Raw genomic sequence first — 144,179 nt, forward strand, 5'->3', positions numbered from 1 at the left:
TCTTACTCCCTATTGATCTAGCTTTTCAGAGTATCTTGCACTCACCTCTGAAATGATCTTCCTATCTTGAATGTTAAAATACACCAACCCCCTACTTCCCATTGCCTTTAACTCTCTTCTTACCCAAGACAAATGACAATATCCTCCAACTTAAAGACTTTTGATGGTTCTCCATGGTCTGTAATAGTAACTGCTAACACCTTTCCCATACATATTTAGTGCTGGTACAATGCTAAATGTTTACATGCATTAGGTCATTTGCCCTTCTCAGCATTCAAATGAGGTAAGAACTATTGTCAGACCCACATTACCAAAGACTCTCAGAGAGACCGAGTAAACTGCTTAAGGCCACGCAGCTACTAAATGTTGGCACCAGGTGTTGAACTCAACTTTGCCAGATTTCAGACTCTCACACCTATATCCCACATACTTTCTTGCCTGCAGAAACAGTATCATGCCTCTTAATCTATTATTCAGTACTTTCCGTGGTAGGACTTGATGCTATCTTCCAGCTATATCTTCTACAATATTCCTATAACATAAAACTATATATTCTATGGTCTGTGAATATGGCCTGTATTGTATTATTTTGACATTTTGATTGTGCTATTCCCTCACTTTTAATGTCATTCCCACTTTTATGTGTGTCCAAAAGCCTTCATCTTTTGGATGCCATCACCTCTATTAGGTTATGATTTTTTTTTAAGATTAAAATTAAGTTCCTTCTCTACCATAGTCTAATAGTACTGTTTTTCTTGCCACATCCATAATTTGATCTACAGGTGGATTTGTTTAGTGAGCTTCTTAAAGGCATACTCCCTAAAATATCCTCTTGAGTAAAACTGAATGCATATCTGTTGATTGCACCTTTAATCTGGACCCTTAAAATGGAAAATATGGTTAAATGTTAGAAAGTAATCTTAATATGTTATTTACTTTGCTTGTTAAAATTACCAAGTCAAAATTAAATGTTTTTTTTACTTTTTCTTTTGAAATTCTTGTTGCATTAAAATTTTTTTAAAAATTGACATTTGTTTGAGCTACTACTACTGCTTTTCATTTCTGTCTTTTACAGCTATGAAATTTTCCTGAAAAAAAATTGGTCCCTCACAAGGGAGAAATTTAGTTTGTATGTTCCCTCTCTTTAGCCAGGAGGCTGAAGAGCAAATGTCAACACACAGAAACTAAAGAACATACCTGTGAAGTCTCCCCAGATGAGGTGCATAGTAATGGACCAGTGCCATGGGCCCTTTTTCGTTCCTTGTAACTTTATAGAAACCACAAAGCACTAGTTACTTTTGATTTACAATAGAGGCAAGGTCATCCTTTTAATGAAAAAAAAATAAAAGAAGGAAAACAAGGTCTATATTTTCAGACCCTGAGATTCAATTTGTCATGAAGATCAATGACAGTTTTATTCTCTAGAGAGATGAACTATCCTTTTTGCTATAAAATTATCACCTTTTTTCAGACCTTATGTTGTTGCTAAGGAATTGTGAAGCTGGAGTTGTAATAGGATGCTTTAACAATAGAAAAACATTACATTTGAACATTGCTTTGTATAAGTTGCTTCTCTTTCCAAACAAAAGGTGCACAAATCCACTACTTGAATTGTGGGGATAGAGAGAGAAGTGGTCTGGCTCATTAGGTTGCTAATGGAAATAGAAGAGTGGGTGTTTTCTGAGAGCAGCTAAGGGAGAAGGCAAGGGATAAGGCCAGAAGTATTTGGTGGTCAGCTCAAGTACTTGGTGGTCAGTATCTGGCAGAAAAAATAAATAAGTAAATAAATAAATAAACAAACAAACATTATATATATTATATACAACATATATATCCTTAAAATCTTTATATACATATTTAGATACATATTTTAAAATATTTATATTATTCTACTATAGTAGAAGAAGACACTTTATTTGTCTAAAGATATTATAGAGAAAAAGGAAAAAGAAAAAGACATTTGGAATTCCAAAGGGGAGGTGTGCTACCTATGCTAATAATGCATCCCTGGTGCCTATATTATTTACCATGTGCCCACTCTTGTGCCAAGTGCTGAGGGAAATAACATCACAGCACAGAAGCACCAGCTATTAGTCTCTGAATTTAAGACTTCATAGTCTAAATGTAGGATCAAGCATACAGCCATTCTATCATTCATACATTTCTCAAAAAATTACTGAATGTCTATGTACTGACTACCAGGAAATAGAATGAATGGTGGAGAATTAGAAAGACACGACCCCTTCCTGCCCTCACGTAGCTTTTACTCTAAGGAGATAGACAAGCACCATAAGTATCTTCTCAATAAAAAACATAGCCAACATATTCCATCCCAGTGACTTGGGATTTCTCACATTGACATCCTCCACATTATCAGATGAGCAGGAATCCTTTCTTTTTCTGTTACTTTCTTTCCCAAAGGTCTATCAAAGAATATGCATAGCTTAGTCCTCTTCAAAGATCAGTCTTAGTTGCTATGTGCTCTCACCGAGTAAATCAGAAATTAAGACACACCTTCTTTGAGGGTGTCACAAAGAAGCTTCCAGCTTTATTGAGGCACAATCAACAAATAAAAATTGCATGTATTTAAGGCATACAATGTGACATTTTGATATAATCATTGTATAGCACTTGTTAATCATTGTAAAATGATAACCACAATCAAACTTACTAACATTTCTGTCACTTCGTACAGTTGGTTACCTATTTTTGTGTGTGGCAAGAACATTTAAGATTTACTATCTTAGCAAATTTCTGGAATACAATACAGTACAGTTAATTATAATCACCATGCTGTACATTAGATCTTCAGAGCTTAATCATCCTGCATAACTGAAACTTTGTACCCTTTGACCAACATCTCCCCATTTCTCCCAACACCCATCCTAGCTCCTGGTAACTGCCATTATACTCTCTGCTCTATGAGTTTAACTTTTTTAGACTCTACAAATAAGTAAAATCATGCAACGTTTGTCTTTCTGTGCCTTGATTATTTTACTTAGTCCTCCAAGTTCATCCATATCATCATAAATGGCAAGATTCCTTCTTTTCAAGGCTGAATAACATTTCATTATATACTTATTTTCCACATTTTCTTTATGCATTCATCAAATGGGCACTTGTGTTGTTTCTATATCTTGGCCATTGTGCATAATACTGCAACAAACGTGAGAGTACAGCTATTTCTTCACGATACCGATTTCATTTCCTTTGGCTACATACCCATAAGTGACATTGCTGGATAATATGGAAGTTTTATTCTTAATTATTTGAGGAAACTCCATATTATTTTCCATAATACCTAAACCAATTTACATTCCCACCACCAATGTACAAGGATCCTTTCTTCTCCACATACCTGTCAACATTTGCTATCTTTTAGCGTGCCTGGGTGGCTCAGTGGTTGGGTATCTGCCTTTGGCTCAGGTTGTGATCCCGGGGTCCTGGATCATCCTACATCAGGCTCCCCATAGGGAGCCTGCTTCTCCCTCTGCCTGTGTCTCTGCCTCTCTCTGTCTCTCATGAATAAATAAATAAAATATTTTTTAAAAAAACATTTGCTATCTTTTGTCTTTTTGATAATTTTCGTTCTCACAGGTGTGAGGTGACAGCTCATTGTGGCTTTGGTTTGAATATTCCTGATAATTAGCAGTGCTGAGCATATTTTCATATTCACATTAGCCATCTCTATGTCATCTTTGGAGAAATGTCTATTTGAATTCTTTGCCCATTTTTAGTCAAATTATTTATTTCCTTGTTATTGAGTTGATTGAACTCCATATATATATATATATTGTTTTTAAGAGAGTGAAGGGGAAGGGCAGAGGGAGAAAGAAAGAGAGAATTTTAAGCAAGCTCCATGCCCTATGTGGAGCCTGACTCAGGACTCAGTCTCACGAGATCATGCCCTGAGCCAAAATCAAGAGTTGGATATTTAACCGACTGAGCTACCTAGGTGCATTGAGTTCCTTATATATTTTAGATATTAACCCCTTATCAGATTATGGTTTGCAAATATCTTATCTCATTCCATAGGTTTTCTCTTCAATCTATCAATGGTTTCTTCTGATTTCTTTTGAAGCAGCTTTTTAGTTTGATGTAATTCCATTTGTCTACTTTTTCTTTTGTTGCCTGTGTTTTGTAGCCAAAAAAAAAAAATTATTGCCTCAACCAATGTCAAAAAGGATTTTTTTCTATGTTTCTTTTAATAGTTTTACAGTTTCAGGTCTTACATTTATGTTTTTAATACATTTGGCTTGCTATTCATATATGCTATGAAATAAGGGTTCAATATCATTCTTTAGCATGCAGATATCCAGTTTTCCCAGCACCATTTATTGAAGAGACTTTCCTTTCCCCATTGTGTGTTCTTGGCACCTTTGTAGAAGATCAATTGACAGGAAATGCTTGGATTCACTTCTGTGTTCTCTACTCTGTTTCATTGGGCTGTATGTCTTTTTTTGTGCTGGTAACATACTGTCTTTTTAAAATATGTATGATGTCAAATGTACATATTTCATAGATGCCCTGTATCTATTTGGGCAGTGAACTTCAGAAATTCACTTCTATTCAAAATTTATTGAGAGTTTTCAATCACTATTAGGTGTTGAATTGTATCCATTGCCTTTCTGTGTATTATGAGGGTTATATGTGTTTTTTGTCCTATTAATATGCTGTGTTATATTAATTAATTTTTAGTTATAAGCCATCCTTTCATTCCACTTGGTCATGAATTTGACATGAATTGGCATTAATTCATTTTTGAATGTTTGTGAAATTAACCAGTGAAGCCATCAGGTCCTGAGCTTTACTTTGTTGGCAAGTTTTTATTATTGATTCAATCTTTTACTAGTACTTGGTCTATTCTGATTTTCTCTTCATGATTCAGTTACAGTGGGCTACAGTTTTCTTAGAACTTATCCATTTCTTCTATGTAATCCAGTTTGTTGGTATATAATTATTGATAGTAGTTTCTTATGAGCCTTGTATTTTTATGATAACAGCTACATTTATAATTTATTTGAGCCTGCTATTCTTTTCTTAGTCTGGCTAAAGATTTCTCAATTTTGCTTATCTTTCAACAGCTCCTAGTTTCATTAATCTTTTCTACTGTTTCTCTAGTTTCTATTTCATTTAGTTTTGCCCTATCTTTATTATTTCCTTCCTTCTGCTAATTTTGGGCTTACTTTTTTTTTTTTCTAGTTCCTGGGAGGTACAGCATTAGGTTATTTGTGTTTCTTTGAGATATTTCTTATTTCTTAATGTGGGTATTTATCACTATGAACTTCTCTCATAGAACTGATTTTGCTATATCCTTTAAGTTATGGTATATTGTGTTTCTATTTTCATTTGTCTCAAGGTATTTTTATATTTCCCTTTTGATTTTTTTCTTTGACCCATTGGCCATTCAGGAGTGTGTTGTTTAATTTCCATATTTGTGACTTTTCCAATTTTCCTCCTGCTATTAATTTCTCATTTCATACTATCATGGTCAGAAAAGATACTGGGTATTTTGTCAATTTTCTTAAATTTGGTAAGATGTGTTTTGTGCCCCGATTTATGATGTGTCCTGGAGAATATTTTGCATGTGCTTGTAAAGAATGTATATTCTACTGCTGTTGGATGGAATGTTTTGTACTAGTCTGTTGGATCCATTTGGTCTCTAGTGTTATTTAAGCCCAGTGTTTCCTTACTGATTTTCTGTCAGGATGATATATCCATTGTTGAAAGTAGGGTATCCAAGTCCTCTGCTATTATTGTATTGCTAAAATATGACCCTTGAGGCCAAAAGACAATCACCACCAATGCTCATAACCCCTGAAACTGGATGCTATTGCAACTATTACTGCTTCATCATCTCTTGATGTCAGATATAGATGAAATTATACTCAGTGAAGGATACTCATTGCTGATTGTTATTACTCCCAATGATAAAACTTTTAGAATCATTGACATAGCCTTTTCTGTAGGATGGCAGGATTAGGAAATAATCTCTCTGATCAAGCACCAAGATTTCACTTCCATATGGATAGTTTTGGAAAAAATGAACCCACTAATCCTGTCTCCTTCTACCTTAACAGTAAATTATTTTTCATGAGCCTCTTTGTGCTTTTCCTACTATTTAGCTGTGGCCAACAGCATCTCAGTTGATGAGATCCTTTAGTTTGAAGTCTCAGAGACTTGGTCATCTTTCACTACAGGAGGTCTTTCTACTCCTCTGTAATGTTGTGAAGCCCCTAATAAACAGGAACAATATCCCAGCTTTATATTCCCATGGATATGTTAAATGAAGGTAACACATCTCTCTGTGCTCATGGGGTCAGAGTTCCAGCACTGTCTCACTCAAAATGTTAGAAAATGATCAAGAGAAAGTTCTAAATCACAATGAAAGAATACAAATGACTGAATATAATCAAGTATGAAACATGCAAGGCAGACTTAAATCCCTTTGGTCTTGTTTTACACCTTCACCAAGGAGAGCTCTGCTTCTCTGCCTTTACAGTCACCATCACTGTCCTTCAAACAATACATCACTCTCTTATGTAACATAAAGGACAGAAGAATTAGATACAAGAACCAGAGGCAAAAAGTGAGAGCTTATGTCTGATGCAGTACTTCCCCGTGAATCTTTTCCTAACTGGTCTTAAGATATTACATAAATGACACATGCCTGAAAACACATAGCAGGCCCCTAATGTTTATTGAACTTAATACAACATGGCCAAACAATAATACTATGATTATATAGATATACACTGGAATTGCAGCATCTCATTTAATTTTATCAACTTAAATATTTTTACTTCACCTATTGGAGAAAAATAGGGCAAAAGAAAAATTTAAATGATTCAAAAGAGAAATAACTTAAATAATGCAGACAATTTCATCCAAGAAACACATGCCTTAAAATGAGTGGTCATGAGAGAGAGATGTGATACTGCTGTGCCCTAAGCATGTTCTAGTTCCTATGGGAATTCATAGTGTAGTAATTACACCATGCTAAGTGGGAACTTGAGGACTCATTATATGCATTGTTCATACACTATGGCCTCAACATGAATTGGCCCCACCATCTGGTGCTCAATTGAAGAAATCAATGTCCATTTCAGTGTTAGAAGAAAACTGGCCATACTGGACTTGTTGAGAATTTCCTTATCAGTTTCTAATGTAGTACATAAATATGGCCATAGCAAATCTTGTGTCATGCTGCCAATAATATATATATCAAGCCATGGCACCAAGCACTCCACTGAGTACAACATTGAGAAGTCAGGTGCAAGATAATGGTAATTGACTGTATATGATTTTCATCTTACTTAATATTTTTATACTATAACACCTAAGGGAGATGCAACTCCATCATATTTATGGTATTATTTTAAATCTAAGCTTTAAACAGTTGTACTTATTGACACATACCTTCTCATTTTCATTGTAATTGAATTTGAAACACACATAGCATAGCTGCATAACCTTGAACTAGTCATATAAATTCTGTTTTGTCATCTGTAAAACCAGCAGGTGGGACTTTTTGAACACTAATGCCCCTTCCAGTAGTATTATTCTCACTTGAAATACATTAAATCTCACTTTGTATGCAGAATAATCTAACTGGGAGATGATTTGGTTAAAGCTTCGTTATAAAAATCAGAGCTAGGAAGCCATTTTTGTGACACGGAGAATAGTCAGATAGAATTGAGCATATGAGCTCGCTGAGTGAATTGTTACGATTAATACTAATGAGATTCTATTTTTATGAGTTGTCCCCTGACAGCAATTCTTAAGTAAAAAGATAGGACTAATATCTCAGGCACAAAGCACTGCACAATCAGCAAATAGAGAAATACCTTTATTAAATTACCCTTGAGTCGAAAGCCTGTTGTCTATGAGATTAGCCCTTGTAATCATTTTTTATTAAAAAACTAGCTACCATTTATGGCCAAGGATTTAATTTGAAGACATGTTAGAAAAAATAACTATTTACAACAGTTTTATATATTCAAAGCACTTATTGGGCACATTTGAAATTTTATTACAATAAATGCAAGTGGAATGTAATAATAAAGTAGGATTTCTGATTATTCTCGACAAGTACTGAGAACTTAACCCTACCAGGCCCATCCTGACATAATGAAGACCTACTTTAGTTACATATGGCCCACTACTCTAAATAGGTATTTGCTAAAAATTGTATAACCAAAAAAAATCTCTGGGACATACTGAGAGATAAGCTAATAATAGCAGTGTTCCAAATTATATTCCTATTATGGAAGTTTACATATTTAAGTATTGCCTATACTTTGAAGGAAAGGTTATCAGTTCATGGGGGAAAATATCTCCCCCAGTCAAACTCTTTGCAAGTAGTTAAACTACTCTGGTAGTTGTTTGTTTTGCTCCCATACAGAATACTTAGTCACATTTTAAATAGTCCCTGTATCCTCTGTTTATATGAGCAATTGTCTAAGAAAATACTGAAAATTCAGAAGGTTGTCAAAGTTAATTGAGAGCAACTGGACCAGAATTCAGAATTCAGTTTACTAAAAAATTAGAGTCCAGCTCATTCATTGGCAATCAGATCATGTTTTTGTTTTGTTTTGTTGTCTTGACCAATATGTCTTTAGTTTCTAGTATTTATTGTTACTTCATCTCCTATTAAGAAAGACTCTACATTAAGAATTTTTATGCTGAGATGACTCAGCACATCATGAAACATTTGATTTTTGGCTTTTGACTTTGAAGACACATAATCATTTTTATGGCAAAAGGCAACTGCTCCATAAAAAAAGGCTTCATGACTCATCCTCCCTCTCCCTAACTACTGTCACAATAACAGTACCATGGATTGCTAAAATGAGAGGAGAGCTAGGTGCTAAAAAAAAAAAACTTGGATTGGAGTGGGCTTCAAGAAGGAGCCATAGGGGCACCTGAGTGGCTCAGTCGGATGAGCATCTGACTCTTGAATCTGGCTCAGGTCATGATCTCAAGGGTCCTGGGATTGAACCCTGCCTGGAGCTCTGAGCTCAGCAGGGAGTCTGCTTCAGATTCTCTCCTTCTTCCTCTGTCCCTCCTCCTCTCCAAAACAAATAAATAAATAAATAAATAAGAAGAAGAAGAAGAAGAAGCAGCAGCCCTGAACTGAGCCATGAGACTGAGTCCCAAAGGAGGCACACAAAACCTAGAAGAGGGTGATGAGAGCCCCAGGCCTGGTAGAGCAGATTCTCCTGGTTACCCCTTAGACATACATCATACCCATTTCCTCTTTACTTTAGTAACAGAAATGGCAAGTTTTAATTATGACATACCCTTCTAGGTAAAAGACTATTTTTCCTTCTGTAAAACAAACTTTGATCATATGTGTAAGTACAGCCTTTCTCCTTCTTCACCTTGGCTGAAATGAAAAAAAAAAAAAGGCAAAAACTGGACCACAAGATAGAAGTCACAAGTTGAGGATAGCAGAGCGAGACAATAAAAGAAACCTAGATGATAACACATTGAAAGCATTGTATCAGCCTTCAACTATGACACCAGTACAGAACCACCTTCCCTATTTTTGCATGAGGGAGAAATGGACTTCTATCTTGTTCAAGTGACATTATTTTGATGTCTGAGAAAAGGGCTTAACTCTACCCTAATACACTAGGTTAAGACCAAAACATGGCCAGACCCTGGTTTTCCCCACTCAGCATGGTGTGGGTACAGATGAAATTTCTACAAGATATAGCTAGGAAAATGAGACTGAGACCTCCTCAGATAGCAGAGTTTGGGAGAAGCAGGGATCATGGGAGTAGAGTTTCCCACCACACAGCATCATGCGGGAATGGTAGGTGGTTTACCATGTGTACCTAACTGACATCAAGCAGAAGGATTTGATAATGTCTGGCAGTTGGAAACAAGGGAGACTCTCAATAAATATGTGGGCTGATGACCAAAGTCCAGATAGGAATGAGAATTTATCAGCAAATGCCAATGTTGATAGAATATGGACCCAAACAACATTGTGCCCATCTCCACCCTAAGCATAAACCCACCGATTTAGACACAAATCCACAAACCCAGAGAGAAAGGAGGGGAATAAGGGATTCTTGAATTTATTGAAATTAATTTTTCCTCTTAAAAAAATAGAATCTTGGGATAGACATTAAGTCCTGAGGCACTAAAGTTCCAAAAGCTAAAAATACTCCCAATTCTCACATTTCTTACTTTGTGGTCTGTGACTTTTACTTGCTGTCCAGAGCAATTGGCGAGTGGTAGAATTTTAAATGTTTTCATACTAACCAGTTACTGAATAACTCATTGCATTCATCCATTTATCAATCTGTCTCCAATTCTTATATAATGCCTGGCACACAGTGAGCACTCACACATTTTAAAATATTTGTGTAATTATTCTAGTTTATTTTATGGTATCCTATAAAGAAACTATGCTGTATAAATAATTACAGGTAAAATTTTAAATTATCTCTCTCCTGTTTTAAATATGTAGAAATTCCTTAAAATTCCTATAGATACCCTGTAACCTATAAAACACCAACTCATTACCTTGCATACATATGTTCCATGTTAGAATCTATTTGGTAATACACTATTAAATTTGGTGATAATGTTAGGTGCCATTTTTCCTTTTAAAGCTATTTGAGTGATATTCTGCAATTGACAAAAACTTTCATGTGGCATACGTAAACTTCAACCTTCTCTTGTTTACCTTACCACCCATTACCTATAGAATTAGCTATTTATTCAACACATTTTTTTGTCCGAGATGCTGAAGTATCAGTGCAGAGGTAGCAGAGAACAGGCCCAGTGAGATTCTTAGAGTTTTAATAAGGAAGGAAATTCTATGTAAGATGAGATCTGACCCTTGCATTACATTAACTAGACTAATGGGGTAAATGACAGGGAGAGGGGAAGGGAAATGTTCCCAAACAAGGAGGAGTACATTTGAAGTCATAGATGGAAGGAGCTGTGTCTGAAATATTTCAAATTTTCAATGGCTCTCTCATAGGAAAAAGGGAAGCTATAAACATATGCAACCCTAATGCAGATTTCAGGAGTCAGCAATCCCTAGAACCTATGGCTAAAATCCATTTTCCTAAAAGCTCTTGCAAAGAATTAAAGCCCGACAATCATAAGTCAAGTGCTTTCAAACTTGTGGTGATTTAGCTCGAGTCAACTGTTTTCCTTCCTGCCTCTCAGTAGATGGTATCAAGAGGTCTGGAGGAGAGAGTGACCAGCAGATTTGACCACATTTATGATTGTATATTTTAACAATTATTTAGAACCTTGACATATACTTTAGATTAATTTTATTGATTTTCTCAAAGATTTATAGTTTATAGATTTTTTTAAGGAATTTTTTTCCTACTTCCATGGCCAGTCCTCAGTATTAGACTGGAAATGTCTTCAGAAAAGAGATCATCGGTTGAGACAAACAAGAAAGAAAATTGATTTGCCCTCAACCTCTTAGACTGTTTTACTCCAGGAACAGAAATAGAGAATGCTTCTTGAATAAGAGATGGTGATTGGTGCAAAATTGTTAAATTAGAAAAGCTAATTCAGTTCATGAATGGGTCATTTTTATCTTCCCCAAGCTGACAGAATTTGAGGTAATTCAAATTTGCCAAGACATGGGACGTTTGTGACTGCTGGAAGAAATAAGAGTATACTTTGGGGAAAGCATTACTTCCTCACATCCTAGATACCATGGCAAGACTGTGAATAAGTTCTACTGACAACTCTAGAAGAAACATCAATTAAATAGCTTATGATAGAAGAAGACTCTGGACTTTAAAAACAATAATATTGACAATGTTTCCTTAAAATTGCCAAACAAGAAGGGGGATGGGAGTGAATGGGTGACGGGCACTGGGGGTTATTCTGTATGTTGGTAAACTGAACACCAATAAAAAATAAATTAAAAAAAAGAAGGGGTATCTACATAGGTTGAATGTAAGCCACATTTCAGAGCTGGGTTAAGGGCTATAGTGATTATACCTCAAGAAGATACAACAAATATATTGGTATAGAATTCCAGATTTTGTAAAATATGGGGTATTCTGACTATATCTGAATAAACTAGTAACTAAATTGCAAACTCCCAAGACAGGGAAAATGGGTGAAAAGAGAGGAAAGACCAGAAGTATATTTAAACACTCCCAACTGAGAATATTTAAAAACTTTCCACTGAACATGGCTCAGTTGGTTAAGCACCTGCCTTCAGCTCAGGTCATGATCCCAGAGTCCCAGGATCTAGCCTCACATCAGTATCTGGTTCCCTGTTCAGTGGGGAGTCTGCTTCTCCTTCTGCCCCTCACCTCACTTGTGCTCTTTCTCACTTTCTCTCACAAGTAAATAAATAAAATATTTTTAAAAAATCTTTGAAGACTGGCCTTGAAACACCAGAAAATTAAAGAATCCATGACACAAAGTTCAAAAGCCTTTCCCATAAGAGTAGATTGGTTAAAGATCCAAAATTATAAATAAATATAAGTAAATATCAAAAATTATAGATAAAAATGAGTAAATAGGGAACTTTAAAAATAAACTTTTAGTAACTTTCAACCATTATTCTGGGGTAGATTCAACAGTAACAAAAGGAGCCTTGTTCTCTCTTTTGTAATGGATTCAAAATGAGGGCCTAAAATGGAGCCATAGTCAGAAAAATAATTAGAGTGAGAAATTACCAATTTAGACAATCTCCAACATGTGGCTAAATATTTTCAAAAAGTTCTAGAATGTAAAAAAGCTAGAAACCAAAACAAACATCTGGCTCTACAGATAAAACAACCCCTCCCCTCCAAATACAAACAGGAACAAAGGTCCTCTATTCTTCAAGAACCAAAAAACTATAAATAAGGACACTTGTAGATATTGCAAACGAGAGTCCTTCCAGTATCACTTATTAGTTGCAAAACAAAAGGACAGCTATCCCAATTCATTTAATGATGCTGCTTCAGGGGAAATATTAGAACCCAATACTTCATGTCCTTTCTTTAAACTCCATGGTAAATTGTTTACAAATACAAATAAATAACAATACGCTTATTGATACAATACCATTCTGTATACCTTCAACCCCCATCCCATGGCAGATCAAGTCCCTCAGAACACTAAAACCACTCAAATAGTGGGATCTTAAGTCCTTTACTCTGTCCCAACTTAAAATTGTTACTTTGGGACTATTATTAGAAAAACACTCCTTTCTCTTCTGTGACACAGCTTCTGCAAACTTAATAGGTGTTAATCTACTTAGCAAATGGAACTGCCAGATAAAACATACTATAGAAGGATTATTTTTAGAAGTTGTAGAAAATTCTCCCACACAGGATGAAATTATTGCTATTATGGGTAGTAATATGCCTACATTGTGTATGATTCAAAAAACACCTGTGATATTAGCTATGTTTACAGAAACTCCATAGGCAAAAGACTCTTCATGCGTTGGAAAAAATAACTAGAGCAGAACCTATAAGATTCTAGATTGATTTTTCTAAAACTTTGCCTAAATTTCCTCAATGCCCTCTTAAGGCTGAGGCCAATGAAGTTCTCACACCAATTCTGTTGTCCTCTGGGACATTCCAACTTACCAGTCAAGTGATAGGAAAACATGTTTACGGGTACAGTTGTTTGTGAATTATGAAAGCCTTGCCACAAACTCTAAAACTTTACCATCTTTATCATTCTCAATACATTGGAGGAGTAGTAAAAACAAATGATCCATTAAAATTGAAATTACCTAAGAAAATCAAAGACCCTTGGGTGCCCATGATCACAGGTCTGCCCTCAGCCTTACAGTCCTGAGCTTTTCTCCCTTCAGAATCTCATAGATTTTCTTCTCATGAAGTAGTCACTACCAAACATATGTGATAAGAGATATGAGATAACTCCACCCACACCTGATTCCAATCTTATACAAGTCCATGTAGCTAAATATTTTTTTTGTAGCTAAATATTATAAAGAGGGAAACAACCCAATAAACCCTGTCCCATCATTTATAGGTACAGGCTATATCCGCCATCACCGATCACTTATCTGTGTTTCGTGACCTAAAAGCAAATGCTTTGGTCTACTGGGAAAACATCTGAATGTAAGTGCTATATACTCATTATCTCATTTGAATCTTGTAGCAGTGTGAGGTATTATTGTTACCTTCATTTCATAGAAGAGAAAACTCTTCATTAATTCATTTGCCCAAGGTCGGTATCTAGTACATTGGGAACCTGGGATTTGAACTCAGGTCATCCAAGAAATTTAACTACTTGGAAAAATGACACATGAGAGGGTTTGAGAAATTAGTTGATAATGAATTTTATCAAAACTGGATAACTCTTCAAAAATGAAATTCAATTACAGTTAGTGTTATATTCCATAGAACTATGACCAAATTCGTTTATCAAAACTGCTTGTTTAGGGGAGTCTCAAGTACTTCTTTCTTCCCTCTGGCATGGATTTTGCCACATTGATACATTGGAAATTGTTAATCAGAATGTTTATTTGTGTGGATTGAACAAGAAAAATCCTTAAGAGATCATAATAGAACATGCAATCCAGCTGTCTGTCATACAAAGACCTGACCAAAAACAATGTTGGTTTTTGAGAGTAGCATGATTAGTTAGAGAAGAACGAACAGGTTTTCAAAATTCAGGCCAGTTCCATCATTCTGTGGTAGTAATTATCCTGAAAAATGACCCGACTTCTGGAGTTCTCACGGTGATTGGGTAAAATCTCCTCCTCCAGAACTTTCTTTCAGCTCTTCAAATATGTGAGGCTGACAGAAAGGAAGATGGCAAATTAATGCATAGAGCATCATCTTGCATATGTAGCTCTGCCCAGATTATGCATATGCATATCGTTTTCTCATTAGCATTTACTGAAAGGAAAAGAGCATAAAATAATAGAGGCACATTGGCAATCTGTAGAGAAATGGAAATAATGAGGGCCTCGTCGCTTTTAAATTCCTCTAAAAATATTTTTAGAAGGCAATTTCTGTTGATCTTTATTTTCACTGGTGTATGTTAAATAGCTCTCCTGGATTTGTTTTTGTTTTGCAATAGACATGACATGCATTTTCGTGAAGACTGGGAAATTAGATGCAGGCCCCACGTGTGTTTCTCATTCTGAAACTTACATTACAAGTACTTGATTTATTGGTCTTTTAAAAGTCCAGAACACCCACAGATCTGCCAACTGACTTTTATTTATTATCAATTTCCTCTAGTGTAGACTGAAGTAACTCCATCAGTTATTCTTCACCATTACCATATTCACTATCATCTACCTATATTCTTTTTCATTATGTGGAGTATTAATGTTCCTTTCAAATCCCTTTCTGCCCACTGCTCCTCTTCATTTATTTCCCCTTCTTTGCCTTTCATTTCCTACGCTAAATTTCTACTTACCTGGTGATTGCTTTCAAACCCTTTTGTATTAACCTTAGATTTTGAACTTTGTCATAAATGCTTTATAGACCCATTTTCATTACTTAAAAAAAAAAAAAAAGCTTACATGGGTTCCAAAATCCATGATATTATAGAATCCAGCCATTTGATTTTAAAGTAGGTCTGCATAATAAAGATACATTTTAAATATACATTATTCCACACCAAATATCTAAATTTTCCAGGATCAGTTTCCTTGTTACACAATAAGCCATGAAAACGGAGTAAATTTTAATTGAATTCATCAAAGGAATATTCTTGAATGACAAATACAGTGTGCATCCTTTGCAAGAAAGACCTTGTACCCATTTAGGAATTTATCCAACCCATGAATAGCCAAATTCATGTTCATTTAAGAGGCTTATTAATCCTGGATGAATTATTTAGGTACCCCCAGCAGCCATTTTATAGATCGGTGGTGCTACATTGATCCCATAAATGAATGAACAAGTAAGAAGTTTGATAGAGCTGTGGCAAAAGCGTAAAAAATACACACTAAAAACAAAACAAAAAAAGCATGCTTCTAAAGCCATTTTAAAAAACCAAATGAACAACCTTTTTCTGGACATCCCCAAATTGTGATCCCAGTGTCCCTCCTACCCAGCCGATAAGTAGAATTTATGCTCATTATAAAATAATCATTGTGTGTAGTGTGTTGTTTTTCTCTAACACCAAAATTGCTTTGAATAGTTCCTATTTAAAAGCCATTGAGTTTATTTTCAATAATGTCATGAATCAAAGAGTTCGCAATATAATCATAGTAATTTTATTTAGGAATACATTTTGCTTCAAATCACAGAAAAATCTACTGTAATGGCTTAAAATATATTTTGGTGTGATGGTGAGTTTGTGGTTTCAGAAATGACATAGCAATTCAGTGGTATCAACAGGTACACAGGCTCTTCTGTCTTTCCCACCTTAGTCGGTAGGCTTTTATTTTCACATTCTTTACTTCATGATCACAAGCTGGCTGCTGTATTACTAGGCTTCAGGTTTGTATTCCAGGCATGGGGAAGTGCAAAGAGATAAGTTATCTTAACGTCTCACAGAGATTTTCTCTTTATCCCTAGAAAGAAAATCTTCTCTGGAGCTTTGGCCTCATTAGCAAAAAGTAATATAACATGGGCCACTCCAAACTCCATCAGTCAGGAAATTGAATAATTTGATATGCTTGTCTGTATACTAACAGCAAACATAGATGAATAGGATTGTGGGTGACTTTGTAGTATTTGATCTGCATATTTTGGTTTCTACCTACTTCAGGATTGAAAAGGAAACCTGAGAGGCTACTCAAGATATTGTTACGACCAAGAAAGTTTTAAAAGATAGTAATTGAGCACAAGATATACAGGATAAGTGTGGTGGTTTCTGAAGCTTAATAAATTTGAACCCATTTTGAAAACCAAGGAATACCATACTTAAGGGGATTAAATTTGATCCTATGGACCACTATTTAATATTAGGCTATACACTAGACTCACTTAGAGGGCTTTTCAAAAATATTAATAAACAGTTAAATCAGAACTTCTAGGGATAAGGCTTAAACATCTATATTTAAAATTTTCTCTGAGTGATTCTAAAGTGCAGCCAGGGTTCAGAGAAGTGCCTCTGAACATTACTGAAAAGATTCAAGATTTTAAAGCAAAACACAAGTAGAGCAAACCATTTATAGATTCATTCATAACGTAAACAGGGAATAAAATTGCTTAGTCAATGTAGATGTCCTTTATGGAAGACTCATGTAAATAGGTCCTTAATGAATGGAACTTGACCATGAATAAAAATTTGGAACTTGAACATCTCTTTAGAAATTATTTGCAAAAATGTAAAAGTACATCATTATTTATAGTTTTAATGTCATTAATCATGAAGACCCTAAAAGCCCAAAATCCATCACTGTCACTTTTGAATTACATGTTTTAAAGAACTTCTATTTAAAGCCTGATTTGTTTCAAAACAATTCAGGTGTTTTGATTTGTGCAGTATTCAACTTTGGTTGCAAATTTTGGAATCCATGTTACACAATTAATTTGTATGACACCCATGTCGTACAATTAATTTGTATGACACTTGAATTGTTGCTAAATCCCTGAGTCTTCTTCATATAAACAGCAGATACCATCTGAGCTTCCTCTATGCCATTTATTATTATTATTATTTAAAGATTTTATTTATTTATTCACGAGAGACACAGAGAGAGAAGCAGAGACATAGACAGAGGAAGAAGCAGGCTCCCTCTGGGGAGCTCAATGAGGGACTCAATCCTAGGACCCCAGGACATGACCTGAGCCAAAGGCAGATGTTCAACTGCAGAGCCACCGAGGCATCCCTATTTTTTATTGTTTGAAATATATATAATATAAAAAAGCCTTATATTTATCCCTATTAAATCTCTGCCTATCTGTTCAAGCCTATCACCTCCCCCCATTAAAATCCCTTTGAATCCTATTGTTTTATTGAATCTAAGTTTATTTCCTATCTTTCCTAATTTTCAATTAGCTGTCAATATTATTATCAAATGTTTTTAAAGATGTTTCAGCTTTAAAAGATGTTTCAGATGTTTCAGTCAAGTCAAACTTATTTAAACAACAAAGGAGACTCTTAGCTCATAATAACAAGTACAGAGGTAGAGCTTGCTTTGGAACTGAATGTTCCATCATATTATGTTATCAAGGACTCCACTCTTCCCTCAGCAATAGTATCAGCTTCATCCTAACACTGTTCCTCCTCACGGTCATTAAGAGGCTTGCCAGAGCAATTGAGGCCATATGGTCCCACAGTCACATATAAGACAGGATATACCTTCTGTTCCAGTGACAGTTTCCTGGAAGTCCCCAGAAAGTGGTTCTATTGTACCCCCACTGGCCCACCTCTGCTCAACCCCTCAATTATAGAAGTGCTGTGAACTAAATGACGTAAGCCTAGACGCCAAACCAGTCATTGGCAGTAATATGGGATGACTAGGATTGATTTAATTAGTCAAGTCCAACTCCTAGAAATTTGGTCATTGTACAAATCCCTCAGTCATCTGCAGTGGAATTGTTTTATAATGAATATTAGGAAGATTATACCAACTTGCTCTATACTGGTCTCTTCAATTTTTATCCAAGTCATTGACAAGACTCAAGATTTTTATATATGCTTTTCCTTCTCCCTGGAACATCTTTCCCTGAGGATGTTCTCTCACACTCAGCCTTGCATTTTATCTGATTAGTTTTAGTTTTCTTTTAGCTCTCATTCAAGATGTCATTTTTCTCCATAATATCTTCCCTAAGCTTCTACTGCACACACAATGCCTCTCTTTGGTGCCCTTATAGCACCATATAGAACCTTAATCCTGTAATATAGTATATTCCTGGAGCAGAGCACAGCAGCGCATGGAATGTATCACTCCCCGTGGTAAGTGCTTTCTTTTTCCTTGGTTTTCCCCCACTAAACTGTAAGTTCAAGACTGTGTCTTAATATCTATGATATCCCCAATGCCCAGCCCAAGTACCTGCCACATAGTAGGCTGTCTGTAAATACTAATTAAAATGATGAATTAAAAAAAAAAACTACTTTCAGATTCTATGATTGCATTATTGGAATTGTTAAAAATTGACATTAATGAATCAGCTTTATTTTTTTATTTTTTTATATAAATTCAATTAATTAAGAGTGCCTGGGTGGCTCAGTTGGTTAAGCGGCTGCCTTCAGCTCAGGTCATAATCCCAGGGGGTCCTGGGATCAAGCCCCATATCAAGCTCCCTGCTCAGCAAGGAGTCTGCTTCTCCCTCTGTTCCTTACCCCTGCTTGTGTGCTCTCTCTCTCTCTAATAAATAAATAAAATCTTTTTTAAAACTGAATTCAGGACAGCCCCGGTGGCTTAGCAGTTTAGTGCTGCCTTCAGCCCAGGGTGTGATCCTGGAGACCCGGGATCAAGTCCCACGTCAGGCTCCTAGCATGGAGCCTGCTTCTCTCTCTCTCTCTCTTTCTCTCTCTCTCTCTGTATCTCTAATAAAAATAAATAAATAATATTTTAAAAAAAATAAATTCAATTATTTAACATATAAAGTATTATTAGTTTCAGAGGTAGAGTTTAGTGATTCATCAGTTGCATGTAACACCCAGTATTCATTACATTAAGTGCCCTTCTTAATGCCCATCACCCAATTACCTCATTCTTCTGATCCGCCTCCCCTCCAGCAACCCTAAGTTTGTTTTCTATAGTTAAGAATCTCTTATGGTTTGTTTCCCTCTCTGATTTCCTCTTATTTTTTTTCCTTTCTGGCCCTATGTTCTGGCCGTTTTGTTTCTTAAATTCCGCACAAGTGAAATCATATAATTTTATTTCTCTGATTGACTTATTTCACTTAGCATAATACCCTCTAGTTCCATCCACATCACTGCAAATGGTATGATTTCTTTTTTTGATGGCTGAGTAATATTCCATTGTATATGTATATATACTACATCTCCTTTAACCATTTATCTGTCAATAGACATCTGGGCTCTTTCCATAGTTTGGGTATTGTGGCCATTGCTTCTATAAACATTGGGATGCAGGTGCCCCTTCAGATCACTACATTTGTATCTTTGTGATAAAAAGCAAGTAGTGCAATTGCTGGGTCATAGGGTAGCTCTATTTTAAACTTTTTGAGGAACCTCCATACTGTTATCCAGAGTGGCTGTACCAGCTTGCATTCCCACTAGCAATGTAAGAGGTTTCCCCTTTCTCCACATCCTCGTCAGCATGTCATTTCTTGACTTGTTAATTTTAGCCATTCTGACTGGTGTGAGGTGGTATCTCATTCTGGGATGAGGGAAATGAATAAATTTTGAATATAATTTTCAAAGCTAGTGACAACCCCCCTAACTGGACTATCACTCAATCCAAATGTTTTCAAAAGGGAATCCTAGAAGCCCTTTCTCTGAAACAGGCTATCCTCTGCCCACATCACAAAATTAGCAAATATCAGAAGATGAAATTCATTTCTGGAACTGGTTCTTAATAAACCCAAATTGGTTTCCCAAGATTACTGGTGCTTTTCTTTCATTTTATTCCTAAATATTTACAACATATCTGCTTATTAATAATATCAATAGAGGAATCAAACATGGTATCATGAATCTAAGTTGAATATTTGTATCTTTGGTGAAGTGGAAGGCCAGACTTTAGCACTGATAAATAGTAGATGGAGCAGGTTATCCTGTTGCTGTGTCTGGATCATGGTTCTTCCTTTTCAGTAGAGTTACTATCCAAGTATTGATTATTGCCCCCTTTCTCCTCAGATTGTCATCATTCCAGCCTATTGTTATATGGAGGAAATCCAAAAGCATATAAGTAATGAGTGTTTCTCTTTTCTTATAAAAGTCTTCCTGGATTTTTCTCAGAGACACTAATTTCTTACGGTATCAATTGATGTTACATATTTCTATGAGACAATGAAGAGTGAAAGAAAAGAAAGCAAGAAAAGCAATGTTTTACACGGAGCCAATAAAAAGCAGACAGATTAGCTCTAAATCAACTTGCAGTGTGTCAGAGAAGTAAATTTAACTGCTCAGACTCAGAGGGAGAATTCATCTTCGTCTCTGTGGTTTAAGGAAGATTTTGACAAGAAATTTAATAACATGAAAGAATAAGTGTGATACTATACACAGTGGTTTATTTCATGAAAGGAAAGAATGAAAAAGTCACTAGATATAAGTCATTGTTCTCAATTCATTGTTTCTAATTCATTGCATCTATTCATAAAAACAATCCTCACTCAGCCTCCATGGCTTTGGCAGTTGGAAATAAAAATGGAAGGAGATAAAGAGTTCCCCAGAGCTTTTGACTGAGTGTTTGAAGCCGTAAACACTAAGGCAATGTATTAAAAAATACTACACCATAAACACAAAACATTCCTATCCACTGAAATTTAAAACAGATTAATTCGAGATTTTCTTATCATAAAATTTGGGATAAACTCATCAAAACTACATGTTTATCTTCGCCCTGGTATTCCCATTTTAGAGGTCTCATAAATATATGCTGTCATTTTTTGCCAATTGTGTAATTTGCACTGGAATTTTTCTGTGTTTCAGTGGGGTTCTACTCTTTTGTAACCACTTCTTAGCAATAGAGAATATCTGAAAAACATCAAATATCTTGGCCTACCAAAAATGCCCTGTGTTCTTTACATGCATGCTTTATAATTATATACTTTATTGAAGAACTGGACAAGTCCTTGGGCTTTCATGAAATAAAATGCTTCCTACTGTGAATATATAGTCCTCAAATGTAAGAGAGATTTTCATGATCTCTGAATTCCTCGGTGCCTATTGTATCATCCCATTCTTGGTGGTGCTCATTGAACACTGCTTGAACATATCATTGAGTGGAAAGAGTAGGGTCTTAGAAACACTAAAACTTGGCTTCAAGTTCTTTCTTCTTCACTTATTAGCTTGGTGACTCAGAGGAATTTCCTCTTTTCCTCTGAGCCTCAAATGAAGACAAAATGAAGCGATGATACCAGCTTTGCAGAATTGTTCTGAGGGATTGAGGTTATGTAGGAGAGGAAAAAGCCCCAAACAACCAGACATGTATATAACATGTTTATGAGTTGAATTGCATCCCCTCAAAATTCATATGTGGAAGTCCCAACCCCAGCGCCTCAGATGGTGAGCTTACTTGGAGATAGAATTTTTATGGAAGTAATCAATTTAATATGGAGTCAATGTGGGAAGGAGTATGAGTCCAATATGACTGTAGTCTCACAAAAAGAAAAAAAAGGACATTTGGACACAGAGACTAACATAGAGGGGAAAGGGGAAATAATGTTAAGATGAAGGGAGAACAAGCCAGGAGAGAGACCTGGAATAGACCTTCCTTTGGGGACCTTAAAAGGATAAAATCCTGACAGCACTTTGACCTTGGACTTCTAGACTCCAGAACTATGAGAATAAATTTCTGTTGCTTAAACCACCTTTGTCACAAAAGCCCTAGCACACTAATACAGCAGGTCAATAAAATTGGTTTATTTCCCACGTATTCACCCACAGTCTCATTCTTTCATCAAGTCATTTGGCTTCCTAGGACCTCCCACACTTTCTCTTTGCCACATCTATGGGCATCCTCTAGGAAATGGGCCAGAGTAACCAAAACCCTGCTCTAATGCACCCAGAAGTGTGCCCAGTAGAATTCACTGCAATCATTACAATTTGTGGCCAGGCTCTCCGTATCTCTAGCCAGTTACATGGCCCTAGTTCAGGCAAGAAGGACAATAAAGTGAATGTAACTCGTTGGTCCCTGTAATTAGAAATGAGCAAAATTTTATCATAATTTTATCATGATACACTTAGCAGCTTACAGTGATATAAGTGCCTCTTTCTTTGAAAATTAGCTTCATGTATAAGAACTGAAGTTTAAAATTGAAGGAGGGAGTGCCAGTGTGTCTCAATCAGTTAAGCGGCTGACTCCTAGTTTCAGCTCAGGTCATGATCTCAGGGTCCTGGGACGGAGCCCTACATTGGGCTCCCTGTTGAGCAGGGAGTCTGCTTAAAGATTCTCTCTCTCCCTCCTCTCTCTCTCTCTGCCCCTTCGCTGCTCAGTCTCTTTCTCTCTCAAAAATAAATAAATAAATAAATAAATAAATAAATAAATAAATAAACCTTAAAAAAATTGAAGGATAGTTTGCATTCCCCTGGTTTGGGCTGGCTTGCTTGTAAGGATCAAGTGGTAAACCATATTCTCATCTATTTTCTTAAGTTCCAAATGTCTTTCCTGTGTACTTCTTGATATAAGGATAAAAACTGAAACCCATCTCCAGTGCCTTCCTTGAGTGAAGTTAGAAATGCACCATTGCTTAAGAATTCTGACCCTACGCTAAATTCCATTTTGTCCACACCAAAAACAATGAGGATTTAGTAGCTCTGAATTCAGAATCTTTAAGCTGTTCAGACTTGACACAAATGTGCATGTACCTAGCACCCTGGCAAAGAAGCAATTCCCTACTAGAAATTAACTAAAAGATGTCTGTTTCCATTATTATTTGTATTTGCTTCCTTTAGCTGAACGCATTTTCATTCCCCCTCGGGTTTTACTTCTTTCAATATCTCTTGGCTGTGATCAGTTTGATTTCTGACACATTGGCAGCCTCAGTTCAAGAGATGAATGCAACTAATTTGGTAGATAAAATTCTAATCTTCCCTGTCTTGATTGTCAATTTTTGAAAGGTAATCTAAGATGATGTCTTTATCCTATAATTTATGTTGTCTAGATTTGACTAAAGCCAGGTTTGAGGAGTTGATTACATTCTCTCATCTGATCAGCTGAAGGCTAAGACCAATGACATCAGTTCTAATTGTGGGAAAAGAACACATTTCCAAAATCTTTGTGACTAAACGTCGGCTATAAATTTGCCATTTAAAGTGTTTATGAAGTTGCTAATGAATTAACTTGGCTTTCTTCCTTGAGGTTTGACTCACTCTGATTTCCTTGGTCCAGCAGAGAACTCTCTTGGCATATTTATGAAGAACTGGGAAAGATTTTCTTGCAGAGAATTCCCTCAGCTCCAAAGAAAACTCCATTCTGCAAAGTAAACTCGATATCAGCCTGAGCAGGTGCCAGCGACTGGCATCTGGCACTGAGAAATATATTTATTAAATTATAATTTGGATCAGAAGCCATTGAAAGATGCTTGTACAAATTTTAAATCATCTAAATCGCTTATACATATCTAACAAAAAACCTTATCTAAAAAATGTATATATATAATATATGTATATACAAAAATATATTTAAACACACATGTATACACATCCCTTTGGAGCTCACTCACCCTTAAATCCTGTAATCTCTTCATCTTGAAATGCTCCGTGTACACAAATGAGTTTAAACTTGTCACTTGAATTGTAGGCTTTTTTATTTAAGCCAACAACAAGCTTACTCATCTTCGTGCATTGCTAAAAAGAAAAGCACCCCCAGTGTCTGTGTCTTATTGAAATTGCTCCCATATTTGTGGACACAGCCTTGCCACACTAGGCCAGTGTCTGTGGACACAGCCTTGCCACACTAGGCCAGGGCAGTGTCTCCCCGACTTTCTCAGCTTTAACCTTTAATGTGGCATGAGCATTCCCAGCCCTGCATGTATGATAAATGGAATCTCCAGCCCATCTGAAAACGAGTTTATGTGGGCAGGAAGATTTAGTATCCCCCGGGCACCCTCAAGATAAAAAATCATCTGGGCTTGTGGGAACAATTTGTCTAAGAAGAGTAATTTTAGAAATTCTTGCAATGTCTTTAGAGGGGCCGAATTCATAGCGATTTTCCCCTTGATTTTATTTCAAACACCTGTTCTTCATGAACAGGCATAAGTCGAAGCCCATGTAATGGGGGCCCACGGATGCACAAAACACAACAGAGCCGACTGTCGTCCTTTGGGTGGTCTCTACACATATTGAGTGTGAGCCTGTGTGTGTATTAAGAACATTTGCTAAAACTGGTTCTTGCATTTTCGAAACTGCAGTCTCTATTACAAGGCTTTCACAGTGTGATAATTCTAACTGATAAATCACTAAAACAAAAATAGAAAATTGATAGTTGCGATAACTCTCTTCAGTGCACAGCTGGTGCCAGCATCTTGTTCTCACATCTGTGTGTCAGCATTCTGCCCCCCATCCCACCACCGCAGGCACTTCCTTTCTTCTCTGAAGTAAATCTCTTTGCCAAAAATCTGTTTGTTTGTTCTGCTCAACAAATGGCGCATGTTCTTATTAATGAGCCCTCTTCCATTTCTCACAGGAACACTTTCAAGCATCTTTTCCTTTCACTTAGCCGGTTGGCTGGAGCCTAACTTCATAACTGCATGTTTTCTCCAGTTGAGCGATACTGTAGAGAACGCTTGCCTCTGGCCTCCTGGGGATTTTGCACAGTGGCCAACACTGGTAGCACTCAGTCTGAGCGAGAGCTGGCCAGTCCCAAGGCAAGGAGAGCAGGGTGTTCGAGAACATGGAATCTGCAGTTGAGCACATCCAACTGGTGTGTTTGTCATGTGTGTGTGAACTGAGGAGGGTGAGTCCATCTCTCGTTGAGCCCGGGGTGCTCATTTACAGCAGAGCAGGGGTGACACCTGTCAGAACCAGAATGCAGGACGGATATTAATTTAGCCTGAGTTGAGGCTACTATCACCGAGACCTGGCATTAACCCAGTGGCTTACTTAACTGCTGTCCAAGTTTGTATCTTCTATATAACAGAGTGAAGGAAACATTCCAGATTGGTGGGCGGCCCTATTCAATACAATCACCCAGACGACTTCGCTCATGCTGCTCTGTTGTTCCCTAGAATTTTGTTATCACCTGTAGGGCACAGGCTGGGTTCCATGGGTTATGGCTTATTGAAAAGGATACAGAATATTAAGGAAGCTTGCCCATGGTCTTACAGCTGCAGGCTTGATAGCCCATATTACTTCTATCACATCTCCATTAGCCGGGACTTAGTCACTTGACCACACTTAACTGCAAGGAAGGCTGGGAAATGTTATCTGGCAGGGGCCCAACAATATAAAAGACAGGTGAAGGTGGGAAGTTGTATTAGAAGTCTAAGGAACCTCTCTTAAAATCCTCAGGTGAGTAAGGGAAATAACATATTTCTTCCTGGCACGTGGTTAATGTTCAATACATGTAAACCCACATTACTAGTAGTAGTAGCAGTATCTGATAAACATAAATGTGAGGGTGAAAACAGACCGAGTCCCAGCATTAATAAGACCCCCTCCGACAGGATATTAGGAGCTTCCGCCTCACGGGGAAAGGGACCTGGAATTAGCGACATTCTGATATCTGCTGATCTGGACTCCATGTGAAGTACTTATTTGCATAGGTTTCCAGGATGGCTCACAGTTCACTTCATTTCTTTGCTAGGTGAAAACACTCCCCCCACCTCCTAGTTCTTAAAATTTCTTTTCTTCAGAGTATTGACCCTGTTTTCTCTAACTAGTCCCAAGTGTTTCAATAAGCTTCCCTCCCTCTTGATCACCAAGTATGGATTAGGATGAAAACGAGCAGACTATCTTTTGTGTTCTCTTTCCCTATCATGTCCTAAAGTTCATCTTATTGAAATTGTTCCCATATTTGTCTGCCCTCTACCTTAAACTATGAATTTTCCAAGAGCTGGGACAAGATATGCCTATTTACCATTACATCTCAAATTTTCATCAAGGTACCTAGCTACTAGTACACGCTCAAAAAGTATCCAAATAAATGAAACACTAAATACACAATAGCTGAAAAATATCCCTAGAAACTTAATATCTCAGTTGCTTGTCTTAGACATAAGCGACTGAAGCTGACAGTGAACAGATTAACACAGAAAAAGAATTTATTCTAAAAGGCTAGCACACAGGAAGTTAGAAAATTATTCTGAGCATGAATGAACTAGACTTGAGATCAAGCAACCAGGGCAACACCCAGATCCACACTGGAGACTGATCAGAGGGGAGAACAGATACCACCACCAACTATAACAGTGTATTTGTATCATTGCAACTTCTGCTTTCAAAACTTGATCCTGAAACAACTGTCAAACCATGCATGGTTGCCTCTATTTGAGGCCATATTACATGCCAGTGCCCTCTCTGCAGGGGGTGCCCAGTATCTGTGGTGTGAGTCAGTAACTGCTGTTCCCAGTATTCACAGAAGGAGTTTCCCAATGAACACAGCAAGGGTCAGTTGGCCAATGTCAGTTGACCAAAAAGAAAAACAATTATTCATTATATTCAAATACAACTGTTGCCATTTTAATTCTCTGATTCCATGTAAAGAAAGTGGACCTACGATGCAAAGGATTAAAGTATATCATACCACATGTTACTATGAAAATTACTAAGATTTTGTCTTGTTTTCTCTTACTCTCCCACCTTTCCATGTATGCATATTTCTGAAGGATTTTTTTGATCAGTTTATTCATTGTGGCGCCAGCCATATTTTAACAGAAAGGAATTGCACAAAGATTTCTCAAAATCTACTGTGTTAGAAAGACAAGATCTTATTCACATATACAAGATTAAGGCAATTGCTAAGCTTTAAGGATGAGGTATATTTCCTCTATGAGAGAACATATCCGCTGACTGTATATTTATGCACTTGCTTATTATCTCTTTCCCCATAGAATACAATCTTTATAAGGGCAGGAACAAAGGTATTTAATTGTTTATTTGCTTCCCTGCTGGAACCCCAAACCTAGAATAATTTATGATGAATGGCAAGCACTCCATAAATGTTTGTGGAATGAATAAGTGAGTACGTGCTATATGAGTATGGTGGTTAACACAAAAGTGAACATTCTGAACTGTTTTGTTTCTTCTTTGTGAAGCTTTAGCCTTTGTACATTATTCGTCTGTTGAGTAAGATCATAGGACTACTCAAGGGGACTATAGGAATCCATGAAGAACTTCAGTCCTACTCTCTACTTTTGACTAAATGCCTAATCTCCAGAGTTTCCAACCCTGAAATTTCCTTCAATAGGTAAAACCCTCATCCTCCTGCTTCTCTTACTCTTAATCTCAGACTTTTTGTTGATCTTTAACCCCATTGGGTTATTATTATTCACCACCACCTTTGTCACTTCTTGACACCTCAGTCTGTATTCTACAATCATCATTTCAAGGATGCTCTTACTACCTGCACTGCGTTGAATCCCGTCCCTCTAAAATTCATGTGCAGGGGTGCCTGGGTGGCTCAATTGTTTAAGCAGCTGCCTTCAGCTCAGGTCATGATCCCAGGGTACTGGGAGGGATCAACAGGGAACCTATTTCTCACTCTCCCACTGCTTGCCACTCCCCTTGCTTGTGCTCTCTCTCTCTCTCTCTCTCTATATATATATATATATATATCAAATAAATAAAATCATTAACAAAATAAAAATAAACTTCATGTCCACATAAAGTCTCAGATTGTGGCCTTTTTTGGAAATAGGGTCTTTGCAGATGTAATCAAGCTAAAATGAGGCCATCTTAGATGACAGTTGAACAAATCCAATGGCTGATGTCCTTATAAGAGAGAAATAAAGAGACCAACAGAGAGGGAAGAAAGCCATGTGAACACAGAGGCAGAGATTTTAGCCATGCTGCCACAAAGCAAGAAATGCTTAGGGTTGCTGGCAACCACCAGAAGATAAAAGCAAGGGAGGATCCTCACCTAGAGTCTTCAGAGAGAACATGGCCCTGCTAACACCTTGATATCATACTTTAGCCCCCAGCACTGAGAGAAAATAAATTTATATCATTTTACCACATTTGTTTATGGTACTTTGTTAAGGCAGCCTTAGGAAACCAATACACTATTTCTGGAGTCTCTTACTTCCTTGTTCCCCTAATAACAGTCATGATACTCATCTCTAATTCTTTTTTTAAAGATTGTATTTATTTATTCATGAGAGACACAGAGAGAGAGAGAGAGAGAGAGAGAGAGAGAGAGAGAAGCAGAGACACAGGCAGAGGGAGAAGCAGGCTTCATGCAGGGACCCCAACGTGGGGCTTGATCCTGGGTCTCCAGGATCATACCCTGGGCTGAAGGCGGCGCTAAACAGCTGAGCCACCGGAGCTGCCCTCTCATCTCTAATTCTGAGCCCTTTCCAATATTGCTGCTGGTTCTCTTTAGCTGAATAGCTTGCTGGACAAAGTCACACAATACACTGTCCTTGGCCTTCACTCCATTTTTTCCTACCTACCACTTTCACTAAAATACCCACCTCCTCCCCCAACCCCACTCCTTACTTCCAGATTCTCTCTCTCTTCACTAGCCCCCTTTTGTAAACTTACCCTAAAAATCCTCCTGTGTCTCCATTACCTCTCAAGCACCATCTTCTTGCTTTCTCCCTCCTGCCATGCTTCTTAAAAGAATACACCTATGTACTTTGTTCTGTATTCACCTATCTCTTTCCTCCCAAACACATCTGTGAATATCCTCTTTCTTTTTAAAGATTTTATTTATTTATTCATGAGAGCTCGGAGAGAGAGGTAAAGACATAGGCAGAGGGAGAAGCAGGCTCCATGCGGAATCCTGATGCAGGACTCGATCCCACAACCCCAGGATCATGTCCCCAAGCCAAAGCCAAAGGTTGATCACTTTAACCACTGAGCCACCCAGGTGTCCCAGTGAATACATTCTTGACATCTCTGTGACCCTACCGAGCACTCATAATTTTCTTCCTAAAATCTTTCTCATACATCAAATTCTGGGACTTGGTGTTTGTTCTAGTTTCTTCCCTCCTTGACAACCACTGCTTTTCAAATTTCTCTTTTTCCCTTCTATATCCCTTAATATTGGCATGCCCTCAAATCTAGTCCTTTACCTTCTCTTTTACTATTCTTTTGATGATCATGTTTATTTTTCTGAATTCTTCTATCCCCTCTACTTTACCTATTATATGCTTTGGAAGGTCCTAAATATATATTTTAATGAATAAGTCAATGAAGCCCAAATCCATACCTTTTAGATCCATGCATTTCTAAACATATATGACACTGGGTTTATTATACATCTATAATACCTACTATAGATCTGTGCTTTTTACATGCTGAATGAACTTTTACACAAATATTCCACTCATGCACAAAGTTCAATAAATCCAACACTGAATGTATTTCCACACCTGTACCTACAAGCCAGATCTTCCTTTCATTTTCCCCCAGCTATATGTATCACACCCTTACTCATATTCATTTCCTCTTTCTCTTATACTCTATTAATTTCCTAGTGTTTTGAATTTAATGCCTATAAAACATTTTAAATCTCTTTTTTTTCCCAGTCTCAATTCTCATATTCTAGATTGGCATTCATTTCTAGTGTTTTCCACATTTATTTCCATTCATCCTAACCCTCATGATTATAACCCAAATTCCCATCTGTTTCCTTCCCATCTAGCTCCCCTAGTAGTACAGCATGGTTTTTAAGAATACCAGTTCTGGTGTAAGCTGGACTCAGATTGAATCCCCACCTCTGCCACTTACTAGCTGTGTGGTCTTGGGCCATAATACAATCTCCCTGAACCTCAGTGTCTCCTTTGTAAAATAGTCAAAAGAATAATACCCACCTCACAGGTGCAGAGCACCATGTCTGGCATGTACAGAGTATTCAGTAAAGATGAGGATTCATGAGTCTGCAGATAGTGGCCATGCACATTATGGTAGCAGCAGTAGCAGCTAGAGGTATAGTGTCCATCCTCCCTGGTTCATCCATTAATCTTTCAGAATCTCCTGAAAGACTGCATCTAATGACCAACCATCCAAAGGGAGCTTTATGCAATCTGGGAGGAAGAACACAAATGCTAGGAATGGTACAGCTAGGAAGACACTAAAACCAACATCAGAGAATTTTTGTAGGAATTCAAAGAGAAAGTTAATATACTAAGGTTAGAGCAGTATCTGGCACATATTAAATACTCCATAAGTGAAATAATCTTTAGGAATATTTTTGAGGGTTATGCATAATGGTGCTAAAATGAGGATGTACTCTTGTAGCAATCACACAAAGAGGCTGTGGCAGACATCGGAACCATCCTCCATTGTTTCAGCACAGGAAAGGATTGCATTTTCCTGCCTTCTTCAAGTGAAGTACATCCAGAAGCTTTCTTTGGCCAAAGAAATGTGAGCCAAGGTAACCTCTTACTTCTACACAGAAACACTTAATTGACAAAACTCACTTCTCTGAAACTCTCCTGAGAAGCAGAACCTCTGTTCACCTTCAGTAGACATGGGACATGAGTAAGAAGTAAACCTTTGTTTCCCTAAACTGCTGAGATTTGGGATATGGGGTTACTGCAGCTAAACCCACCCTATTTTGACTCTTAGGGCTGATAACCAGAATCAAGGGAAAATTCTGTGTGCCCAAAAAACTATCTAAACTTCCTTCCCATCTTGAGTTATTTTTTTGGTGTGGTACTGCAAAATTTTTTTAATGAAAAAATGAGTAAAACGCTGGAAGTTGTTTCTTTAGTGAGAAATGGCACTGATAGCGTAACTGGAACTTGCCAAAAGACCAAACATGAAGGAATCTCGTTTCTGCTCTCTAGCTTCCAGAACTATTCCCCCTCCTACCCTGCATCCTGGAAGAGAGGTGCTTATCAACTTACATCTCCTGCTCCAAGCTTTGTTGTTCTTTCCCACCACATCTTCTCAAGTTATAAAATGGGAATATTCCCTTAATAAGCCATGTTTCTTTCTTTCACACAAGCATGCTCACTGTTCCCATTACCCAGAAAGTCTTTTTTTTTCTTTTAAATCATTGTTCCTTTATCCACATGTCTAAATTTTACCCATCATTCAGAGTCCAACATAAATAAATCCCATCTCTCTCTAAAAAACTTCTTGTCTTCTCGCTCTCCCTAAAGTAAATAAATAATTCTTTTAAAAAGGGGTGCCTGGGTGGCTCAGTTGGTTAAGCATCAGACTCTTGATGTCAGCTCAGGTTATGACCTTGCATCCTAAGATGAAGCCCCACATTAGGCTCCATGCTCAGCAGGGAGTCCACTTGAGATTCTCTCCCTCTCCCTCTGCCACACACCCCTACTTGTGGGAGCACTTTCTCTCTTTCTCTCTCAGATAAATAAATCATAAACAAACAAGCAAATAAAAGACTTCTTGCCCTTCCCAGATGGAACTTAGGGCCCATTTTCTGATGTCCCCAAGGCATTTTATGTATGCCTCCCTTAATTTACTCTTTTTAAAATTTTGCATTCTTTTCATCAACATATATATTTTAAATCCCTTAGGAGATTGAAGCTTTTTGATGGCTTGACCCATGACTTATATATGTTCTCCTTGGTAATTTAATAGATTGCCTGGGGCTTAACAAGTCCTTATAGATAATTATAATGAATGATGATGAATGAAAAGTATTAATTTTTAACTGTATGATAAGACTTGGCCATCTGTGGCACAAAAAAATAAACTGCACTAAGATCTTTAAAAAGGTATTCTGATTTTAAGAAACCTAACCACTTATCACTACTCCCTTCCAAATTCTGACTCAGTTGGGAAACTGACCCAGAAATGGAGTTTATGGGATTATTTTTATGAGTGATAAAACTGGACTGAAAAAGGTAATTTGGATTCAAGCCCAAAATAGGCATTCCTGCAAATTCTGGGATAGATTGTGCCTAAAAAGTCACAGACATGGCAGCTGGAGGTAGGCTTCAGCCCTTGCCTAGTGAGGTTCCAACACAGTGACCAGAGTAAAGAAAAGAGCATGCAGTACTTGGGACAGTCTTGAGACAGAATGAATCAAACTCCAGGCAAGACATGAGCAGTGACTTTGATCCAGAGTCACCAATGAAACAAGAAAGGAACAAGGGAGAGAAAGAAATATTTCCTGTTTGAAAGGACCAGGAAGAAACATAAGAAGGAAAGATGAAGGGTCTTCCCTACAAAGACTCAGAAGCATAGGCCATAAAAACTAATGAAATCACTTAATCATAGCAGATGAGAATGCAGAAGAAAGAGAACCCAATTATTCCAACTTTCTGTGGCTTTAATGTCAGATTTTTAAGAAATAATGTATGTGCTAAGAAAAAAATGGCATTAGGTCATGTTTGGAGAGTCTTTTATGACTGGAGTCTCTAAGGTATATTTTTAAAAATATGCCCATCTTGAACTGTTTAATTACTCATTTACTCAAATACAATTTTTGTGCTTTAAAGCATAATATTAGGTGGGCTACATCATATTGTCCAAAGGTCTTATGGAAAGCAGAAGGTTCAAATAGGCATGACTGTTATTGCTGACCTGACTGCCCAACTGGTACCAGTAGACCATAGCAGCATATGTATATAAGTGAAATCACATACTCACAGTTGAAATTTCTACTATTTTCATTTCTGACACTACAGTCTTTCCACCTGACCCAGAAATTCAAATATCCAGTTCTTTAAAAGAAGAATGTTAACTCTATAGAGATTTAGCAATCCAGCAAGCAAATGGCTTCTCTGGTGGGGAAAAAATATATACTGGCTCTCAGTAAAGTACATTTTATTAAAACTTAGAAGCAGGATGAAAGTGTGTTATTGCTTCTATTGTTTGAACTGTGTCTCCTATGTGGATTTGTAATGCCATATTTCATATTAGGTCCCTTACAAAGAGTTTTCAAATCATTAAAAGGCCATTGTTAATGGAGTAATGGGAAAAGAATAAGAAAGTGTCCCCTCCCCCTCCATAACTCTTCATCCTCCCCAAATACCAGCACCTGGAATAAGCCATGCTGTGCTTTCATAAAAAGCTGTTGGAAGCCAGAGAAAAACAGGCCAGATAAAATTAAGAAAAATGGATGTATCCCACTGACCCTGAGTATAGAAGAGAAATGTGGAGAATGTGTGAATTATTAGCACAGTAGAAAAATATTTTATTTAAGAACCACATCTTCACAGCTCTGCCTGAAGGGTTTCATTCAAGCTGGAAAAGAAAAAAAAAAGTACAGATTCAAAGCTCTGGATACTCAAGAATCCATCATGTTGTGTGTAGGAGAATCATAAAATCACCAGCAAAAAAAAGACACAGTGGGAGTCCCACCTTGTAAACCATTAAGCTCCCGGGCATGCATCATACTTCATCCTAAGGGACAAAAGAGGAATTTCAAATGAATTTCCCAGCTCTGTCTATGGAGTGGCTCTTTCTGACAATAAAGTTTATCTTTTAAGGAATCAAACTCAGGGTTTTGTTTTATTTTGTTTTGCACTCATCTTCAACAAGAAATGAAATGCATTTACATTTTACATCCTCAATCTAAAAAACTTACTGCAGTTTTTTATCAAAAAAAAAAAAAAAGAAAGGAAAGAAGGAAGGGAGGAAGAGAGAAAGAAAAAACAAAACAAAAATTGGTACCTTGGCTCTTAATTTAGTGAATCCTTGGGTAATTCATGGGTCACCAGGATAACAGCCATATCTAAAAAGTGTGATAATAATATCTGCTGGACATGAGCATTTGCTTTTCTCTGGTTCTGTATTAGAGTCTATCTGCATTTGCTCACATCATTTGCACAACAGCACTGCCAGCTCAACGCTTTGTGGAAGAAACAGGTGCTTACAGAGGCAAAATACTGTGCTCACAGTCATGCTTGTAGTAAGTAGCAGAGCAGGGGTTTGATTCCCACCTCTGTCTGGTTCTGAAGTCACGCTGTTAAAATTTAAGAGTTTCTCAGCCTCGGCACTCTTTTCATTTTGGTTCAGATAATGCTTTGTTGTGGGGCTGTTCTGTACTCTGTAGGATACTTAGTAGAATCTCTGGTTTCTAACCCACTAAATGCCAGTAGTACCCCTCCCATTCAGGTATGACAACCAAAACTGTCCCAGACATTACCAAATGACCCCTGGAGGGCAAAATTCCCCCTTCATTAAGTACCATTACTCTCAACTAGTGTGACTCAGAAATGTGAAGCATACACTAGTTATCAGACTGCAAACATAAGAAACTTGTGCCAGAATGCAAATTAACTCTGTCACTAAGCATAGTGTTTACTTTGAATGCTTTTTTTTTTTTTTTTCAATAGCAAGACTTTTTCAATGAAAGCAGTGATGTGTAGATTTTTATTCTGGGGCAAGCTCTTTATCTCTTCAAAGATCAGCACTATGGATAGGGTTGCCATAAATCACTGTGGTATATTGCCTCTATGACAGGGTGATATTCATTGAGGATTTAATAAATCAATACTTTTAAAGTTGTTTTTCCTCTTAAGCCTGTATTAGGTAGTGTTTATTCTGGCAAAACACCTCTCATCAGTGACAGAAAATTATTGTAAAGCAGAGCTTCAGAAATGGCTTTAAGGTTGGATTTAAGTGTTGGATTATACCGCTCACTCCCTGACCTGCAAGTTCTAAGATAATATTCCTGCATGAGAAGTTCAGGGCCCAGCCCCACAGCCTGTCCCATGTCACTCCAATCCCAAGGTCTAATATAACTCGGTCCAGAGTAGCCATTGCAACATACAGGTTACTGGGGACTCTGGAGTCCCCACCATTGTCTTCTGTTGCTGCTCTTCCTTATGCCCATCAGTCACTATACCAATACAGTTGTCTATTGTCATGCTGTCCTCTGCAATCTCATCAACAAATGCCCACCAATATCAGCACATAATGAGAAAATAACATCCGCAGTAATAACAACACTCTCTAGCAATAATTGAATGCTTTCTTATGTGTAAGGCATTAACTAAGCTCTGTGTATGCCATAGCTCATATAGTTGTCACCATAACCCTATGAAGTAGGCGTCATTTTAATTTCCATTTTACAGATAAGGAAACTGAAATTGGAAAAATAAAAAATCTAAGCACTTTGAGAGAGGTCTTTTGACTGGAATCAACCCCAGATAAAACTCCAAAGTTTGTTGTTGTTGTTGTTTTAACTTTTTACTATAAAAAAATATCAAATATATTTAAAATTTGAAGAGTATTTAAAAACCCTCACAAATTAGTCATCCAATTACAACAATCACCAACTCATGGACAATCTTGCTACATCCACAACTCCACTCACCTCCTCCTGCACTTATTACTATATGGCAAATCCCCACACAGCATCATCTGTAAATATTTCAGGATGTATATCAAAAAGATAAGAATGGTTTAAAAAAAAATAAACCATTGTCACACCCTAATATATTGTCAATAAAATATCATTAAACCATTAATATCCTTAAATCCTTAAATATCAGTTGTATCATAATTGTTATGAATGTTTATTTTGCTGTTTTGTAGTTTAAATCAGAAATCAATTCAGTGGGAGTTCATCTATGACTTCAGTCTCTGTTCATCTCTCTTGGTTTTCTTTCTGCAGTTTATTTTTGGAAAAAACTGGGTCAGTAGTCCTCTAGAGGAGGCATCTGTGTCACATTTTCTTCTTTGTTTAATTTTTTTAAGCTTTAAAAATGTAAAACCATCCTAAGCTTGAAGGCATACAAAAACAGGCAAGGAACAGGCTGTAGTTTGCTGCTTACTATGGTAGAGCACCTCGTACTCTGGATTTTGCCAAATGCAACCTCGTGGTGTCATTTACATGTTCCCGTATTGTTTGCATTTTCTGTATATTGTGGCTGGATCTAAAGGCTTGATCAGATTCAGGATCAGTTCCTTTAACATGTCTACTTCAGAGGTGGTAGTGTATTCTTCTATATGCAAACATGTAATGTCTGCTTTCCTTCTTTCCCCCAGATTTGTTTTTTTAACATCAATGTTCTGTGTAGGTTCTTGACTTCAAAGCCTCTTATCAGGACATACAATAGACAAAAATATAGTAACAATACCAAATAAGTGGTTTCCTAACTCATTCCTGCAGTATTGTTGAGTGGTTACTCTACACTAAGCATTGAGTTAGGCTTTTGATACACAGAGACTCTACCTACCCTTTAGGAGGTCAGTCTAGTGATTGATGCTTCACTAGAGTCATGTAAAAACATCCAGTGAAACAACCAAACTGGCTTCTAGGGAACCAGGGAAGCTGTACCCAGCAAGAAGGAAATAGTCAATAATGGTAAGTATTTGGAAGAAGTAGAGACAAGGTCCTCTTGCCCTTTATAAGGATATTTCATAGAAACGTGATAGGAGTTGGACCTTAGAGGATAGTTAAGAGGTTGGTATATGGTGGAGTAGTTTCCAATGCATAGGAATGGTGTGAACTGAAGTACTGTGGAAGAGTATAGAGTGTGTAAATGGCCAGGGAGATGAGCAGTTGAGGGAAGCAGAGGAACTGCAGTAGGTCATCAGAGGAGAAACTTGTTACCTCATACAATCTAATTTATAAAATCTTCAGAATCAGAAGGTCCTTAGGAAACCATCTAGTTGAGTAAAAGCAGCAACAAATATAATGACATTGAACACATTTATTTTTATTATCTTATTTAATCTTCGTACCAATACCACTGGTTAAGAATTATTAATCCCTATTTTATAGCTGAGAGAGCTCTTAATTCTGTTAATTCTCTCCTACCAAGTTTACCTAACTTGTAAATGCCAGAACAAGTATTTCAACTTAGGTCTGTGCTACTATGAGTTTATATGTTTTCAAGCACAACATGCTGTCTCTACCCTAACTTAAAAACATAGATCCCCCTAAAAGGATATTGATAAGGAGTAAACCAGCCTTTGATTAAACATCTCTAATGCTAGGGGTTATTCAGGAATATAACTTCCCAGAAAGAACTACCTACACTCCTTCAGATACTCATTTCTGTCCCAAATCATTTAGATGATTTTTTTAATTTAGGCTCAATTTTTAAAAAATGCATTGGAAAACAAATATATAGTAACACAGCAAACTTGAGGAAAGAAGAGGAAAGCAAATAAGTTACAAAATTGGTCAACACACTTGCTCTGATTGATATAAAATCTGGCTCTAGGCTCCAAGAGAAAAAGGAAACAGAAGTAGGAAGATAAAGAAGATACTCATATTGATTGAGCATCTCTGTGCCTGGCACTATGCTGGCACTGATTATTTAACATAATTCATTTAATGTCAAAACATCCCTGTGAGGTATTTGAGAGATGATGGAATATTTTTTCCTTTGAAGACAAAGTTCTTGAGTGTAGAGCCAGAGAAATTTCTCACATAAGAGGAAATTGAGTTATAGAAGAGCCAAAGTTATCAACAGAAGCTTTGCAAGCAGCTTTTGCCAATAATATCCAAATCCCTATCTTCAGCCACCTTTGCCAGTTAATATCCAAATGTTGGCAAACTTATGAGAGTAAAATGATCCCAGGGTGCAATTTTAGTCTGTTCAAGTTTTGTATGAGTTTAAAGTGGGGTGAGTAGTGAAAAATAGCAATAGCTAAGATGACTTGTAAGCAGAAATTATAAGCAGAACATAGAGAAAGGTGTCTGAGAAAATGGGGTGGGGTGCAAAATAAAATCAGGAAAAAACCTCAAATCTCTATAATTTGCCTTCAAAAGTTGGTTGTTCAGCTTACCTTCTCTTCAACAGTCTCAAGAGAATAGATTCTTCTGGTTCAAAGTAGGATTCTGAAAGACATCTTTCCCCACCAAAGTTCTTTTTCTTTTGTTCAGACCCATTAAGCCTCAATAGCATCTGGTGGTTAGAGAGAACCGTAGAGACAGAGTATTAATTGTTGATTATTCCTGTAAGAACATTACTGCAAATGAATTATATGAGGGTGCTAAAATTGAGGGGAGGAAATGTCCATTCAAATATCTAGCTCAAAATCTCTCAAAATATTTCTGAAACAAAATGAAAATGGTATTTTTCAAGTAAACTTAAATATTTGTCTTTGACTTGGTCTTTCTTTAAATGTTAATAATCTGAACATTTTCAGTGGTTAGATTGTGCAGATGTAGTCGTAGAATAAACAATAATTGCTGACTGATTATAAGTAAATATTTCCCTGTCATTCTTCTGAGAGCGACCTTCTTAGGTTAATGTGCACTGGACTAAAAATATTGATTCCAGAAATGAGTGTGAAATGTCGTGATTTCCAATTATTTTAAGAAATTGCTCTTTGAGATTCTGAATTATGGAAGGATAAAGCGGCTCCAATTTAATCTGTGAAATAGGACTTTATTTAGAGTTCTTGGTCAAGTTAGGGAGGAAAAAAAATAAGACAAGGAAAATGGTGGAAGAATAATATTGTCGACTGGTGCCCTCCAGTGGCAGAACTTGAGGGTGTTTTTAGTTAAGTAAAATTCAAAGCGTCTCTCCTATTGCAAGGCTCAAGCATTTAGAACAAATGAGCCCAAACCTTTTGAGAGTGTCATAGTTACGAATCAAGCCAAAAAGGCTTTAGATTGAACTGTTTTACGTTGTATGGTCCTGAAATGCCAGTGAAGGAGGCTGTTTGTTAGCCTTGAGTATGAAGTTGTCTCATATGCTTGCGAATGGCTGAGAGCCACAGGTGCTCAATTTCAATTTCAATGGATTTAGCAGGAAGATACTGGGAAGGCATCTGAGAATCCTCAGGCTGAATGCCTTCCTTCCTCACATATTTTTTTTTCTTTTTTAAAGATTTATTTATTTATTCATGAGAGATTCAGAAAGAGAGAGAGAGAGGCAGAGACAGAAGCAGAGAGAGAAGCAGGCTCCTTGCAAGGAGCCCGATGTGGGACTCAATCCCGGATTCCGGGGATCACGCCCCAGCCAAAAAAGGCAGATGCTCAACTGCTGAGCCACCCACGCATCCCCCTTCCTCACATCCATTATGACAACCCCTTTTGCTTCCCAGAAGGAGCAGGTCCTCACAAGGCGATACAAACCGTTTGCTTCTTGCTGGAGGCGTAAACAATTCTGTCTGCTGAAGTGAGTGTTTCAAGAGGAAGCTGATGGCCACAGATTCATGGGACAAATGTCTAGCTTTGGGTTTCCTCACCAAGCTCTAGGGGATTTATTCCCTTTCTTATTTTAAAGCCTTTGCCTTGACTTCCTGAGAATGTCTCTAGGTCCTGTCTCTCTTCTTTCCCATCTCCTGTAGGCTTCTTCCTCCTCTTTCCCCTTCCTCCAGAGTCTTCCTTTTCAGCAAGTGTCAGTGTCCTTACTTCCCACTGGATCTGAGCAAGGGGAAAAGCCTCTCAGATGTCAAGAGAGGCCTAAGGCATCTATACTCTTGAGTATCTTGGTATATTAAAACATAAAGAAATGCCTAGAGAGGTTTAGCAGACTTGTAGCATAAGTTAATGTTTCCAAAATTGGAATATATTTTCCTGTTAATAATTTTAACACAAATGCAACATAAATGTATTATTCATATGATGATTACAGGTGATACTTTAAAAAAATTGGCTCCAAACAAACTATGAAAAGAGTGATCTAGGGGTGCCTGGGTAGCTCAGTTGGTTAAGTGTCTGCCTTTGGCTCAGGTCATGATCCTGAGGTCCTGGAATCAAGCCCTGCACCCATCTCCCTGTTCAGTAGAGAGCCTACTTCTCCCTCCCTCCCTCTGCTCCTCTCCCCACTCATTCTGTCTCTCTCTCTCTCATATAAATAAACTCTTTTTAAAAAAAAAAAAACAGTGATATAGTACATACTCATAAATTTAAAGATGTATGAAGAACACTATGCTCTGTAAGTCCTATCAATACATCTCTCTAACAATAAGTTTATATTCATTGAAAGATGATAGAATAGCATCAAAAGTCTAAAATTATACAGCATTAAAAGTCTCAGCGCTGAATGTGACATGTGAGCCAAAAGACAGCTTAGCCTTCTCTGAGAGAGTGAGTGAGTAGTGTTGCTCTGCAAATAAACATGGAAGTGAGTTCAGGCACAAAAACAAGTCAGAATTGAGGAAAGTATTTCAGTTAGCGGAGGGAGTTAGTCTCTTAGGTATCACCACCCCCAAAATCCTCAGTCATTTCAGATTCAAAGCATATGAATTTTAACTGCATGAACACATGAGGCCCCCCTCCTTCACCCCAGACTTGGGGAGGAAGTTTACATTACAGAGAAAATAATCCCTTCTGAATGGAAGCCAATGGTTGAGGAACTCTTGTTTGGATGCCCACATCCACTAGAGATAGTTCATATTCTAATAATTTTATCAACTCTTTCCAATATTTTATAGCATCTAGAGGAAACAAGAGAAACTAATTATACTTTACCTTCATAACCCTTGTCATCCCACCCTCAATCTTTGTTTGCAGATAGATATAAGCAATCAAGCAGAGTTTTGAGTGTAAATCAGAACTACTGTTTTAAGGAAACAATAACCTTTTTAAATTTTCTAATTTAAATTCAACTTTCTTAACATGTAGCATATTAGTTTCAGAGGTAGAATTTAGTGATTCATCAGTTGCATATAACGCCCAGTGCTCATTCCATCAGGTGCCCTCCTTAAAGCCCATCACCCAGTTACCCCAGTTCTGCACCTACCTCCCCTCCAGGGGAAGACAATACCCTGAATACCCTCTCCTTTTTTTCCCCAAACAATCTGAGAAAGCATGCAGGCAAGGTCACATAGCTGTTTGGGGTATGCAAATATAACTCTCAGTCTCATGACCTGCCCAATTTGCTAATTGAAGTCTCAATATAATGACTCTCTGGTTGCTAAAATGGTACGCATAATCCCTCTCCATAGCTGTAATATTTTGATCCGAATCTGCTCCTTCATGGAGCTTCTTGCTAAGTAATGCTCAAAATGAATTGTTCAGAATCAGTATCCTCACACTAAAGGATCAAGATGGCAAAATAACAGTACAGTTTAAGAAGATTGAAATGTTTAGGTTCATCGTGGGAACTGATATCATTTTAAGAGGACACAGGCAAAAGTTTGGATTTGTGGTGTGAATTCATTGGTGGCATGCACCTAATTGCATAATGTAACATCTCTTCCCACTAGATCAGTGATTTTAATCTGTTTTGGGTCAAGGACACCTTTAAAAAGCTATAGAAAGAAAGAAACCCTCTCCTTCTTCCCTTCATCTTCCTCCCACCCCAACCCAAATGTAAGCACATTAGGTACCGACTATCCTGTTCAATTTCAGGGAATTCACTGACCAAGATTTAGAATGCATATTCTAGATCAGTGGTTTTTCAAAGAGGCAGTTTTGCCCTTGAGGGGACATATAGTGATATCTGGAAATAGTTTTTATTATCACAATGAGAAGGCACTACTGGAATCTAGTGGGTAGAGGCAAAGGATATCCGCTGCACATCCTATCATGAATTGTTGCAACACCCCACAACCACGTGTTACTGTACAATATGTTCGTAGTGCCAGTGTTAAGAAAACCTGCTCCAGATCTGTACTGCCTAGCACAAGGCCATCAGCCACATGTGACTACTGAGCTCTTGGGATGTGGCCAGACCCAACCGAGATGTGCTATAGTGTACACCTGATTCCCAAAACTTCATATAAAAATGCAAATCATCTCATTAATAATATTTAAACAATAATATTGTTAAAACAATATCTTGAATATATTTGGCTACATAAAATATATTTTTAAAACTAATTTCACCTGTTTCTTTTTACATTTTTGTAATGTGGCTACTGAAAATTTAAATTGCATGTTTGGCTCGTATGACATTTTTATTGGACAGAGCTATTCTAGATTCTGTATAACAGCGAACCAATGATTAAGAACTGATTAAGAGTTTGATTCTAAAGCAGGTCCCTATGAGTCCAACCTGATCCAACACCTGTTTTTGTAAATCCAGTTTTGTAAGAACATAGTCATTCATTCGTTTACCTATTGTCTCTGGCTGTTCTCATGATACAACCACAAATTTGAGTAATATGACAAAGATCACATGCTGACAAAGTATAAAATATTTATTATGTGCCTCTTCACAGAAAAAGATTGCCAACCACAGATCTAAAGGTATGTCCAGTACGTGGGTAGGATAAAAATCTTGTCATTTGGGCAGTAGTAATGTTTTCATAGTTGAAGTAAGCAAATCTGGGACTTTTGACAAAGAGCTGGCCCAACAGATGGGGAGCAGGTATAGCCTACACACAAACTGGCTAAGCTGCCTTCATATGACTGTACTTTACATTCCTATTCAACTGGAATATGGCTCTTTACAGAGGAGAGTAAAAAAGATAATAACTCATGTTAGCAACAGATCATGAATTCAGTTAACATTTATTTATTGAGCATTTGTTATCTGCTAGACATTATTCTAAGAGCTGGAGATATAACAGTGAACAAAAGAAAAGCTCCTCCACTGGTGGGGCATATAGTCTGGGAAAGAGAAAATATAATACAAAAAAAACCATATATATAATATGTCAAGTAGTAATCAATGCAATGAACAATGTATTAGCATCAAGAGCATTGAGATGGAGCAGTTAAGATGGTGTCATCATGGAAGGCTTCTCTGAGTAGGCAATATTTGAGACTATATAAACAGACAATTCTAAGCTTTCCTTGAGGACAATTAGATAGCATGTGTTTAAATCTTAAATGTGGCCCACTAATTCTCCCTGTACTAAGTTAACATAATTATTAGGACAACTGTGCCAAAATAAGTGTACAAGAATATGTTCCCTGGAAGTACACTCCTCATAATAAAAAGTGAAAACTTCTTAGGTATTCAACTGAATTTATTAACATAAACAATGCTCATGACATAGTAAGGGTTATTTAAAAAGGATTTTATTTATTTATTCATGAGAGGCAGAGACATAGGCAGAGGGAAAAGCAGGCTCCCTGCAGGAAGCCTGATGCAGGACTCAATCCCAGGACCCTGGGATCACAACCTGAGCCAAAGGCAGATGCTCAACCACTGAGCCACCCAAGTGTCCCAACATAGTAAGTTTTCTAAAGAAGCAAAAAGAGGTATTCTAATATAATCAAAGTTTTATAAAAATTTTATGTTTGAAGAGGAAAAGTCTCAAAGTCTTAGATACAAATGTTAGGATACCTAAAAAGTAGAATTTTAGACTTTTTTATATGCTTCTTTATAATTCTCTGTGATATTATTTTTGTAAAATAACCTATAAATATATTTATTTAGACAAAGAAGGGAGATTGTATTCCCTCAAATATGCAAATGAAAGGAAATCCTGTTAAACATCACCCTCATTGTGATCATCGTCCACTGAAACATCAGAAGTGAGTTGACATGGGGTAAGATGATTAATAGAATGAAAAGAATGAATTGCCTTTTAAACAAATCATGTAGATTCTGGGACGCAGATTTTTTTATATAACCTACCAGAGAACTAAGGTAAACCCAGTCAATTCCTTATTACATGGCCATATTGAAATGCCCAGAGATGTCAATACACCAACAAGAAACTCCAGGTTCAACAGAGATCGCTTATCAATTGCAGGTGGCAATTGCAGATGCTATACTTCCCAGGAAAACCCAAAGCTTTCAGTGCTTCTCAAAGCATGGTCCTGGGATCTCTACACAGGCACAAGCATCACTCGATGATGGTCGTGGTGGTGTTTGGAGACAGAGGAGAACTCTTAAAGTTTGGAGTCTTCATCCCTACTACACAATTTTATCTTGGTGGGACCCAGGATTTTCATGTTCAAGAGGTTCCCTGACTGTCACACAGACCAAAGTTTGAGAGTAAGTGTTCATGGGAAGGGAAGAGGATCCCTTTCAGTGTTATTATCTTTTAGCTTAGGAGCACTTACATTATAAAAGAGGGAAAAAGACTGCTGAACAACTAGAGGAACATTATATCTGATCAGAGCTCTTGGGAAAAAGAAAAGGCACATTGGGACCTGTCTAATCATCAGGTATTTATTGAAAGAAAGACTCTAGCTTATGTTGACTCTGTAAGGAGGACTGTGGCTAATATATGTTAATATAGCCTTGGCCTACTACTGAACATTCCTGATATTTTTTTGCCTGAGAACTGAAACTAGCATAATTTCCTGTCCTAATGAAACAATTCTGGGATTGGGCATATTTTCCCAAGCTTATGTTAAACGATACTGAGAATGAGCAAAAGTAAATACCTACCTGTTCCTGGAAGGAAATATTTCTTCATGGAAGATAGGACTGCCTACCAATAAAATAGATTCTTTATCAAGACTTAATTAAGTCATTAAGACTTAATTTAAGACCTTCTCTTCTCAGTGCCTACCCATAACAGTAAATATATCATAGAATATGTTCAATTCCACCACTCCCCCACCTTGCAAGACCCACCATAAAGCATCCAGCTTGGGCCCCTTGTAAGTGCCCTTCCCTACACTGCCCTTCCCCATTCTGAAACAATACTAGACTCTACCACAATGGCATTTCCCTTATAGCAGGGGATCTAATACACATATAGCTTTGTTAACAAACAGTGCATCCTGAAGATCTAAGAGGTATTGATAATAAAGATGCCAATATTTCAGTTGATGCAGATTGGCATATTTCAGCTTCTCTGGGGGTATCTGTGGTATATGACTCATAAAAATTCTGTTTCCAGGCTTCACTGTTTCTCTTTCAAGAACCTTAACCTCTCTTATTCCCAAACTAAGACTCTTGGCAAATGTCCCCACCCAAAGTTGCATTTATCAAAGGAGTACCCCAATGAAAAGCTTAAAAGAACCAGGTCTGTTGAAGTTTTTGAAAGATTTTCTCCTAATTTATATTCTAGAGATGTTCGTAAGCAGTGGCAGCTGAATTTTACCTTTTATTAACTTTCTTGGTGCAACAGCTGTCTCCTTGATACTTAGGAATTAGAATATAAGCCCCAAGCTCAGAACACAGGCAGAACACAAAAGAAGAAAAGCAGCCAAAAATGTGTGGATTAAGATGTTGAGCCAATCTGGATGCCAAGGTCAGACCTCTCAGGATCTGTATTTGTCTCTCCCCTTTGCTGCCTGTGAGACCTTTGGCATCTCAATGTCCCTAACCATCAGATTTCCTTAACTTTCAATGGGAAGTGAAAAGTTGTGGGGTTAATTAATTATTGTTATTAATTAAAGGTAAAACGCAAACTCTATAAATGATAAGCTAATATTTATTTCTACAAACCATGTCTGAAAGCTCTCAGATAAAAAAAATGAAATAAAATATAAATTCAGATTTACCTTTGAAACTGAGTACTTCACTTGCTAGCCTTATGTCCTTGGGTAATTGATCCCTTTAAGCTTTAGCTTTCTCATCCACAAATCTTAAAATACTGCTACCCTATCAATAATAAATAAAAAATGTATTTAAAATACGTAGCACATTAATCCATTCCATCAACTCATATTGAGAGCACAAACTCTGGAGTCAGTCTACCTGCATGTAAAATTCCCACTTACTTCCTCTAATTCCTTGTCAAGGTATTACAAGAGTCAGAGTATTGCATATACTAGAATTCTTTCAGAAGCTGAGAACTTTGGGACCCACCATTATAATAGACCAAGATTTCTCTCCCATTAGCTCCCAAAAGTCTCTATACACCAGTCTGAACTCTAAACCGACTTTCAAAAAACAAAAAACTCCTATAATTATACATTGTTAGCTTTTCTGTATAAGACACAGCAACATTATTAGGTCTCCTTTCTTTTGCCCTCCCTCTTTTTCTTTTTGTTCTGTACCTTGGCATTCATGTTTTAATTGGAGATGATTTCTTCAGGGACATATCCACCAAGTAGTCAAGAAAGAGAATTTTAGGACCAGTTATCTGATGCCTTGAATACAAACTCCTACCATGACTGAAAATTACAAAATTGGAAGTATGTTAAGAAGCAAATACTTCCATGGTCTGTTAAGATATTCAGAGGCTTTGCACTAGAACAGGTTTACATTGTTTAATTTCTCCAGGAATAGGCAAGAAAAATATCAAGAGTCTGCCTTTGGGGAGATGCCATTTCATGAGTGATGAAGCAATAATGAATGCTAAAGCTGGAATTTCAAGGAATCATTTATGAGGGGGAAATGTTCTATAAAACTATTCAGTTCAAGATATTTACATAGGATATCCTTACTTTTCATCTGTTTGTCCACATAGTCAACAAATACTTATTTACATATTTAGTAACTGTAACATCTCAGACACTGTAGTATTGGAACAAAATTACTACAAGCTCACTGAGGCCTTCATTATTGGAATGCTTTTACTCAAAAGAAACAGGGCAGGAGGTAGTATCTAGAAGCACAACAGACATCCTAAAAAAGACAAACAAAAAACAATAGGTATCCTAGAACCAGAGGGTGGAAATAATATTGAGTATGATGGGAAAATGATAGGAGTATGGAACCAAAGGGAAACAGTACATGGAATATACACCTCAGGCAGGTAGAGTAGGAAGATAAGGCAATCCTATTACAAATTGCAAAATGACCTTAGAAGCATGATCCAGCACCAATGTGAGGTTTCAACTACTTGGACATGCAATCTGAATTCAAATTTGACTAAGACCTTGCCTTTAACCACTACACTAGTGTCTCTTTCAGAGTATCTCGTAGATAGCCCAACTAAAATGACATCCTTCCTGAGTGTCTAACTTCCCTCCTTTGTTTTCTCATAGCATCCAGTTCCTTCTTTTTGCATAATTCTGATCACTCTCTATAATAATTGCTGCCTTAACTTTCTCCCATACTGAACTATACAGGCTTCTTGAAGCCATAGATGATCTCTTGTTTTCTGTATTCTCACCAGTGGCTGGTTTACTGTCAATCCTCAGTAAGTGTCTGTTGGTTGTGGGGGCACATAAATAAATGGATGGACCCATTGGTTGATGAATCTATAAATGATGAAAGTAGTGAGTGAAGGCTCTGCATACTTGTTTACCTAAGAGGAGTCCAAGATAATCAAAGTAAAGGTAAATAACAACAACACAAGTGGCCGCTGTTCGTCAATTTAGATACCAGTCAGTTATTGATCTAACTGAAATTAATCATCTAAAATACAATGGTAAATTTAGTCTAAACTTCCCACATCTTCACTGAAGGAAGAAGGGGATGGCATGATAGTTACCATTTGGTCTTTTGTGTTGTCTCCAGAACTCACATTCCCTGCAACCCTGGCTCTGCTGTGGTCTGCATGTACATGCATGGTTTGAGTACATTCAGCCCCAACCCAGACAAATGGCTACTAATTCATCTTCCTTGTGAATTAGCCACAGGCAAGGATGATGCTTGTTCCTCTGCTCCCCGTTTCCCAGTTCTCTATACCATTGTAATGGAGAATCAGGCAAGTTATGAAACCCTGTTCACCCTATGGCCCTACTGGCATTAAAAAGGAAACCTACATATATTTATGAGCAAATATGTAAGAGAAGTGACAAATTGATAATGGTGGATATTTCTGGAATAGAGGAATAATGGAGACTTTGTGAGTTTTTTATCTGTTTTGGTTTGTTTGGTTTTTTTTCTATAAACTGTATTTCTGGTGAAGTAAAAACAATTTAAAACTTAAGATAGCAATTCTGAACTCACAGCAATACATGTGACTATTGCTTTACGAGTCAATATATATACTGCCAAGGAACTCTGTGTTCCTTGGGGTCAGATCATGTCATGCTGTAACATATCAGCTTCTTAGCACTGAGCACCAGGCTCTGTAGAGCAGAGACAAGATACTAAATGAATGAACTTTCAGTTTCTGCTTATAATTTGAACTCTCATACCTAGAAGTGAGGATGATGAATATTTTAGTTCTTATCTAAAATTTGGAGAATGTTGGGATCCCTGGGTGGCTTGGCGGTTTGACACCTGCCTTCAGCCCAGGGCATGATCCTGGAGTCCCAGGATGGAGTCCCACATTGGGCTCCCTGCATGGAGCCTGCTTCTGCTTCTCCCCTTGCCCGTGTCTCTCTCTCTCTCTCTCTCTCTCTCTCTCTCTCTCTCTCTCTCTCATAAATAAAATATTTAACAAAAAAAAAAGTTTAAGAAAATAAAATTTGGAGTATGTCTGAAGGATATTTGTACACTTTGGTACTGCCAGTCTTTGGAATAATGTTGGATTGAGGTCAGAAAGAAGAGAGAAGGAAGTAAATGCTGAGTCAGTAATGCAAATACATTCATTGATTCTGACTGGCTTTCAATGGTAAACCATCTTCATTTTTCTTCTACATTCTTCTTAAGCACATTTTTTTCCCATTGCAAAGCAGATCTGTCCTTATGGTGCTTTTCAGTGGAAACTTTTGTCTTTATACACAGGCTGGCTGACAGTCCAGAGAGAGACAGGAAGGCCAATGTTCAATTTACTCCATTTCTTCTAAAACAGGCAAACCGTGCATAACTGCAGCAAGCCTGACATGGTCTCCCTTCGAGGGCATTTCATTAGGGCTGTCATTTTTCCTAGGTTTCCAGCCCACCTAAAAGAGCTAACTTCATACCTCAAGCAGGATCAACTTTAATAATAAACACAAAAGATGAGCACAACACAGGAAGAGCACCACTGGACAGGACCTTGATTTATGCCCCAAGGACCAGAGAGCTATGTGCCTACCTTCCAAATGTAATCAAGGGAGACCCCTTACACAACATGGAAAGAAACATCCAGGAAAACAGGGTGCAAAGAGTTAACAGAGGAAGCTTTGTGATCAGGTGAACTTGAATTCAGCACCTGGCTCTCCTGGACCTCTGTGGTCAAGGTCCCACTTCCCTCATCTGTAAAATGGGGATACCATTAATCCTTATTCCATAAATTCTCTAAGAGGTTTTAAAAAGATGTATATGGGTTTCACTTAGCACTGTGCCTGGCACACTATAGACACTGAGTAAATGTGCTCCTTATCATGAAGGTGTAGGATAGCAATGTGCAACAACCAGAAAAAAACAAACACCTGCGACTAGTCAGGCTCTGCCACTAACTATATCATATGAGCACTTGTGTAATTTCTGATTCTCAGCTTCTTCATTGGTGAAGTAAAGAAAGTGGACTGGATTTAGGGTTGCAAATTGGCAGCCCACAGGTATGTTTCTTTTGGCTCCTTTCTGGTATTCCAAAAAGTTGGAGAAATTTCTCTAAAATACCTAGATGTCTGCTTCTAATAAAAAGCAGGATGGCATTTCCATATGGCTACCACTGTGCAACAGACTGATTTTAGACAGAGGATAGAGTCTCTGTTTACCTCAGTTTACCACACTCCCGACCCGATCCTGTTTTCTTACCTTGGGACAACTAATTAACTTGCATTAACTTCCTGGTCCCTGTCTCAATTTACATTTGCAACCCATGGGTTATACCAGTGGTTCCTAACATGAGCATCACCTAGGGAGTGTTTACAAATAATAGTGAAGCCTCCTCCTATACTAATTAAATTAGAATAACTGTCTATATGGCCTGGACACCTATATATTTTTAAAACATCTTAAGTATGTGAAATCCACAGCCAGGATTAAGAACATAGTTAAGGACGAAGTGTTTTCTAAGTTTCTGTGATTGTCATGATTGTCATGTGCCTTGATTTCAGAATCATTAACTTTTACACCTCTCTAGCCTAAATGGGCAGAAACCTACTATCTAAAAATTATGTCCAAAATACAACTACTACATATTAAAACATGAACCTAAACTATTTCTTTCTGTGCCTTCTTTTAATAGCCATGAGAAAACTTAGAAATGAATTTCTTTCTCCTTCTTCCAAAAAAAAAAAAAATCATTGTAAAAGAAAAAATATTCATGGTCCTTGTCACTTTTACATTCCTTTTTTGCATCTTATTAGTTACCAGTTCCTATATCATGTTTAGAAACCTTTTCAAGATTTAATGTTTAGACATTCTATTGTAATTACTCTAGGAGAGGCAGAAAGGATCTGTTGTTACTCACATGCCCCATGCGATATTAACACCACAACAACATTAAAAATAACCATTAATTCCTTTAGAGACATAATTTCCAAGTTTCAAAATATTTTCTTTACCTTCTTTCCTTTCAGCTCCTATGAATATTTAGGATGAATATAAGTTTAATAAATTTTCTCATGAATTTACCAGTTTTGGAAAACTCATTTTAGTGTTTTTAAACTTTAAATTTAAAAAGATTAAAATGTGTTTCACTTAATTACTTTAATTCACATAGTGCCAAATTTTATACTTCTGTCAGTTGTGCTTCCTAGAGAGTGTAGGGTGACAAACAGAAAGGCAAAATTAAGATTGATATCAAGCAGTGATTCTCAGTTGAGGGGAGATTTTGCCACCCAGGGCACATTTGGCAATGACAAGGTATTTCTGGTTGTGACGAATGGGAGTGTTGGTGCTTCTGGCACCCAGTGAGCAAAAAGCATTATGCTGCTACCTAGGGACAGTCCCAACAATGGAATTACCTGGCCCCAAAACACAACAGTGCCCAGGTTAAGAAACCTAATAGAAAGCATTATTTAGGGGTGCCTGGGTGACTCCTGTTGGTTAAGCTTCTGCCTAGGGCTCAGGTCATGATCCCCTGGTCTTAGTCTTGGGACCAACCCCTCCCTGCCCTTCTCTCAGGGCTCCCTGCTCAGCTGGGAGTCTGCTTCTCCCTCTCCCTCTGCCCCTCCCCTACCTTATGCTCGTGCTCTCTCAAATAAATAAATAAAATTTTTTTTTAACAAAAAGCTTTATTTTTAATTTTTTTTTTTTTTACTTTGCTCCACATGAATAAATTGTGGGTTTTCAACCTCTGACCATGGAAAAATCATTAAGAAAGTGCTTTCAATTTAAAAAATGTGGATGATTATTTTTTCCCCCTTCAAAGTACCTTGTGCTCTGAAATGAAGGGTTGTATGCAAATTTTGGCCAATTAGTCTGTGGCTTATATGAACAGGAAGAGGACAAGGTGCGGCAAAGGCTCAGGAAAGAAGAGACCCCCCAAAAATGTATTTCATTATACTTATGCCATGTCTTCTATGCTTTACCACTTTGAAAACATAGGGAATTCTTGTGGACAGGCAGCCCTTTCTCGGGGAAATGAGAACTTGCCAGTATTAATCAATAGGCAGAATTACAGAGTGGCATGGGGAATCTCTGCATTTCATGCTTAACGTGCATCGTGGACAAGGGAAGGAGGGTTAAAAATGGCAGCAGTCTGGCTCAGACTACACATTGCCAATCTCCAAGATTCAAATCATCTGGTTTTTAAGATGGTTCTCGGTTGGCATGCATGTTATTTAGAGGGGGAGTCCTCACTGACCACAGTAACACAACAGTCGTGGCTGTTAAAAGGAAAAAAAAAAAAAAAAAAAAAGACCACCCTTCGAAACATAACTTGGGATAGAATAAAACATACCCCGGAACACTTCTTCTTTGGTCAGAACTTTGAAGTTTATTTAGCAAAGGGTTCTTCTGGTCTCTGAGTTCCACGTGGCCATCTCACAGAATTTAACTGACATACCCAGAGAAAATGCTACAAATCAGACTGCATGTTCCAGCCCAAGGCTAAAAGAAAAGGTAAGATGTACTATGGGGACCAAACCAAACAAAATACATCTTTGGGCTCTTCCTGGCCCTTGGACCACCAGCTTGAAACTAATGGGCAAATAAACTCTAAAGTCTCTTTCGGTCTAAAAATTCTATGATTGTATTTTTAGTAAGAAAACTCACAGCTGCTAGACATAGTCTTAAAATGCACTCATTTCCCTACTCAGAAAGCCAGTGACTTCCCACTGTTCTACAAATTAAGTTCAAGCTACAAAAAAATGCAGAACTCTAAAATTTGACTCAAACCACACTTTCCCCCTGATTTCTCAGCATTCTCTGACAAAAGTTCTAGCTTTCCGCTGCGTGAGATCGCTTTGAATTGCCTAATGCCTTGTACTTCCCAGGCCTGCATCTTTGTCCAATTCTATCGCCTTTACCCTATCTTGTCCCACTTCAGTCATCATCCTCTCTCAAATGTCTTCTTTTTCAATTTTCCCTGATTCCTCCAGGAGCAGATGGTTTTTTAGCCACAACTTTTGAACACAGGGCCGCCATCATCTACCTGATGGAGTGAAGTGGATAAGAATTCAGGCCCGGAAATCAGTTCCACCATGCCCTAGCACTTAGCACTGGGCAATGGGTTTAACCTGCTCAAGCTCAGCTTCCATACCTCTGACAGTCTGTCACCCCTGTGCCAGTACTTCCTTGTCCATGGCAGTTGACTAAGCTTCCCATCAAGCGGGTCACCAATTGGTTTGTATGAGAAATAGAGTGACCCCATGCATTTTTTAAGTTTATACGTTTTATTGAGCATCTGATTCACTTGAATTTGGATGTGTATCTTCTAAAAACGTGCCCTCCCCCTCATTGAAGCTGCCTCTCCCCTCCCACTCCTTCACTCAGCTCTTCAAAGTCCATTTCCAGTTTCTTCTCGCTTCACCTCTGCCCACATTGTATATGCCTCAGCCTCAATTATGCAGAGGTACTTCCTCTCTCTGTGATTCCTGCGCCCATCCAAGCAGTTCTGGACTTATCTCCTATTCCTATGAAACAAGAGATTCTTTGGCATCTTAGAAAATAATGGAGAAATTAACTTTGTGTGTGTATGTGTCAGTGATAATAGTACCCACCTTACGGTGTTATCGAAAAGAGCTGTGATATCTAGAATCTAACATCATAGAGATGAAACATCTAAAATATATGATATATTCACCTGGATTGCTAATTAGGTAAATTTAGAATTAGGTGAATTAGACCTCAACTTCACTATTTTCATGGAATGCCCATTTAAAAAAAAAAAAAAGATGATATCATAAAGAGATGTGATATCCAGCCCAAAGTTAAACACTCATAGGTGTTATCATAGTTATCATAGTCCATTTTGGTTGTGTCTGTCTTCCTGTTGAGACTGTGGACACAGTATGAAGATTCTAAATTTATTCATCTTCCATAACAGCTGTTCTGTTCTCCACCTTGGCTCCACATTAGAGAGCTGGAAAAAATGTTCAAGTCCTGCTCCAGACCGAGTGCATTAGGATGCCTCAAGCCGGACCTGGGTGCCGATGTTTTCCAGGTGATGTTAATGTGCAACCTGGCTTTCATCCACAGAAGAGAAGAATATCTTACTTGCAGTAGTAGTACTGGCCAATGGGGATCACACTCCTTTAATAGGGCAAGCGTTATGCTAAGCACTTTCCTCAGTGCCCTCTTACTGGAATAGCCTTTAAAGGCTCTCAGGTGATTCCAATGTTCAGCCAAGTTTGAGAACCACGTGGGTCCAGCACCAGTTTGAGAGGCTTTCCCACCTCCTCGTAAGGTAAGAGGACGTGACTTGATTTCAAATCCATATTTGTAAATAAGAATACTTTCCCGCTCGTGCGTACTTTTATGCAGTTGATAATAGTGATTTACTTTTTTTTTTTTACTGACTTTAAATGAGGCAAGGTGGAATAATACGTCTTTTTAATTCTGAAGGATTTGCAGATTGGGTTTTAGCTATGTCTGCGAATGAAATTTCAGTTATTTAAGAGATGTGGTGTAAGCTCATAAATGAGTTTAACATCAGAGAAAATAGAAAACCATATAAGCCAACATTTCCTTTAAAGTCTTGATAGGAAAAACAGAATTCTCTAGCTAGACAAAAAAGTATGCAAGTCCTAATGTTGCTAATACGTGAGATCTATTTTTATCAGAAATAAGTATTTTCTGTTTACCCATTTATGAAGCCACACAGCTGGGTCAGGCTTTTCTCACTGCCTCCTCCTCCCTTCCTTTCTATAAGCTCCCCGGCTTCCCTTTAGCCCTCATTCCACCCTTTCTATAGAAACCCCACTTCTACACATCCAGATGGCTGGTTCTAGAATTTCGTGCATCAGAACCAGCTGGCAAGCCTGTCAAAATAGATTTCTGAACCCCATCCCCAGAATTTCTGATTCACAAGGCTGGGGTGGTGTATTTCTAACAAGGCCCCAGTTACTGCTGCTGATCCAGGAATAATACTTTGAAAACCACTGACTTAGATGATCAGTCTATTTAAGAGCTGAGTTGCTGCCTTTTCTGAAATTTAAAAAATCAGGAGCATGGGAATAAAGCATAAACATTTTTGATGTCTTAGTTAAAGGAGTGTTTTTGACCAGCATCCACTAACCATAATACACCAACAGGAAAACAAGTATTTATGGAGGCCTCCTACATTCAGAGCAGAGGCCCCTGCGTCAGAAGCCACTTCATTAATATTAGCAGATGCAGCTAGTTTTTGTGGAAAATGTAGCAGCCCTTGATTACCTGCAGGTGGCATAATATTCTAGCATAAATGTTATCTTCTGCGTTTATCTTGTGACATGATTGACACCTTTCAGAAGGAATCATCAAAATCGTTTGTGTGAAAGAAAAATAGAGGAAAATATTTTAAAGTCTAATGGGTTCAACATTCAGCACAGCAATAGGAATGTTATTAGCAATTGGACGACTTATTTGGCAGGTCTTGAAAAAGCAGCAACATTTAATAACAATTATTATAAACAGGTATTAAATGCTAACTACATAACAGGCTATGTATTGATTGCATGAATTTTGTCTCTTCATGCTCAGAGCAAGCCTATAATGTGAATTATTATCAGTGTTAAAATAGAGAAGAAGTCTAAGCTTCAAAATTCAGCCGTTCCTTCAAGTTCTATTTAGGTTTTTACTTGTTCCCCAAGGCTTTTCTTGATGTTTCCATAGATGAAGCGAATTCTTATTCCCCTTCTCCCTCTTCTTTACCTCTCTTACAACTGTTTCATAGTCTTCATTGGATTACTGGTGTTCAGGTGCTCATATTCCTCATGATTAAAATTTTAAATGAGACAATGTATATGAAACTTTTTAAGGGCCTTATTACAAACATGGGTGCATGAGTTGAAATCTGGCCCCCTAAAATATATGTTCATATCCTAATATCCAAAACCTGTTTATGTGACCATACTTGGGGGAAAAAAAATCTTTGCAGTTATAGTTAAAGCAAGATCTCAAGATGCCATCATTCTAGGGATGCCTGGGTGGCTCAGTGATTGAGCATCTCCCTTTGGCCCAGGGCTGATCCCGGGGTCCTGGGATCAAGTCCCACATCAGGCTCTCCTCAGGGAGTCTGCTCCTCCCTCTGCCTGTGTCTCTGCCTCTCTCTGTGCGTCTTTCATGAATTAATAAATAAAATCTTTAAATAAAAAAAGATGACATCATTCTGGACTATTCCAGCAGGCCCCGGTGGCAAATATCCTAATTTAGATACACAGAGACGCATTGAAGATGAAGGCAGAGGTTGAAATGTTGGAGCCAAAAAAGAGGTTCGGTAACCTCCCCAGGTCACACAGCACTAGAGGGCGGTGCAGAAACTCCAGCTCATACTGCCTCACTCCAACTGCAGGGTGTCCACCACCTCTAAATACTTCTCAGTGTATTACAACACAATGCAGTTGAAAAATAGAGACGTCTCCTTCCTTTAATGCCTGGGTTCACACTTTTTTTAAGAAAGATTTAACAAATTCAGAAGGAGTTTTTCCTTAGCACCATTGCCTTAATGACAGTGTCCTAAAATTACAGTGTCACTAGATTAATAGAAAGAAAATTTGTTTCAGTTGTATACGGAAAAGCAGACTAACGAATTCTGCTCAGACATCGCCCCCTGGAGGTAGAGAGGAAACATCAGAACTTCTCTGGAGTGTGTGGTGCATTGATAGTTTGAAAGCACATGTTCAAAATTAGATGTTGCGTTCCTTAGGTGATGAGATCCTCTTCTTAGTTTAATAAACTTTATTCTGGTGTCATCAACTCCATGTTCCTCACAGTGTCATCATTTTATCCCTTGGATGAGCTTCACCTGAGTGCTCCTTAAGACATCCCTTAGCCCTGTTGCACACCTGATGAGGCATATGCCTCTCTAGCAAGTACTGAGGGTGTGCACTTACTTGAAGGGCCACTGCCCTCATGCTGTCCTCAGCAATGGTGCCACTGGAGGAGGACCTCCTATTAGAGATGCAATGTATAGTACATGTGGAGTTTGAAGTTGATCATCGGTGAGAGTCTCCATGCCACCACTTGGTAACTTTCTACCCTTGGGCACTAAAAGTAGTACAGTGAGCGGGGTAGCATCTTCATGTTAGGAGAGTCAGGGTGGGTCAGAGGTGTACTAGTGATTCATAGGGAAGTTTTGAAGTATGAAATAGTAAGCAAAATTCAGTGATATTTAAAATTATTCTTGAAATGAAAGTTGTTTCAATTGCCAGACATTCAAAGATCTCTGCTTCTTCGGTTGTAAATGAAGACCTTTTGCTGTCAGTGGTTATGTGTGTGAGGGAAAAAAAAAAATGAATCTTTAAACACTTATCTTCACCCCAGTGTGATTCTTAGTCACTGAGAACAAAGAAAGAGACTGGTGGAAGAAATGTTAAGTCTACATCTTCTCTTCACACCAACTCCTGCACAGGGAGTCAATGCACAGCATCCTCCTGTCGATGCACAGCAAAGTCACCCACATTTGGAGAGTCATCTTCTCCTCACTCCTTCTCTTGGCTTCTTTTTCTTCCTCTCTCATTTTACCAAGGGACCGTAGTTTAATTCATGGCAGTTAAACATATTAATGATGGGATTCTAATACATTCTCCTCTAGAAAATAGATATCACACCTTCAGAGTGTATTAAATTATATCTTCAGTGCAGCTCCTGGCATAGCACAAGCACTCAGTAATGGGGCATGATCATTTTAAAGCTGCTACTATCATTAGTTTCCAGGTTGTTTGAGAATTAAATGAAATCTGTATAAAGAACCTGGACCATAGTAGATGATTTTAAAAATAGTTATTGTAATTAACCTCACGGCATGGCCACATATCTAGACTTTGAAGATTCTGACGATATGTGTGTCACATGTCCCCATGTATGTTACAATTCTTTGTGTGCAAGGAGCATGAGATATTGGCTAAGTGATAAAATTACTTGCTGGCCTTAAAAAAAAAAACTTTAGCATGAATCTGTGTTTACTTGAAGGTCTATTTTTTCTCTTATATAATAATTCCTGTCAAGAAGGAGGTCTGTACTTAAAATGTTTGCCAGACCAGCAGACTCCTGAAACACAAATTTGCTCCTCATGGACCATTAACTTCCTAGATAATTCTAGTTAGCTACACCAAAACATGTTACTTTGAATGACCACCTCCTTTCCTGATTGCTCACAGCTGAAAATCTTGCTGAATGAGGTAGAGATGACTTGAAATATCTCTCCATCAACACCATCATTTTCTCCACGAGGCTAAATTTGGCCACTTTTGGAAATATAATATTATTTATTCATTTTGGCAAACCACAGATCCCCGTCTGCAGTTTTGTTCTTATATGTCATAATCGAGGTCATTGGCCCTCTCACTGGCTGGAATTATCTATTGCAAAATTGTATTCTCAGACTCCCTCAGTATTTGCACCCCTGATGTGATAAACCATAAAGCCTCCTCTGATGCCTACTGGAATACTGACACAAGCCAGTAATTAATGCAGCTAATCATCAAGCAGAGTATCTGATTTCGGACACTGCCTAAGGGATATAAGACATCACCCTTAAAAATTGCAAAGAAACCTAGAAATGTAAGAATCCAGGATGTGGTGAGAGACATTAATCTCTTTATATTACTTTGGTAATGCTTTGTCATCTGATATTTCCCAACTTATGAAATCATCTTAAATGTCAAATATTTCTCTGAAAAGAGAAAATCTATGGGGAAAAAAAACATAAAGTGGAAAGCTGAAAAATACTCAAATAAGCTTCCAATTGACAAAAGGCAAGAATGAGAACATATATTAGATCTCATTGTAGACACACTCCTCAATATGAAAAACTTAGAGTAGTCAGAAACATTTCTCTGGGTTTTTTTAAGAGCTCCATTTGCTTTCTTTAAATTAATGTATCCTAATGTGTAAGCTCTATTATCTGCTATTTCAGGACAAATAATACTTAATACTTGAGTATTAACCATATTTAACACTTAAGCAGTATTTCAATGCAGCCTTTTAATGCTTTACATGCACTTTTTAAAATAAACATTTTCCGAGAGTACAGGATACATACCAGAAAAGTGCCCTCGGTATAAGCATAGGGCTCAGTTTTGTTTCTTAACAAAATAGATACATCCATATAACCAGCATTCAGATAAAAAAGTATTATCAGTACTAGAATGCCTGCTTGAGCTTATTCAAGGAGATACTGTCCTCCTCCTTTTTTTTTTTTTTTCCAACTCCTACTGTCCTGTTAAAAGTGACTTTTAACACCAGATATTTTCCACCTGTTTCTGAACTCCTCTTCAACAGACTCCTACAATTTGTATTCTTCTGTGTCTGGCTTCTTTTGCTCAACATCATGTTGACACTTTGCCTATGTCATTACATTTATTTATTTTCATTGCTTTCTTGGATTCATTGTATAGCTACGGCGATATTTATCCATTGTACTATGAATGGACATTTGGATTACTTCAGTTTAGGGCTGTGAATAGTGCCACTGTGAACATTGAGTGCAAGCCTTCTGAGGCAGGAGTTTATGCATTTCTTTTGGTTACACACCTAAAAGTGAATCACTAGGTCACAGAATAGTCTTATATTTAGCATTAGTAAATATCGACAGTTTTGAAAGTACTTTCCCACAGTTCATGAAAGTTGTTTCCTATCCTTACTAATATTTAGTATTATCTTTCTTTTTAGTTTAGCCATCATGGTGGTGTGAAATAATATCTCAGGGATTAATTAAATTTCCTTGATAACTGTTGAAGCGGAGTACCTTTTCTTATGTTTCGCTTGTCGCTCTTTTTTTTTTCCTTTCCCAACTGCGTGTTCAAGTGTTTTGCCTGATTTTCTGTTAGGTTATCAGCTTCTTCACTTACTGATCTATTGAGTGACTTTGTGTGTTCTGGTTCCTCATCCTTTCTCTTATTTATATTCTGTGAACATCTTCCCCAACTTTGTGGGTTGCATTTTCACCCTCTAAATGGTATTTTTTTATAAATACTTTTAATAAAATTCTTTGAATGTAATGCAAATTACCTTTTTTCTTTTATAAAAGCACTTTTTGTGTTTTGTCCAAGAAATCTTTATTTACCCCAGGCCAGAAGATATTATTATTTTTCTAAAAGCTTAATTATTTCATCTTTTGCACTTAGATCTACAATGAATCTAAGATTGACTTTTGTGTTTGTTGTGAAGGGCTGGCCAAGATGCTTTCTAGTCTACATGGATATCTAATCCTACACAGGTTTTGTTCTAGGTACTTAGACTGTTTCTCCTCTAAACTATTTAAGTCAAAGTCCATTCTCCCCATGGTTTTGCACAGAGGATAAATATTTACAAAAATGGATTCACAGTTTTCTTATTTTCATACTTTTGGTAACCTAGCTTTTATGCACTTAATTTGTAATGAATTTTTTAAAAATAAAGTTCTGCATTATTTTTCATAACTATGATATTCTCTTGGATGGCTGTGCAAACATTTCTCTTTTTTTTTTTTTATGATAGTCACACACACAGAGAGAGAGAGAGAGGCAGAGACATAGGCCGAGGGAGAAGCAGGCTCCATGCACCGGGAGCCCGACGTGGGATTCGATCCCGGGTCTCCAGAATCGCGCCCTGGGCCAAAGGCAGGCGCTAAACCGCTGCACCACCCAGGGATCCCTGTGCAAACATTTATTTGCCCTATCTTTTGTTGGTAGATACTTAGGTTAGTCCACATCTTTCAGTATCATAATCAACCCTGATTGAATGGATAGCTTTACACATTTATTAAAACAGTTACTGGTAATACAATCAAGAATTGGATTGCTGGGATTGTCTGGCTGCCTCATTCAGTTGAGCATCCAACTCTTGATCTCAGCTCAGGTCTCAATCTCAGGTTTGTGAGTTCAGGCCACATGCTGGGCTCCTTACTGAGCATAGAGACTACTTAAAAAAAAAGAATTAGATTGCTGGATCAAAGTATATCCACATTCTAAGTCTTTTGAGAAGAGGATATGAAATTAAATTCTAGGACTTTTCAAGTTCTAGGCATCTTTCAAGGTCTGTAGAGAATTTCATATTTGTAATTTTGTATCTTTAAGTAGTGATTGAGAAGGATCATTGTCCTTCATCTCTGCCTCATGTGGTGTCATCAACTGAAGATATCAGTTAAAGGGTCCATTGTTGTTTCTGATCTAGTCTACTTTTGGTTTGATAAAGTCCACTGGTTCTCTTCTAGGTGTTTATTGCCCAAATGATTATTTGTTAATGGGAAGAAGCGCTTGGCTGTCCCAATGAGGTAGAAAGTACCTCTCTAATAGATGTCTGGTGACATTTTTGTGTTAGTCTTTCCATAATAATAAGAATGCCATCCATTTTGTTCTCAAGTCAGGAAGGAAATAGCATTACATATATACTTGTCCTTGCATTGCAAGGAAATGATAGCATTCGGAAAGGTACGTGTGACTCAGTGTAAAGAGCAGAAAAAAAATTGCAATTTACTATTTTTTGGGATGTAAGTGATCTGAGCTTGATTTAAAATGAAAAGTCAAGGTCAAACTACCATGCCATCTGCTTAGATTGCAGCTTTATGTCTTCAACCCATAAATTTTCACTATAAAATTTTCTTCCTAGGCAGAGAAAAAGATGAGGAAAGAAAAAGTTTAGTGCCTCTAGTCTCTTTTTTGCTGAGACATGTGATAAACACAGCATAATCTAATCTGATTTCCTTGTTTAAATCATTAAAATCTTTAATCTCAATCACTGAGAGATCACAAAGGAATGATGAAATTTCTCTCTGCCCATTTAAAACAGGTAACCTAGCTACCTTTTACTTAAAACTTTGAGAGGTAATCATTTTGGAAACCCGATTGACATAAGGAGCACTGTAGAAGTCATTATCATGGAATGTAAATTCAAAAACTGCTTGATTTATAGTATATTTCAATTCTCACTCCTCTCTTATACTTACATTTCTAAGTTGGTGGGGCTTTTTTTCTTTTAAGTGACCTTTTACCCTTGATGAGTTTATACACAGAACCCTTTAACATAACAGCTTGTTGGCCATTTGTGCAAGAAATAAAACCACTTTCATGAATACAAGTTACTTATTTTTTGGTATGGGATTTGGCTTTGACCATAACTTCAGATAATCATTGCAGCCTGCAGATGTTACAGAGTGCCGTCCATCACGCCAAACAATCCCATGCACTAAGGTTAAGCTAAGGCATCTGGAAACGGCACATCTGAAAATGGGTTTTATGACACCCAGTAAGCAGCCTGCTTTTCCTATAATTCCTAAACATTTCTGAGCAAAGAGAGCATTGGCAATTGACAGATAAGGTATGCAGAAATGTCACCCATTAAGTTCTAAGAAACTTCCTTTCATAACAAAGATCTTAAAGGAAAAAGCAACTATATTCAGGAATTATACACACACACACACACACACACACACACACACACACACACACATAAACAACCCCTAAATTTTCAAGTGGTTTCTTTGAGTAGATTTTTTTTTCTTTTCAACTGAGTATTTCACAAATTTTGCTTAATTTTTAGATCGAGAAGAAACAGGAATACTACTTTTCATTTTTGCAGCCAAGTTCAGTTATATGGATAGCTCTACTGAATAGGTAGTAGTCTGAGTGTATGATGGCATTGAAAATGACTAGAAATGCTCTAAATCATACCATTCTCTTCTAGCATCAAAAATTTAAAAAAAAATCTCTGTAAACAGTCTATGTTTAATTGTCTCTACATTCCAAAGTTTCTTAATTATGTTTAAATGATTTTAGAGTGAGACAATTCAAACATAGACTTTAGAATAAATAAAATGAAAAAGAGTGCCAGTGTTCTACCTGTCAACATTGTCATTATTTTATTTCTTCATTATTTTAAAGAATTAAACAAGATAACCTTCCCTATGAATTCCTCTGTTTTTACAGTTTTACTAAAGATTTTATATTGACAAACATTACAAACTATTCTGACATTTTAAAACTTTATATATAAATATATATTTTATAACTATATTTATTTATACAACATACATATTTCATACATTTATTTGTCCCCAAATTACCAATACTCCAAGCATTGTCCTTGGTACTGGTTAGATACACAATGGTGAATAGACCAGGCACAGCACAGCTATTATCTTTACTTATAGTCAAATCACAGAAAAAAAAAAAAAAAAAAAAACCACACACACAATCTGAGTTTACAAAGACAAAAAAAAGTCTGCGTGAAATCTTTCTATTTGTCTGTGAATCTCTTACATAGCAAGGATGATAATGATCATTGATTTTGACAAAGCACTTAAAATAAGTTCTTAAGGTTTGCCTTCTACTTAAGAAGTTGACCTAGTTTCTCCTTTATAATTCTCAATTTTGGAGATGAACTTGTGGTTTTCAAGTTGGTGGGACAGGGCCGGGAGGGGGTCTAGTCTCAGAGATAGTTATAAAGTATTTCCCCTAGTCTTCTGGCCCTTTAAAATGTCTCCAGTTTAGGTAGAGAGCTGATGGCCCCTGAGAAGGCTGCAGGTTTGGTGCTAATCTCTCTTCAGCTTCATTTGACAGTGCTTTGGACCATTTAACTTCCTCTATATTTTCAACATCCCTCTTCCTTACAAAAAATCCTCAACTGACCTAGGGAAAGTTTAAGGACCTCTAGTCTAACATGACCATCCACAGTGTGTTTTTGACTCTATTCACACCAGTCAGCTTATAGTCCTCTGACCTGGGCAGTTCCTCTACTTATGCAGCCCTCCATGTCTTCACTTATTCCTTGCTCTTCATTGCACATACTTTTCTCCCAGCTGGTTTTCCTGCTTAAGTCACTCCATAAGACTTGGTCCAGGTATCACGTCATTACTAAGGCTTCCAAATTAAAGAGGGTACCATTCCTCCCTGCCCACCCTTACATACCTCTATGTGCTCAACTTCCTTTTTAGCTAGCGAAACAGGCACTAAGTAGCCTATAGTCTAAAGATTTCTATCAACAGTTAGAGCCAACAACTTGTATCCTGTGCTTTCCAGGAGTTGCCTAAAAAGTCCTTACCACAACCAATCAACTCCACCTAGTATTTCCCATTACTAGTGAGGGGAAGTAATAAGTTTAGCTAAACTACTCCATGGTATTGCTGCCTTGGCATCCATCGAAGTGGCCTGCAGAGACCTTCAATTTTCACTAGAACCCTTATGCAAGTGCATGTCCTAGAAAGCACCCTAAAGACTGACACTCAAATTTAAGTTCCTGATATAATCACCCTTGTGATTAATAGTCTTCCCTACCTGCCAGCACCTGTATGCCTTATGCACCCCCTTAGATAAGGTCCCATTGGCTTTACCAAAATCCTTTTCTTATTGTTGGAATTGACAAATCCAGCCCTAGCCTGGGAACCCCAAAGCATTCTACCCATGGATCTGAAAATGGCATGGCTAGATTCCTCCTTAGACCTCCTTGATCCCCTCTCTACCCTCTCCTTATCTTTCTCTCTCTCTCTCTCTCTCTCTCTGTCTGTCTCTCTCTCTCTCCCTCCCTCTCCCTCTCTCTCCCTCTCCCCTATCACCCTCTATTCTCCACCTGCTCTGTCTTGACTTCCTCACGTAGTACCTCAAGGCATGCTGTGTAGTTTCTCTAGAAGTATTGTTATTTCCTTTTCATTGTGAGGGCAGATATCTCTATTTGAATTTCTCTTGTGCTCTATTGTGGACCCATGGCTCACGATTTGGCACTCTGTGCTCCACTTAGCAAATAATAATTTAACAAAGTCATAACAGGAAGGGGGCACAGAGAAAGTCCAATTCAAATGTCAAAGATCTTCTCCAACAGCCCAATCCCCTCTCGTGTTCTTTTCCCTGGGAACTTCTTCACATCCCCTTCCAAGCAAATGAGAAAGAAGACTCTGAGACATCCTCTCACAGAGAGAAGAAATGTATGGAATGAGGGAGAGACTGGAATTTCTTACTCAGCTTAGGCAATGGGCTTGACATTTGTTTTGTCCTTTCTGCTCAAGGGAGAAGGAATTGGGGGGAAAGGTGGCATTATAATTTAATCCTCACAATTTAAGCAACTTGGCTGTTAAATCAACCAAGGGGGCTGCCTGCTGGCCAAAAGACTGGTACAGCTTGAGGGTATGGGCTAGGCCACATATAGGAGGAACTCAGAAGGCAAGGAAAAGGAGTCAAACCCAAATCTGATTTGAGCATCAGCATACTGGTCTCCAGTACCAGCCGAATGAACCCTTCAGTACTGAGGAACTTGGGCAAAACACTTCATTTCTCTGAGCCTTACGGGATAGTCTCAAAACCAACTTCATAGAATGCTAATAAGTAATATAGAAACTAGTCAAGAAAAGACATTTAACATAGCACTTAGCGGGAAGTGAGAGGATATTCAATGATAGTAAATAAATGCAACTATTGATTTTTTTTTCTTTCTCTTCTGCTTTTAAGACTGGACTTCATCCCAGATCTTTATCAAAGTTGGATTCTTAAGCCTTCTTTCTTGTCCTTCTCATCCCTCACTCCCTGGAAATGCCTGATTGATCTGGTGCCCAGCTGAGTTTCAGGGTTTCAATCCTTCCCATTGTATTGTAACCTACTATAGTTTAATCAGCACTGCCTGCCTCTGCCCAGATAGGACAAACAAAATTTTGTGCTGCAAACAATCTTCTCCAACCTCTTAACATACTCTAAATCATGTGATGAGAATGAACGTGGGAAACTTGCAAAAGCCAGATCTAAAACAAGCCCCGGTGTAAAGAAAACACATAGACATTTACAGTGTCTAAGATGAGGATGCCTGGGTAGCTCAGTGGATGAGCATCTGCCCTTGGCTCAGGGCATGATCTCAAGTCCAGGGATGGAGTCCCACATTGGGCTCCCTGTAAGGAGCCTGCTTCTCCCTCTATGTTTCTGCCTCTTTCTGTGTGTCTCTCATGAATAAATAGATAATATCTTTAAAAAGTAATAAAGTGTCTACATCCATACCTCATCAATATACTGAGAGACTGAACATACAAACATAAAATGGCTAGGCCACTAATAATAATAATATTCTAGCATACAAGCTGCAGCAACCAGCCCAGGAAACCAACCACAGCAATCAGCCCAGGAAATTAGCTGGCTATATATAAGTCAGACCTGGAGTAATCAGACTGCTGTCTCTGAGAACAACCCAGAAAGCCAAGCAAAATACCTTTAACATTGGCCCAAAGTAGTCAGGGCTTAATTATCATCATTATTACTTGTTATTACTGGCAATTTCCCTAACTTTTACCCCTGCTTATAAGTTAGGATCAATCAGAAAAAGCCAAACATGCATCTCTAACCAATAACATAGGATGCTCCACTTCTAGGTAGACTGGCTAACCAGCCTCCAGCCAGGGCACACTTAGTGCTTTTCCTTTTTTCTGTTATGAAGCTTTCCTACCTACACCTCTGCCTACCTTGGAGTCTGCCAAAACACAGTAATGGTGACTGACTCTCTTGCAAGCTCTGAATAAAGAGCCTCTGCCTGTTTTCATTTGGGTGGTCTTAGTTTATTTCCACAATATTTAAGTGCAAGATCTGTTTTCAATTTTATCTTAATGAAATCTGGTTACATATTAGGCTATTCCTATATGGTATCATGCATAATAGCCAGTCTTGCTGTGAGGTACCACAGAGGCTTAATCTCTGGCATCTCAAAAGCACCCAAAGTAAAACACAGCCCAGTGAAAAATAAATCAAGACCCAGAGTACCTGGCTGGAAGCAATTAAAACTTTAAGAAACTCTAAAAGTGAATGAGGGCTTGCTCTGCCCTTATCAGTCTAGGTCAGCTCCAAAAGGATGACCTGGTTGATCTGTAAGGTAATTAGAAGTATCACCTTAAAATTAATTACATAGTCAGATGAACCATTGACCCACTGACCTCATCACAAATGGTCAAATCATTTCCCCTGTATTCATATTACCCAGAAGCCCCAAATGTGTTAGGGATTCCCAAACTCCCAGCAACACTTTTTTAAATTTATTTTATTTTTTAAAAGATTATTTATTTATTTATTTATTTATTTATTTATTTATTCATGAGAGACACACACACAGAGAAAGAGAGACAGAGAGAGAGAGAGAGGCAGAGACATAGGCAGAGGGACAAGCAGGCTTCATGCAGGGAGCCCGATATGGGACTCCATCCTGGGGCACCGGATCCTGGGATCACACCCTAAGCCGAAGGCAGACGCTCAACTGCTGAGCCACCCACATGTCCCCAGCAACATTTTTTTAGACTACTTTTATCTAACCTATACATATACTGTCTTTTAAAAAATAATGCAAAGATAAGCCTATGTATTCTTTAATAGATTATTTTAGCCTACTCTAAGGGATTTTCAACTCCTTTTCCTTAAATAATAGCCTCCATTAAAAAAAAAATTTAAGCCCTAAGGAATCAAATTATTTCCAAGTGCTGAATGATAGGATGGGTTGGGGGGTAGAAAGAATGGAACAGGTATCCTACTGGAACATGGAAGATAATTGTTCTTAAACTTTTTTCTAAGTGTCTTTTGACAAAAATGTCCCCAGGCTATAGAGCTAAATTGCTTTGCTCATTTATGAGCATCTTTGTCCCATCAATAAGTCTTTAAATTCCAACAGGGGAACAATGAAACCAGAAATAGCAATAATCATCAATCCAGGAATACCTCACTATGGTGTAGAGTCCAAAATAAGACTAGCTTGTCTTAGATACTGATTTCATATATTAAAGTACCTTATCTATGTTTACAAAGAGATTTCCACAGCTCCATTTACAAACTCCTCATGTGCTTAGTAAGAGGGTGTCTGTAAGCTGAGGTTCCAGCTAAGACCACCTCCTACTCATTCTTCAGATTTCAGCATGGTGAGCACTTCCTCCAGGAAGCCACGCTGCCCTTCCCCACCCCCAGCAGTCCTCATCCCCCTATTATGTGCTCTCCTTTCTCTCTTTCCCCTTATTTTGCATAGTTTCAATTTGGCATTTCTAGTCTAATTGTCTCTTAAACATGTGTTTCCCTAATAAGTCTATAAACTTCATCAGGGAAGGGACTCAGTGCAGTTTTGCTTATTTTTCCACAGTGCCATGTTTATAGAAGAAACTCAACTCTGTCTTGAGTGAATAAATGTATTAATGTAAGCATGGATGGAAAAGTGGAATGGTGTAACAAAGAGAATTAGACTTTGCTATTCAAAAAAGCAAGAATTTGGGAATTAATACAAACAGAAGAGCATTTAGGACATGGTGCCCAGGTAATGCGTAAAGATGGTGGATGGGCAACATGGCAGTTGATGTGAGCATCCCATCATGGATGCCATGATGATTGTTGAAGCCCCTTAAAACACAGAAATATCTAATGGTCAGTTTTTAGGTTATTTACTAGCTATAAATGGTGGCAGGTCATATTTGGTATAAATGCAATCTTGAATCAGTAGTACCCAATGGGAATGAAAAACACAGAGGCCCAAGAAGAATTGAGAGTAAACCTTAGGATAAAACTTGGATGAATGCTTCTTCTCACACCCCCTAAGTATACTTAGAAGGAGGTGGCTGAGGCTGATCATAAGCTAGAAAGTGCTGGTAACACTTGTTAAATAAAATTTATATTGTCGCACTGTATTACCTGTTTTAAATACAAAATTACTTTCATGCTGATTAGTTGAACTACTATCATTGTTCCCTTTCTCAGGATCTCTTGGAGTGCTTGAATCCCTTTCTAGACTAGCAATCTCAGAGTTAACCTCAGGTATAGTAGATGACCTCCAGGCCAGACATCAGTTCTGACTTGCTAGTGCCTGGGCCACGCCAGTTGTTAAGTATCTTGAATGTCTCTCTAGAAGTTGGTATTTGCAAACAGGAGAAAGCTGCATTCTAGGTTGTTTTCCAAGGTTACTTCAAACCTCAGCCTTTAAGAACAGAACATTAGTCTATTTTTTAGATATTCCCACAATTTTTTCACTTGTTTCATTTTTAGAAATATTGTTCATCAATGTGATTATCCAATTATACTCTCACCTGCGATCTATGAATTCCCCATTTCTCAACATCTTCATCATATGTTGATTCAAACCTTGTGAATGCACGTTAACATCAGCTTTATACATAATGATTTCAAAATGGAAGCAACATAGTCATCCATGTACAGGTGAATATTAAAAGACACCATGTTAAAAGAATTACATTTGATTTTTGATGCATCTTTATCATTAAACACATAACCTCTTCAGATACTAAATTTACATCTATAGGAAACTACCAAACCTGTTTCCAAGGTTGGGGTAGTACCGAACACTGCCACCAACTACATGTGAAAATCCAAGTGGCTCCATTTCATAGGTAATATTTGACAATGTTAGACTTTCAATTTTAGCCATTCTGATGAACATATTGCAACACCTCTTTGGATTTTAAGTTGAATTTCCAATGATATAGAGTACTTTTTAATGTTCTTATTATACATTTATATAGATTATATTATTATGTATTATATAAAATTTTCTTTCATTTTTTAAATTTCAGTTCTTTGTCTTCTTACTGTGGAGTTGTAGGAATTCTTTATGCATCCTAGGTATGAATCTTTTGTTAGATATATGTATTGGGAATATCTTATCCCAGCCTGTGGTTTCCTTTTTCATGTTTTCAAGATGTCCTTTGAAGAATAGAAGTTTTCAACTTTTGATTAAATCTCATTTTATCTTTTTTTCTTTTATAATTATCAATGTTTGAGATAGAGATATGGTTCATGGGAGCATTAGTCTCAGAGATGTTTATACTGATGTTATACTAAAGAAATCAATTCATAGATTGCATAAGTTCAATGATTCTCATGCAAGATAAAGAAAATTACACTGGGATATATAGTTCAATGTCAAACTTTTGAAGGCAAAACAAAACAAAAAATCATAAAGACATCTAGACAAAGAAGACTGACTATTTTCAAAGAAGCAACAAGTCTAAGAACTGAATTTTCAACAGAAACCATGGTATGTAAAAGAAAATGGCATCTGTAGCACAAAGGGCGGGAAGAGGATAAAAGGAATTACATGCTCTTAAATTTCTTGCATCCCTGGGGAAGTGACACCAGTATTAATTTAAGGCAAACTGTTACAGATCAAGGATGTATACTTAAATAAAACCAGTAAAAGAATTATGAAAGAATGCATAATTGAAAGCTGATAAAGAGAAAAACTAAAATATTTCAATAGAACAAAAAACAAAGCTAACAAAATAAGAGTCAAACGACAAATGGACCCTAAAAAAAAAAAAAAAAAAAAAAGCCACCCTAGCTAATGTTAAATATTATTCTGATCCGTCAAATTATGTCACCACTGCCACTAATCCACCATCCATCTAATGGGCTGTATTCATTCCAGCCTAGTAAATAAATGGGTTTTTTAAATGCTGAATGTGTGAAAAAGTGTTCCTCTTTCCCAGCTACTAATCTATACATCTCATGGCCAGAGGTCAAGACTACCAGAACTAGCAGAACCAAATATTCCTGCCAGTATTCATTTAAAAGTGTTGATTACAAATAAAATAGGAGAGGGTGGAATAGCATGAACAAACTGCATGAATTAGTGCCCATTAGACTATGCTGCAGTAAAAACCAACCCCCCCCCCAATCTTAACGGTTCAGAAAAATGAAGGCTTATTTCTCATTCATGTGACATGACAATGGCAGTCCACAGCAGTTCTCCATGTTGTTGTCTTCATTTGTGATCCCAGCTGAAGGAGCACCCCTTATCCTAGCGATTGCAGAGCTACCCAGTAACTCAATGCTTCTGCTCCAGAATAGCACAGGTCACTTCTACTTACATTTCTTTGATTAGGGCAAGTCTTATGGCCAAGGTTGATATCAACCTTGAGTCATGATTGTCCATGAGGAGAAACAAGCCATTGGGAGTGCTCTCAGAGGAATGAGTCTAAAAGGAGGAACAGTAAATATTTAAACAAGTACTACCATCCAGCACATATACTATTTCCTAGCCATTATCTTCTAACCATTATGTGGAGATTATATCACTTAATATGGGTTTATGTGATTATATTGCTTTTTCTCTAAGACTGAGACTAATTTGACACAAATTTCTATCCCCTGTTTTAATATTATAATCTAATTATATATACCATATCTCATTTCCTCCTCATAGGTAAAATTAAGACACATCAATATAAATACATATGGTTTTCTGTGTATATATTTGCCCCAAGAGATATTATTGAACAGATGTATCTATCAATCAATATTATTTTAAAATCGAGACACACCCATTTTATTTATCAGTTCTAAGCCATATGTACTAAAGCAGACATATTTTCCTATTTTCACAAGAGCTGTTGCTACTGGTGGTAATGCATCATGGCTACATGAGAGTAGAGAAGTTCTCATTCTGCAATTTTATATTTTCCTCAGAGTAGATGAATAAATAGAGCAGATTCAAAACAGTGACTACATCATAGAGAAAAATTTTACAAGCCAATGCTTACTGAAAGGGTTGAAGATGGGTGCATCCCTTTTAGTAATTCACCATTAGGAGGTTAAAACAAACTTCAGGAGAATTAGAATGAAGACATCAAATACCTCTGCAATTCTCTGCCCATGTTTCACATGTAATTGCTACCCATGGCATCATAATCCAACTGAATAAAGGAGGAGGAGGAAAATGACTAGGCAACAATAATAGTATCTTCTACATTTGCCTTGCTTTGTATCTTACAAAGCAGTTTCCCATCAGTTACCTCATTTCAACTTGCACACCACCTTGTAAGCAGGGCTGACGTTATCCCCATTGCGAATTTGAGTAAAAGCAGACTCTGAAACATTAAGTCATTTGCCCAAGGTCACACAGCTATTTAGGGGCAGAGATCAAACTTGACCACATGTCTGTGCCTGAGAATCAATAGAGGATTTTGTTAAAAATGTAGATTCTTCAACTACCTTCTGGAATTTCTAATTTAATATTTCTGGAGTGGTGCCCCAAAATTTACATTTTTCACTAGATACCCAGGTGATTCTGGTGTAGGATGAACTCATTCTTCCTGACATTGGAGCAAGGTATTAGGGGACATGGGAAATCTGTGGGCAGCATTTAAAGTTGAATATTCATCACTGGCTGAATGAGAAAAAAACTTATCCTACTCCTTGTAGTGATAATACTGGTAACTTTAACTGGCATAGTAGTTATGAGAGAACCAACAGCATTGGTATATTTTCAAAAAGTAGCATGGCTCATAACACTATTTGAACTTTATGAACAACTGATTTGATTGAGCCTGAGCATGATATTATTATCCAATAATAGTTATATGGCAGTGTCCAGGGATGGGACCCTTCATTCTTTTGAAACAACTTTAATAATATTTAACTCCCAGCCTCAACAGGATGACACTTTGCTGATGGATGTTACCAAATATTTTTTCCCACATCTACCAATGTACATTATAGCCAATTGAGTGCTTGTATTTTATTGACTGAATTTTCTTTTTATTTGGTTCTTTTTTTAAGATTTTTTATTTATTTGCTCATGAGAGACACACAGAGAGAGAGAGAGAGAGAGGCAGAGACATGGGCAGAGGGAGAAGCAGGCTCCATGCAGGGAGGCTGATGTGGGACTCAATCCTGAAACTCCGGGATCACGCCCTGAGCCAAAGGCAGACACTCAACTGCTGAGCCACCCAGGGGTCCCTATTTGGTTCTTTTTAATATCACTTTGAACATTAAGACGTGCAAAGTAGAATTTTTAGAGGACTGATAAATGTTCAACCAGTGAAGTGAAGAGTTGTGATTTAGAAATATTTTTTTTAACATTTCAGGCAGGTCCCTATCAAAGGACAGTCTTTTAGAGAATGATGACCTGGTGGTTTCCTCACAAAGTGAATAGGGATCTTTCATGTCACCATGAATTTAGTACTGTCTCTTGTGTTGTTCTTTGCAATCTCTTTGATTGGATTACATTCAAGGACACATAGCCTCTTGTCTTTTGAGTCTATTGAAGAGTTCATTTTCCAACTTCGACATTGAGCTCAGGAGTTTCAACAGCAATGAGTCAGAAATATCCGTATCAGAAACATCATTAATCTTTACTAGACAGACAAAAAAAATTTTTTTTAAATCTTTACTAGACAGAGGCAATTGTGTTTGCGACTAAACTTCAGTGGACTCTTTAAGGGTAGGACTTACCAGTTTACAAATGTTTCTGAAAGGGAAGACAAGGTGAAGCAAGGAAGGAGAAACAATTTTAGGGAGTTAGAACCAGTCACACAATCACTAGATGTGTTCTAGAGAATATATTTGTTTCTACAGCAGGTTATGAGAATAGTCACTTCCAGGTTGAACATCACCCAAGTGTGCATTAGGGCATGTGGTAATCCAGCTTCCAAATTTCAGTCCTCAGCCTTTCTCTGTCCTCTCCCCCGGATGAGCTCATTTCTTCCTGATTTCAATTATCACCTCAATGCCTCAGTGTAGATGACTCATGAACTCATTCAGTTACCCAGCAGGTACTGAATTCCCATTGCTGTAATAACTGTCATCATAATATCTTGCATTTATTGACTTTACACTATACTATTGCCAGATGCTGTGCTAACCCTCTCTGTGCCTTGAAAGGAGAATGGAGTGTGGTGGTTAAGAAGCTATATGTTCTGGAAGTCTACTGCCTGAGTTCCTATAATTTTGGGCAAGTTCTTTGTGGCTCTGCTTCCTTTTCTAAAATGGGTATGAAAATAGAATGTAGTTGGAGAGTACATACACTTGTTTGTTTTTGTTTCGAATTAAAAGATTTCTTGTAAAACATTTAACAGAGTACTCTGCTCATAGTACTAAATTTCAATCAACAGTTGTTACAGTAAAAGAGTGGTTACAATATATCTTACTTTTATGTAATAACACAACACTCCTAAAATATACTTACCACTTAATCTGCTTTAAAATCACCATCTGGGGGTGTCTGCGTAGCTCAGTCGGTTGAGCATCTGCCTTTGGCTCAGGTCATGATCCTGAGTCCTGGGATCAAGCCCCTCATCAGGCTCCCTGCAGGGATCCTGCTTCTCCCTCTTCCTGTGCCATCTCCCCTCACCCACCCACCAGCTCATTCTCTCTCTCTCTCTCTCTCAATAAATAAATAAAATATTTAAAAAGAAATAAAATAAAACCACATCTGTGTTCTTAATCATTGTGTTAAGGACCTCCCCAATCTATGGCCTATTGAAATAATACATTGTTAGAGAAGATACCAGTCCTTGAGCTCCAGTTTACATATATGCAAAAAAAGAGGACTAAGGATAACAACAACAATAATAATAATGATCAGTGCCAAGAAAGATCAGAATCCTAGTTGTGTACAACCTTGTTCTCCTCACCTAACTTCCAAGTATATACAGAGTCACAAAATACCAGAGCTAAAAATACAGTGAACACCAAGGCAGAGCTGTAATCACAGTAAAATGTTTCATTTACAACCAATGGGGTTCATCTGAGAGGCGTTAAGGGATGTGGCTACAGTCATAGATACGGACGTGGGTAGAGCTCCTGGCTCTCTGCTCTATTGCCCACTATAATATTTTACCATTTAGATGTGCTACCTTCCCACTTTCCACCATTTCAAAATGTAAGCTTTCCATTTAACATATTGATTACCTATTTGCTACTGTTGGAAAGGCTCCATTTTTGACAAAATTCTTTCAGTGTGGTATATACCCTACATTGCAGTTAACCAGAACTACATATTAATATTAATATTTACCAGACTGAGCCTGCTATGTTTCTAACAAGTCATCATTGGGACCCACCACTTCGCCAGTGCTCTGAAAGGGAAGGGAAAGCTTTGAAGCAAAATGGGAGAAGTGCTTTTTATTTTTTAAGAGCTCAGTTAGAACCAAAACTCGAAAGTTGTTGAATTAGTTTTATAAGGAATTGTTTGTTACTGCTGCAAGATATGAGAAGCTCATCCCTTCATCTCCTGTCCATCAGGAAATCCTGCTGGTTTATAACATATCCAGAATTTGAACCCTACTCACCCTATGTCTACTGCTATTATCTATCTATTTTTCAATCATTTTAGAGTAGGAGCCTCCTCCTTTCCTTATGCTTCCTACAGTGTTCCTCAGAAAGTATAGATTCCACAAAGAACTGGCAAAATGATGATTTTAGGACCTAAGTCAGATGTCCTTTCTATACAGAAACTCTCATGGCTTCCTACTGGACCCAGAGGAAAACTAAACTCCTTTATAACAGCCTGGAGCTCCATGCAGTCTGGTTCCTGCTCCTTTTTACCCCTGGCCCCATCTCCTAATTCTCTCCCCTCCATTCATTCCTTTTTAGCGGCACTGCCCCACTTGCATTCCTTGAAATCTTAGGGCTTTTGCCTAGATCGTTTCTTTCCCTGGAACAGTCCTCACTGAGATATCTGAGAAGCTCACTCTCTCACTTCCATCTGGTCTTTGCTCAGAAGTCCCTTTCCCAATCATGCTTACTTGAATTTCCTTGTTAAATACTGTAACATGGCCCTGCACCCGTGTGTGTATGCATGCACATACACAAGCATGCTCGCATGCACACATACACCAGCACATAGGCACACATTCTGATCTCTTCTAACTATGGTACTAATTTCCATAGTGTACCACAAGCTGGGACATCATTCAGAGTTTAAAGGGGTTGCTGAGGATAATTATGCTGGGCCAGTAAGAATAAAGTGAGCATGGCTTGGGCAGAGACATACCCCCCACACCTAAGGTGTCTGATTTTCCTTCTTAGCATTGATCGCCTTTTGACAGACTATGATATTTACGTATTTATTATATGTATAAATTATTGTCTTTTTCTTCCTCTTAGAGCAGAAGTTCCATGAGGCAAGGATCTTAGCCCCTTTTATTTATTGATGTATTATGAGTACTTAAAATAGTGCCCAGCAGACTGGTACATAGTAGTTTCTCAGTACGTATTTGTTGGATAAGTTAATGATAAGGGGAAGTCAAAAATGATCTCACCAGCTCCCTCAAACTTTAAGCATGAAAAGAATTTGTCAATTCCATTCTATCAAAAAATGATTTAAAATATGAATGAGGTGATTATGCCAACTCAAAATTTTAATCAGAGTGATAAAATTAGAGATTTGGATACTGGGTCTGAGAGAGACACTAATGGATGATCTGGCTTTCACTCCCTCCTTTCAAAAGAGCAAATGTTAATTTACATCGATGATGCCAAATCATTTTCTTGTTCTCCATCTTACAATGGCTCTGACTTGCTCCTCTTCATCTTCCCAAAGCTCAGGGGGATGTTTCTTTCTAAAACCTGGCATTTTTCTCACCTTTTACCACCCTGAGAAAAAGTCATGCCCATTGAACCAGTGCTACTTGTTCCCTTGTAATATTCTTTGTGTATCTTGTAGATGGCCTGGAATTCTATATGTCTTATTACATACATTCTCTCATGTCACTTTCCTGCTTCTTGCTTTTATCTCTCTTGTGTCTTTCAGTGAACTGTAGATTTTTAGAGACAGAGGCTCTAGCTTACTCATCTTTGACTTCACAACAACCAGTACAGTACCTGGCATACAGTAAGCACTGTCTCTGTATTTATAGATGTGAATTAAATTGGATTTGATTCAATGATAACTGTATCTTTCATTACCACTCCTCCTAACCAAATTGTGCTCTACAACCTCAACATTCTGGTTGAACTGTAACATTTCACAACAGTGGGATAGCAAAGGCCCTTTCTAACTTGACATTTTCACTTACTAATTTCATATTAGTTTCTTAGCTTCCACCTGACTCTGCTCACAGCTATAAATGATCTTCAAACCCTAGATACTGTATTAGAGATGGCTGCTGTTTTCCTTGCAGCACCACAAATCAGCAGTCTAAACGGAGTTTTTATTTACTAGTGTATAAAATAATCTTAAAAGTAATCTGAAGCTATCACATCCAATCTACGTCAACATGAAATCTTCTACAGTTGTATACTTAATGATATATATATCAACATAAACATATCAACATATAATAATATATCCACATATATATGGATAGATACTCCTAAAACACATCTCCTAATTCCTATGGATTGTTTTCTGATCCTCTAATATTTTGATGACTGTTGGCCAAGTTCTTTTTGACTGTTACTAAACAATTTGTTCATTACTGCTTCTATTTTCTGTATCTGGCTACTCACCATATTTCATCCTGAAATGCTTCTACCCTATGCATAGTAGCTTTCATCTATGCTTAACTCAGATTATATTCATTTTCTACTATGTGCTTAGTCTGAAACCAATTCCTTTTCATACCTGTAAGCCTACTTTGGATTTGAATCTTTTAACAGTAAAATGCCTGGGAGTAACTAAAATACAGCATAGCATCTAAGTAGTACTATCCAGATTTGCCATTAGCTGTCAAATCTCTTCTGTTTTGCTCTCCACAAATCCATGCCTGGAGCCTTTTCCATGTAAGCATCCTATATGAATTGGTGATAATATCCATTATTTTAAAATTCCCCCCTCCCGCCATTTTCTCTTCAGGGTTAGAAAATATATAGCACCTTTTCCCCCCATCCTTTCCCAGCATGTTCCTTCTGTTCAGTCTAGAATTAGGCAATTCCTATGACAGTTACACTTGATTTAAAGTGTACTGACTCCTCTCCCTACCAACAACTCCAGATTCTATCCGCCTTAAATCACCATTCCAACAGGAGGAGAATAGACAAACGTTACTGAAAATCGCGAAGAACAATTTCTCACCAGGTTGAGTATATCACAGGAATGATCTTCACAAAGCCCAAAAGTCACCAGGGATCTGTTGGAAATACTTGCAAGAGTCAAGCCCTCACAATTACCCAAAATTCAAGCTGCCTTATGTATGTGTGGAAAAGATCTGTAACATACTTGCTCTCGGAAGCACCTTAAGGGTAATATCCTGTTCACTTTTCACCTAGATGATATCTGTATTTCAGCAAATGTCAGCAAGTCCACATACTTTGGCAGAACAAATGTTATTTTTCCCTTCATAACTGTCCTAAGAGGAATTGTGCAATCCTATAGATTATCGCATGGAGCTCTCGTTGGCACATGACCAAAGCAGAAAACTCTTCTCCGGAGGAGGCAAATTGTGAATTAGGTTCATTGCTGGCAAATTGCTTTTTGCGTTCAGTTTAATTTAGTTTTCATGATTTTTCCTGGGGGCTCATCCGGCCTTTGCTTAACTAACTGGTTTAACAGATCAGCTTAAGTTCAGAAACCCTCATTCTTTCCAAAATGTCAAAATGTCTTCTTATTCAGTTCCTGATTAGGACAAGTGAGAGTAACAAACATTTTACAGGTGTTAAATTCTCCAAGAGAGATATGGTTTAGAAAATGGGAAGAGGGGGTGGATTTCAATAAATTATACCAGGCATAATTGTGCTGGAACTCAGAAGGAGGAAGGGGGACAGGGAGGAAACAGCTTTTCACTTAAAATGAAAGTTACATTCTCTGGAGGGTGACTTCTTTAAAAATAGGTTGGACAAGCCATGAATAGCAACAGTCATACAACAATGAAAATTGAGGATCTGTGTTCAAAACCAAAGAATAGGACCCAACACCCAAAAGTTCAGGAACCCAGTTTCTGCTCATACTAACGGACTAGAACAGTCAGTTGGGAATAAATTCAAGATCTCAGGCTATTTCCATTAATGAAATATTATTGGAATAATACCGTTAACAGATTCTAATAATAAACCTGAGGGATGTTTCAGTTACAATTATAGCTATATAGAAGACAAACACAGAGTAGTTGAAGTGAGGTGGAACTTTATATATTACATCAAAGAACTCTAGAAGTACACAGTCCAATATTGACAGGATAATTCCCTACTCACCAAGCTTGTTCTACCTTTGTGCTCTGAAATGCTATTACTTGGCTTCATTTTCCAGTGTTGCTCCATGTTCAGAAATGGCTGCTGGTGCCCCTGCCTTTATATTTGCTTCCCAGGCAGGAGGAAGAGGGGAAAGCAAAAGATGAACACCTCCTAGTTGAGCCCTCTGCCCTTAAAGAAACTTCCTAGGAGAAACATGTTACTGATTACTGATTAACTGTTTAAACACACTACTGACTAGATGCCTGGAGACTGAAAAGCAGGTCTTTTTGTCACCCTAATCAGAATGATGGTTCAGTCACTGAAAAATAAAAGTAGATATAGCTTCAGTCTGTCAAGTGAAACTTTTATGAAACTGAAGAGGAGATCCTTTGAAGAAGCCTTTTGGCCTCTTTTAACCATTATCTTAGATCTTCTATAAATATTTAACAAATGATTTTCTTAATGCAAATACTTACTTGGTGCTTTTTTATTTTTGTGATAAAACCATCCCATTAACAAGTGGAATGATGTCATACAAGATGACATTTTGCCAGCTTCTTGTAAAGGGTTGCTTTTGTCTTCAACACAGGTCGTGAGATTTGACAGGACACTGATAAAATTCATCTGACCAAAACCACACATAAAAAGGATCTGTAATGTCTGCCATGAAAGCCACTCCTTCTGCATAGAGATAGTGTGCTTCCAAAAGATCTTACTTTTAAAATATATGTTACCCAAACTGAATAACTGATATGTCATTCAATATCCACTAATCTATTTCTCTGTATTAGTTTATCTAAGTATCACTGTGGAAAGTAGAGAGCAAGGCTCTGAGGGAGGAGAAATAAGTTAGATACATTTTCAAGAGGTGGATATGAAAAGTCTGAGTAGAGATGAGGTCCTTTATTGTCATTGTGGGCACGTTGTGATGACACTAGTTTGCGTAGAAAAAAAAGGGAGAGATTTGGGAGAGTGCCCCTTAAAAAAAGAGCATGTAGTAAGAATTCATAATTAACGTTGAATAAATGAATGAATGAAATAAAATACATGCACAGAACAAATTCTCAGTATTCTTTCCAGATGGCTATTGTATAAATGCAAAAGTAGATGAACGTAGGAATACATCCTCAAAGGTGAATTTTATCTAGAAAGATACTTTTATTTCTTCATGCTGTTGTTATTGCTAATATTGGAAGTTTTTATAATAGTTTTAGATAGAACTAAAAAAAAAGGGGTATAGGTGGTCTATGTCGCCTGCCTTGAGAGTTGTTAATTATGGTGAATATCAGCAAAACAAACACAGCAGGAACACTCAGAACCACATATCACATGCTGAACCAGGCCCTGCAAGCACCAAGGAGGCTGGCCAGAGGATCAGCCGCTGAGCTGTTAGTATCACCTTTAACATGTGATTAGTTCACTGTTGTACTGAAGCAAAGAGTCTCAAAATAGCAGTGCTCATTACAAGATGATTAATGGATGGAGGTTTGCCTCACTTGGCCATGATCAAATGACTATACCAACGTAACCTTAATTCTGTACCACATCATAGCTTTGACTATGCCCTTCTTTCCTGGTGTGATACAGTGATTAAGAATACCTATTTCCTAGTGTTTCAGGAAAATTTGAATTCGAATGCTGCAACTCTTTCATTTTCTAGTTGCATGGGCTTAAGCAAATTACTTACCTGCTTTAAGCCTCAGTTTCCCTATTTTTTGAGATTGGAAAACTGCAGTTGCTTACCTTGTAAGTAACTGTGAGATTGAGGCTTAGTGATGTCAGCCACTGTAATTATTTGTTGGGGTTTTAGGGGGACTGTCCTAAAGTTCTCTAGAGAAACAATAATAGAGCATAATAAATGGGGAGAGACAGAGGCACAGATAAAGAACAGAGAGATAATTGTTTTAAGGAATTCACTCACACATTTGTGGGCTCTAACAAGCATTAAGTCCATAGGGCAAACTAGCAGGCAGGAGATTAAGATTTGACGTAGTCTTGAATCTAAAGACTGGAAACTTGGACAGGCTTCCATGTTGCAGTCTTGAGGCAAAATCACTACTTCTAGGAAATTTAGCTTTTGTTGTTATGGACTACAACTGATTAGATGAGACCCACCACATTATGGAAGCTTCTCTGCTTAAAGTCACCAGATTTAAATGTTAATCACATGTAAAAAATACTTTTACATCAACATCTACTGTTTGGAAACAAGCAAGCCTGAGGAACATAGCCAATTTGACACATTAAAATTAACCATTATAGGGACATAATAAATACGACCCCCTTCCCCACCTAGATTCTGAACAAATAAAGAAATAAGACAGAAGAGTTGTAGGTTGGAAAATCCAACTATAACTTCTGTGGCAGGCAAAGGATAGGATGGGAGATGCGGCTCATATTTTCAGGTAAGCCTGTGCAGTGGAATTAGGAACTTGAACCCTGACACCCTCTGCCAAGTAGATTAACACAAACAGCCCAAGCAGGGCTGCCAGTGTGGGGAGCTGGGAAGAACCCACATTTCTCCTGACTGGCACTTCTAAAAACACAAAAAGGAAGATCTAGTTTTTAATTCCCCAACTTTTCTTCCCCAACTCCTCCCTGGAGTAGAGGCCCTCAGGCAGCAGGAGGGTGAGAACCTTTTCTGCCAACTACCCACCTTGTACAGGAAGGATCTATCAGGAGTCAAGAAGAATTATTTCACCTCCTAGCACCCTCTTCTCCTCACCTCAGCCATCTCTTTTTTAAATAATGGAATTATGCTATCTATACTTGCTAACTTAAAAGTTCAGCCTGTGAAATTAAAGCTCTGGAGGACTTAATTTGGAGGGAACTTAAGAAAACTTTACGCAAGACATATACAGTGCCCTGTGGTGCTTGCATTCTATCAGCCGTGTATTTGCACCAAAACCATGGTTTGTGTCTCCACCCCTGCCCATCCACAAGAACTTTAGTTGAAAAACAGGTGGGGGTTTAAAATGCTAGGTGGGTCAGCTTTAGATCCCATGACACCGCCAAACCCAATTCCCTATCATGTAGGAAAATGTCTCTGTCCCTTCATAAAAGCCCCCAGAGACTCAGCCAGCTGGATGCACAAGGATTCTAACCCGCTCAAGACAGAGGGGGAGAGCCAGGATCTTTGGGGTAACCTTGAGAGTGTCCTTTTAAAAAGCTCACCCTTCCTTTCTCTGTAAAGAAATCTGGGTGCTGAAATCTGATGTGCTGACCTCATCTCTCTGCCCCTGGCCCAGAATCCAGGGTTGCTCACTTCCAGTTTGCTTGAAGCTGCTTGCCTGGGCAGGATTGGTGTCATACCTAGTTATCAGTCAGAGCCAGGGAATGGAATACTGCCTATAAAAGGCAGATGAAAAATTAAAGTAATTTTGGGCTGGCAGATGGGTTCAATATGTAGGTCCACTTGGCAGCTTAGAAACATTGTTACGTGGTCCCATGGAGAGGGGATAGTGTGGATCTCCAGCCGAGCTCCTTATTCTAAACCAGCAGAAACTGGCCAGGCTTGGTATTTATATGAAGTAAGTCTTTTAATGCCAAAGCAAGTTGAAGAGATTCTTGAGTGAGTCCCTCAGATTCCTGGTGATTGGGGAAACTTGAAGGATCCCAGGGAGTCAACATTAGAACCAAGCGTCAGCCTGGTTTGGGAGGCTGGATAGAAGCAGGGATAGAACACAAGATTTGGAGCCCATTTCTCCATTAAGCAGCTGTATGTTCTTCAGCAAATTATTTCATCTCTTGGGAAACTTCTTAACCTCTCTAGAGCCACATTTTGACATTGACTCTAAAACTAACATTTTGCAGCTAACTTCCCTGGCAGGAGAAATTGCATGTGAAAGTAGAGCTAGCTTTGGGTGTGATTTAAATTCGAGGTCTACCGTCTGTCCTGTGTGACCTTGGATGGTTTAACTTCTCTAAGCCCCAGAGAAACAAGTAGAACCACCTCACAGTGTCTGGAGGATTAAATAAAATAATAAAGCACTTAATAGTCCCCCAAAAGACAGGCTTTCTCGTCCTTCAGTGTCTCTCCTAGAGACAGATATTTAGGGAACTGGATTTCAGATGTCGAGTACAGATAACCCTCTTTGGATTTCTTGATTTTTTTTTTCCTTTGCCTTTGTCAAGTATCTTATATTCCCCCTTTGCTTGTCCAAGAGAGTCACAAGAAGATCTGTGGAGGGGGGGAGGGGGAGACAGGGAGAGAGAAAGAAAGAGAAAGAGAGAGAAAAAGTAACCTGCTTGATTTCCTGGAGTCAGTTTGTCCCCTGGTTCTTAGGGGAGACTTTAGGTAAATAAGTCTAAGGGTTCCCATAACATTTCCTGAGCTGCTCAACAGCGTGGGGAACTGGCGGCAGCTCCTTGGCCTGTGCTCCGGGTTTCTGACTGCTACACGAATGTACTGTGTGGATCACAGATCAGATGTTGCCAAGTACTTAGAATGGAGTTCAACCTCATTAGGAAAAACCAAGGAGGCCTGGAGCCCCAGCCAGAGAATGGTTTATATCCAAGAAGAGGTCGTAACACAAGAACATTTTATGCCAAAAACAGGCTCAAATCAAGTGATAGGGATATTGGTCAGCAGGGCAAGAATTATCATTAGCATTTGGGTTTTTTTCTTTTAAAGAAATGAAAGAATTGGGGCATCTACATGTTAATCCACATAAGAATACTCTAAATACCGTATTTCCTGAGTGACTAATTTGCACAAGGGGCTTTTCATACATAGCACAGTGAGTTCCCATTTTTAAGGTGAGGATAGGGAGTCTCAGAGAGGTGACTTTAGCAAAGTTCCACAGCTATTTGTAAGCCCATTCTCATGTGACTACTCGGAGGTGCCGCCTCCAAAAATAGCAGTTACCATTGATGGGATCATTGGACTTCACACACATACTAAGTTCATTTAATATAATCCTCTCCACAAACCTGTAGGATGCTAGTCATGCTGAGGAAACAGAGGCATAGATCTACAGCACACTCACCCGGTGGTGCACAGTGAAAAATCCCTGGAGCTTAATTCAAGATAGGCGTTTGACAACTCTCTGAATAAGACATCCTGAACCGTGCATAGCACTTTCTGGTTCACATGTCCCTCATGCACAGAGTGCTTCACCACTCTAGAAAAGATGTCCACAGGAATCCCAAAGCAATCTAGCTCTTCCAGACTACACACCACTGCTCAATACCCAGGGTAGGTTTCCACAACTAAGCTAACTAAGCTAAGCTAATTGAAGAAGGCAAACCAGTGGCGCTCACTGAATAGTTCTCAGCCTCTGCTTTCTGCACACACTATAGGATTACACCTCCATGCCCCTTAAGGTCGGGTGGAGCCAAGTGACCAGTGCTGCCCAATGAGCTGTGAGCAGACTCAACTTGTGTCACTTTCAGGCCACAAGTTGAAAGCATTTGTCAGGGGCAGCCCTCATGGCTCAGCGGTTTAGCGCCGCCTAGAGCTCAGGGTGTGATCCTGGAGATCTAGGATCGAGTCCCATGTCGGGCTCCCTGCATGGAGCCTGCTTCTCCCTCTGCCCGTGTCTCTGCCTCTCTCTTTCTCCTCTCTGTGTATTCTCATGAATAAATAAATAAAGTCTTTTTTAAAAAAATGAAAGCATTTGTCAGTGTGAGAAGACCTAGAACTCTGTCTTGCTCGTAATATTTGGGGCAGTAGCTGTTTGTTGGTTTGTGACCCCTGAATGACTACAATAATAAAACTCCTGTCCCAACACTGATGCTCATGCAGCATGAGCAAGCATTAAATATTTGTTATTCTAAGCTGTTGTGATATGCGTATTAAAAAAAAGAAAGAAAGAAACCCACAACCATCCTGACTGACACAGAACAAGATCCAAAGGAGTTTTGTAAGCCTTCCAAGGGACTCAGCAGGTGCCAGGACTGTTGGCATCCAAAACCACAAACTCCAGTGTTAGAGCAACCAGGCAGGGCAGGGTAAATAAGTGAAGCAGCTGAGCATGTGATGGCAGAAAGCTGGAGGGACTGGATCAAGCTGGTGGGCACATGCCAATGAAGTGTAGGCTCCATCTTGCCATATCTTGCAGTTTTTGAGAAGCTAGAGGAATGTTTGTGATTTTTCACAAGGGGAAAACACTGTAGGTGAAAGAAGCAGAGCTATGGGCTAAGTTCACTGTAGGGTTTCCCATCCTGTCACCCTCACATTCATAGATTCTCCTCTGTCACCCATAACTCCAAGACAGTTCTTCAAGTTACTTGCTGGGTGCTGTTAGGTATGACCATGTAGTCCTTAGGACTCCCATCCATAAAATGGGTTCAGTGAGAGAAAATTGATAACTCTTAATCTTTCTCAGTGCTTCTACCTCACAGGATCTCATATACACTCAGACGCAAAATGTAACTAACTTACATGTTCCAGTTTCCAGTAAGCTTTAACCACTGACCCCGTTCCCCACACAGCAGATCCATAGAATCAAGATGAAGGATCCCTGGGCTACATGATTCCAAGATTTTCTTCCATCTAAAAATATGTGTCACTCTAGCAGAAAGAATGGGGTATTTTCTCCCTCCTGGAGATCCTGGAATACTCTTCTTCCCCTAAGAGAAACCCTAGCTTTGATGTTGTAATTGATAATCACACAGAAGGATGTGGAGGGAGGGGGGGGGAGTGTAGATCTTGTTGTGATGTTAAAAATGGGATGAAGTTCCTCGTTTTGATACATTATAATGTATCTGATTAGAGGAACCCCTAATATGTGACTGCATGCATATATTTTCTGGCTTATGAATTTCCAGGTTCTAATTTAATTCCAGTGGTTTGAATTGAGTTATCTTTGGCCTATTTTAAGCTTTATAATCCAAACCATCAATGCAATGCCGCTTTTTAAAATGATCTTTCAAACTCCCTTCCATTGCCGATGATGGGTGGTTCCCACTGAAAGTCTTTGGAATAAATCTTTTCCTGTGGTCACGTTGTCAACTCGAGTCTATAACTCTTAAAAATCCATCCAGACAGGCCTTCAGATGCATTTTTTCCAAAAGAGCCAGTGTAATATTTGTGGGGCCAGGAGCAAGAAATTTCCAATGTGTGCATTAAATAAATGGACCAAAGTTTTGTTCCAGGTGGGCTCTGATGTCTCTCCCACTTTGATAGCGTGTGCGGGTAATGCTTCCATCAGTAACACCTTTTACTGTCTGTCTTTGGTAAAGAAGGATTCCCACCCCATTTATCAGGGTACTGAATGTATGAAACTATTTTTCTCTGGAAATCCCTTGATGTGGTTGGAATGGGACTGAAACTTCTATTAGACAATCATTCAGTTGAAGTAAAATTTATCATAAAGGGCAACCCTAACATGAAATCTTTATATGTAGTAAAGAGGTCTTAATTTGAAACAAATTAAAAAAAACAAAATGCAATATTAAATTGTCAGGAAATAGGTCCAAGGCCATGTGATAAATTGGTAACAACCGAAACATTAAAGCTTGAAAGAGAAAAATGAATAGAATTTTTAATTTGTCTGAAATTAATTCAAGCGAGGTAGCTACCCTGAAATGCTAAAAATTTCTGGAAGTAATCTGTTTCTTTTTAACTATCCTCCCAACTTTATGTAATCAGCCTATCAAGAAAATCTGTCCTTTCTCCTTACTCATGTTCCTGGAATGTGTGTTCAATTCAACAAATATTTAAAGGACTAGTGGGTCTTCTATGTGCAAGATAGCCTACAAGGTCCTGTAGGGACTGCCAAATAAGGAACTCAAAATTGAAGAAGGCAGTTTCCTAAAGGTGATGAATAGACTAGTGATGTCTGACTCATTTTAGGGTGCTCTAAAATACATGTCCCCCAGCCATATCCCAAGCCAACAAAATCAGAATCTCCAGGGACCAAAAAAAGAAACCGTATTTTAACCACATTCATCAGATGAAACTGATACAGAGCAGGATTGGGCCCTACCTAAGTCAGGACCTTTCTGTTATAAGAGATGCACATCTAGTTCCAGCTGGCTTAAAGCAAAAAGGGAACCTGTCAACCCTAGTAAATAGAAAGTCCAACAAGAAGGATGGCTTCAGGCACAGCTGGATCCAAGTGCTCAAGCAAAGTCATCAGAGATTGACTGGTTCCCTCATCTGTCAACTCTGTTTTCTTGTGCATTGGCTGTATTCTTAAGCAGAACCTAAAACACCATAGGAAGTAGTAATAGTAGCAGCAGGAGTAGTAGTAGTAGTAGTAGTAGTAGTAGTAGTGGACTTCTTATTATGTTTCAGGCACTGTACTTTATCTATTTTGTGTCATTTAGTCTTCACAATGATAATAAGAGGTAGGAAACTATCTCCATTTAATCCATGAAGAAACAGAGGCTCAGACAGGTGTAGTGATTTATCCAAAATTGCCCAGTTACCAAAAAAGATGGAGAGAATTAAGCACAAGGCTGTCTGGTTATACTTGAAGGTAAAATAGGCCAATGATACGTAAAATACTGGAAGAAAAATAAGTGTCAGAAGAAAAAGGATGAGAAAGTATAATTCAGAGGGCAATATTTCTTTATGCTGATAAAATGCCTCATATGCTCTTAGCTCTCTGTAGATTAACTTTTGATAGGCCCAGGAGTCTGCGTTTTGGATGTTCCCCCCGTTTATTCTATTCACACCTTAAAGCTACAAAAATTTTGCCAGGAATTCATCACAGCTTACAGGAGATCTGCTGAAGCACTTGAATCTATGGACAACATGTGCAGAACTATTGTAAAACTTCTGCTTCAGCAAGCAAGGTCTGAAGGGACATCAACCAAAAGGGAGAAAAAACTATTCCGGGGCTCCCAGAGGCAGAAGGCTAACAAAATCTTTATAGTCCTAGCTGATAAGAGGTTATAAGGCTTAGACTGGTGGTTTCACTAGAGGGGGGAAAAAGATGTAACACATGGAAACAAGATTTAATAGCAAAAAGGATATGAAATATGAAGATAGCTGTATCAAAAAAAAAAAAAGAAACAGAGGTACCAATGAGTCCCAGATTTCTAAGTTGGCCTGTCCTAAAACACTGGTAGATTATGGACTCAATGAACCATAGCCTCCTGGCGTTCCCACCTAATGTTACTCTGGGCTTGGTTTTATGACTTGATTTCATCAGTGGGATGTTAGCCAGCATAATTGAGCAGAGCCTTGAGTACTGCGGCTTGTCCTATAGGAATGCTACCTTGAGCCTGCCATGCTGTGAGGAAGCACAGGTTGGCCATGTGGACTAAACCAAGATTCCCAATGAACAATCCCAGCCTCCAGTGTGTGACCCTTGCAAGATTAGCAGAAAAGTCACTCAACCAATGCACAGAAATCTGAAAACTGATGAGTCATCATGATTTCAGTCACGAGTGTTAGGTCAGTTTGTTATTCAGCTATTGGTAATGGAAATGAACCAGAATGCATTCTTGTCTGCAGTACAATCCATGGTTCGGTGTATTGAGTATCCCTCTCTCCTCTGGCTGCCAGGGATCTCAGAGCTAAGTTTTATTTTGTTTTGTTTTGTTTTTTGTTTTTTGTTTTTTTATTGGAGTTCAATTTGCCAACATATAGCATAACACCCAGTGCTCATCCCATCAAGGGCCCCCCTCAGTGCCCATCACCCAGTCACCCCAACCCCCTGCCCACCTCCCTTTCCACCACCCCTTGTTTGTTTCCCAGAGTTAGGAGTCTTTCATGTTCTGTCTCCCTCTCAGAGCTGTTTTATGTGCATTGCCTTGTTTTCCTTAAACCAGGAATCCTCATTAGAATTTGTCCTTCTCTCCTTTGGTTTTGTCTTTTTTATTCATTGATTCCCCGTATCAGTTGTTCTATTTTAAACTGGCTGAAATTACTCTTAAAGTAGTCAAGGTATATCTAAAGTAAATAAAGACTTCTGGTGGGTAAGTGAAGAATGACTGTTGAAGGAGAAGTCACAGTGATTGACTACTATTATGTAGGAACTCAACAAAATATTAGCATATTTTCCAAGTTGGGCCCTGTTCGAGAAGGTTTACGTGCATCCTGTCATTTAATTCCCCAAACAACTGTGAGGAAGCCCTGCAATCACCCATTTTATGGATGAAGAAACTAGGCACAAAAGTTTTTTGTTTTTTCTCGTCCATTAGCACACAGACAGTGTCCAATCTAGGGTGCCAGCTCAGACCTCCCCAACCTCAGAGCCCCCACTCATAAGCATTGTGCAGCACATTCACCAGAGTCCAATGCTTTCTCTCTTGTGTTTAGCCTATTTGATTGTTGTATGTGAAATTTAATAAAGTACTTGTTAATGTAGGAGTCGTAAGTACTTCACAAGGGGGGTAAATAGAAAGTTGGAGATTAAGATTCTGTTGCCTAATTTGGGCAAGCATTGTATTGAAAAGAAAATTAACATCCTCCACATTTAAAACAGAGACTCGAGCCCCAGCTTCTGATGCCGCATTGCAGTTATCAAAGTCAATTCACTCATCTCATTTTTGTCCTAAGCTAGATGTTCGTTCTTTCACGTGTGTATTGTCAGAGAAATATAGGACTTTTGTAAGATCTATCTGAAACATTTCAAAAAAGCAAAGCTGCTTTATAAATACAAAGTGTTAATGGCATGCAAGTGGTGCCCAAATATTGTACAACCTGTACATTCACACCTGATAACCTTAAAGAACTCAAGAGCCTTCAGAAATATACTTTGATGTGTTGACTGAACAAATGTTTCAGAATATTCTACTTTCTCTGCCTTTTGTCTCATTGACAAAACTAACTTTGCCTAAAAAGTGGAGCTTATTGCATCCTCTAAATGCATTATTGAACTTAGACATTAAGCTTTTATTTCTAAGTGGCTGCAAAATGGAAAGCAAGAGTATTGATTCTCATGATCAAGTATTTTAAAAATTAACTAAAACCACAAGGTTGAAAGAACTTACTATGCATGCCAAATGTGTACTGCATTTACTGTGCATGCCGAATGTGGACTACGTTTAGCTTCAGAAGGATAATTTTTGTTCTCAGATGGTCACTTGAGAAGGAAAGGAACACAGCTTTCAAGCGTGTGTTATGGAACTGTGTCACTGAACTTCACATCTGAAAGATAAAATATAATTCTGAGTTTTATAATTTTTAGTTTTTACTTTATAAACTGGAAGTTTGGAATTACAAGATACTTTTTGTTTAATTTTAACTCAAAAATTAGAAAACATCAATGAGAAATTAAAAATTACATTTTTCAATTTAAATGGAGGTTCAGCCCCTGACTATTATTTCATTAAGTTTACAGATTTCTAAATAAATAAATAAATAAATAAATAAATAAATAAATAAATAAATAAAATAAAATAAAATAAAAAAAAGTTTACAGATTTCCCTTTCAAGGGAGAAGTGTCATTTTCCTGCCCTTTATGTACATCCTTTCAAAAGGCAGGAGACTGACCAAATTAATCTTATGAGACCCATCTTGTCTGAATGATTCTAATCTTTGATTGGACAGACTGTCTTCGGATCCCTCAAAGGCAGTTTGAATTTAAACAGCTCAGAAAGGTGAGAAGCTGCTCTGTTCTATTCTGTCCCCAACAGATTCTTACAGGGCAGCCAGGCCTCCTAACCAGACACCCACCCGTCCTGGCCCATGTGAGTACTGATCCAGGTTAGCTCTGTAAGTGATGGTCATCACTCCATGAGGACAATGTTCTTCTCCAATTCTAAATGACAAACACATTGAAAAAAATACTTTAGTAGAGTTCTTTTTTTTTTCTTTAGTAGAGTTCTATTAAATATTCACTCTTACTGTAGTGCAGGAAGCCAGTCTTTACTACCATAGCATGGCACTAATAAAACACTATCCGTAGCACAATCGCCATCTGATTAATACTTCACCACTTGGCCACCTCATAAAGAATTGTCAGTCTCCTAATCTGAGTGCTGATAGTGGGAAGTAGACTTTTCCCAATTTCCCTCTCTGTTGTTTGTCACCCTCCCTTCCCTGTGTTCTCTCTGGCATCAATGCTTTTCAATCACCAAGGATAGAGAGACAAAATTTTGTTAAGAAGCTCATTCCTGGGCAGCCCAGGTGGCTCAGTGGTTAGTGCCGCCTTCGGCCCAGGGCCTGATCCTGGAGACCCAGGACGGAGTCCCATGTCAGGCTCCCTGTATGGAGCCTGCTTCTCCCTCTGCCTATATCTCTGCCTCCGTGAGTGTGTGTGTGTGTGTGTGTGTGTGTGTGTGTGTGTGTCACGAATAAATAAGTAAAATCTTTAAAAAAAAAAAAAGATCATTCCTTTTTACTAAGGATAAGAGAATTCAAAGGAAAAGAAAAACTATCCTGCCCCTATTTTTAAAGTATACTTCTCTTCTCCCTATGCTGAAAAGAGCCATTTCTTATACTGCTAAGGAACAAATACAGGAAAAGTTAAGTAATTCCCCAAGGTTGCCGACAGCTTTTTCTCCCATCCTAGAATTCCAACCACAACAAAGAGCCACTTCAAAGTGACCATGCTACAGAGTTCTCAAATTTTAGTTAATAATAAGGTTTCTGCCTACCCTGAGTCCAGTGGGTACCAGAAAACTTTTATGTAAATGGAATAAAGATCACATTTTAAATATGTGTTCTTCTCCATGCCCCCCAAAATATAATTTACTTTAAAATATCATATTTGAAGAGAAAACAAAGATAGCTCCTAGCCTAGACTTGATTGTTTTTCCTACATGGTTTTGGGAACTGGTGGCTTAATTCAAACTCAGAATTTGTCAAAACTTTGCAATATAAGTGAAGTCAGGGAGCATTTTCTTCTAAAATGATGGCTATTGTTTTCAGAATAAAGTGTTTAGAACAGGGTGACAAGCTCCTAAAATTGCCATGTGGTATAATTTGGCTAAACTTTAAAGCTAAGCAAAAAATCTGAGCATCCAGGTGCTAGTGAAATTCTGGATGCTAAAACTGTGGTAGTTTTAAATCATAGTGGCAAAAGTAATTAAAGAAAAAGGTGACCAGCAAACTTAGGAAAGGGTCAGAGATAAGATAGAAATAATTTCCTCCAGCTGCTAACTGGCTCCCAGAAAAGCAGATGCTATTTTTATCTCCAAAGAGAGAACATTTTTTCTTCCTGTAAACTTTTTCTTTTTTTTTGTAAATTGAGAATATGATAGCTTTCTCTGGGTTAAAGAGAAAGGAAAATAAAGTTTTACCAATTGATCTCACAACTCAATCTTCCTTCAAGGGTCACTTAAAATTGGAAGCATTTCAGCGGACCCATCAGAGAGTGTGGGCACGTTGAGAAGTCCAAAACCCAACCACTTCTCTGGAACTAAATGCAAAGATACTATTGTTGAGCCTCTCTGAGGGGAACAAATATTTTGAATTGTTTGAAATGATGTAGCCACATAAATGGTTTGTTTAATCCCCTTATTTTCTCCCTACCATTCTCAGCCCCCATTTCCCAAAACCCATTCTCAACCTCCATTTCCACCCTGACCCCCATCATCCCTGCTGCAGACTCAGAGTAGGGGAGCTCCTACAGTGGGGACATAGTCACATAGAGAAAGCCATTGAGAAGAATGCAAAGATCTACATTGAAAGCCCTGTTCTGTCCCCTTCTGGTTCTGTAATATCAGTGAAGCCACTTTCTGAGCCTTTGTTAGAGGTACAAACCTGGTTTGTAAATGGGGAGACAATCGCTGCTAACTTTGGGGTTGTTGAGAGGCTTCAATCACATAATCCATGTAAAGCTTCTGACACAGCCCTAGACAGTAAGAAGGATTTAAGGTTGGTTTCTGATCAGAGCCCCTTTCCCTAGCTAGTTCCTAACTCCACTTTTATCAATCCCAGCAACACCAAAGTACATTTAAAAATGAACATGGAAGAAAAGACTAGAGGAAAAAGAAGGATGAGAGCAAATCCATCCAGAAACCTCAAAGTATTCAACACTCTGCCCTGTTTTCACCCTCTTGTCAACAAGAGCAAACAGTGACCATAGCAGCAATAGCAATTAGCATTTATTAAGCACTTAGTATACTCCTGGCACTGCATGTAGTATCTTATTTTATATTCAATTCACAAAAGATACTATTGTCAATTCATTACATATAATATTAAGTTTTGGGCTGCCCCGTCCACTCTTCATTCAAATTCCATTTTCTATCTATTTAAATTCTGAGATCTCTTTGCTTCTTGCACTTGCACAGTTAGTGTTTGGACCCAAGGCCAGGACTTAATACACTTATTCATAAGAGGTTTGACATTGGTAGATTTCATTCACTGTTTCAGCCTATCAAATTCTATCTGCATTCTAGTTGTACAGCCACATATTCACTGTAACCCCTAGCCTCACACCACTCACAGATTCATTAAGTCTATATTCAGAACGGTCATCCAAGTCCATAATAAAACAGACCTCTTCCTAAGGGTTTATACAGCTGTTCTTTTTACCACCAGATGGGCCTTTTTCCTTCTCTCCACTGAATTTGAGGAGATAAATTCCTCAACATACTCTCACTATTTATAGCCTCTCCCCAAAAGAAGAGATCCACTCCCTCTGGAGAAATTATATGCAGGTGTACCCATTCCCAGTGGGTGATGGGAAACCATCAAATCCAGCTGATTCTTGTCTGGTCAACCCAAATGGAACTCCCAGATCTGCATTTAGATAATTCTCCAATCTAAAAAAGTGAAAGGAAGGAAGGAAGGAAGGAAGGAAGGAAGGAAGGAAGGAAGGAAGGAAGGAAGGAAGGAGGGAGGGAAGGATTAGTTGGAATTCTAGTGGATTTCAAGGAGCCAAAATTTCCACTCTCCTCCTTCCTCCTACCCTCTCCTGATTCACACATACACATTTAGATCCTGTTCTTCCCTTATTCCTCTCTAAAGGAGGAGACTGGTCTGCCTCTCCTTTGGTCTTCTCTCTTGGGAAGAGTTCTCTCTCTCTCTTTCTCAGGGCTGTGATAGTATAGACCAGCCTCAGCTCTCTCTCTTGGAAGCCTCAGCCAGCATTCCTTCTCTTTGCTTCTCTCCTTGGCTTTCTCTTTGGACAATCCCTCTTCCCTGTGGCAAGTGTAATTAGTTTCTGAACTCTAGCCTGATAATGTTAGAGAATAGGGGAAAAATTGAAATTATTTGGAATACCTCAAATCATAAATTGTTATCAAATACATCCAACTTTCTTCATATACTTAACTCATTATTAGGAATAGCAACAAAATTGTTTGATAACAAAGATACCTAAATTTAGAAGTACTAACAACAAACTGTAGTCTACATTGGATACTCAAATGCTGGAAAAAATCTGGGGACATTTTTGGGGAGTTTTATTTTTTCTATTTTTAATTTTTTTAAGATTTTTTAAATTCATGAGACACAGAGAAAGAGGGGCAGAGACATAGGCAGAGGGAGCCTGAGGGCTCCTTGCAAGGAGCCTGATGCAGGACTCGATCCCAGTACCCTGGGATCACGGCCTGAGCTGAAGGCAGTTGCTCGACCTCTGAGCCACTCAGGCATCCCTTTGGGGAGTTTTAAATGTTAACCCTCTACTCATGTGGTAAGCTCTACATAGAATTGTGTGTAGAAACTGACAATTTAAAGACTTACTATTTTTCTTCCAAAACTTGTCATTTCTTTGAATACCACTCACAAGTTTACTACAGAGGATATCATGTGAATAACCTTAGCATTCACCTTATTTATCGAAATAATGCACCATAAGCAGCAACAGTGCCACTAACATGTAGTTATAACATGGCTCAGCTACAAGCAAAACCAATAAGATTGTGAATGCTTCTCTTTTTCTCATCCTATCCCAGTTACTAGTAAGAAACGTTGACTTTGACCTTCAACTCTGCATGAACTTTTCCTGTTCTTGCTTTCTTCTTCTTGACAGCATTGGATTCCTTTGAAGAGTAATGTCTCTAAGTGATGTCAATCTTTTATTCCCACAGAATTAAGATACTTTTTTCTATTTTCCTGACTTCTAAAATTCATTTAAAAAAATAAATAAAATAAAATTCATTTTTCTCAGGATGCAATATTCAGGAAAAAAAGTTTTTTTCAGGAAAGTCTGGGAAGCAATCTCTACATGGGAACTGTTATTATAGTGACTATCTATTGTTTTGGCATAACCAGGAATATTTTTCCCACTCTTATAGAAGTAGCACCCTTGTTTTCATTTGTAGATCTTCCTTGGCTCTACTCTGTGGCCATCAACATGGTGCCCCAACTGCCCTGATGGCAAGAGATCTACCACATTCTCTCTAATGGCTGCAAGTTGCTCATTGACTCTGTGTACCATGGTATAGTTAACTTGTCCCTTATATAGAACCATTTAGCAGCTGTTATTTGTGGACATGGAGCTCTGCTAAAATGTCACAGACAGAATCAAAAGATAGTTGATGTTGTGTCTACTCATTGGAAAAAAACAAGATTAAAGGAATTTCACTGGCTCCTATTCTTCCCAACCTCCCAACCATTTAATTGTGACATTCTAATAAATTATTAATTTTCCTTGGCACCAATAATTCCTTTACTCGGAACTGAGAACACTGATTGATTCTACTGGAAAAATAAAACAGACTCCAGAACTATTTGTTCAGGCCAAAAATGTTTGGTCAAATGACCCACACCATATCCACTCAAGACATGAGGCTACCTTTCTTACTTTGGGGCTAGCAACTTTTTGCTGCTTATATACATTTGGCCTGGAATAGGCTTATCTTACTGATACTTATCCGATTAGGTTTGTGGTGTTTTGGTGTAAGACTTAAGAGAATAAGTCAGAAAACATCCAACAAACCACATATCTTTGGTTCTAGATCAAAGACTAATTTTTAGTCCAGGCAACAGGAAATTTCTCCTAAGCCTTAGAGGCCTGTCCTAAAGAAATCTTTTCTTTGGTGCACATGGTATTTTCTCTTAAATTTCTTTAAATTAACCTATTAATTAAAATTTGTGGATTTCACTTTTTAAAAAAAATCTAGATTCCATTTTCTTTTAAATGATTAAAAATATCAAATACTCAGTCCGTTTTTCTGAATGACAGTTAAATGGGTCACACATTCTCACTGAGTGCAACACTACCCAGTAAGCTTTGCTTCTTTGCATTGATCTGCCCAACCCCTATTGGTGACTGAGTTTTTAATATCTTTCTGTATGATTCAGCCAACCTCAATAGAAGACTAAAGTTTGAGGTCCAATTCTTATCTACATATGTAATTCCCCTGTGGGCCTCAAAGGGTAGTAAGTGGTCAATTGAAGAGAGGATTCAAAAATATAGTAATCTAGAGCCAAATAAACTTTTAATCTTTTCTTATATCTAATTGGCAGTTATTGGTTGGGGTATAAGATAAATTGCTAAAACAGAGAAACAAAGCAAGGACAACCACAGAAACACAGTGGTGCAAACAAGAGAGTTTCTCTTTCCTGAAATATTACAGAGACAGTCACAGAATGTAGGTAGCTTCTCTCCAAGAAATCATCCAAGTATCTGTTTCCTTTTTCCTTTTCCTTTTTCCAGAAAGATGGCTCTGCTATCCTCTAGTGTGAATTCTTACCCACCTGATTAAAGGTGGCTCCCACTATACATCCAAGATCCAGCTCATAGAATGGGGAAAGAGAGAGTACAGAGGAAACGAATTCCATTTAAGGAAGTGTTTCAGAAGATACACCCACTACTGTTGCTTTCACTCTCTTGGTGAGAACCTACTCTCTGCTCTAAGAGGCCTTTTGGAAAAAATTGGGAGACAGAAAGATCTTTCTTCTCAGAGACTGCACTCATACGCATGCAAACATACACGCCATGACCACCACAGCCAGAGGCATCCATCTGTCAGCTCTGGATATTCCTTTTTTGATTGAAACAAACAGCAACAAACAACTAAATAATGAGGAAATGAACCTCTTATCAATTGTGAATGAGACACCATACTTCAGCTTTCAAACTCTCTTTCCAAGTTCTTCCTATTTAATTACCTAGTGGGTAAGAATTCTAATTCTCTTAGTGTGGAAATTATACATTTTCTGAAATGTTTAGAGTGAAAGAAGTCCCTCCTAACCTGATTTTTATCTATTTTTTAAAAACCTTTCTTAGAAAACAACAACAACAACAACAACAAAAACTCATGCCGTGTGTGCGCACACACGTGTGCGTGTGCACATAGTGTATATACCACATCTGTTAGGGAAGAAGTCAGCCCTTCCAATGGGTTCTCCAAATCTTTGGTCAGAATTTCTTAGCAGTTGCTTGGATCAGTTGGCTTTCTCATCCAATTGGAGACTTACATATGCCATTTACTTCTCACTACTTTAAGGCTACCCCGTAGGGTGATCATTCCACCAGGAACTTTTTAAGAAACTTTGCATTTAAAGCCACATTTTTAAGATGGCTCAAGAAGCCTCTCTATTTATTCACAAGGAGCCATAGCTTTCATGTATTTTTCAAATTTTGTACTAGGACTGGAAATTTCATTTCAGAACCCCAATATATTAGAGTGATAAAATCATTTCTGTTCTGGGTGACACAGGAGCCGGTGGCCATGAGCTCTAGCTACTGACCCTCCCTGACATGTTTCACAAAAGTCCTTGAAGCCTCTTTGAGGAGTCCTGTCACTTTGTGAACACTGTGTGAAAACCATGCTTCACTGACTCTTTGTTCATAGCCCGAGGTTCAAGAGTAGAATAAATAAGGGGAAAGACTTCCAGGAAAATGTGTGCCTTTTCTATATAATACCAGTGCAACTTGCCAATTCTCTTAGTTCAGTATAGTAGGAGAACCTGGCCAGCTCAGGCACTATGCAGACAAAGCAATGGTGTGTTGTTAATAGAATCATGCAGTGTTTAGTGCCAGACATGCTTGTACTCACAGCCCTCCTCTGACTTGCATCCTTTTAAAATGTGAAGCAGATGCTGTGTGGCGATCTCATGGGATCATCACAGCTTATTAAATAAGAGACCTTGGGAAGCTCGGTTTCCCCATCTGTAGTAGGGGAATTGTGACTGCTTTCTCTGCTCGGGAACCAGCCTTGCTCCCTTGCTTCTTTGACTTCACCAGAGAGGCCTCTCTGACCACCCACCTGTCCTTCTGGCATTCTCTATCCCCTTGCTCTGCCTTCTTTTTCTCCGCAGTGCTTCTCACTACCTGACGTCATGTGAATTTGTTTCTCATCTCTCCCTGCTACCAGAATTCAACCTCACAAGAGAGAGCAGAATGCTTTTTGTTTACTACTCTCCCCTGGAGTCCAGGAGAGTTTTTGGCATTTAGTAGGAGGGCAGTAAAATGAGTTAAGCCTTTGAATGAATCATGAGATTGTTGTGAAGAAGAAAAATATATATATATATTTGTCTAAAATGTCCCACATGGTGCCTTGCACACAGAAGGGCCTCAATACAAATTAGTTATTTGACATCCTCACCTCACAGAGACTCTAAGATGAAGAGTGACTTATGATTTCACCCCCTCTTCCCTTCTTGCTGGATCTCTTTAATCTGTTCTCCAAATTACAGCAGGGACTGCCACAATGCCAAGAGGCATATACACGCAGTAGGTATAGCATTCTAGTTTTTCTAGTCACCACATGGGGTGAAAAATCCCATACAGTTTGAATTACCCTTGAAGACTCATTAGAAAGACATTCTCTGCAAGTCCAACCCAGCCAGGTTTTCCTCCAGCATCACACCAGAGTAATGAGTCTTTGGTTGAGTATCAGATGGAGTATTTGGCTTGTATTAGAGCCTATGTTGTACCAAAAACAATAATAAAAATTTAAACCATGATAATGTTTAACACTAGTCTCTTTAAGTATCAGGATGTTACTCAGCAGGGTGAGATTCTCGTGGCATGGGAGGCTCCTGGAGTCTGAGACCAAATGCAGATAAAGACTCCCATTTCTTCAAAGCCACACCACACATGCCCTCACAGACTGGAAGACGGGCCAAAATTATCATCACTGTTTCATTTCTGTGTTTCTTCCATCTTGGCTCTTGTCTCCCTCTCCCTTTCTTTTCCCTTCCGCCTTTTCTTTTCTGCCATGCATACAGCTGAAATAGGAGTGAGAGGTATAGGGACGCCTGGGTGGCTCAGCGGTTTGGCACCTGCCTTCAGCCCGGGGCGTGGTCCTCTGGGGTCCCAGAATCAAGTCTCACATCAGACTCCCTGCATGGAGCCTGCTTCTCCCTCTGCCTGTGTCTCTGCTTCTCTGTCTCTCTCTGTGTCTCTCATGAATAAATATTTTTTTTAAAAAAGGAGTTAGAGGTATGTGTTTACTAGATCACAAGTAGAAAAAAAAAGACTTATTCTAAGAACATTTCTAGTTGGAAGGATCTTTAAAAGATATCTGATTTTTTTGCTTTTACACGAGGTATACAAGAAAAGTGAAAATAATTTGTCTAAAATCACAGAGTGAACAAGTTGTGGTACTAGAACCCAGTTCTGTGGTCCCCTGGTCCAGTGACTTTTTTCCATCTTGTTTGTCCCTACTATGTCACATGTACTCCTTCTCCCACTCCTAAAACTATTCACCAGAGGGGTTGCAGCCACCTTCACTTCCATCCTCTCCTGGCTCAGGATCAAGGGTCCCTTGATGTAGGGGGTATGCTGCTTCCCCCCCTGCTTCCTCCAGTCCCCGGCCCCTTCCTCATTGCCCCAGGAGTCAGTTGGATTTCCATGAAACTTCTGGAACTCTCACTCACTGCTGTATAATTGGGCCAGTGCCCGCCTCCTCCATCGCTTGGCAGCTACTGTAATTCTTGGTGGGAAACATCACTCATGAAGCCCCTGGCATGGGAATCATGACAACATAGGGCATCAGAGCCTCATATTTTCTTCCTGAGTCACATTGAGCAGAGACAACTTCCTCACACAAAGATCAGAAAACACATCCAGACAGACAGCATGAACGGATAATGAAGAGGACTTAGAGACTCCAACAGTATAAACAGAACTGCATTTTTTAAATAATAAGCATTCGCATATGATGCCAGATGATTCTTGTAGATTAGATTGTGGCTCCAAATGACCTCACATTGCACTTATGCCCCGAGGTGAGTTTTGAAGGGGTGAGACATTACATAGAGCAACAGTTTGCTGCCAAAGAACCAAGAGTTCTAGAAACTGACCACTTAAAAAAGTGGGACCCTTCTTGTGTATTTTGATGGGAGCTATTGGGCTGGTTTCCCAATGATCAAGCACAAAGCCACCACTGCCATCAGTGCACCTCATCTCCATCTCTCCCTTTGCTTACTCTCTTCACATCACATGCACATGCACACACACGTGTGTGCACTCCATGCTCCTTTCAGAATTTTTCAAATAAATATGTGCATCTCATTTCCTCTTTGTCCAGCTGGTCTTTTAAATACTCTCAAGGACTATGACTGTAGAGAAAATTGTAGAAACCAAGGAGGAGGCAACTTGAAGGCAAGGCTAAATTGAAGCAGTGCTGTTTATGTACTTGCCCAAGGTCATTTGACTGAGTTGGGTGTTAACTACTCAGCGTCCTCTGCCCTCAGAGCTCTCCTTGCTTTTGATTCCTACTCATGATCTTAGGTCTCTCCACATGTTTCACAGACTCTCCCCACACTTCCCCATTATACTCTTCAAGTGGGGAGACGGAGGGAGAAGAGAAGAAAAAAATTATATAAAATTTCTATCTGTACAACCCTTCCTTCAATCATTGGGCTAATGCCTGCGGTAACAACTCTAATAGCCTTTGAAGTTGAAAGTGGGTTTGAGTATATTTTAGTGGGTGCCTTTACAGTCTAACTGATGACATTTTATATTTTAACATAGTTTTGCTCTAGTGGTTTCTTCTCCTAGAGAGGGGATGGGAAAGCCTTAATACATGAGGAAATCATATGATAAGTGGATAATAATCAGTGGGGACACAAAATGGTGCACAAATCAACAGTGTGTTATTTTTAGAGCATTCACGTGATAGGATTCATCTTAAAAGCATTTCTAAGTGTTAGGATCTAAAACTATCACCATGATTTACTGAAGTCATGGAGAACACATGTGACTCTTGTTCTGAAAATGACAGTATATGGATACCATTGCTTTTCTTCTCCCCTTTCAGTTTCTTACAAAATTGGTGGGCAAGACCAAAAGACCAACATAAATTCTCCCTGTACCCTGCTGTCCGTGTTCAAAGACTGGGAGTATTTGGTGTACATGATCTATGTACCAAGGTGATATTCTAACAGAGACAAATTATGTTCAAACATCTGAAAGTCATCATTTCTATGCATATGCAGGCATTTTGAGAAAAATCTACAAGAGGATCAAAAACAAGATTAAACCACATCTGTTTGGGTTTAAACGACATTGTCTATGTAGTTCAAAGTTGTTTCCTTTTGTATAAAAAAAACCCTGCCCAGCTGTTTTTTATCTTAAATTCTTAGCCTTTATCAAAGGAGTGTTTTCATTGGCTAGCCAATGTTATTTCTAAAAGTTGAACTAGTTAGGAAAGGGGGCTAAGAAAAAGAAAATATGCTTTATTCATCTTGGTTCTAATCCCCAGAGCCCTTTATTGGCTCTGGCAGAAAACTAGTGCAGAGGTACAGTTCAATTCTAGATAGAAATGCTGTATCTACTGTGTGTCATCATGTCATAAATTAGGAGTTCCATCATTTTATACAAGTAATTGATTACAATTGACACTGATAAGAAACATGAAACAAAAAGTGAATGTTCAGAGGCATGAATTGTATAATAAATAAACATCTGACTGCATGGATGCTCTGCACTGTTGAATGAGAAAGGGAATGGTTTTGAAAGCCGCCATCTATCAGAAGATGGTCTTATTTAATAGAGATGTGGGCGCAGAGTGATGTTGCACCAGTAGTGTGTTTCTTTCGGACATCTGACACATTTATGACGTTACAATATCATATTTGGTGATAAAGTCCTCCTACTTTATGAGGAATAAATAAGCTCCACGATGAAGCACCACTAAATGGTTCAATGGAATGAAACTCGAAAGCAAAAAATAAGAATGAATCAAAGGAATATGACATGACAACTAAACCACTCTAAGTAATCACTTAGCTGCTTTGTGGTTAGATCATTCTAATGTCCAGCTGTTTTTAGCAGATAGACTAGACAGTGTAACACAAACAGGTCGGTTTACACACACACACACGTGGACCCTATAGTATAATACACTACCACTTATCAACAATCGACAGGTAACTTTAAGGAGGATATTGTTGAAAAGACAAATTTTCATTGTAGCATTTATAATCAGTTCTCTTTTAGGCACCACAGAAGTATTCTCTCTTATCAAACACAACCAGTTGTAAAGCCTTTTGTCTGTAGTTTGTGTCAAAGAAGCAGTTTCACTCTTCCTCAGTTTTGTTTACCATAGAAACATATTTTTGAGACTAAATAAATAAATAGGAAGCCCTGGGCATAAGTGAAAAATCCATTGCATTTTCTCCTTCACATTGGCTTTTATCCACTTCTTGTTTCCTTAATATATTAAAAATCCTCTATTGAGCTCAGTGCTTGGGCTCCAGGATCATACAGCCCGGCTTCAAACCTTAGTTCTGCCACTGACTAGTTGAATAATTTTGGTTACTAACCCCAGTTTCCTTATCCACCCAATAGAGGTAATAACATGACTAATTTCATCAAATCACTGGAAGGATTAAAGGAGAAAAGATATGCGAAACACCCAATGGAGTGCCTAGTCATAATGCTCGAAGCATCTGTGTCATTGTTATTCTGTAGACTGATCTAAACCATCTCCGTTCGTTCCTCACCCCCCGCAGCCCCCACCTCATTGCTTTCTTGCAAGCTCGAATCATAAGCCAGGTTCCTATATGGAAGAGGTAGGTGAAATGATCCATCTGTTTTCATCTTGAGGTTGTTCACTGTATTCACCCCCTGTCTCTTCCTTAGCTCCTGCTTCTGGAAAAGTCATGCTCTTCCCTTCTGCGAATAACTTTTCCATCTCTAAAGAGACCACACATGACATGGGCCAAGTGTCAGCCAGAGCAATTATCATCTCTGCTCTGCTTGCTCAGTGAGAAAGACTGCCATGAGAGGACGGTGTCGAGCACCCTTGTCCACAAAAAGAAGAGGGACATACATATATGCCACTGAGTTCTATATCCTTGGTTCTGGCCCTTCTTTCCTCTGAGAACTGACTCCATCATTTATCATTCTTCTCAATCACAGTTTCCATGCCTCTGTCTTGGGAATCATTAAAATCTTTTTCTTTTTTTAAAGATTTTACTTATTTATTCATCAGAGATACAGAGAGAGAGGCAGAGACACAGGCAGAGGAAGAACCAGGCTCCCTGCAGAGAGCCAGGCACAGGACTCAACCCAAGACCCTGGGATCACATCCTGAGCCAAAGGCAGATGCTCAACCACTGAGCCACCCAGGTGCCCCCAAAATAACATCTTAATAGGCCTAACTACTACCCTCCCTCATTCCATTCCCCACTAAGACTTCTGCTCGGTGATTCTTGGACAGCAGTTCTTTTTCAGCAATCTTCATGGCTCCTATTTCTGACAGTAAAAAAAAAAAAAATCCACTCTTCTTAACGCTGACAGAGAGGGGGAGAAATCAGAATTTTACTGCCTTTTTTGAGGAGGAAAAATGTAAAAGTCTTTTTTAAAGTAGATAGAATTATAGAGCTTTCTGTGCCAGACACTTTGATAAATGCTTTGCCCATTCTTTCTCTTTAGATCCTTACAAGTATTGTATGAGACAGGTCTTATTATTGTCTTCTTTAATTGACAAGAAAACTCAGGCTCGAAGAGGTTAACCTTCTGAAGGATCCATGGTGCAATATATTGCCACTTCATCATTTTGTGTGTTTCTTGTCTCCCCACCACCACCCTCTCACACTCACACATTTTTTGGCACCAGAGAAGACATGCAAACACAGAGTAGGTGCCTGGTAAATTCCTTTGAGATCAAAGGGGCCAAACATATCCCTCAGCAGCCAGAAAGTACAGCTGCATGGCTTCTCGGTGCGTTCCTGATCTTTAAAGTTTACATTACATTGGGCCTTTTACTTCTCAAAGCATCTTGCCATGTTTATTTTATCCTCAAATCAACTATATAACCCAACCTGAATGGTCCCATTTGGTGGATATGGAAAATAAAGTTCAAGCTGATCCTGAATGAATATGCCAAGGCCTTTTCAGCAAGAAATCCCTGAGCGAGAAAATAGACACAAGGTTCTCCCAACTTAACTAAAATTTTCTTAAGCTAAAGCTTTAATCACATTTTTGGAGATGCATGGAAAAAGAGCTCAGAGGCTGCTAAGAGTTGGGAAGATATGTTATTTCTAAGTCAAACAGTCACTAAAGTCATTAGTTCAAGAGTGCCCACCTCCATCATGTGGCTTGTCTGCCCACTTCTTGCCTGGGAGGTGAGTTGAGGACAGTCTCGGCTTCACAGTGAATGTCCTGGTTTTCCTGAATTTATTTAACCACCACCCTGGATGTTATTTCAACACACTTTATCTTCCTACGCAGTAATATGTCCCTTTATAATTTCAAGGCAGATCGACATGGATTGGGTCTTTTGAGGTTTCTGGACAAAGGTGGCACTGAGGCAAATTCAAGGATTTGAATTTCAAATGGGCAGAGGAGGGCTTGGCAAAATGCCTTCCCCTGGGAGGTTGGATGGAACTGCCAGCAAAGGAACATTAATGCTGCTTCTATGTTGGGCTGCTTTTCATCCAGAGAAAGAACAAGTAAGCACAAAGATGCTTCTCAAAGTGGTGGCAGGTAATTCAACGGTTTTTAAAGAGTATTTTTGTCTCTTGGTTCCAGAAAGGTGTGGTTAAGGAGATCTTCAAAAGAGAAATAATGAAAAAGCCAGCCAGCAAGATCTCTAGTCTGGCCAGCTTTAGAACAAGGAAGCAGCTGAAGACTTTGTTGGTCATTCAGATGTAACCTTCTACACAGAAGATTGACCAGGGCTTGGCTCTGTTCCAGTACCAGTTTTGAATCTTCTGTTCATGGGACCTCTATGTTTATGTTGCCCATTTGAGGCAAGTATAGTTCCTTCATTGATTCAGCTACCTCCCTCTGTCATGAAGAAGATGGGGGGGAAAAAACCCCGACATACCTTGCACCAAAAATGTAGATCTTCAATTCCTTTGTAAAGAATGTTCTGTGAGCTACGTGTTTGATAGGGAACAAGAATTGATTTTGAGCAATCAGTCATTTTCCCCTATAGCTAATAAACTGGTGAATTTGTGTAAAAAAAGCAAAAACCAAAAAATTAAAGTTTGGTACCATCACCATATCTTCTTAAGGCTCACTCCTTTTTTCACTCCGATCTCATCAAATTGTACCTTCTCCAATAGACCTTCCTTCAAGGGTAAGTTCTAAAATCATAAGTTATCAAGTTCTGTTTAGAATGTGAAAGTGGTGGTGTGGTTTGTGTAAAAAGAAAAAAAAGGTTATTTATCTTTGGGAAATACATCGTGAAATATTTATACATGAAATAATCAGGAATATTTGGTGGAGACAAAGAGAAAATAAGATTGACCATGAGCTGACATTGCCGAAGGAGGCTATGGTTACATGGGGGTTCGTTTTCCTGTTTACTCTACTTTATATGCTTGAATTTTTCCATGACAAACCTACAAATAATTTTTCAATGAATATAAATATCTCCCCTCAGCCCCACTGCCTGCACCAGCTTGTTCTTTGCTTTGTCTCATTTGATGTTTTTCCCAGAACCTAGATCTTTCAAGTCATCTTGTCAATGTAGTATTGGCTTACCTCCCCATCCCCCATCAGAATATAAGTTCCATGAGGGCAGAATTATTGATGTCTTAGATCACAAATGATGAAACATTCTATATGTTTCTATAGGAACAATCTATATGTAGATTGATATCTCATACAGTTTCCTAAGCAGAAGACCTGGGGCAATTTACCTAATTTACTGCACCTTTTTTCTTACTTTCCACATAGAATTTTTCTTCTTCAGAAATGTGAACAGTAGATAAATATACCAGAAGGGCCAGAGGACTTTTCAGTTTCTGGCCTTTTAGCAAATTAACATCTTTTAGCTTTATCTTTATTTTGTGTTTGAGATATTAGTTGATATTTACATTTTCATCATCTCAACCATTTAAGAGATTCGCCAGCTAAAGGTTTTTCTCTTCACTTTTTAAACAGATAAAGCAAAAAGTCTAATTTTGGCTTTACCAGTTCTGACCTGATCTATAAATTTCTTTTTGCTGATTTCTCCTGCAAAGTGAAAAAACCGAGTACATGAATTGGGGTAATCATTAAGATGAGAGAGATAAAAACTATTTGGAACCCCATATAAATGCCAAGCCAAATTTTATAGAAATCCCAAACGTGTTTGAAATATTCAGCAGTTCTCCTAATGCCTGACGACAGACTTGATGGTTTTAATTTTTTTCTAATATGTAATTCTCTGTTATAGTACTCTACAAAATGCTGCAGCATATCATTAATGCTTACAAATGTCATAAAAGTACACAGAGTAGAAAACCTCCCAGCGAGAGAAATTTTACAATCTGCAGATAGAGGGAGTTAACTTTAATCTAGGGAGTTGGAAAACACACACACACACACACACACACACACACACACACACACAGAATGGGTGGGTATCTTGTAAAGAATGTTTCTACTTATTCTTTTGAAGTGAGGGACAGTACTTAAGAATTGATGATGTTTGACTGTAGAAGAATATTCAAAATATAGTCCAAAAAGTGCTTCTGGTAAAGGGGAAAAGAAACAGACATGAAGGGATGAAATTTTGAATAGAAAAGAACTGTGTGTTGAAACTGGTTGAGGAATAAAACAGGGAAGTAATTTGCCTGTAAATAAATTCTTTGAAGCCTCAGTTTGAAATTGTGAGAAATAAAAAAACAGCAATATGAAAATGTGGGGGAAGCTCTATTACATTGCCCACCAGTGCACTGGGATGCAAATAAGACCAGTGCATGATCTCAGAGTAGAAAATAATCTGAGCTACTAAAATGGTTCTTTCTAAAGATAAAGAATAAATGTATCTCAATTGTTGAAATCAATCAGTGAACCAACAAATATTTAGTGAGAACCTGCTGCATGCCAGGCACTGGAGGTCTACAAAGGCAAGGCAGGCTGATGCAGTCTTTGCCCTCATAATATTTATAGTCAACTTGAAAAGACAAGTAGTAAGTAATAATAAAGCAAGTACCTATAGGTAACTAACTATAGTAGGGTAAATTAGCAAACTATCTCTTCAGGGAGTCTCAGCATTTAATAAGGAGGTCTATCCAATCTAGGGAGATTGGAAAGGGTATGGGAGAGGCCATAGGAAAGTAACCCTGAGGAACTATCATTTATTCAAGTTTGAGCTGAATGATTGGGAATTGGCGAGGTTACCAAAAGGGAAAGTTTTTTGTTTTTTTGTTTTTTTATAAATAGTGACTAGCTTGTACAAGGGCCCAGAGGCAGGAGAAAGCAGGTGGAATGCATAAACTGAGAGAAGTTCAGTATAGCTACAGTGGAAAGACACTTGAGGGTCCAGGGGGGTAGCCAAGATGAGCCAGGAGGAGTAGGTAGGAGTCAGATCATACAGGGCCTTGTTGAACATTTAAAACAATCATTCTACGTCAACAAGAAGTTATGGGAAGTAAGACCAAAGAAAATTTAATGACTTCTCGTGATAGTCATCCCATAAAGAGGTGAATTACAGTTGAACTGTGCTGGAACAGAGGCTATTTGGACACATCGACCAAGACATCCAGACACTCCAGAACTACAGGATTCTGAGAACTCTTTGTGCCCTGGGATTGAAGAATCACAGCATATCCTGCCAAAGGGAACACAAACATACAGAAACACACAAAAACAAAACTCTGGAGATCATCTCTGGAAAACAGACAAAATAATTCCAAACCACATCTAAGGCACAAGTGCTCACGAAGAGATGTCAAGTGGGTGAGGCCAACCCACCCAGAGGCTTATTAGGCAATTGCACTGAATAGTTTGGAGTGGAGGGATAATCTGAAAGGTTGGCATCTCTCAAAAGTGCCACAAATGGGAGCGGTAGACTACCACCCCTGGAAACTCTGACTTGTGGTCAGTTGCATAGGAACCTGCTCAGCATCTCTTACGCAGGTTCCACCCATTTGTTCAAAACAAAAACCTGGGAATCACTCTGCTTTCTTGAATTCCTCCTCCTCCTTTATTCTACATGCTGAATCTTTCAGCAAAGTGTTTATTATTCTTACTACCAAAATATCTTGACTCCATCTCTACTGATACACCCTGGAGTTAGCTACTAGCATTTCTGGCCTTGACTACCGATACAACATCCTAGTGCTTTGCAATCCATTCTTCATGTAGGAGATAATGACTTTACAACCTTAGATGTGGTCACTTCCTTACTTAATATTCTTCAGTGGTTTCCTACCACACTTAGAAAAAAAACCATTCCCTTTTCTGGACTACAAAGCTCTGCATGATCTGGCCCTCTGCCTACCTTTCCAACCTTATTCCATGTCTCTCAATATTCTCTAAACCAGCCTTGATTCAGTTCCTTAAATGTGCTGAACTCTTTTTTGACTCAGAGCCCTAGAACAGTGTGTGGTCCAAGGGTCTTCTGCATCATCTGGGAGGTTACAGGAAATGCAAATTCTCGGGTTCTACTGCTGACCTAATAAATCAGGATTTTTGGGGGGTAGGATCCAGAAGTTTGTGTTCTAACACCCTCTCCATGTGATTTTTTTTTTTTTTTGAGTGTGAAAGTCTGAAAGTCACTAAAGATTTCTGTTCCTGGGACCTAAAAAACTCTATGCACTCAGGGGAGAGTTTACAAAAAACCAAAATAGCAAAGGTTGAAAATGTAGAAATGTATTTCTTTTTCATGGAAAAATTTTCTTAGGTAAAATAGGGCTGGAATGGGATTCTACTGCATCAGCAACTCATACTCCTATCTTTCTTGGTGCTTCACCATTCCTGGCCTCTGTTCTCAGGTTCACATCATAATTCAAGAGATCTTCTCTGGTTCTAGCTGTCATATTTTCATTCTAGGCACCTAGAAAGAGAGAAGGAAAAGCTCATACCTTCCCCTTAAAGATACTTCCTAGAAGTCATACACACCATTTCCATTTGCACCCCTTTGACTGGAATCTTACATGGTCACATGCCATTGCAAGGAAGGCTATCAGGTTCATTCTTAGTGGTCACTCTGCCCACCTAAACTTTGAGATTGTATTGCTAAGCAAGAAGGAAGGAATACTTACTGGGAGTAATTTTTAGGCACTGCCACATCTCCCACTCTGCGTATTATTTAATTTTATCCTTCTCAAAAAGCCTAGGTTTTACTCTGGTTGGAGTAAACCCCATTCCATTGTTTTCTCTCACTGCACACAAATGATTTCCTTTACAGGTCACAATAAAATTTGTACTTATGTATGTGCAGGTACATTGAGTGGCTCCCCTACCAGACCATAGAAACTATATGTATTTTATTCAACACCTGCCACCTAGCACCAAGTACAAAACCTAGTACATAGCAGGCCCTCAGTCAATCTTAGTTGAATGAATGAATGAAGAAACAACGAAACAAAATAATCCTTCTGTGGCAGATTGAAAGAGTTGTGTGAGAAGTACAAGAGCCACTAGAGAAGACCCACTTATGCCTGCCCCTACCATGTGCCACCCACTCACATTAGGGGCATTCTTGTTCCAGCAACATAAAGAATAAATCCCATCTCTGTTATACACCTATATACTCTCAACCAGTATGATAGAATCTAGGAAAGAAAAAATGGCAAAGTGAAAGCTCAAGGGCTGTAACAACAAATCCAGATACATTACTAATCACAGTTTAAAAGATGAATACAATTTGCCGGTTGCCTTGCACAGGTTCTTATGTATATAAAAATGTATATAAAAATGAAACAAAATTCATAGCTTACAAGAGGTGTGTGTAAAACAGAAAATTTGAAACTAAAGCAACATACAAATGCATATAAAACCAACATTAATCAAAAACAGCTCTTGTAGAAAATATGAATAGCACATTACATAGACAAGAATAAAATAATAAGAGTAAACAAGGATATTACGTAATGGCAAAAAGAAGATGGAACTATTCTGAGTCTATACATGCCTAACAGAATTTCAGAATATAAGTCAAAAATTAATAGACCTAAAAAGAAAAATTATCCACTCCATAATCAGTAAGGGAGATTTAACATAGCTGCCTCAGAAAGCATTCTATCAAGGGCTAAAAATAAGTTTATAAATGCTATGAACATAGTTAACAAGTTTGATGTAATGCCAGTTTAGAATTCCACCCAACAATATTACTTTTGTTTCTCTTCAAAAGAATGTGCAACATAGATTTTTTAAAATTCAATATATATGTGGCCACAAATATTATAGAATCTAAATCATACAGATATCAAAAAATCAAATATAGATTACATAGAGTGTGTTCTCTGACAAGAGTACAATAAAATTAGAATTTAAGGAAATAGGATTAAAAAAAAAAAAAAGACAGTCAGGGCCCAAACACATACACTTAGAAATTGTAAAACATTCTTCTGTTAGCAATGAGTGAAAGAAGAAAGCAAAAAGATTTTTTAGAAATAACTGACTAAAACCTCATATCTATAATAGCTCCAAGCTTTATTTGTAGGAAAATGTATCACCTTCGAAACATATATCAAAGAAAACAAAAATTAAAAGTCAATGAGCTGTGTTCACCTCAAAATGCTAGGAAAAAAGGAATAACAGAAAAGCAAGCAGCCAGAAGGAAACAATGAATGTAAGAGCAAAAATAATGGAAATTCTTTTAAAAACAAATACTAATGAGGATCAACTCAGTCTAACTGTAGTCCTTTGAGAAGCTAATAAAATGACAAACCTATAGGAGAATAGACTATTTTCTTTTAGAGAAGAGACTTTTGATCAATGTAATGAATAAATGATCAGCCAACAGGTGAGCTGACTTTCATGATTCTAAGGAATGAGATGGGACCACACAGGTGAGAAAGTGGTCCAGTGCCTACAACTCAGTAGGAACCCAGTAAATATCACTTTCTCTTCTCTCAATAGACTAGTAAATGAATTAAAATGAAGTGTTAATGGACAACAACAATTCAGTGCAGTGCTTTTGAAATGCAGAGGACTTATTAAAGAACAAATCTTGGGGCACCTGGGTGGCTTAATGGTTGAGCGCCTGCTTTTGGTTGGCTCAGGTGGTGATCCTGGGGTCCAGGGATTGAGTCCCGCATCAGGCTCCCCGTGGAGAGCCTGCTTCTCCCTCTGCCTCTGTCAGATGCCTACTCTGACTCTCTCTCTCTCTCTCTCTCTCTCTCTCTATTTCTCATGAGTAAATAAATATAATCTTAAAAAAAAGAAGAAGAAATCTTAAATGCAATCCCAGTATATAAAATGATAATAGCAGGACTCTGAATAAAGTGATGGCAGAGAAAACCCCCTCATCACTGTGTCCCACTGACCACTTAAACACTTTCAGGGAATTCCTGGGACTGCTGAGATGCCAGTTTCAAAACCAGTAATTTAATGTATTGCCTAACTCCACAATTCTCTTTTGAAGGCCCACCATGCCCAAAGCACTCTGCTCTGCAAGGCCTTCATGTGTGAATATGAGGAGTGATTCATATGATGGAGATATGAAGGTGGTCAACTGCAGTAGCTCTCTTTGGACCACATGAGGCTTCTGACTTTTCAAAAGTAGGAAAATATCTCCTCCCTCATCCTTCTTATAGCAAAACGTAGGCCTGGGCCATATTAACCATCATCAGTATCTCTGTTAGAGTTTTTGGTTGCAAGTAAGAGAAAACTGGCCAACAGCCACTTAAATCATTGGCTGGAAAAATACTGGGTAACTCACCATATCCATGAAAGATACGAACAACTATGTACAGAAAAGATAGGAATTAGGAGAGTTCTAGCTTTCAGATAGTAGAAATCAAAGAGAGTTTATTCACACAGATGCTGCAATAAGATGAAGCAACTCCAAGACCCAACCTTCATGTGTCTCAAATAGAGATACATGCACTTTCCAGGAGAGGAACTTCAGTGGGCCCAGCATCATGATGAACTGACCTTCCTGTTGTGTGACCATTGCTGTGATCTTTGATACTCAGCTCTCTGCAGCTTTCTAGACTCTGGTCTGTGTTCCCAATCTGTAAGTCTCTGGTATTCCTTAGATAAATTCCTCCTTTGTTAGGATAACTATGGTCAGGGCCCGTTGCTTACAAACAAAATCCTGACTGATGGAAAGAGGCTTTGTTCAAAGGGTTGTGGATAGTTAATGTCTCTATCTTTGTAAGACTGGAGACATCATGACATAGGTAAAATAGGCTAGAGTCTTATCAGTGTATTATGGTTTTAAGCTAAAAATAGTAGAGGTTATGGACTTAGCCTGATTAAAAACATCTAAATATAAGGAACCTTTGGCAAAACCCAAGAGCAAAGCTGTGATTTCTGTTATTGGTTTCTGTTGTATATCTGGACCCGACTCTGTCTTCTGAGTGAATGGTTTTCATTGATTACAATTGTCTTCTTCTTGCCTCTAATTATAAAATCTTGAAATCAAAGCAGAGGGGCCTGCAATAAGCCCTTTTCCCTGCCAAAGTGAGTTTGTCAAAACAACAGACAAAACAGAACTCAATTCGATCATCCCAGGAGAATGGAACTTAGAAATCCTTTGCCAAAAATATTTTCAGAGCAAGCCTTCAATCAGAGGTGCCTTTTATCTTTGGAGACATCAGTAAGCTGACCTTAAGAAAATGTAGCTGTGCTCTCTCTCTAGCCTTAAATGTGTGGGAACCAGACGTATGTCTCCATATGCCAGAATTTTTATTACCGAACTAACCCAAACCCCTCAAAGAGCATCGTAAATTCACAGTAACATGTCCATTGAGACTTTTACCCAGTGAACATGTGGGAAAATACAAATATTGTCAAGGCCAGTGTTTGCCAAACAACGTGCAAGAGACCATTAGTGACCCAGTCAAGGGCCTCTGTGGCTTTTTCCTCAGTCTGTCCTTGATTTTCTACATTTATTGAACCAACTCTACATATAGAAAGCTAGCCCCAAGAGAGTCACTTCCTGAGAAAGAACAGAGCCCCACAAATCTAGAAGGTGTCTATCTTAAGAGAAATAATGAAAACCATGACCTTGGGGAATCAGAAAAAAAGAATACACTATCTCTGGAAATCATATGCATTCATCCTTAAGGCGCTTTACCCTAAAATATATGCCAGGAAGTGGCCATCTGATAAATAGCACTGGGGATCTGGCCAATAAACATGAAAAGTTACTCAACATCATTAGTCTTCAGGGAAATGCAAATTAAAATCACAGTGGGATAGCACTGCACCCACAAGAATGGCTAAGGTTAAAAAGATTAACTATACCACATATTGCAGAGCATAGAGGAGCTGGAACTTTCATAAACTGCAGGTGGAAATTTAAATTGCCTTCACAATTTTGGAAAACTTTCGCATTATCCACTAAAGTTCAATATATAACACACTATGACCTGCGATTTTACTCTTAGGTATATTTTCAACAAATTTCTTCATACAAGAAGAAACCTGAGTGAAGATGTCTTTAGCAATATAATTGGTAATTGCCATTACAGGACCTGAAAATAATCTAGTGCCCATTAACTATAAAAGATAAATCTATGCAATTGAAACTATGCAGCAATGCAAATGAACAAGCTACAAATGACATTCATGAATCTTAGGATCCTAATATCAAGTTAAGGAGGCCAGAAAAAATAATATATATGATATTATTCCATTTATTCAAAGTTGAAAACCAAGTATGACCACTATGGTGTTAGAAGTCAGGATAGCATTACCTCTGGGGAGAATGGAAGGATATTGATTGGAAAGGATGGGAGGGGAATCTTTTGGGCTATTCAGTATTCTAAGTCCTTGATCAATGGGAGTTAAATGAATGCCCTGTGATAACTTATGAAGGTGTACATTTCTGGGTTGGGCACTTTTCTGTATACAGACACTTCAAAATAAAAAGCTCTAGGGGCACTTGGGGGTTCAGTCGGTCAAGTAATTGACTCTTGATTTTGGCTCAGGTCACAATCTCAGGGTTGTGAGATGGAGGCCAGTGTCAGGCTCTGCACTAAGTGGGGAGTCTGCTGGGGACTCTCTCCCTCCCTCTCCGTCTGCCCCTCTCACCCACCCCCACCCTCCATCTCAAATAAATAATCATTTTTTAAAAGTCCATTGAAAAAAAATAATACTGGCAACCACTGGAATAAGTGTATTTCCAGGCTTCAATTGGAAGAGAGGCATAGTGGTTGAATCTACAGCCAGCCCTGGATTTGCTGCTCGCTAGCCTCAGTTTCCTCAAGTGTAAAGCATAGGCCTAAGAATTCCTACCTTGGAGGATAGCCTTGGGATTTTCACATGTGCTGTATCCTCTGCCTGTTATCCATATGCTGGGCCCTTCCTCCAACACCTTTAACCCAGATAATTCCTACTTGTCTTTAAGACACAAGTGTTATCATCTGCTTTGGTAGAGTGGTAATCCCTGTGCACTGGTGATACCACTGACGATGCGTGTCCTTTCCACATCACAGTGGGTATGGTCCGGGTTCCTGGTTCCACACAACAGATAGTGATTTACACTGATCAAAAACAAAAGGAATTATTAAGAGACTAATAAGAGGCTCCAGCATCACTGGAAAGCCTGGTACCAGAACTTGGCGCAAAGAAAGCAGTAAAAAACTAATGAATAAATAAAAGTAGCTAAAACTATGTTTCTGAGAGATTTTGATGTGGGAAATCAAAATCAGAGAAATAAAGTGCCCTGTCTCTTCCTTGAGGTAGAACCTATTCCAAATCTAGCAAGGTGTTATCTGATTGGCGGAACTTGTGTCACACGCCTGTAATGTATCTGCAAGTGGGTCTGGGAAAAAAAAATACACAGCATTTTTGGCTTTTATAGTTAGACGAGGCCTTTGCTCCATCCAGACTGATAAGACATTTCTCCATATAGAAAGCAAATAAAACAAAAACAAAAACAAAAACAAAACAAAACAAAAAAGAAAGCAAATCAAATACTGAGAGGCCAAATTAATTGCAGAAGTTAAATACACACAAAGAAGTTTCTTTGTTTACTTTTCTGACTTCTGCAAAAAGCAGCCATATCTGGGAGGCCAGGAACCATATCCACCTTATGTATCATTTCATCTTTGCGCTCAGCACAATGCCCAGCACAGAGTAGGCCCTGAGTAAACATTGTTGAACAAATGAATAACTAATATAGTAGCTATAAAATGTTTGACATAGTACCTAGCACACAATATATGCAATATATGTAAGATAAAGCAATGGATCCTTTGAAAATAGGGACTATTTCTCATTCTGTTTTGAGTCCCTGTTAATACAACTATTTTACGTGTTCCATATTTGTTGAATGGATAACTACGTCAATAAATCCATGAATCTGTGTCAATGCAATTCATCTCTGGTAGGGCATATCCAAGTTGCTGCTTAGAACAAAGACTGATGAGGTGCTCAAAGGTTGAGCAATGACCCAGTGAGACAGCTAGGTCCTGGAGGGTAAAGATCAGATGATGGTCTTCCTACCATCAGTCACTACATGTCCTTTGAAACTCATATGTGTGTGTACAATCTATGAAACAAAGACAGTCTAGATTTGTCCTTTCCCCTTCTTCATTTATTTCTCTAGGCTCATATTACTGCCTTACTTCCGATTGCCTAAACAGGTAGCAACAGTGTGATTCTTATTATAAAATCATCAGGTACAGTCTAGATTCCTCTGCAGAAAATCCAACTCATAGAACATCAAAATCTCATGTTCCATATTGCCTTTTGGGCATTCATGGCTGATAAAAATGGCAGCGTAAGTTCTGGTTTCTGGCAAAGAGTATTGGTTAATTTATTCCAGTTGGTTATAACTAGAATTTTCTTCAAGCGTTTTTTGTTTGTTTGTTTTTTGTTTTGTTTTGTTTTGTTTTTTTAGGTTGGGAGTACCTGACTCAGCGTGATCACCAAATCCCAAAGTTTGCCCTAAGTGTGTATCTTCAACACTGATCTAGAAACAGATTTGATGCAGAGAGGAAGAAATTCTGTAAGACCTAACTGTGGTCCGTGATTATGTAGCCTGATACAATCATTCGTCAGGAGGTAGAACATGAATCAGAGAAAAGCCAACTGAAACTATTATAAGATGGGACCAGCAGGCAATCCAGCTAAATGAGGGAGGAGCTGAAAAACCCCAGGTGGCTATATTTATTTGCAAACAAAAACAAGAAAATTCGAGGGATGGTCATTTTTTTCTTCAAATTTTTGATACTTTTGAAGCTGTTTTTGATGTATAAGGCCAAGTAATAAAAGCATAGGTAACTGTGATTGCTCACAGCACCCGGGATAGGCTGTTCACATCTTGAAATACCAGCGAACTGTGCACGGTGGCCAGGAGATGGCAGCATTACCTCCACCATTTTGATCTTCATCTGCCAAACTCAGAGCCCATCAACGTTCGAAAGTTGACAATCACAAATTGCTCACCAGCTGCCCAATTTGTTGGCTGTTGGAACCTTTCTTTTATGATACACTCCTCTTTTAAAAGAGATCTATGTAGCCAATATATCCTTTAAATGTGTGCGCGGTACTAAAAATGCATCAGCAGCAGGCCAACTTGCTTTTTTTTGCTTTCTTTCTTCCCATTGCCTTTTCTATAAGCAAGTCTTTGCATGTCTAATTGTGTGGAGACAATTAACTGTTCTATAAAATGTTGCCTCCTCCTATCTTGTATATACAACTACTTACATACAAATTTACTCGCCACGTACCAAAACCAGTGGAATCAGAAAGAATGAGGGGTTTGCTTTAAACAGATTGTGGTACATGTCCTGGCTACATTGGGTTAACTTCACCAAGCCACATTTTGCTATTTTTGTTGTGTTTCGTTTTTGTACATAAAGATGAAATTACTAAAGCCAGTAATATCTGCCTGGTAGGATTGTCATCATAAGTATACACAATAGTTGAATGATGACTGACTGATCCCTTACTGTGTGCCAGACACAGGGAATAAGTGATACATTGGTTTTATCATCAGGAAGGTCACAGTCTGCAGCATGATGTCCAATACGGTATCCACTAACCACATGCAGCTATTTACACTTAAATTAATTTAAAAATTCAGGGGCACCTGGGTGGCTCAGTGGTTGACTGCCTTTGGCTCAGGTCCTGATCCCAGGATCCTGGGATCAAGTACCACATTGAGCTCCCCTCAGGGAATCTGCTTTTCCTTCTGCCTATGTCTCTGTCCCTCTCTCTCTGTCTCTGTCTCTCTCTCATGAATAAACAAATAAAAACCTTTTTTTAATAAATTAATTTAAAAATTTAGTTCTTCAAGTGCACCAGCCATATTTCAAGTGCCTGATAGCCATATATCACTCATCATTAGCATACTGGATAATGCAAGTGTGGAATATTTCCATCACTGAAGAAAATTCTGTTGGACAACAGAGTGTGGTCTGGAAGGCTAAGCAGACTCATAGAAGTTGATAATCATTCTGAAGAGCACTATCAGATCAATATACAAAATAAGGAGGTGAAACAGGGGAACTGTGACCTCTTTCCAATGATGTCAAAGGAGACAGAGGGATAGAGGGATAGAGATCGAGGAAGATACCCTTTAAGTGGAAGTCTTTACACAAAAGATGATACCCCAGGAGTCATCTGAGGAGTATCAAGGTGCTTTCGGGAAGACTTGAGGGGAAGAGAAGAGCTCACTAAAGAGGCACCTCATATACAAAGGCTCTGAGGAAGACCAAAAAAAGCCACAAGTATGCCCTGGGAATTCAAGCTATTTTGTGTTGTGGAAGGATAAAGAAGAGCAAGGAAGGTGAGCTAGAAGGAGATGATATACTCAGCAGGGAGAATCCCACACACACACTCAGTTTTGAGTGTTTACAGTGAACCCTTCGTATGGCCTAGTTTGTCTCCCTAATGTGAGAGGAAGAACTATCATCCTTGTTTTTACATCTGAGCTCGGGGAGAGGCAGCAAAGAAAGAAGGAGAGGATCCTGACTGATTCTTTCCACAGCTGCCTCCGAGTGGAAAATGAAACTAACTCCTCTTCCAGTCCTGCGCAGCACCTCCCCAACAAGGCTGCTTTGCTCACATATTCCTGACTGTGAGAACAACCCACCAACCGTGTCACCAGTTGCACCGCTGCCCCCATCAGCACCCATGGACATGCATTCCCCCCAAATGACTGTGGAATGCCTGCCGCCAAGGTTAAAACATATTCAGGCCTCTCATGAGTCCCGAGCTTTGAACCAACCTCCAACTTTTTGTGGTTATAGTTCATAGTCGGCTGGCAAAATGTGACTTCCTGGTTTTAAGATAAAAGGCTTGGGGTGGGAGGCGGGACAAGACTAAAAAATTCTACTTGACATCAAATGGCTCTTGCAACGTAGAACTTGAACGAGCAAAGCACAGATGAATCTTAATCATCCTGATTACATTTCTGAATTTGTACACACTTTTAAAATTTCAGAAGAAAGAGATTTGGTGGAGATATGTTTGGGGTTTCTCTAGCCTCTAGGCATTTGGGAAAGACTTGGGGATATATGCTGATTTGCAGCATGCAGCTGGGAGTAAAGGGCCATGATCTGGGGGAGGAGGAGAGAGAAGAGAAAAAGAAAAAGCTCCACTGTAATGGATGTTCCAAAAATCACAGAGATGAGGTGGGGCTGGTGGGGGAGGGATTGGCTGAGCTCTTCATACGGTTTTATTTAAGTTGAATAGAGATAATCAGCTCCGCTGTTTATTTCCATACCAAATTCTCGGGGGCCAGAACTCTCACATTCCTAACACAGATAATTTTAGCAGCAATCTTTCTGGAATAGAAAATGTGCCAAAGACACTTCCTGCGAGAGAGTTTCCAAGAGAATCCAGAAGAGCCTATCCTGGGCTCCTAGAAGCAAGACAGCTTTTCTTCTCACTCCTGGGTGGCCAATTTTCCTGTGACAACACCTCATACTTTTCACTTGATGGCATTTGACAAAGGAGAACCCAAAGCAAGATAAATGCTCACCCACTTGACACTCCATCTCGGTCTCTTTATCATCCCAGTTAGAAATCTGGGAGAGGGGAGCTGGCACCTGGGATCAACTCTAAAACCTTGTTTTAATGATGATGAGGCAGGAGGCATGGTTTTTAAAAGCAGAGGGTTTTGGCATTAGCCAACATGATGCAGAGCACTAGTTGGGCAACTTGGATACATTACTTCTCCTTGCCTTAATTTCTTCATCCACAACATCTGAAATCTCATAATGTTGACCTCAGAGTGTCTATTTTGAAATTATGTGAGCTGTGGTTTCTGTCATAATGATGTCATGCACAGACTGATTAGCATACTCCAGAGCCTCAAGAGATGTTTGCTCTCCTCTCGTCAAGGAATTTTTCAGTTTCCTTAAGAACAAATGAGGTATCCAGCCCCCATTTTTTTAATTGTGCCAAGATCACTTAACATGAGATCTACCTTCTTCACAGATCTTAAATACAGTATTGTTAACTGGCACAATGCAGGTCTCTAGAACTTAATCATCTTACATAACTGAAATTTTAAAATAGTCAAATAGCAGCTCTCCATTTCCCCTCCCCTTGGCCCTTGGAAAGCACCAGTCTACTGTCTACATTCTACTACATTGTAAGTCTCATATAAATGGCACCATGGATTATTTGTCCTCTGATTTGCTTATTTCACTTAGCATAATGTCCTCAAAGTTCAGCCTTGCTGTTGCATATGGAAGACTATCCTTTTTGAGGGCTAAGTAATATTCCATTTTGTGTGTGGGGTGGGTATATCACATTTTCTTTATCCATTTACTCACCAGTGGACTTTTAGGTTGTTTGCATATCTTGACTATTGTGGATCATGCTGCGGTGAACTTGGGAGTGCAAATATTTCTTCAAGATGCCAACTTTAATTCTTTGGGGTAAATATCCAGAAGTGGGATTAATATGGTAATTCTATTCTAAATATTTTGAAGAAACTCCATACTGTTTTCCATACACAATTTTACATTCCTGTTAACAGTGTACAAAAGTTCCAATTTCTCCGTATACTCACTTGTTATATGTGTATATGTATATATATGTGTGTGTGTGTATTTTTAATAGTAGCCTTCCCAGCAGGTGCAGGGTAATATCTCATTGTGGCTTTGCTTTGCATTTCCCTACTGATTAGTGACACTGAGCACTTTTCCTTTTGTTTGTCGGCTATCTGTATGTCTTCTTTACAGAAATGTCTGTTCAATTCCTTTGCCCATTTTTTAATCAGCTTTTTTTTTTTTTTTTTTTTGGTAATGAGTTAAGTTCCTTATATATTTTGGATATTAACTCCTTATCAGATACATGATTTGCAAATATTTTCTCCATCCTACAGGTTACTTTTGCACTTTGTTAATTGTTCCCATCAAGCTTTTTAGTTTGATCTATTCCCAGTTGTCTATTTTTTCTTTTGTTGCCTGTGCTTTTGGTGACATGTCTGAAAGGCCATCACCGAGGTCAAAACCATGAAGATTTCCCTGTGTTTTCTTCTAGTAGTTTTACAGTTTCAAATCTTATGTTTAAATCTTTAATCCTTTTTGAGTTTTTATTTATCATATGAAATAAGGGTCCAATTTCCTAATTTTGCATGTGAATATCTGGTTTTTCCATTACCATTTAGTGAAGGTATCCGGCCTCAAATTTAAGCTTTCAGTCTCTGGGAACTTTAAAAGAGGGAAAGTCTCTCCTCATTGACAACTTCAAGGCTGAAAACTTTAGATTGTAACTTCACCTTATAGAATCATTCATCAGAATTTTTCTTAAACTTATTTTTCAACCTGTCATCACCTCAGGGGTTCATTCTATACCTGTATTATCTGGCAGGGAATATAGCATTGTCTTTCCTTGGAGTCAGAGTGATTGTTGTTGTTGTTTCAAGATTTTATTTATTTATTTGTGTGAGACATAGACAGAGGGAGAAGCAGGCTCCCTGCAGGGAGCCTGATGTGGGACTCTATCCCAGGACTCAGAGATCACAACCTCAGCCAAAGGCAGAAGTTCAACCACTGAGCTACCCAGGTGCCCCTAGAGTGGTTTTCTTAAATTGTAAATGGACTGTCCTCAATAGAGGACAGAGAGAAGGCCTTGAGAAAGGGGTCACATGTTCACCCTGATTTTGGCTCTGTGTCCTCATAGCCCACCCTTCCAACTTGGAAATGATACAACTGTTATTGGTGTTTTTATTCTTTCCTTATATGAAAGGTTCCTCTCCAGTTCCTCATTTTCTTTCCTTTCTCTTGCCATTGTCCAGAGCAACATCTATTCTGTGAGAACATTTTTTCTCCAACTTATAAATTGAGGGGGGAAATTACACAGGAGGAGAGGACTGTTTCAGCAGAGCAAGAGAGCAGCCCTCAGAACTCAGGTCTGGATGTGGCCATTCCTGCAAAGCTGCCCAAGCTCTGTGCTCAGCTTCCTTCCTGTCTTTGGCTGTACCATGCCCAAAACACCTAGCTATGCCAAAAAAGAGGAAAAGAAAAAAATCTGTTAAGAAACTGAATATTCTTCCCTTTTGCACTAAATTTCACATGAATGTTTAACCATTCCCTTGGCACTCCCAAGCCAAATGTGAGGATAACAAAGGATTGTCATAACTTCCATTCTTTTTTTTTTTTTTATAACTTCCATTCTTAAAAAACATCTGAACCATCCTCTGAGGTTGACAATTACGTGGGGAATCCTCAGGCTTAGAGCAAGGATCTCGGATTCAAATGCCTATAGGTATTCAGCATAAATGAGGGAAGTAAGAGAATGTAAAAAATGATTCTACATAATTCTGTTTTAATTCTTAATTCTACTATTGACTGCAAGGATATTGATTAAAGATCCTTACCACTAGCTGAGTGTTGCATGGTAGGGAGTGATGAGGACTGTGGAAAGCTGAAGAGGGCATGCATTCTTAAAGAGAATAGTCCCTCCTCCTCTCTAGCTGATTGTCGCTCTGTGAAAACAGGAACCCAATGTTGCTGGATCTTCAGTTTTTCAGGAGAAGCCAGAAGTCTCAGATTTTTATGTTAAATCTTCTCATTTTTGAATGTTGGTGAGTAGACCAATCAATGCGATTCGAAGTCAGGATATGGGTTTCCCTTCTGTGAAAGATATAAGTACAAATTTGGAATTTGGAGTGCAGTAATGTTCTTTTCTTGATCTTGGTGCTAATTACATAGGTGTGGTCTTTATGAAAACTCATTGAGCTGGGCACTTACATATGTACTTTTCTGTATATGTTATGCTTTAATGAAAAACTTTTAATTGTGTTGGCAGATACTTCAATTTTTAGAAGAATTTTAAAACATTATCTGGGCCAACATCTCATAGGCCAAATAATGCCCATCTGTGGGCTGAATTAAGCCCTCAAGGTCACTCTTCATATGCTTTAATTTAGAGAACTTAGAAGGGGAAAAAAATTCTGACTTTTCTAGTACTTATTCAAAAGCAGGGGAGAAAGAAAAAGGCCAGACAAGGCTGTGAGGTTCCAGTATGCACAGACATATTTCCAGTGGCCTGAGTACACATAGTGAGCTGTCCGTATCGTCAAGATCACGTCCTTCTCACCCTCACCTGTAAGAGCCTATCTTCAGTTGACTTGCCTATTGGTTCCCCTGGTCCACCATTATTGGGGCCTCTAATTCTTGCTTCACTGAGTCTCCCCCTGTGGAAATTCAGGTCTCACGTTTCCTCTCATTGAAATGAAAGCAGCACACTGCAACCTAAGCTATAGGGAAAAAAAAAATGAAGGTAATACGAGAGAGAGTAGAAAATAGACAAGCTTTGAAGTCAGACAAAAGTGGGTTCAAATATGGCCTTGACACTAACTAGCAAGGATTTGGCCAACTTACGTATTCACCTTGAGCTTTTGTTTTCTCATTTAAGTAACATTGACATGAATACCTGTTCCCTAAAGGTGAGAAATGTCCAAGTAATTGCCTAGCAGAGCAGTGTTTCTCAAACTTGAATCTGCATGAAAGTTTTGCCAGGAATCTTATGAAAATATAGGTTGAGTAGGATTGTGGTGGGATCTAAGATTATATGTTTCCAACAAGTTCCCAAATATGCCAATGCTACCAATCCCAGAACCACACTTTGAGTAGCAAGGCTGTAGAGTGCTTGATCATGGTATTTAATAGATATTATTTCCCCACTGCCACCCTCCATAGAAACATATACTCCCAATAAGGACTTTGAAATGGAAAGATGGGGATGCTATAAGCACTGATTTTGTTTGCTTTGCATGTGATTCCAATAAGTTCTGAGCCTCTAGTTTTCTTCATAATGGTGACAACAAACTCCATGACGACTTTTACAGGGAGAAACTGAGTCCTTTCAACTTGTGGCAATGGCCAACAAGGTTCCTGAAGTAGGAAATGAGAGAAGAAGAGTTAACTGTGCTCCTTTCTAGGAGACTTCTCTTTGTTTCCTCAAGATGACTTCCAAACTTGCTGGTTTGTTTTTTCATCCGAATGTTTTATTCCACGAATAGCCTAACAATATAAATGTGTTTCAAGTACATGAATAAACAACATAATAATAAAAAGCACATGACTTTCCCAAGAATTTATCCCTGCAGTTCTGAGTTAACCAAAAGACAGCAACTTTCACTTTGGGGGAAGGGAATGAGGACAAGTTTCAAATGTGCTTCAGAGACTCAGAGAGGAGAGGAAACAGGAGGGAAGGAAAGAAATATTGGCCTGCATGATTCGTATGTTCCCCAGAAATGTTTGGAAGGGTTGGGAAGGAAAAGGGAAACTATTACAGAAGATATCAAGTGGCAAGAAAACACACATCTGGTTTTGTACTGGTTTTTAAGGACAGGAAAAAGAATACCTTTTCCCCAGGAATATGAGAAAGAGCACAGTCTGGAACAAACTGACTTCATCTCTTTCCATACTGGACAAGCCTGGTAATTCACCTGAGTCTAAGTCTCTTCATCTGTATCATAGGGGGACTGATAACGACCCTACTGAATTGTTCTAGGAAGATACTGAAAACCACACATGGGAAGTACTTTGCTCAGTGGCCACTCAGTTTGACAGATGCTCAGTAAATGGGTGTTTACCACCTTCTTCCTCTAGGGGACTGAGGCTGTTGATCACAGACCCTGAGACCAGAAAGAATACTGTACCCCACCCACCCCAATTCCACAACCCACCTAAGTCATCAAGACATTTCTTTTGCTAGGTGGATATTCTACTCCAAGATGCACTCCATTCGTGAGATGTGTCCAAATCAGCACTGCCATCAGTTTTTGCTTAATACCTACTTTGGCCCCCGTGGCCAGGCAGCCCCTCATTCAAAACTATCCATCTAGCCCCACCTCACCTAGCCCTTACCCACGCCCCACCCCACATACCACTGACACTGTGTCAGGATGCCAGCACAAAGCTCTAGATTTCACTGAAGCTTCCTTCCTCACTAGCTGTGGGAACCTCGGCACATCACTTATGTTTGCTGAGTCTCAACTTCTCCATCTGTAAAACAGGGAAGTGATAAGTATAAAATAAGTCAGTCATTAGCTCAGTGCTGGACACATGGAAGGCACTTTGCCATGTTGATTGTTGTTGTTGCTGTTGTTGTTGTTATTTATAGTGTTCGTGGGTGAGGAAATTGGCATTCTAGGTGAATGGGTGATAAAGACAATCTGTGGAGGAAAAGGAGGCCCCAACAAACATACAGAATAAAAGCTGTCTGAGCTACTAAAAACTATTTAAGTCAGATGGCTTAAAGCCCATGGTCATTGCACAATAACACACTGCTAAGCACCAAGTAAGGTACAGAAAAGGTGAAGACAGAGGCTGCCTTATAGGTGCTTTCAGGGGTCCAGGTCTATCAGTCCTATATGTAGTGGAGAGCTGTGAATGACAACAGCACTGTCCTGCTTGGTTGACCAGATGTCCATGTCAATGGACACTTTTCTCTCCAGTCAGTTTTCCCTCTATCCAAAGACTTCCAAGTATCTCTACCTACAAACCCCCAGACTTGTTCTGCTTTAATAATTAGCTTCTTTCTCCAAATGAAAGAAAAGAAAGTAACCTGAATAAGGCAAGACGAAGCCCCATAAATACCAGATGTAATTTAATGAATTATTTGATGTTACTTAATCATCTATTCAACTGCTATCTCTACTCATGTTCTGAGGATCTGATGGGTACCTGGATTTGGACTTCCCACCTTCTATTTCAGGATCTTGGAATGGCAAGATTTTTATCTAATTTACTTCTTGCTCATTGTTTGTTTGACCCAGATCTGGGAGTCTCCTGATTTCAGATTTGCCTGTCTTCATGGTTTTGACTCCTCACATGATTCCTTGAAACTTGCCGCAGTTTCCCCCAAGCTGCACCTGCCCTTCAAGCTGCATTCCAAATTCATTGCAATAGAAACCCTGTATTTTCTTTAAAGTCTGTGTCCTATGCCTTGGTTAAAATTTATCTTGAATAAGAAAACTGCTATAGTGATTCTGTGTGTTTATAGTCTAACTTTCCTAGTGTTTAATGAGAAAGTGCTTTATTAAGTGAAAGGGAAGTGATATTAAGTAAAACAGAAGCACGAAGATTAGTGCTTTTGTTTTGAGGGTGATTACACAGCACCATGGATCAAACTTTGTCTCACTTTTTTTTTTTTTCCAGCAGCTTCCTCTTCTTCCCAACCTCTAAATGAGGGAGTATCTTTGGAGCCCATTGAACCTCTTCTGTCCTCTGTCTATATTTACTCCCTAGGTAATTTCATCCAGTCCCACTTTTAAATACCTCTGTCTGTTGTGTCTCCCAAATGCTCATCTCCACCCTAGACCTTCCCTTGCTCTCTGGACTTACACATCCACCCACCACCTGATTCGTCACTCGAGTGTCTAACAAGCACTGTACACTGAGAAGATCCAAGCCAAACTCTTCTTTTCCAGTCTTCTCTGTCTTACTGAAAGTACCTTCTACCCTTCCCTTTATTCTTCCTACACAACACAGTTTTTCTTATGTGCTGTATCGAATGCATCAGCAAATCTTATATAGATTCTACCTTCAAAATATATTTAGAATCCAACACTATTAATCACCATCAGTTCTTGCCAAGACTGTTGCAATAGTTTCTATATTGGTCTTTTGTTTCCACCTCTGTTGCCTGACAGTCCTTTCTCAATAGGGCAGCCAGAGACAGCCTAGTAATTCTGAGCGTGGTTGCCCATTGCTTTCACTGTAAAAACTCACATCATCACGATGGCCTGCAGGCCCAATGTGATCAGACCTCTCCCAACCTCAGCTTATTTCCCCTTCCTTCTTTCCCACTTCTCCCTGACACACAGGCCCTATAGCTGTCCCCAAAGATACCAAATATTCTATCCCAACCAAGAGCCTTTGCACTTACCCTTCCCTCTGCCTACAGTACCCTCCCACTTGCATGGATCATCCCACATTTCATTCATGTGTCTGCTCCCATGTGCATGCTACCATAGATCTTTTTTCTGATCTCTGTATCAACAGCATCACTCATACTCCTAACCCCCCTCATCCCTATCTAGCCATTATTTGCTTGTTCTCTCCTGCTACTTGTCACCACCAGCCTCATCATACACTGACGGATTTATTTCTCATCTCCCTTCCACACTGACTTGACTCTCCCATACTCCACAAGCACAGATCCTTTGTTTTGTCACTGCATCCCCAGTGCCCCAATAGTTCCTGCATATAATCAATACTTTATAAATACTTGCTGAATGAATGAACATTATTAATATCCTGGCTCATTTTCTCTGTGAGTGTAGGTGGACCACAAGTCATTCATAGAATTCAAATCAGAAGTCATGCCTTTTTTTTTTTTCTTTGAATATCTGAGTTGTCTCCAATGGTCTTAGCAACCTAGAAAACTGTTTATGATCCTGTCTTCCCGCTAGTCCAGGCCCATTTCAAAGCCACTTTTACAGGACTAGCTCATTAAAATGCCTCCATTTTCACATCTTTCATATTGCATTATTCCTAAATAATTCAGTTTCAAGTTACAGAAACCCAATTCAAACAGGCATAAGGTTAAGGAAAAAAGGGGGGCAGGATTTATTGGTTAGCAGAACTGAGAGATGCAGTTCAAGAGCAGTTGGAGAAAGGTGGTGGAAGGATTTCTCAGGGATGGGCTTCTTTCCTTCTATCGGCTTTGCTTTCTGCTGTTTTGTGTGATTCAGTCTAAAAGTCCCCATGTAGAAGCAAAGATGGTCACCAACATCCCTAAGTTTCTACTCACCAAGTTAGCAGCAACCTCACTGTCAGATCTAACCTGAGATGACGGTCAGATCCACCCAGATCAAACGGCCTGGGAATGTTCAGGGTGGTTTCCTCAAGAAAAGTCAGCCTGCTGAAACTAAAGGAACAAGGATGGTTGCTGAGCAGATGAAAACAGTCCATGCCCACTACGCTGATATTACCTAATGTTCTTATCTTCTAGCACCTCTGTCCTAACCCTGAAATATCTAAGGACGGACAGTAGGACTTGCTTCTTTGTTTCTCCAAGATCCCATGAGGGGCCATACTTGGACTAAACATGCAGTAAATGTTGGATAAGAATGACAGAATCATCCTGAAGCCAAGTAGCTCAACACAGAGGTGTGATGTGCTTTTAAGTATTTTCCATACCAGAAAAATTTGAATTTCCTTTCAGAGCCTCAGTTTCCTTATTTGAACAAGTCCCCTTGATCCTTGCCTCCTTCCTTTCATGGAGTCTGCTAAAATCTTACTGCATGAGCTATCCCTTGCTGTGTAACATATCAGCCCAGTATTGAGCAGCCTTCAAGCAACTGTATTTATTATCTCATAATTGCTGCAAGTGAGAAATCTGGATCCTCTGGCAGCTGTGAAAGGGTCTGCCAAAGCTCCAGTCATGTCAAAGTCCTGCTGGGGAGACATCCACTTCCAAGATTGCTCACATGGATTTTTGCAAAATTCACTTATTGTCTTTTAGACTGAGGATCTTAGTTCCCTGTGAGCTATTGACTAGAGGCGTCTTCTGGTTCCTTGTCACTGGGCCTCTCCATGACTCCACTCACAATATGGCAGCTGGTTTCCTCAGTGTGAGAGGGCAAGAGCAGAGTGCCAGCAAGGTGAAAGTCACAGTCTTTTGTCACCCAGTCTCACATGTGACATCCCATCATCACTTTTGCCATATTCTTTTTTAAAGATGTTATTTATTTAACAGAGACAGCATAAGCAGGGGGAGCTGCAGGCAGAGGAAGAAGCAGGCTCTCCACTGAGCAGGGAGCCTGACACAGAGCTTGATCCCAGGACTGCAGGATCATGACCTGAGCCAAAGGCAGACGCTTAACTGACTGAGCCAACAGGCGCCCTACTTTTGCCATATTCTGCTCATTAGAATGGAGTGCTAAGTCTAGCCCACACTCAAGGAGAGGGAATTAATGAGGGTACAAGTAGGAGGAATATTTGTTAATGGCAGAGAGTTGTCAAAAATGCAGAATAATATTGTATCACCTGGAGGTGGCCCTAGTAGATTTTCATGTGATGACAATTCCAATACTGGTGGACTAACTACATGGCACCTCACTTTGACAAGATTCTGAGGCCTCAGGACCTCAGTAGGAAAGAGTGCCATAATCAATTAGTGATGTCTGCCATGGGTGAGAAATGGGAGAATGGCAGCCTGAGTTCACATCTTGTTGAGCCCCATTCTCACAGCATCAAAGCAAGTTTGCCTGGGCCTAATAGACATAACAATTTCTCTCTGGCACTAATCAGAGGAAATGATGAGCGGGCTAAAATTCACATATCTGATAGCTGAGGCTGAATGTGCTCTCATCAAATGGCACAGCTTGAGTTACTGTTAACAACTGATGCCTTGTATTACTGGCTTTTTTTTTTTTAACATATGCCCACATTCATATTGAACCATTCTGTACATTTGCATCCAGTTTCCCACTACAAACATACTTATGAAATGGAGCAAGGCATACTTGTTCTGTTTTTTGGTTTGATTTCAACCCAACCAAGGGTTGGGTGAGGAGCTTGGCCTGGTGGCTGCCGTTGGTCCCAGGGGTCCAAATTGGTGTCATGATGGCAGATAACCAAGTCTCCCATTCTCAGAATGAGTAGCTGTAAAGACTAGGCCTGTGGATAAAGCAGCAGAGAGAACAGAATCTCATTTCACATGGTACTTTCTCTTCCTTGAAAGAACTAGCAACTTTTGGTAATTGGCAAAAACAATAAATAAAATAAAACAAGTCTGATTAAAAACATGCCTGTGAACACTGCCTTCTTTTTCATTTAAGAGAATAGAGCTGGCTTCTTTGACTTTACCCCAGAATAAGTGTTTGCAATAATAATAATAAATGGGGGAGAAGAGAGCACGTATCTCTTGCCTTAAAATATTAAATGATGTTCCAGAAATGAAAATATTGCTCTACTCACTGAATGTTATGGCAACAGTGTTGTGTTTCACAAACTTCTTTAGAAGGCCAATTATTTAAAATTAGTATCGTAGTCTCCTTCCTTCTTTCTTTCCTTCCCTCCTCCAGTTCCTTTCCTTTTCTTTCTTTCTCTTCACCTAATTGACAGTGGAGTTTACAAAATGCAAAACAAAGAACCAAGACCAAAATAAGCTGTAAACAGGCTTTATTTGAGAGTTTATTTTTGTCCCTTCTTTTTGGATTGCTTTGTGTGCTGTGAGGGGACCAGAGCTACCCTGAGATTGAAATTTGTGGATAGAAGGAAATCTCCACTCCCAAACTACTCAAAGGCACTCCAGGAAACCAGTCTTCCCGGGGTTCACATGCTAGTATGGCCACATGTCAAACTCAATCTGTTGCAGAGCATACAACCCCCCAGATCAGCATCTCAGGAAATGTAGCCTACATCCTGTGGCCATCTGGAGCCTGCTTTGCCCAGCCATCTATTTTTCACCAGAGAAGCTGCAGAAAGGGTTAATCAATCACTGTGCCAGTTCAAACACAGAGCCTCCCTCCTGCTCACTGCAGCTCTCACTCCCCAACCCCAGAGCCGGCTGAACCAGGCCCAACATCAAAGCCGGAAACTCAAAGCAAATGTGCCAAAAGCCCAAATGGAAGTGGTGGAATTGGAGATGCCTTTGTTAAGTGTCACTTCTTAATACAACCCCCTAACAGGCAGAGGTGATGACTGTCACACCCAAAGCAGAACTTAGGCACTCCACGCTGGGTGGAGAAGTAGGGCTCCCCATTGAGATTTCCAGTCTCCCCTGAAAGTCATTTCTTTAATAACTCACCTTGAAAATGCTGCAAGGCCAAATGACAAAAGTGCCACCTCCCCTGGGACAGGAGAACAAGCCATGCCCTTGTGCTCTTCCGTGGACTTCCACGGAAACGGGCAGACGGTCTGCCGGCTGTTCCTTCTCGAACATTTCTTTGAATTGGACACAGATGACAATTCCTTCACCCTCACGTAGGCTCTCTAAGAAAGTGAGGCTGGTGTAGTTCTGTTATCTTTCTTGACCTGACTCTCTGCCAGTTAGAACATTTTCATTATCCTTGAGGGTAATAAATATGTGTCGTTCAATCTTCCAGTTCCCCCATATCTTGCAAATGGTGGCTTCAAAGTCAAATGGGCTTGAGTGAAAATCGTGGCCCCACCACATACCAGTCAGGTAGCTGTGCACCTGCAGGGCTCACTTTTCCAGGTCTCCACTCTACCATCCATAAAATGGAAATAAATCAGCATTTCTTGAGGAATTTGAGTTGCAGAGAAGATCAGTGAGAAAATTTATGTGAAGACTCAGGGCAGTGCTGGCCAGAGGATAAACACTCAATACAGATGCTTGGCTCCAGTGGTTGATCACATATTCATTCAATAAACATCCTACAAATGCCCTCTCTGTGTTAGACACTGTCCCAGGCACTGTGGGCAGTGATGAACGAAGTAGGCAAGATCTCTGTTTCCATAGAGTGTGTGATCTCATCAGAGGAAACAAGATAAAAAGCACACAAATGAATGGACAAGAACAAGTAGAGGCTAACGTGATAGAGAAAGGCCTGAGGTTGGGACATTGAGACTAGGAGCTCTGGAAAGTTTCTCTGAAGATGAAATGATTGAGCCAAGACCTGAGTCGCCGGGCATGTGAGAATCTTGGGGCAGAGCATTCCAGGCAGAGGGAACACGCATAAAGGCCATGATTCAGGACTGAGCTTGGCATGTAATTTGTGGACAGAAAGAAGGCTCATGTTCTCAGTGCACAGGGAGTAGGATCCATGGAAGAACAGAGAGAGCAGGATGTGGCAGTGGCCTCACTTCTGTACAAATTCTAATTTTTCACGTGACTCAAGGAGTCATTTTGCACTTCGTTCCACACCCCCCTTTATTCTTGAGTCTGCCAGTCTGCTGCACAGGACAAGGGCAGAGTTCCTTTATCCCTCGGCGGCCTAAAAGCCCCCTCTGGCATTCATAAAGGCACAGATTGTTTCCAAGAGAAATGCAGAACCTCAGAGCCAAGCAGCTTTGAAATCTCAGGAGGGAAGTTCACACACACACCAAAGAAGGCAAAGTCGGAACATGTCTTTTTTTTTTCCTTACCCACAAGTAAAATGGACATTGTAAATGTTAGAATACACAGCGACTAAAATCTCAGTTTCATTCCATTTGGTTTTCCATGTTTTGCACAAAGGGCTAAACGTCTGATTATTATCTGTGTGTCTTTTCTGTTGAGGTTCCGTGTGTTTTGACAGAAAGGACATGCTATGAGGAATAGTGTTCCATGAACCGGCTTTTCAGTTCTGCACCTTAATCACTGTGTGACCCTAGTTAATTTCCTTACCCTCTCTGAACAGAGCCTCTCTTTCTTCATCTACAAAATAGAGATCATAATATTTATGCTGAAAGAATTATGTTAGGATTAGTAGGAGAAGCACTTAACATGGTCCTGGCAGCAAGTAGGGACAGTCCGTGAGTAGGCACTTCTGCAGAAGTGAGCCAAGTCTCCAGCTCAGGGCACAGCAAAGTGCAGCCCATGTGCCAAATTGGGACTACTGCCAGTTTTCATAAATAAAGTTTTATTGGAACGTAGCCACGCCTACTTGTGAATCCTTTGTCCATGGCTGCTTTCCTGCCACAGCAGCTGAGTTAAGTAGTTCAACAGAGGCCATAGGCCCACGAGCCCAACTTACTCTCTGGCCCTTCAGAGAAAAAAATTGCCAATCTTTGCTCTTGACTCCAAATGACAATGCCCTGTCTAGTCTTTCAGGATGCCTGAAAAAAGTTTCCATGTCACAGATTTTTTTCTTGTGTTCCCCATTGTGACTTGCTCATAGCAGGCAGTTACTACACAGTGTTTCAATTGAATTAAATATGCACACACACACACACACACACACCTATTTATATTTCTTGTTGTTGCTCAGCCTTTTATTCTTCCCGGAGAGCCCTTCCCTCTGTTGCATATTCATTTTTTCATACCATTTTGACCCTTTATCTGTGCATGGTTGACAGATGTTATAGGTTTGCAGCCACCCAAATAACCTCTGCCCTTTGCAGGATCTAATGTTCCTGGGTTGAGCAGACCCTGCTGACCAGCCGGCGCCTTTGCATTCTATCTTGACTCGCCCTCCTCCTCCCCCCCACAGATGTCAAACACTGAAAGTGGCTATTGAGACCTTCTAAATGTCCCCAAGCAAGAATTGCAAATAATAGACCAGCCAGTAGGGGTCGGGGCGGTGGGATCTTAAGCCAAGCAGCTTTGACTGGAATATCCTAGACTGCCTACCACCCTCACCCCCTCCTCCTTCTGACTTCATGTTCTGCTACTCTAGCCCTTTCTGACTCCAGCCCAGGCCCGCTGGCTTCCTTATAGTTCCTCAATCATCCCCAGTCACTGCTCTACTGCTCCCCATCAGGAGTACCGTTCCCTCAGATGGGTGACCTTCACTCAAGAGCCCTCTCCAGGAGTCCCGCCCTGAGCACCACACTAAATACTGCGTGCAGACCACTACCCCTATGAACATCCCCATTGGATCTCCCATACCCGGCTTTAATCCTTCCATAGCATCTGTGACCTTCTATCCTACTCTACTACTTGTTTATGTCCACTGTTCATCACTTATCTCCTCCATTATATGTAAGCTTCACAGGAGCAGGGATTGTGAGGTGCTTCATTCATTGCTATATTCCAGGAAAGCCCAGAACTGATGTATTTCTTGATTTATCAAACACACAGCACTCATTTTGTGTCTGACACAAACCTCTTTAAAGATACCTACTTACTTAATGGTAGGTACTCGATAAATATTCATAGAATTGGGAAAATAGGGAGAGACCGAAGGGTATTATAGTTCTAGAATCAGACAGAGTTGCCTTCCAGCCCACGCTCTCCACGTATTCCTGCTGCGTGACCTTGGGCAAGTCACTTAAACTCTCTGAACATCAGTCCTTTTTCATTGAGAAAATAGAAATGAGAATTCTCATTCAAAGAGTTGGTGGGAGGGTTAAATAGGACATTGTTTCAAAGGTCTCGGTATAACTTGCTGCACAAAAAAAGAGCTAATGGTGGTAGCCCGTTAGTAGTGAAGGTGCCATGTCATTAAGCATTGTCTTGAAAGTGCCAGGCTGGCAAGAGCTTCCTGTTTCTGTCACTACCCCTCTTTTTTCAAAGAGCAAAAAGACTTACTCGGATCATCCATAAAGGTCAGTTCTTCAAGCCAAATTATGGAAGGAAGGAATTAGAAATATTTTCTTGGGCAAAGTTCCCTTGAAACTAATGGGAACTATTTCACAAATGTCAGTTCTGGTAGCTTTTTTTTTTTTTTTTTTTAAGATGTTGTGGTAAGAACATTTAACATGAGATTTACACTCTTGACAAATTTGTGAATGTGTAATACAATTATTAGCTGTAGGCATAATATTTTACGGTAGATCTCTAGAACTTAGATCTGCATACCTAAGACTTTCTACCCATTGAAAAGTCACACCCCATTTCCTCCTCCCCACAGTCCCTGGAGAACACCATTCTAATCTCTGCTTCTAGGAGTTTGACGAGTTTTAAATACATCCTATAAGTATCTGTATTTGAGATACCACATGTAAGTGTTATGGTATTTATTCTTCTGGGACTGGCTTTTTCCACTTAGCAAGAGGTCCTCCAGGTTAGTCCCTGGAGCCTTAGATGGCAGAGGTTCCTTCTTTGTTAAGGATGAATAACATTCCGCTCTAAGTATGTGCCTTTTTTTCATACCTTCAAGGAAAACATAAGAATGGGTAACTTAAATGTAAAAATGGATTTATTTAGCCATTCAACAACCATTTAGTGTATTTATTGAATAACTGACATGAGCTAAAACCTTTGTCCCAGGAATTGAGAACACATGGTGATGACTATATTCTGGGTCACCTCTGTTCTACAGATCACACTGTTGTAGTGATGATGGGTGGACTAACCAACCACACGATAAATGTTGTGATGGGGAAACAGAGAGCCAACGGACATGCACGTGTCCTGTTACACTGCTAGTGGTGATCGATGACTATCTTTCTAGTACTGGGTACTACATGTTCATGGGTGTTCATATTTATGGTGTACCTGTGATGTACTTTCTATCATTATCCACTTTTTTCAGGGAGAAAATGAAGTTTAAAGAGGTTAAACTGTCCAAGATCAGTTAGTAGGAGACAAAGGCAGGAATTAAACCCAAAGCTTGAGCTCTTTAACCAGGTGTAGATCGGTAAGTGGCTGACACTAGCTCTACCAACATACAGCTGAGGGGCACTTTCTGAGTTCATTGCCTTCTTAGAATTTGTTTTCTCATCTGTATCTACCAATGTATGACCATTAGAAGAAATACATAAGACAATAAACAGAGAGTAATGTGCTAAGACCTAGCCCATGGTATGCAATAAATGTGAGTTCTCATCCCTCTTTCTTCTTAAATAACTTTATGATTGTAGATGCCTAAGTGGTTGTACAAACATATACACCAAATATATTAGCCATTAATAATGGCTAATATCAGTAAAGCACTTCCTATGTGCAAGACACTGTGTGAAGCTCTTTTCATGGATTAATTTACTGAATCACCACAGTAACCCTCTGGGTAGGTGCTGTTATTATCTCTGTTTTTCTATGAAGGAGACAGAAGCACAGAGATATTAGGTAAGTCACTCAAGGTCACAGAGCTCTTACAGGGAAGACCAAGATTCAATCCCTGGTGGTCTGGTTCCAGAGCCTGCTCTTGACCATTCTTCCATCTTAATGCCATCCAGAAAAGGGTTGCAGATACCCTTAGAAGTGATTACTGGTAGTAGTGGGGCCACCATTGGTATAATTCCAAAAACCCAGGTTTTCAAATAATGCAATAGTGTTTATGCAAAATAATGCAATAGTGTTTACGCATTTATTTTCAAACTGGGTAGATTTTTCTGTGTCACAGACAGCCTCTTATAACTGATGATTCCGTATACTTCCCTTTGTAGCATCAGTCAATGCCATGATAAGGCCTGTGTTATCTTTCTTAGAATGTACGCCTCTACCCCACTGCTGGCTTGGTCAGCATCAGTACACAACCAAGTACTGTAAATGGGCCCCCAGATAAATTCAGCGAGCTTGCAACACCTCCCAAGATTTGTAATAGAGCTCATGATTTAATTTTGGAATGGAAGATTGGGAAGCTGTCTCCATACTGCTACTCCCCAAAGCTGCTCAGATATTTCTAGTCATTAACTAAAAGTCATGTCCACTTTCTCAATGACTCTGTCCAATTCAATAAAGCATATAGCCCAAATTATAGAAAACTTTCCATTTCCCCACAGAATTACAAAAAAAAAAAAAAAAAGACTTAAAGACAAGTAAGCAGGAAGGGGAGTTCTTTGTGCTCTTTTTCAAAGCTGCAAACTCTAGTCAGGGCCCCCAAAGGCTGAGTTACCTCATCTGGATGCTGCTCTGCAAAGAAACTGGTCCTTTCTCGGGCAATGAAATATTTGCTAACTTCTTCTAATGAGTGTGGTTTCGCAGACTGTAATTTCTATGCAGCTACATTGCCAGGGCAGGTTTAAACAGAAATATGCAAACAATAAAGCACGACAGGGCACGTAGAGTCGGGTCATAAAATGCACGTCCCCTGTGTGTTGTGAGGCAAGACGCCAGCGGCCTTGTGCCCTCAGCCACCTGTGTGCGATTCCAGCCGATCATCTGTGACTCACTGGAGGCTGATCAGATTGTTTCTGTCCCAAGGCCATTTTATTATAACGTTTGGTTGTGAATTTCATTAAGTTTTACAGTCCTACACATGTGTGTTTATAACAAAAGCTATCTCCCCTTGTGGGATGACATTTATTTTTATAAAACCAAAATTAAATCAAAATCTAAGCTTATGAAGGTTTAAAACAAATGTGTGTGAAAAACAATAAAAAATAGCATCAACCAACACGAAATGTAAATCAATGTCAAGAGAGGAACTTCAAGATCCATTTTTGGCATTATTCAAAATGCCACAGGAAGTATAGATGGGAATGTCTTGGAGGCACACTCCATGGACCATTGACTAGCTGGATATTGAACTCCAGCCAGTGTCAAGAAACACCTAGGGAGAAAAAGATGAAATTTTACGTAGGCAGCAAAAAGGAGGTATTTCTTTCTTCATTACAGAAGCTGATCGGTCTGCATTGCCATCTCTGTCTGGAAAGTGTTGAGGGAGAGTCAGGGATCACTACATTTGAGCCTCCTGCCTTCTCGGGGTGATGCAGATTCAGGGGAGGCAAAGGGACCCATTAGATACTATGTCCATGATACGGAATGGTTAGGCCTCAAACCTTCTAAGAACAATATGCAATTATAGCTTTTTTCTTTTCTTTTTTTATTTATTCATGAGAGACACAGAGAGAGGCAGAAACATAGGCAGAGAGAGAAGCAGGCTCCTTGTGAGGAGACTGATGTGGGACTCGATCCCAGGACCCCAGGATCATGACCTGATCCAAAGGCAGATGCTCAACCACTGAGTCACCCAGGCTTCCCACAATTACAGCATTTTAGGTTTGGGAGAATCATTTGGTCCAGATGCTGGCAAATCTCATGGGCCAGGGTACATAGAGGAAATATTTTCAGCTTTTCTGGCCCTATGGTCTCTGTTATAACTACTCAACTCTGCTGCCATAGCACAAAAGAAGAAATAATAGATAAACAGATGAGCCTGGCTAGTTCTAAGGAAGATTTTTTTTTATGGCCACTGAAATTTGAATTTTATTTATTTTCACATTTGCCAAAATATTATTTTCTTTTTTAAAAGAAAGCATGTAAAAAACTTAAAACCATCCTTAGCTTACAGGCTGTACAAAAAACAAACTTGGACTATGGGCCATGGTTTGCTGACCTCTGATTGAGCCCGGTAACAGAAACCCTGGGGTGGATGTGGGAGATTGTCACTGTGTAACCTGGCTGCTTTTGCTCCTCAGTGAGGTTACTTCTCCAGTGGGCTTGAATAGAAAAACTCAGGAAAAAAAAGAAAAGAAAAGAAAAATTCAGGATGTTAGAAACCAATGGCAACTTTCTCATTGACATTCTAATATTTAATAATATCCTCAACGTGGGGTGCTTGGGTGGCGCAGTTAGTAAGGTGTCCAACCCTTGATTTCAGGTGCTGATCTCAGGGCTGTGAGAGCAAGCCCTGTGTGAGGCTCTGCACTCAGCACAGTATCTACTTGAGATTCTCTCTTCCTCTTCCTCTGCCCCTTTCACTTGTGCTCTTTCTCTCTAAAATAAATAAATCTTTAAAAAAATAATATATTCAGATTTTTATCGATATCACTAAGTATACTTAATTCTGACTTTTTAAAAAATATTTTTGTTTATTTGAGAAAGAGAGCACGAGTAGAGGGAGGGGCAGAGGGAGATGGAGAAGCAGACTCCCCACTGAGCAGGGAGCTGGATGCCCAGAGCTCCATCCCAGGACCCTGAGACTATAACCTGAGCTGAAGGCAGGTAGGTGCTTAAGTGACTGAGCCACCCAGGCACTCCTAATTCTGACTTTTTAAACAAGTAATTAATAACCATTGTTACCTCAATGATCTCCCTGCCTATGTGATCCAAAGCCTTATTTCACAAATTTTAGAAAGAGAAATGCAGTTGTTACCTGAAATCAAATCATGGCAAATTCCACTGTTCAGCCAGTACTCACTCCTCACCCCTACCCCCTTCTTTGATTTTATATTTGTCCAGATGACTTAGTTTAGCCAATTGAAGAAGAAAGGTCAATGAAGGTGGAAACAATTCCAAGCATAGACCATTAGGGGAATCATGTGTTCCCACTGGCCCTTCAGGAGTTTCTCATCTGCTCTGTGGGATGAATATGACTTGGGTAGCTGCTGCCCCTTCAGCGTGGCCCCACGTGAGAGACCTTGGAGTAAGCTTCACTTTGACTGGCAGCCTGGAGCAGGGCCACCCCAGCTGACCCATAGACTCACAGCCAGAAGCAGGGCTGTGCCTGCCAACCCATGGTCCGGTGAGCCAGAAATGAATGCTTATGGTTGCATGCCACTGAGATTTTGGGTGGTTTGTTTTGCAGCATAATTAAGGCAATAGCTGACTAAAACACAAGTTAATGGTAGAGCTGAGACAAAACCCCACATTTCCTAAACCCAGCCTGCTTTCCTTGCCATTTAACTAGAAGGAAAATAAATTTACAGAAGGCAGCTCTAGGCTGTAGAATATCCTGTCAGTGTGGCCTCACAGAACAAGACAGGAGTTGAGGTATTTATGGGGTGAAATTATTGATGAACCCTTCTTCTGTGTGAAACCCCAGAGCTCGCCTGGTGTGTGTGCCACTCCTCAACTGCCTCCTGACACACTTGCAGTTTGCTTCCTACATATCACCCCTCCTCCTTTAAATAATTGTTGTATTTATTTATATTGCTTTCTCTCTTTATTTTTATTGCCAACAAAGCTTGGCACATTGTGAGAAAGAAATCTCTTTTTGTTTATCTTGAAAACGGATGTGAGAGAAAAAGATCATGTCTCCTTTAAGTGGAAAAGGCACTGTTCGAAAAGAGAGGAGTAAACTTAAATTGCTAAAGAATGATTCAAGCAGCATTGAGGAGCACAAAGGAAATCCTTGGGCAGACCAAGTTTCCATGAAATGGTGTGTGTCTAGAAGTTTCTGTGCTCAGCACACGATCTCTTCTGATTGCACAGAACCAGCTCGCTGTTTTCTTGAACAGTTGTCATAAATTTGGCGCCTAACTTGATTTAATGATTGGCCTGAACTGGGCCAATATTTGGAGTGAATAATGGCTGTATGCTTGAGAAGGACAATTCAGAACAAATGGAAATGGAGTCAATGAAGTGCCCTATTTTCCCTTGTTGCTACCCTGGGCACAGTAGTTTGAGAGGAGAACTTACCTAGGAAACCGTTTAGGTTTTCCTCCATTAGTTGTGTAGCAATTAAAATAATTTTATTTATTTTATTTTTTATTTTTTTATTTTAAAGATTTTATTTATTTATTCATGAGAGACACACACACAGAGAGAGAGAGGCAGAAGAGACATAGGCAGAGGGAGAAGCAGGCTCCATGCAGGGAGCCTGATGTGAGACTCGATCCCGGGATTCCAGGATCATGTCCTGGGCTGAAGGCAGGTGCTAAACTGCTGAGCTACCCAGGGGTCCCTAACATAATTTTTAAAAACAATTTCAAAAACAAAGTATGTTCTCTTTAGACTGCTATCAGCTTTCTAGAAGCATAAATAAAGAGCCATAAATTGGGGTCCTTCTAGACCAATAACAAACAGAAAGATAAAGCCAGAAAAGCATCTGCAAAGTGAAGTTGTACTTTGAGTGTAGTGTAACTCAGCACTCTTTAAAAAAAGAAGATTTGAGGGATGCCTGGGTGGCTCAGCAGTTGAGTGTCTGCCTTCAGCTCAGGATGTGATACCGGGGTCCTGGGATCGAGTCCCACATCAGGCTCCCTATGGGGAATATGCTTCTCCCTCTGCCTATGTCTCTGCCTCTCTCCGTGTGTCTCTCATGAATAAATAAATAAAATCTTTTTAAAAAGGCAAAGAAGACTTGAAAATCAACTGTCTGCTTAATCAGAAGTAAAAATAGATCAAGTCTGCAGACTTCCCCTGTGGAAATAAATTATTCATGCAATATGATCAATTGTCATGCATATGACAATAAGACCACGGTAGATACTGGATCAAATATTGGGAAATCAAATAAAAGAAAAAATGGTGATTTTTAAACCTTGCTTTTTTTTCTTTTCTTTCCATTTTTTCTGAAAAAAAGAAAAAAAAAAAGGCCAAAATAAAGATGAGGCAAGCAACAACCTCATAGCTATGATTTACATCAAAATGAGGTTAAGGCAAAGCAAAAATCACTGGCATGTTTTTGTTGATTGTACCTGATACACAGGTGGCAGGGTAAGGGGGCAAATGAAGCCAAAGTGTACCCTACAGACCCCTTACCAAGCTGCACATCCTGGTGTGATGCTACACTGATGAGGGCAGAGGGAGGTTTACCTTTTCCTAATTCACGCAGACACCATACAAGATCACCAAGTCAAGCATCGGCCATGGGTGGTACCATTTTCCTATTCACACAGACTCAAATGTGGACTAGTGGCGGCCCTAAGCCAAAGCAAAGTGATTGCCAAATACGGCATTTGAACAATAAATAATACTTAGAAGCTTCACCAGTATTGTCAGCATGTCAAAAATTCATGGAAATGTTCACGAAATCATGTTTTAATCCTGGACCTTGTCCAACAATGTCATGGAGTTGTGTCAACTGAGCAATAGCATTCTTGCTTTTAGTACACATTGTTTTGCTCTGTAGATGCCATACTTTTGCTGGCTGAGAAAAAACTCAGCCCAAGATTAGCGACTGATGAAATGGTCCTTTGGTAGAACCTACCAAATAAGACTAAGCCCATCTAGTTACACTCCTGATTTGTTCACTAGTGATATATGTATCTCTTTCAAGCCCAATGCAGAGGAGTTTTTATTTATGGGCTGTTAAAGGAGTCACAAATACTGTTAAAGTGGGATTTCTTGCATGTTCTTGAAGATTCACTCAGGTTGCTCAGCCTCCTCCATACCATCCATATCCATAGTCCAATAGTTTTCTACTTGAATTTTCTCATTGGAATAACTTAACTCAGTGGAGTATTTAAAATGTAATACAACCAAATGTGATATAATATTTCTTAAGGGCAATTTTACTTAAAATAAGGCCTGGAAATACTAGATACTTTTTAACCAGCAGTTCCTGGCAACCTTCTGGCTATGTCTCCTTTCATAATACTGATCTCCATTTAGCCCTTTGTTCTAGCATTACGCTTTCTGTCTTCAAGTCTCTACACTTACTATTCTTTTTTCCCTGAGATCTTCTTCCTTTCTATCTTCCCCTAATTATTACCTGTTCATCTTTCACATCCCAGCTCAAGTATTACTTCTTCAGGGAAATCTTCCATGAGTTCCCTAAATTATTCTTTCTGCATGGCTATTTGGTTTCTGCCTGTGTCTTACACAAGAAGGTCAACAGATCTGTATCCCCTTGGGCCCAACACCAAGGAAACATTCACATTCATCAGTTGTTAAGATCTAAATGTTTTGTGTCCATCCCAAAATCTATGTGTTGAAACTCTACCCTTCAATGTGCTATTATTTGGAGGCGAGTCCTTTGGGAGTTAATTCGGTGTGATGAGGTCATTAGGGTGGAGGGGAGCATGATAGAAATAGTGTCTTTATAGGAAGAGGAAAAGAAGGGCACCTGGGTGGCTCAGTGGTTGAGCATCTGCCTTTGGCTCAGGTCGTGATCCCAGAATCCTGGGATCGAGTCCCAAATCAGGTTCCCCAAAGGGAGCCTGCTTCTTCCTCTGCCTATGTCTCTGCCTCTCTCTCTGTGTCTCTCATGAATAAATAAAATCTTTCTTTAAAAAAAAAAACCTTTATGAAAAAGAAAGGAAGAGGAAAAGAGATAAGAGCTGGCTTGCTGTGTGTGTGTGTGTGTGTGTGTGTGTGTGTGTGGTGGGGACACAGAGAGAGATTAGCTGTCTATAAGTCTGGAAGAAAACTCTTACTAGGAACTGAGTCTGCCACCATCTTGATTTGGGACTCATGTGTCTCCAAAACTCTGACACAAATGTCTGGGATTTAGGTGCCCTAGTTTGGTATTTTGTTGCAGCAGCCCTAGCAGTCTAAGACAGCAACTACTTGTTAATAGACAGATGAATAAAACGGTGAGAGGAAGAAGAGGAGAAGGCAAAATTTCTCTGAAGGAAATAACCAGATAAGAGTTCAAGATTTAGCCACCAGGGTATGATCAGACCAGTAACTATCATAGCAAAAGCCTGGAAATCAATGTTTCTCACATGAGAATTTTACATGACCTCTACCAGTAATACCCTGCAGCTAGAGGGATGGCCTCAGCATATTGTTAGACAAATGAAAAAGGTTATAAAGCAGTATTTACTGCGTGGATAGCACTTTCTTTTAAGAAAAGTATAATAGGACAACACAAATGTGCACAATAATCTAGAACAAGGAGCAGAAGCCATCAACACATTAAGAATAGCTGTTTCGGGATGGTATAAATCTGGACAATTCCTTTCTTTTCTTTTACTCACCCATATTTTCTCATTTCTCCACAATTAGCATGTGCCACTTATGTGTACCATATGTTGGCTTCCTCCCACACAGGCTCCATTTTTCCCTCATGCCTAGTTTGAGGCAGGCTCAGTACGTCTTTGTGTTCTCCAAAAAGAATCTGCTTAAGCTGTGAGCACTGGTGAGCAATGTAAATTCTATGGAAGTTTTTAAATGAGAGAAAGAGGATGCTTACACCTCAGAGGCCACAGTGATTGCCTCATACTGGGGCTTTTTTCCAAGTAACCAGTGGACCCCTCTGTCTCCCTCATCTTTCCTAACCCTCATAGCTTCTCAAACTCTCTTGGCCTCTTGCCTCAACTCCAGCTTCTGATTCTTACAAATGTAAAGTCTCTTCCTTCTTCTGTATGAAAACTTGTCCCAGACCCACACTTGCTCTTACCACACAGCTGGCTGAAAGTAACTTCTCAGCAAAGGCCATATTTCCTCAGTGTAAAAAATACTCAAACCAGCTGCTGAGGAGACACAATTTCATCCATGTTGTTATGCATAAACAACAATACTTAAAACATAATTATCTAAAGATGAAAACTTTTGTGTATGATTTATCATTTTCCCAGAGTCTATCACTTCCTAGTGAAGACCATTGCCTGCCTTTAAAGCAGAAACATTTCAATGAAGAACAGAAGTACAGACCACAGCCTGATCCAAGATTTTGCTGATCGTTCGGTAACATTATCCACTGCATATTGGTCTACTTATCAAATTTCCCATCATCCTCTTGAAATTGGTTTTCGAATTCTCCAAGCTGGTAGAACTTTGAAAATCTAATTCTTGGTGGAACTCTAGGGCATCTTAAAGGACTTGGCACAAACACAAATAAATAAATCTACCAGAATTCCATTTTCTTAAGAAGTCCCGACTGTTGCCTTTTGAGCCTTAAGAACCTCACAGGATCCATCCAGTATGAAGCCACAGTTCTTGGTAATTGAGCAGAAACATAGAAACAGTTGGGGATGGCCAAGTTCTAAAGCATATTCCAACCATTCTAATTCTAACTCACTCCCAATTTTCATCCAGAGCTCCCATATAAAACTAAAGCCAGAATTCCTTTCCTTGTAAATAATCAGATGTAACATTTGTAAGTTTCAGTAACAGTAGCTTTCTCTTGACTGTAATATGCCATGTTCTGTGCTAAAACTTAGCAAGCATTCTCCAGTTCTCCCAGTAATCCTGTCTACATTGTACAGATACTGTTCCTGTCACTATTTCATTGGATGACGGTCAACTAGGGGTTAAATAACCTGTGCAAATTCCCATAGACAGTAGAGGCTGCACTTGGAGCAGTAGCTGACATTAAATCCATGCTCCTAACCCTTTGAAACATTCCTACTTCCCCTATAAATTGAAATCTTCTCTGCCTTCAATTTAGCATATAGCTAGAGAGAATTATCTGATGTCTCTAGAACAGATGCACTAATATATTATATTTGCAAAAAGGTTTTCTGTTGCTTTGGCCCAACTATTTTTTTAAATGACCCCTATTAGATAGCAGTTAAACATCTGTCTTCCCAAATGGTTGGAAAGAACATCATGTGCATTTCAGATCCTAGCACGGTAACTACGAGAAACCAAGAAAAGTAAATTCAAGGACTGTTATTATAGAATCTATCAATATTTTATCATTCCAAAATCTTAGTCTTCTGAAATTAAAATTGTCATATCCTATATACAGTAGAATGTGTAGATACCTGCATGAAGTATACAAAATTGTAATTTTCCCAAAAACTTATTAGAAAGTATACACTGGTGCTCTATCCTTTGTTAACTATGTAAGCTCAAAAATATCTTTAGAATTATTTGTCCTTTAGAATCTATCATTAAAAATGTAGAAAGAATGTGCAATTTGTTCTTCAAGATAGATTTTTTGTGAGTAACAAAACTTTTTGTAAGTAACAAAACTTCTTACCTCTTCAGATAAACGTGGGGGAATTTTTTTCCAGCTCAAACTCATCATGTCTTTATACTAGAACTGTTTGTAACTCACCAAAAGACAAAACAAAGTTATAATGAAAGTGGTGATCGTTTTTGTTTTTATTTTTCAAGTACAAAATCAAGAAAAAGC

At 38.8% G+C, this 144,179-nt stretch overlaps 1 long non-coding RNA gene across 3 annotated transcripts; it reads right to left on the reverse strand.

Annotated features, from left to right (window-relative positions):
* Positions 1 to 24,242: 24,242 nt before the first annotated feature.
* LOC119864573 lies at positions 24,243 to 105,219 on the reverse strand. Of its 3 annotated transcripts, XR_005374417.1 has the most exons (7): positions 105,167 to 105,219; positions 92,086 to 92,176; positions 90,055 to 90,139; positions 89,369 to 89,525; positions 38,344 to 38,462; positions 33,958 to 33,999; positions 33,778 to 33,840 (listed from the first exon to the last, which is right to left on the reverse strand). It is a non-coding gene; the product is annotated as an uncharacterized LOC119864573 (long non-coding RNA). The 3 variants fall into 3 exon arrangements; XR_005374418.1 differs by lacking the exons at positions 33,778 to 33,840; positions 33,958 to 33,999; positions 92,086 to 92,176 and adding exons at positions 24,243 to 25,526; positions 30,489 to 30,701 and having other exon boundaries at positions 105,167 to 105,213; XR_005374416.1 differs by lacking the exon at positions 92,086 to 92,176 and having other exon boundaries at positions 105,167 to 105,213.
* Between the last annotated feature and the right edge of the window lie 38,960 nt (positions 105,220 to 144,179).

The sequence above is a fragment of the Canis lupus genome, chromosome 20 (genome assembly GCF_011100685.1).
Source record: "Canis lupus familiaris isolate Mischka breed German Shepherd chromosome 20, alternate assembly UU_Cfam_GSD_1.0, whole genome shotgun sequence".
NCBI lineage: Eukaryota > Metazoa > Chordata > Mammalia > Carnivora > Canidae > Canis > Canis lupus.